At 47.5% G+C, this 144,179-nt stretch overlaps 2 protein-coding genes, 1 non-coding gene and 1 pseudogene across 7 annotated transcripts; 2 read left to right on the forward strand and 2 right to left on the reverse strand.

The window, feature by feature from the left end:
* The first annotated feature begins 19,578 nt into the window (after window positions 1–19,578).
* Window positions 19,579–64,622, forward strand: LOC144110081 (uncharacterized). Of its 5 annotated transcripts, none has more exons than XM_077642894.1 (20): window positions 19,579–19,712; window positions 20,415–20,504; window positions 23,885–24,207; window positions 25,972–26,107; window positions 28,119–28,283; window positions 30,977–31,408; window positions 32,715–32,798; window positions 34,675–34,719; window positions 35,072–35,181; window positions 41,659–41,712; window positions 41,801–41,855; window positions 46,961–47,078; window positions 48,766–48,850; window positions 49,921–50,135; window positions 52,650–52,729; window positions 57,328–57,370; window positions 58,986–59,037; window positions 61,249–61,326; window positions 62,480–62,590; window positions 64,090–64,622. In XM_077642894.1, the coding sequence occupies exons 1-20, from the start codon at window positions 19,685–19,687 to the stop codon at window positions 64,174–64,176; spliced, it is 2,391 nt and encodes a 796-aa protein (XP_077499020.1). In that variant the 5' UTR covers window positions 19,579–19,684; the 3' UTR covers window positions 64,177–64,622. The 5 variants fall into 5 exon arrangements, 3 of the variants coding, with proteins under 3 accessions (XP_077499020.1, XP_077499021.1, XP_077499022.1); XM_077642895.1 differs by lacking the exon at window positions 19,579–19,712 and adding an exon at window positions 19,754–19,898; XM_077642896.1 differs by lacking the exon at window positions 19,579–19,712 and adding an exon at window positions 19,763–19,825.
* On the reverse strand, window positions 44,299–44,854 carry LOC144111222 (uncharacterized; annotated as a pseudogene).
* An 8,247-nt stretch (window positions 64,623–72,869) lies between the features above and the next one.
* Window positions 72,870–103,134, forward strand: LOC144110082 (lysosomal alpha-glucosidase-like). Its single transcript, XM_077642897.1, has 24 exons — window positions 72,870–73,107; window positions 78,400–78,639; window positions 79,914–80,140; window positions 81,756–81,928; window positions 82,800–82,983; window positions 83,232–83,328; window positions 83,874–83,986; window positions 84,330–84,455; window positions 84,856–84,978; window positions 85,559–85,687; window positions 85,780–85,899; window positions 86,925–87,033; window positions 91,798–91,942; window positions 93,959–94,095; window positions 94,158–94,192; window positions 95,022–95,132; window positions 95,751–95,884; window positions 96,578–96,662; window positions 96,755–96,811; window positions 97,631–97,758; window positions 98,185–98,270; window positions 99,778–99,827; window positions 99,916–100,077; window positions 101,622–103,134. The coding sequence occupies exons 1-24, from the start codon at window positions 73,002–73,004 to the stop codon at window positions 101,697–101,699; spliced, it is 2,955 nt and encodes a 984-aa protein (XP_077499023.1). The 5' UTR covers window positions 72,870–73,001; the 3' UTR covers window positions 101,700–103,134.
* Window positions 103,135–103,779: 645 nt separating this feature from the next.
* On the reverse strand, window positions 103,780–103,861 carry TRNAL-AAG (transfer RNA leucine (anticodon AAG)). The gene has a single exon. It is a non-coding gene; the product is annotated as a tRNA-Leu (tRNA).
* Window positions 103,862–144,179: the final 40,318 nt, after the last annotated feature.

The following is a 144,179-nucleotide window of genomic DNA, read 5'->3' on the forward strand; positions in this document are numbered from 1 at the left end:
GAGTACCGGTAAGATTATGCTGTTGTACACTTTCCTCTTGAGGGAAATTGGTAAACTGCCATTCATGATCTGCGAGAGTTTGCCATATGTGCTCCACCCCATTCTTATCCTTCTAGTTATCTCCCTCTCATGATCCGGATCAGCTGTCACTACCTGCCCTAAGTAGACGTATTCCGTCACAATTTCTAGGCTCTCGCTGCCAATTGTGAACTGTTGTTCCCTTGCTAGGCTGTTGAACATTACCTTGGTTTTCTGCATGTTAATTTTTAGACCCATCGATCTGCTCTGCCTGTCTAACTCATTGATCATGATTTGCAGTTCACCTCCTGAGTGACTCAGCAAGTCAATGTCATCAGCAAATCGCGGATTATTTAGGTATTCTCCATTTATTCTTATTCCCAACTGTTCCCAATTCAGGCCTCGAAACACCTCCTGCGGTGAACTCTTCTCGTTAAGCCTCCGCGTTTCTGCCTCGTAGGTGAGTACCGGTAAGATACAGCTGTTGTACACTTTCCTCTTGAGGGATATTGGTAAACTGCCATTCATGACCTGAGAGAACCTGCCTCCACCCCATTCTTATCCTCCTAGTTATTTCGCTGTCACAATCCGGATCAGCGGTCACTACCTGTCCTAAGTAGACGTATTCCCTTACCACTTCCAGCAGCTTGCTACCAACTGTGAACTGCTGTTCCCTTGCGAGACTGTTGAATATTACTTTGGCATTCTGCATGTATATTCTAAGACATACCGTTCTGCACTGCCTGTCTAATATATTGATCATGCTTTTCAACTCATCTCCTGTATGACTTAGCAAGGCATAGTCATCAGCGAATCGCAGATTACTAAGGTGTTCTCCATTAACTCTTATCCAACTGTTCCCAATCCAGGCCTCAAAATACTTCTTGTAAACAGGCGGTGAATAACATTGGCGAGATCGTGTCTCCTTGCCTGGAACTTTCTTTTATTGTAATTTTATTGCTGACTTTATGGAGGCCTATGGCAGCTATACATCCGCTATACGTATCTTCCTGTATTTTTGCAAGGTTCATTTACACCCTGATTCCGCAATGCCAGCATGACTGCTGAAGTTTCGACTGAGTCATATGCTTACTGTAATCAATAAACACTATATATATAGGGGTTGGTTATAGTCTGCGCATTTCTCTATTACCTGATTTATAGTGTGAATATGGTCTATTGTCGGGTACCGAGTACCCTTTACGAAAGCCTGGCTGATAGTTTGGTTGATTGAAGTCTAAGGTTGCCCTGATTCTATTTGCGATTGCCTTAGTAAATACCTTGTAGGCAACGGACAGTGAGCTGATCGGCCTGTAATTTTTCAAGTCCTTGGTGTCTCCTTTCGTATGAATTAAGATAATGTTAGCGTTATTCCAAGCTTCTGGTACGGTCGAAGTCATAAGGCATTGCGTATACATGGTGGCTAGTTTTTCTAGCACTATCTCCCGTTTGTCCTTCAACAGATCTGCTGTTACCTGATCTTCACCAGCTGCTTTCCTCCTTTTCATTGTTCCTAAAAGTTTCTTTACTTCCTCTTCTGTTAATAGCAGGATGTCTCAGGGCTGTACTCTACTGCTTCTCTTATTAATATCCTGATTACATTGGCAACTATATTTGCGTAGAACTCTTCGGCTACTTTAACAACCTTTTCCATATTGCTAATACCGTTGCCGTCTTTGTCTCTTAACGAATATATCTGATTTCTGTGCATAGTTTCCTCTCGACCGCTTTTAGGCTACCTCCATTCTTTAGAACATGCTCGATGCTCTCCATATTAAACTTCCATATGTCGGCTACTCAACGCCGTCCGGTGTCGTTCAGAAATATCCTGATTGCCTGGCGGGCATTGACGCCATCAGTGGCATCACCAGAGCGGAAAAATCTGTTGGCTGGAGTCGCGTGACGTCACCGCATCGGCAGTAACGTCACCAAATTGGAGAGTGTCAATTGGCTGGAGGGAAATGACGTCAGCAGCCCAGGTTTATCTGTGCGAAGTCTCCACTTGTCAACCGTGGTAGGCGGCAGGTGTTGTAAGAGAAGAGTTCGGGAAGAGCATCCATGATATTGTTGGTTATGTTTAAGCAAGAAGGCGATGGCAGATTCCATGGTAGCCTTGTCAGAGAGCCTTTTACGAATATCTCTCTGTCACTTCTCTGGCGCCAGCGACTCTCTGCGCCTGTTATCGCCTGTGCTGATAAGGTAGGGATCTGATGGCAACTCGACGTGGTTAAACTGTGCCGCTAACTACTGGTCACGAGGACACTTTTATAGGTCAAGAAGTTTTCCATCGCGCTGCGCCACTGTTTGCTTGGGCAGAAATATTACTCTTTTTTTTCCCGAGTTCGTAAACCTACAATGATATGTTAGTCATGCAACACCTTCTACAGCAACTTACAACGAGAATAGCCGTTTGAATAAAATCACTATGGAACTTTGTGCTTTCTTTCAAAGCATGAGCGCTCAGTTCTCCGTGAGATACTCCCCTATTAACGCTTACGCCACTTTTAAAACTTCTCGTTTGTAAGGGCAGTAGTCTTTTCTAACTTAACGATTAGAAGAACTGTCGTACTCTTATTTTGTATAGTTGTGTTTCTTCATGCGAACGAACCCAAGTTTTTGTTCGCTTCATAAGAAACAAGTGGTATCGATATTCCAGTGATTAAAATAACATGTGTAACTATTCTTTCCAACCAAGCCTCGGGCAAGCTACGTAGAAGCCTGAACGCTGATAAGACAGCGGGCAGATTGATGACATCGTTGAAAGTAGAACAGAAATAGGGGTATATTTTTTTTTACCGCATCTCTAGACATTAGTGCCAAAGATGGAATACGCTCTGAGCCAGAAATGACTAAAAGGGGCGCAAGCCCTGGGGTTAACTGCTTCGTCGCAATAATTAATGCTTTACAAAACCAGCAATTACTCCCTCAGAGACTTCTTCAAAAGGGATCACCATCTGCAGTTAGTCTCGCATGGACTAACCTCTCGGACTAAGTGCGGCTTTTACTCCTATTTTACTCGGTTCTGGTTTAGGGCATACAAGATTGCCCTGAAAGTAACAGCTCAGAAGAACGTGTCGCGGCTCACGCACTTGTCTGGGTGGCGAACACGCGGCCTTCGGTTCCAGCAGCGGCGTTGCTGTTCCAGAGGCGTAAGTAGGGTGCAAATTGGTGACGGACCTTTCGCCTTCACTGCACACAACTGTAAAGTTGTTTGTAGCACGTGCTCTCGTACCCTTTTACTCTCATGTGGCGCACTTGACGCGTTGCCAGGGTTTTTTGGTCCCTGGTTTTCAACCGGACGGGAGGAAGAAAGAGAGATGAAAAACGAGGCGAGCGGAGGATCCGCTAGGGAGCCGAACATCGGAAACACAGCCCGGCTCAAATAAATCACACCGGCAGTCTGCAAGGGCTACTGCCCCTGCCACTGCCCCTGCCGCGTCTCGGAGAGCTTCTTAAAGCGCCGCCCGCGCTCGGTCGTTTCAAGATCATCCTCTCTGGAGTCCTCTTTCGTCGTCTTCGGCGCCTGGTTCCAAGGCGGTTGACGAGCGGTGGAAAACAAAGTGAAGGAAAAACGGTAGAAAAAAAACTAGCGCTGTCTGGTCTGTTCGCGGCAGACGGGCACTTTGGACCGTCGTCGTCGCGACCACTGTGTTCTTTTCTCGCTTTTTTTTCTTCCAAGGAAGCCGTTTGCAACACTAGCTTTGGGGACGCCGCTTTCTTTTTGGGCGACCTTGAAACGCGGCGAACTTGGAAGCGGTGGCTCTCTTAAAAACGTTCTCACTTGCTTGCGTCTGATTGTACACCGCTTCGCCGGTTAGTTTCACAGGTTATATCCGTTTAGTGTAACATGCATCAAGGAAATCACCACAGTCTGCGCCCGTCTGTAAAGTTGCTCTTTACGATGGGGCTCAGTTTTTGGGAAACCTGGAAACTGTTGGTTCTTTAGCAAGGTGAAAAGTTGGGCTGGTTCGTGCATGATCTTGTGGCAGGAACAGTGCAGCACGAGACAAAGAAGGGACAGTCGGGACACGTCTTTGTCTCGTGCTGCGCTCTTCCTGCCACAAGACTGCTGGTTCTATTTTTGAATTTTAGGGGAACTCGGAGCTCTGACTAAAGCGTTACGTAACGTTGTTTTCCGCAAGTATCGCTCTCGCAAACAACCTATGGCTCGAACGCTTGTTTAAAGGTTCGTTATATCCGATAAAAGTTGTGCTGAAGCAACAAGTGGGAGCTTTTGATGAGCGAGTAATTACTCATTAACGGCCACTCCAGCACAGCCACGCGACTACAGAGAAAAGCTACACAGCTTTCACAGACACTTCACAGCTGAAGAAAAATTTGTCCCGGTACGGGGATCGAAACCGGCACCAGCGCCTGTCCGGAGCAGTCGCTCTACCAACTAATCTAACCAAATGGTAGGGCGAGACCGAAATGAACAACAACTCGGAGTAAGCACTGTGTTAGTGCTGTGTAGTCGTATGGCAGCGCTTGGACGGATGCTAGTGAGGGATTACTCCAGTATTAAAATTTTTACTCCACCTTGGGGCATTTCTTTAAATAACTAGATTAACTGGTAGTTTTGGGACCAATCGTAATTCAAGAAATGAGGGGTTCTGTCGGCATGTGCAGGATGGAAAAACTTTGTTTCTTAAATCACTGATGATGCCCGAAGTATAATTACATATGACGGCCCATCTAGGTATGAGGACGCAACTCCTGTGAAATACACCGATGGCTTTGTGTAAGTAGATTACGATGGGGATTGAACTTTGGGAACTCGACGCATGCTGTTCATTGATCAGTGTTGTGCTCACAACGTACTAATAACATAGTAACAACGCCTGCAGACAATACAGTCACTAAATTACAAGCATGCACAATATCTACAAAAAGTATTTAACAGTTTCTTTCGGCCACTTTGTCTCAGTCTCCGCAAAATTTGAAACGCGTGATTATGAAATTCCTTAAAATGTTGTGAAGGGCAGAAACAGTCCAGGGTACTCCACTACTGAAGTCGGGGAACAATTTGCAGCAGTTCCTTATATGCTTCTATTGACCGCCTCCGATGATCGCAGCATGAAAGTCACTCGACTATCTCCTGTGAAGCAGAACCATAAAGTCCTCACTAGGTATCTATTTATGCGGCAGGAATTACTTTATCGGCTCGTTATCGGTGTCATATTTTGCTAGCGGTTGTATTAGCATGACCACCTGCGCTGCGGCCGAATGCAAGGAAAACATTTGCAGATGCAAGTACCAAACGCTAAGTGCGACTGTTGCAGATATACCTGCTAAGTGCGACTGTTGCAGATATACCTGCCCACCGATTCTCCGTAGAAGCCCCTGAGTTTATGATGATGATGATGATGATGATGATGAACTCAGGCATATTAATGACACATACCTTGAGTTATAAGAAGGTTAGCTTCTTCTTCGTCTGCTACTTCTTTCTGTGCACTTCCAAGCTCATGTGTACTACACAAATAACCTACTTGCACTTTGAAATGGTTCTTGAGGACACATGAACCCACATTTGGTTGGTGGAGGTGTCCGAATTAGTATAGATCGATCGTGTGGCCTCTTCTGGCTATGTACGGAACAGAAACTGTAGAGAAACTTTGGACCGAGTTTTTCTTTTTATTATTGAGACAGCATAGAAGTCCGAGGCCTGGATTCCACTATTAATTTCCAGAGGATATTTCGTTGCAGTTTTTAGATTTGCGTCTCTCATAGCCTGAGTCGCTTTGGGATGTTAATCCCCCATAAACCAGTTTTTAGATTTGGATTTTGAGATATGTAGGGGTTGGGTGTGTGCCTCCTACTGCGTTTGTGTTCGCTTGTTCCACCGTCTGCGCATTATGAACCAACTAGCCCAGCAATTCACGCTCTTGCAAAGATACAGCTCCTGCCATTTAAGCTTTCCCATTAAAAGCTGTTAAAAGGGAGATTGCTTCGCTTTGCCTTCAGTTGGTGCTGAGGAAGTCATGACCTCACACGGTGCAACATAGCTTTAAAAACCAATTGGCTAGATTGTCTTCAGCAGGGCTTCCTAGTCCGCTTGTTGCACCGGTCGCTGAAGGTCTCCTGCAGAAAACAAAGAAAGGCATGTGTGAGCTGGTGCGGTATATTCCCTCGACAAGAGATGAAACCTATGGTTGTGCCGGATGTATAAACTGAATGACCCACCAGTTGAAAAACTTTGCGAGCCGGTACAGTGTTCCGCTAGTTTTTTCGGCAAAAAAGGTCGTAGGCCTTTGCTGTCACGCTAAAAAAAGAAGAAAAAACTCTAGGCTGTGGAGAGAAGCACAGTAGACCTTATTTTAAATGTACTGACGCAGGTGTCTAAAAAATTCCCCTCGCATAGGTTATCACATAGGTTATAGGTTGAAATTCCCCTCACATAGGTTACAGGCTATCCACACTAGTCAGGTAAGCTTGGAAGAATAGAGATGTGATTAAGGGAAACAATAAGTAGACGAGGACACACTGACAAAATACATCGGCTTCTACGGGCAGATGAATTTCTGCACCTTTTGCACCCAGAGCTTCGCGTGAGTATCTCCAAGCTTTCCTTCTTTGCCAGTTTTCTTGAGCTCGCCATTCATGCGTCTTATGGGACGCTTATCACTGCTTCTCCCAAAACACGGTAGGCTTCAAGAACTTCTAATTACGAGCGCACGCGGTGGACGATGTGTGACCCTGCACGTTGGCGGCAGCGTAAAGCTTTACGTGACCGGACTCCAAGGCTGAGCATCACTCAAGGCGAGCACAGCTGGCTCAGCGCAGCTTTATCGCGTGTACCTCAGTGGCCGCTTACTGCTTCGTGGGTGCTGTCTTGGATTCGTGGCAGTCGCTTTGACTGGCCTTGATCTTAAAGCTCCTCGCATGTCGAACTCTCTGCTTCGGATGATTGCTTTTGTATGCGCAAAAGCGTCTGAGTCTTCCTTGTCACGACCACCATGTCGTTGCTGTAGTTTTTTAAATTCTTTTTTGTGACTTTTTTTTTCCTTTGCTGCTTGAGTCTTCTCACCTGTCGGTGCCTGCCACGCACGTCGCTGTTCTGTTTCGCTATTGCGAACCCTGCACCGTACACGGGTGACTATGCCGGATTTATATCAAGTTTACGTTTCTTAATACTTTGTTGAAGCGAAAAGCTTCACTATACTCTAGGTAAAGCAGTCGTCGCGTAGGCCGGAGACAGACCTTGAGCGACCACGTTAGCCATGCATGACCATATGTGGTACAGTTAGGGTGTCAAACCCTTGACCCCTGACCTCGACCCACGACATTTAGTTGACCTTTGCCATTGGGTGACCTTTGGGTTGACCTTTGTCCTTAAGAACATCCGATGGGGTGATGTGAAGCCCCGTGATGACATCCGATGGCGGTGTCGTAAGATTATGTGATACCGCGTCATAGCCACGTGGTCGTGTGGGTATATACAGAACGGCTGTGGCGAGCGTGTAGCGGAGCTGCCATGGACGACCCTCAGATATAGCAAGCGTCCTTGCTTTTCGCTTATTCCAGGGTTAGCCAAGTTAAGCCACTGCCATTTTTTTTTTACCCCAACTGTGCTACGCTGGTCTCATCTGCATGAAAAGATTCGCAGGCAGGCAATCACGTCGCTACGGCTCAAGTACGCGATAAGGAACCTCAAGGCGGCGGGGGTTCACGCACGTGGAGAGAGTATTCCACGTGGTTGCAAAGTTCTCCTTTTCTTGCCTCGTTATTTACAGTCACCTGCGGGACGCCGTGGTCAGAGAGCGCGTTATTTTTTTTTTGTAGTCAACGGAACCTAAATGGGCCGGGCAGTGTGAACAGGAAAGAAAGGGGGCGGGGCGGGGGGGGGGGGATGCAGATACACATGCGCAACGCCGGGTACAAATGCTGAAGAAATCCCTTCTGCAGCAGTTGCGAAAAATTTCTGCTTTAATGAATTCGTGACTTGATCAAAATATATTACATTATTTGCTTATCTTTCACGAAATTTACTGCAGTACATTTTGTGGCTGTTCTTTCGACGAGGCCTCGTTGATCCCCGAGCTCCGAGCCGGATAAGGCCACCTCTTATTGTTCCCAGGTTGGCTGTTCTATTAATTCTATAGAACTTTTGCCTGGAAGCCTCGTATACCGTATAATATAGGTCTGCGTATTCGCCAGAGAATTGGATTCGGGCAGGGGCAGCTCTGACATCATCTGTCCTTCATCGGTGGCGTGCAAAAGATCTGCCAGCACCTGACAGGTGCCCTCACTGTAGCGCTGCACCGGACATTTGTGATGTGCGGCACTTGTTGCAGATGTTCCCAGCGGTGGCTGCTGTTAGAAAACGGCTCCTCAGGGAGGTGGGCCTGCGGTGGAACCGCGAACGTGACTATGTGAAGTGGACTATGAACAATCATTTCATCGGCAACCTCTGCGACTACCTCAGCGTAACGGATCTTCACTCCTTTTTCTTTTTACTTTCTATGTCCTGCGTTCCTTCCCTTTTTTTTTTTCAACTTATGCCTCATGGTACACTTTTCGAATTAAAAAAAATGCAATAGGTTCTCAATTTATCCTATGAAGTTTAGGTTTTTTATTTTATTATTTTGGCCGCATATTAGTGGTGGTGGTGGCGGCGTAAATATGTGGGCGGAATTAGCCTTACAGAGGCCTGTCGGCGATTGCTCCGCCTCACATATGGTATTGGCATTTAAGATCTGCAGAGTCTCGGTGCGGGCACTCTTAGAACTTCATGAGCACTTCTCTTTGGCGATTTCGTTCTCAAGTAGCGCATCGACAGGCTCGTTAACAGAGGGTTATAGCATAACGCGATCCACGATCCGCTACCGTGATCCGCTTCTGCGGCGCGCCATCTACATACGCGCTGATTGGTTCCGACGCGGCAGGCGCACATGCAGCTGACGGGCACGTGGCGCCATCTGGTGCCCTCATGACGTCCTGCGCATGCGCAGTGGCGCCCCGCTGAAGAGGATCGAGCTATGCTACAACTCTCTAATAACAGAGAAGCCCGCTGCACCATTCATGTGCCTCCCGTCTAAACAAAACATGTGAGGTTCGGACCATGCAAAAGAAACACACTAACGCGATAACGAAGTCCAGTTTAGTGAAAAACTCGGCATCATTATGACTGAAAAATCCTGACTAGGGAAGAAGGTAGTGGCGTGTAAAAGCAGCTTCGCTGAAAAGAATTTTAAAAAATGGCTCACTGTTTAGCGTTGCTAAGCACGAAAAATTGTGGGAAAGCACGGCGGGTCACCCAAATTTGGGGGGGGGGGGAAACCAACCTATTCTGGAGATATCCGAGTTTTGTTCGGAATGTCATCATCATCATCAGCCTTACTACACCGACTGCAGGGCAAAGGCCTCTCCCATGTCTCTCCAAATAACCCTATCCTTTGCCAGCTGCATCCACCCTTTGCCTGCAAACTTCTTAATCTCATCCGCCCACCTAACCTTCTGACGCCCCCTGCTACGCTTATGCAGCGATGGCGTAGAGGTAGAACATCCGCCTCGCGTGCAAGAGGACCGGGGTTCAAATCCTGTGCCGCGCAATTCTCCACCGGGTTTCAAAAAAAAAAAAAATCCGCGTGTCGATGGAATTGCATAACCAGGCCTGGAGTGCGGCCTGATCTCGGTGACCAGAACTGACAACGCACTCTTTCACCAGAGCAGGATTTGGCCACCCTGGTGTAGTACTTGGCCGCAACCTTCTATTATCAAACCAATTAAGAGAAAGTTCCGAATGTAGGTCAACTCAATTTTCAAATTTTCGGGGGTGGGCCATCCAAACTTCGCGAGTAGGCCAAGCCCATTCTGAAGGCGTTCCAGGTCGGTTCCGATGATGGGTCAACTCAATTTTCAAATTTTCAGGGGTGGGCCACCAAAATTTTGGGGCGGCCCCACTTTCGCAGTTGGGCCAACTTCATTTTGAGACTAGGTCAAGCCTGTCTTCAATCCGAACCCGCCCGGATTCACCGGAAGTCAAATTCGGCCAAGGTCATTCCGAGGGCAAATTTCGGGTGTCCTAACCATATTTGGAACATTCCTCACGTGGCGTACCATGTGTTGCCACCTTTACCCTGCAGGGCCATGCACAAAATTGAGCTTTGCTTGGTCCATTGACATGCACACCCATTCCCTTAATGAGCCTAGCTGAGGCTTCATTTTCTTCGCGTGAGACATCGTCGAAAACGCTGGGGGTAGGCTCGAAGTGCTTTCGCACCAAAGAGGTGATCAAGCGGAGTCGAACCGCTGACCTTTCAGTCGGGAGCCGGGCACGACCACTGAGGGAGTTCATTCAGTGGGATAAATTGAGGCCTTGTACGAGCACTTCATTAATTAGGGTCACTAATTATCTTCACCAATTAGTAAGGACGAAGATGTGTAATATTGCAGCAAGCGATGACAACCTGCGTGTCGATGTCTGCTAAAGGGTGCGCCAGGGGATCCCTATTTGACTGTATACGTGTCCTTTAACGCCAACGCGCTATATTCTTTGCGTGAACTTAAGCGTCCCCCAGCTTTTTCTCATCGACCAAGCGGTTTTATCTTTCAGTCTTCATTCGGCTCATCTTCGAATTGGAAACGACAGCAAACTAGTGTCGGCTCTCTCTTTCATGGAGTAAACCAGAAGAAGGAAAAAGTGAACTGTAGTATAGAGAAACAGACTCAGCACTTGATTTTGTACTTATCGCTTTGCACAGGCGTGGAATAAAATGGTCGCTACTCCCGCTTTCTGCCATTGAGTTTCTTCAAGATGTCCTGTAGAGATATATACGGTCGCACATGGAGGCTAAGTCATTCGAACTCAGTGAACTCTGCCGTCCCGCGTGAGAGCTGCAGTGATACCACGGGCCGCGTGCGGCCCACACAGAATTTCAAACAGGCCGACTGCATTTGTATTCAGTGCAGAACGGGAAAGCTTTTAGATAGCCGCGTGATCTATGCGAAAACCGGACTGTATTAAAACTGTCGACGCACGAAAGACGCCGTTTCCTCGAAGATGACTCTTTTTAACTAGATTTTTTTTTCTGCTTTGCGATTGTTTATTTCTAGGCTGCGCCGCTGCGGCGTCTCGTCTATTGGTCGCTGTTTTTTTTTCTTGCAATTTTAATTTCCGGCAGTCTTGGTTTATGGAGCTGCGTGCTCGCTGCTCTGTTAATATGATGTCGTTAAAGATTAGTCGCAGTTCCAAGAATCGCGGTTTCTTTCGGTCTGGCGTCTCTACTAAAACGTGAGTAAATAGCTCTCCTGGGTGGTTTTATATCAAGCCTGAATCAGTTATGTCAAGCAGTTCCGTTGCAAGGACTGTACAGACTCCAATTGAGGGGTCGGGGTGGGTCGTATAAGCACGGAGCAAAATGAGCTTACCTTGCTAATAAGAGCGAGCGACCAATACTCAATCGGTGCGATGCATGCGACAAATGGCGTCGACATCGTCGAACGCTGGCTCTAACGGTACCCTCAGGACGACTCCATCCAAGTTTTGCTCCCATTAAAAGTCGACTCTATTGTGTTTTAGACCTCAAAAGACGTACCCTAGTAGCTTTGGATGACTCATTCCATTGTCGCGTATAGTGTGTATTCAAGTGACGTCACGTGCTCCGTTTTGTAATCTAGTGCATTGCTTGAAAAGTACAGGTCGGAACAGGAGGCGATTTAATCTCTTCAGGCACTTCGCGGCGGCCTTTTGCAATGCTCCACTGATAACTAAATAGCGGCCGCAAGCTTGACCAGGCAGCACTTCGGAAGAGAACGTTCAGCGCCCTCTTTGGCGAGAATGTCAGAGTGAGAACGATTGGCTGGGTCTCTTCCTCGCACAAAAATAAAGGTCTGTTTCGCGATTTCAACGCTCTCGCTTGATGTAACGGTCGTTGTGAGGGTTCAAGAGCTGCACTGGGTTCACTGCTTTCTCTAAAGTGAAAGCGATGCTTTGCAACGTTAATGAGAGAAAAACAGAATCCGCAATGCATAACAAGCAGTTTATTGCTAAAGCAAATACGCCGTGTTAATTGAAGCGCATAATACAAGCATAATAGCACAGTAATGTGATCGCGGGGCGTAATGAAGCTTATAAAGCTAAAGAAACTGCGGCGAAACGAAGACAACACCAGGAAGAAAAAGACAAAACATGCTCACAACTACCAAGTCACGAAGGCAACAGCAACAACTACAATCTGTGTTGGGAGAAAAGGGGCACATTTATAACCCTCACTCAGCATGCGACACCGCTATATCGCTCAAAACTTAGTAACAAGTAATCTGCACATCTCTGATGGCTATAATTTCGCCTCTCAATCGCCGAGAGGGGAGCGCGCCGGCAAACTTGCTTGGGTTCCCTATACCTGATGGTTGTCTTCGTTCATAAATATGTGGCACATACGAGCATCGTGTTACTGTGCGAGCGGGTTTGGTAACGGATAGGCCTCCTTGAAGGAGCTACGTTTTCTTTATCGAATAAATTTATATTGTCGTCCTTCTTGGAGCCACCGCTTGCTGCGGACTTGGCACAATGCTCACTGTGCCGGTTGTATTTTGCGCTGGTGAGAGAGAAAGAACTTTATTGTCCACCAGTATAGGAGGCTTTGGGCGCCCGCAGGGGCAGCAAATTCTTGAAATGCGCCTCATACTGGACGGAATGACGGTCTTGCAGCCTTTCAAGAGGACCACTTTTACTTCATCCGACAGCTCACTGGCAGAACACTTCAGCGGCCCTTCTATTTGCTCCCCGCTCTCCAGGTGGTCTGGAACAGCAGCGAGTTATGTGTCGTTCCGAGTCGACGAAGCCAGTTTTTTCTCCCACGTGGTTGCGCTGTTGAGGGAATCGACCACACTCACTGCGTGGTCTGCTGTGCCCGTGATTGAAGCCCCTTGGCAGCACGTCCGCCAGCAGAAGTTTTCCTGGAACATTGCTTATGGAAATGGCATAACGCAACAGGTGAAAAAAAAAATCTGGGCGGCATATCGCCTTTTGCGAGATGGCGATCAACGGACGATGGTCTGTTTCAACGATAACGTTCCGCCCATACACGAAATGGCTGAACCTTTCGCAGCCGAAAACAATGGCCATTTCAGTTTTTCTCTGTCAGCACTCTGGAGGCGTACGCAACCGGCTTCCATGCATCGTTGTGATAGTGCAAAGGGTCGCACCGATTTCGTTTTTAGATGTATAGAAAGATACCGTGGTTTCTTTTACGATAACAAGGGCTGCTTGTCAAGGCTGTCGCACAGCTCTCCATACTTTCTTGTGATTTGCCGACCATTCGATTTTTAGCAAGCTCCTGAGAAGCGTTCTTTCCGCCAGTGCTGCTAAAAAGTTCCTAAATAGTTGACACTTAACACGGATTAAACGGCTAGTTTATCGCTATGTGGGGGCATCTGCAGCATGCACTCGACAATGGACGAGCTTGGACGGATTGCATCTTCGCTTATCGCGTCACCGAAGAATCAAATTTTTTCAACGCCAAATGTACACTTTGCTGGATTTAATGTTAATCCCGCGTTTTCTGCTGCTAGTAGACCGGATCTGAGACGGTGGTCGTGCTCTTACCGGGATTTGACCCCCCACAATTATGTCATCGACATACACCCTAACGCCGCGGAGCGCGTCAAAAATTTCACTATAGAGTTTGCTGAAATACTTCGCAGGCTAGGATATTCCGAAAGGCAGTCGTAAAAACAGACAGTGGGCGAAGGGCGCTGCGAAAGTGCATATCCTATACGTGTGCGCATCTAAAGGAACTCTGAAACCCTGCATTTGCGTCTAGACGAGTGAATACCTTTGCGCCGGCCAGCTCGGCCTCCCGCCTCGACATTGCGTAGTGCTCGCACTTGAGGCACTCGTTTATTTTCCTGGGGTTCATGCACACTCGTAACTTTACGCCCTTTTTTTTCTTCGTACGATAACAAAGAGACTCACCGAGGCTTGCTCCATGCGTGCCAGCTCGTCCCGAAGTGGGTCCTCTAAGGTCAGCGGTACTCTGTACCACTGGCATGGCGGCCTTGCGAAGCGCCATGTGGTAGACGCGTTCTATACGCAGCCGGTGTCGGTGAAGAAGTGACGAAAGTTGGCGACCACTTCTTCACAACTGCTCTGCGCAGTTCCAGGTGTTCACTCGCCTCAAGACCTAGGGCGGCTTGAAGCCCCTTTCGTGCCACGAAAAGGCTCGGCGTGGTAAAGAGACTGATTAGAGAGACTTCGGCACGCCTGATGCCAATGTGCTTTATTACATCTCCGCCGTAGGAGTGTAAAAACGCACTGCCGGGGTACAGGAGTGGCTGTGGGTTCATTTTGCTGTATATTTCATAAGGCAGCAAATTTGCTTGCTATCCATAGCAAACTTTAAACTGACACGTTCTTCATTTGTACTTGCACCACCGAGTCATGTTTGCTTGACACGCTTCTTGCGGACACGTCGAGTATCTCGAAATCGACTTCGCCGCTTTGCAACTCTCAGACAACTGCCGTCGCTTTACAACACCCGGTGAAGTGTTTTTTCGCTCTGACGTCTCAGGCACGTTCGGCCAAATGCATGCAGGGCAGCTTCTTGTGGCATGTGTTTCCCCGTACTTTCGGCACGCGTAACGCGCGAGTTCTCGGGATTCACTGCGCGCACTAGCCCTGTCGACGGGATGCACTTGGTTCCACATTTCCTAGCGAGCTGCTGATGCTTCAGCTGCTTTGCAAGCTTACTCTGCTTTCTGCAGAGTCAAGTTTTGTCCCTGAGGAGCTCTTCACGGACCCCGTCATCATTTATAGCGAAGACAATTTGGTCCCCCACCATCGACTCCGTAAGAGGGCCAAAGTTCCTCCTAATTTTTCACGTCCACCTCCACCTCCACCATGCTCCACCTGTGCGCCAGTCGCTTGGATTCTCCTCCTGAATTTTTAGCGCTCGTGAACCTCATCAGTCAGTGGAGTGCAATACTCATCGAATTTTTTCACCACAGTGACATATAGTCGTCGTTTTTTTCTCGCTTTCTGCAAAGCTGTTAAAGACTTCAATGACTCTTTTCCGGTTACGCTTAAAAGCAACGTTATTTTCTTAGACTCAGGTCGAGGCTTTTCAGCAGCTTGTGATGCCGTAAAAAAAATTTCAAACCTTTGTTTGAAGAGCTGACACTTCTTGCGCATATCGCCTGTTGTACGAAGCGGCTGCGGTGGCTTGAGGAAATCCATTTTGCTCTACAGGATCCTTGGTCTTCATTCGCCGTGCAGAAAGTGTATTGCCGCGCAAACCACTTCTGACACCATGCATCGTGCGCGCCAGTCGACGACACATCATATATGCTCTACTTGCTGGCTAAAGTGAACCGCCCAGCGCTTGTTCTTCACTGGTTTTGTGCACGATATGCAGAGGAGGGTAACGCCCTTTCCACATGAGGGCATATCTCGCCACGAACATAGCGCGCACTACATGCTGCCCCCGATCGATTGCGATACAGATTATGATACACGGCCGGTGGCTGCGATACCTGCATGACATTTTCTTTTACCTTTTTAGCTAATAAGAGCTTCATTATTCAGTGCAGATAGCCTCGTCATTGTCATTAGAACGTGGTCATTTGTCGATGCAGGCCAGCTTCAATTTGTTGCCGAACGCCTAAGCTGATGTCAGGACAGCGCGAAAAGAACAAGGAGAAAAGAGGCACAAGAACACAACAGGACGCCTGTCCTGCCTGTCCTGTTGTGTTCTTGTGCCTCTTTTGTTTTTGTTCTTTTCGCGTCGTCCTGACATCATCTAGAAGCTATGCACCAACTAGCCCAAACCAAAGTACTTATTGACCCGAAGCTGTCCCTGCCGCGTCGGAACCAATTAGCGCGTATGTAGATGGTGCGCCGCGGAAGCGGATCACGGTAGCGAATCGTGGATCGCGTTATGCTATAGCCCTCTATTAACGAGCCAGCCGATGCGCTACTAGAGAACGAAATCGCCAAAGAGAAGTGCTCATGAAGTTCTAAGAGTGCCCGCACCGAGACTCTGCAGATCTTAAATGCCAATACCATATGTGAGGCGGAGCAATTGCCGACAGGCCTCTGTAAGGCTAATCCCGCCCACATATTTACGCCGCCACCACCACCACTAATACGCGGTCAAAATAATAAAATAAGAAACCTGAACATTTTCGTAGAACGGCTAAACTTCATAAGGTAAATTGAGAACCTTTTACATTTTTTTTTTATATTCGAAAAGTGTGCCTGTGGGCATAAGGTGAAAAAAGGGGAAGGAACGCGGGATATAGAAAGTAAAAAGGAGTGAAGACCCGTTACGCTGAGGTAGTCGCAGAGGTTGCCGATGAAATGATTGTTCATAGTCTACTTCACATAGTCACGTTCGTGATTCCACCGCAGGCCTACCTCCCTGAGGAACCGTTTTCTAACAGCAGCCATCGCTGGGAACGTCTGCAACAAGTGCCGCACATCACAAATGTCCGGTGCAGCGCTACAGTGAGGGCACCTGACAGGTGCTGGCAGATCTTTGGCACGCCACCGATGACGGACAGATGGTGTCAGAGCCTCCCCTGCCCGTATCCGGCGCACGGATACCTCCTCCTGCCGAGTAAGACTACGGGCGACTTCTGACAGCGTGTTACAGAACGTGCGATGTGTTACGAGGCGGCTGTGCTCGGGAGAACAATGGCCACGACGCGTAGCGACAACGAGGTGCCTCTAATCGGAAGAAGAAATGCGGTGGAGAACGCACAAAACTTGGAAAACCGAGGCGAAAACGGGCCACGCCCCATTGGTTGAAGTGAGCTCATAGTGCGTGTGACGCAGCAGTCAGAGACCAAGTTATGAGGGACTGTTGTGTTTTCGGGTGTTGTGCCTACATTATTAAGAGTGAACCGGCTATTTGGCTTTGCTCGTGACAGCGCGCGCCGAAAAAAATGCCAATCGCAGGTCAAACCAGACTGCCTGCCCAACAGTTAACCACAAAGTATGAGAAATAAGGCATGCGGAACGCTTGTTTTCCAGAACAATTTCGGCTGGAGACGGAGGTATAATGCACAACTTATCTTTTCATATTCATAATTATTTAAATTAGCAGCCATAAAACGCACCTTTTCGCATTGATTTCATGGCTTGAAATAAGCAACCCTGAGTGTTGAAAAAGTAATTGAAATGTTACTTTTCCGACAATCAGGTTGGTTGGGTGGTTCTGATTTAATATCTGCTACGGGTCCCATTTGGACCCAAGATATTAAATTTATTTTAGGAAATATGGCGGAGTGCTTGAAGCACTCCGGGATCGGAGTGAAATGCCTCCGGGATCGGCCCGGGACATATTAGCGCGCGTGCGCCTTTCCTTATCTTTCCTCTCCTATCTTTCGACTCTCCTACTTTCGGCACGTGGCAGCGGTTGTGGCTCAGCCTGAGCCAGTGGGCAGGCCCGTGCACTTTCCTTTTCAATCTTCCTGACAGCAATAGCAGCAGCAACGTAATTAAAAGGTTGAGTATCCGGGTCAAGAGACTGCAGTGGAATATGCTTCGCAAGTTGTAATAATGCTATTATGAAAACACAGCTCAAAATGAGCGCTACAGAAGAGAAGCGACACGCATGAGTGCACCGACTGACTGTTCATTAGGCGCCGACTTTCTCCGCAGATTAGCTGCGAATGATAGTATGCTTTAGAGTAACTACCTCTGATTCACTGTTCAAACAATCTCCGGTACCACTCTGTCTCGGTAGAACACCACGTTTCCTGAATTCCACGCGGCAGCTACAGTTTCCTCTTCGCAACGGCGCGCCGCCGCATTGTTCTCACTGCAGCTGAACGGTAGAGTGGGACCCAACATGTCCCCGCCGAGACCGATGTCTTCACCCTGAAAGCGGCGCTGATTCTTCGAGGCCCCCTATTTTTGGCTAAAATTGGTGGCTTTTGCTTCGTCAGACGACTAACGTACGGGTTTGCATCGTGCGCGTACGGTCATCTAGCCACCATAGTGCGCGGCTGAACCGGGTAAGTACTTTTGACAAAGTTATTACTACGAGATTGCACTTAGAAACAGCGCGATGAAACGCAGACAACACGAAGAAACGACACACACGAGCGCTTAATTCTTAGTGTTGTCCGCGTTTCATCGCGCTGTTTCTAAGTGCAATGCATTAGCAACTAGCCCGGAACCTTGCTCTTCTTACTACGAGACAAAAGTTACCGCAATACCAAAGTTCTGCGCGCAGTTTCAGCGTAATTATCCAGCGGTTGAGGCGAGAAAAAGTGTATAAGCCTTCACAATAAGAATGCGCATTAATGCTGTATAAAGCAAACCCGAGGCTCATTCGGACAATGTTCGCCTGAATTGACTGAATATGGTATAGCTAAAAGCATTTCGTCTTTAACCACAAGAGAGAGAAACAACTTCATTTGTAGGTACTGTTTCTTCCGGCCTTTCCATGCGTAGGTTGACTTAAGTAATAAATAAATGGATTGGTTTTTGAGGAAAGCAAACGACGCAGTATCTGTCTCACTTCTCAGTGGACACCTGAACCGGGCCTTAAGTGAAAGATATAAAGGAGGGAGTGAGAGATAGAGGTACCGTAGTGGAGGGCTCTGGAATAATTTCGACCACCTGCGGATAGTTAACGTGCACCGACATCGCACAGCACACGGACGCTCTTTTCGTTTCTGCTCCATCGAAACGCAGCCGCCGCGGCCGGGTTCGAACATATTGTTTTCTGGGAGGATGGTTTGGCGCGCTTGCGTTGTCGTGGGCCGATTAATTGCCCTAAAGTCTTGGCATATGGGATGGCTATGTAGTTCGTTAGCTACACCATCACCGCAAAACAGAGCGAGCGGCTCGAACTTAAAGAGCAGCGGGCTAGGCTCAGCACTTCACATTATTCCAACTGGACGATGTCTGTATGATATTGGAACGGCAACCTTAGTCTTGGAGTACTGCCAGTGCAAAACTGGATCCCATTTACGCTCTCACCTCTCCCTGGTTTGATACATCGACTTTGCTAAAATAGAAAGGAACAGAGATGAAGTTTAGGAGAGCGATTCAGCCCAGAGTCAGTTCATATTATACGTAATTTAAATATGAACTCTATGTTTGCATTCAGTTGTCGTTAGCGTGTTCCCAGTTAAATGCGTGTCGTAGATTGCTTCTCTCAGCTGAACTAGTGAATTGTTCGAGCTAAAATTTCGCACAAAAATGGCATTTGGTCGGCAGAATTGTTTTATCTTTTATGCTTCATGTTTTTTTTAAACATCACTAACTGCACTGTCAAATTTCAACCCGTCAAACTGGCTTGACGAGCAAGCTTGCAGTCGGCCGGATGACTTTGGCACAGTCGAATCCCGCTTTATTCTTTCTGTGAGCGCTTTCCGGTGTTCTCTAAGCGAAATTATTCGTATGATCCGCGACAAAAGTGCACAGCACACGAGCCGCGCAGATCACTGCAGGAAAAACTTGTTCCACAGGATAATATTCTAGCCACCATAGTAAAACGGACATCGTTCCAGAACCGAAACTCAAACGGACTTCTAGTGGCCGTTTCTTCTGGCCACGTCAGGAATCCATCCGAATCCAAGAGACGACCTCCGGTTTTTTTTTTGCGCATGCGCACGTCTGTTCTTGATCGTTTCCGTCTTTTTAGGTTGATGTCTATTGCATTAATAATTTAATTATCGCATTTTCGGAAAGCCATTGCGAGAAAGAATGGCTTCCGAAGACGCCGAAAATAAAGGTAAGTCTAGGTGTATGGTTAATCAGACAGTGACGTCGCAATGCGTGAGTTTTTGACTGATTCGCACGTCAGCCTTCTGCGGGTGCCTTCAGCGGATGCGTTCAGGGGTCCTAGTAGGGACTTTTGTTATCGTTGACTAGCTGAGAAAAGCGATTACCCTCGAGCTTTCGAAAGATTTGACTTCAGGTGTCTTGCTTAAAAGTTGTTCGCTCTTAATGCTGTTGTTTGAGGCGTTATTGTTGATACGAGCATTGACCGTGCGGCCATGGTAGATCGATCGTTTTGCTTGTTACGCGATGAGCGTGCTATTATCGCTTGTGAAGGACTTCATTTATGGCTTTCTTTAAGGTTAACAGTGTCAGCTGAACGCTTTTCGCTGCTCTTTCGGTCTGTATGCCTGTCGCAAGCGAGTAAATGTATGAGTAGTGTTAATCGATTGCTTAGCTTGTTAAGGGTTTCCTGCACTCTAGGAGGGTAGCGTTGTCGCTTGTTTAAAACAGCCGACCATAGGTTTTGACAGTTTCGACTGTCATTTCGGTCGCGCGGACACGGCGTCGCGCACGGCTGTTCGTTTTGTCAGAGCGTGTTTCCAGAAACTAGTTGCGGGAGGCCAATCACCGGTGCGACGCCATTGACACAAATCGTCGCTTGTGTATAACCTGGCCTCTGATGATGTCTTATATGCTTCCGCGCTCCTCGCAGATATGGAGGTAAACGTCTTGGACGAGCTTCTGGAGAACGCCGATGACGACGACCTGGCGGCGGAGTTGAACAACGAAGAAAAGAAAGTTGGTGCGTACAGCTGGCTCGGTGGTCGACTCGCTGCTCTCATCTGAGCAGTGTTTATTCAGGAATTTATTGACTGCTTTGCCTTGTGCTCGGTTGTGTCTTTTTTTGAGGCGACAGAAAGCAAAGACTTCACCAACGCATGGCCCATCCTACGCCGTGAAAGAGTTGGTAATCTTGGGGCATTGAGTAGCAGTTGTGATTTTTGCTTGAAATTATAGTTGATGACTGCATAGTATTTGCACTAGACCTGCTGCAGCTTGCATCTAAGTTTTTTTTACAAACTGTAAACCTTCCTTGCAGTCATTGAATTTATGTGCCATAAAATTTGAGAAATAAAAGCATAACACCCCCCCACCATAGTTCTAAACAGCTGTTAAAAGCCAAGGAAAAAAAATTTGTTTCTCACAATTTCACATTCCCATAATTTGTTCGGAAATTTTCTGTAGGCAGGCAAAACTGGAAACTGAAAATGTGGGTTATTTGGTTATTCAACTGATAAAAAGTATAAGAACAGTATTGCAAAAATAACATTTCAGCTCTTCTGGTCAGTTGAATTCATGTTTTTTTTTTACTTCACTACAAGCCCCATTATTATTGTTTTGTTGCATGTTTGCATGCTCTTGCAGTGTTTTTTTGTCATTATGGCCTGTGAAAACTTTGTTTCACATGACTCATACATTTCAGTGCTGACCATTACGAAGTTGTGCTTCCTTTTTTCTTTGAGTGCTCACTTCATATCCATAACTGCTTTATTTCTTTTACGGAACAGCGCAAAAAAATGGACACAACGTGGATGCTGACTCTGACTTCCAACAAGGTTTATAGGAAAGCATGTCACTTACGTGTACATTCGCATCCGTGTCCTTTTTGTGCAGGAATTCTTAAAGATGAATTATCAACAAGCCTGGTCTTCCGTCTTGCTTTATTGCCACCTGCTGTGTTAGAAATGGCAGCTGGCATTTTTTTTTAATTTTAGTGGTAGCAATAAGAATTCATCATAGCTTTCAATAAGCTTGGACACGACATTTTGTTTCATTGGCTGAATGGCTGGTTAATGTATGGCATACTGAGGTAGCAGCAATGCAAGGTTAATGAAAACTAATCGAGAACATGTGCAATAGCATTAGTGTGTAATCTTTCTAACCTGCACAGTAAAAGAAACATTTTAAAAGCTTGTGCCTTTTCCTTTTTCCTTACTTCTAAAGGAGGTCGGAGATTTGTATGCTTGTAGTTTTCTTTATTAGGAACTGCATTGACGTGGTGGTTTATTTGTCATTTTTTATTTTTGCTGTACACTTGGTCTAATGTGTAGGAAACAATTGGCAGGTCGGAACTTTTTGGGAAAGCGTACTTTTTATTGGGCAAATTGAGGACCTCTTCACTATATTTCATATGTGGGAAGAGCTTTTATTGGATGTGCATTAGAAGCAGCAGGCATGGAGTGACTTTTTGAGATGTGTGTCATTGGCTCATGACCGTGGGTTTCCGCAAACCTGTGGATGCCATCCTTAAACTTGCACTTGCAGTCACTGCTGCATAGTCAGGGAATGTTTTTCCTGAACGCATGACAAGGTTTCAGATAACAGCGTGATAACAGTAGAGTAGGTTAGGGAACAAATGTGAGTTAGTGGTATCCTAGTCGAAATTAAGAGTAGACTTAAACATGTGTAGGGCATGCAACACAGAGGTTAAATAACTGCCGGTCCCTCAGGGTTGAGAGTAGGAAACCTGTGGCGTTGGGGTGAGTGCAGCAACAGATTACTGGGAGAGGCTTTTATCCTGCAGTGGATGCAGCTAGGCCAATGGTGGTGATGCTGATGATTATGCTGATCTCTTCGTTGATCAACCTCTGATGGTGACATTTTGCTGGAAGAAGTGTGGCTGAATGGGCTGAAGTCCTTCACTTCAGACATGGTGGTACACCCAGTACATAAATGGAAAATGGTCCCCCTTCTCCTCTTTATCCCCCTCCAGCATTGATGTCTTTGTCCATTTTTTTCCCACTCAGCAAGCAATTTCTAGCTATTCTGTTGGCCTTGTCTGCTCTACTGACATGCAGTTAGAAAGTTAAGGAAGTTCATCTTCGGGAAAAGCAGGTGTCATTACAACCTGTCATCTTTCTTTTCCCACTGGTATATTGACTTGGCCACTGGGCGCTCTCAGAATGGGGGTTTCACGGACGTGTAATTTCTCTCGCAATGGCACAGTGCTATAAATTGTGGATGTGTACTTGTGATATGCAATCAGGACAGACATCTCGCCTCTGATCTCATGGCTTTCTAAATGGCGGTGTAGGCACATAGACCTCTTACAATCTGGCCCCACAGGGCACATCAAGCAGGGGAGGTTGTAAACAGTTTTGAATGACTGAAATGTGGTGCATAAAATAGCAAAGGAGAAAGTTAGTTGCAGCAAGGGGATTTGAAATGCCATCTTCTGCATCCAAAACACCGTGCTAATCAACTGCACCACAGCAAAGATGTGTGGGACTTCTAATGATATCATTTATCCTTTTCATGAAGTGGCTCTTCTTTGCCGCCAGGTTGTTGCCATCAGGTGACTGTAGTAGATTAAGAGGGAGGGGGTGGGGGTCAATCCAAAGAGAGGACTGCCATCCCGGAACTGCCCTATCCTTGAGTCGCCCATAGATCCATCCTTGTCATGTAGCGCTGCTTAGCCTGAAGTTGTGGTACTTGGCCTTTAAGAGAACAGAATCATGCTTCGCTCAATGGCATGCCATGTCCATAATAGGATGTCATGTCCATAGTAGGGCAAACAAAAGTCTCTTCCACTGATCTCCAGTTAGCCGTCTTGTGCCAGCTGTGGCCTTTGCACACCCACAAATTTCTTACTCTCATAACCCCAGCCGAGTCTCCCAGAACTGACCAAACTTCCCACTTGGTGGCCTAGTAATGTAATGCTGATTAAACAGGGGGAAAGCTATGTCAATTCGTCATCGAGCTAAAGCAGTCAGTGGAATAAGGCTTTGTTAAGGGCATAATTGAATGCATCTTCTGGGCACCTTGTTGCCACAGGTGAGAAGCTATGCTTGACAAGTTTGCCCACGGAGCTTTGCTTGCTACACAATCACGAGTCGGTGCAACATAATAAAAATTCAGAGGTTAGGATTTTCTAGATTTATTCTTTCATTTTTTTTCTCTGCGTTCCTCTCTTTTTTCCCCCCTTGGTTAATGATGTGCTAATCACATCAACCTGCTGCAGGCAGTTTGGCCATAATTGTCAGCACAGCTGCTTTCAAACTGCTGTTTGTTTGCTGAGCTTACTTTCTATAGCTTGGGCTTGTTTAGCATTCCTGTGGCAGCAAAAACTAGGCAAGTGTCTTCATGGAATTTTCGGTTCTTGAACCTTTCTGATCCTGATAGGCAAGAGGGCTTCCTCTACGCCAAGCACACCGCCGTCCGCCAAGGCCTCCACCACGGCTGGTGCCAAAAAGAAGACTGTGGCCAAGCCAATCAAGAAGCTGGCCTCAGCTGAAGCTGCTGCACCACAGAAGAAGGGTGTGGTCACTCCCAAGGCTCCGGCCACAAAGGCAGCTGCGCCTGCGCCCAGGAAGAAGCCTGCCACCAGTACGCCGGTCGGCTCAACTCCGTCTGCGCCAGCAGCAGCCGTGTCAGCTGCAGCCGCAACCACCACGTCAGCTCATGCCAAGACAAGCGCTCAACCAAAGCTGGTCAAAAAGATTCCTGTGAGTGGTCTTGGCCCACATTTCAGGCATAGGATCTCTCAAAACATGCAGCCCAAGGGGTTTGCTTCGATAGTATGCAGTGAGGCTCTCTAGAATCCCTGGAAGCCCTAATCTTCGGAAGGGTAAGGATGTAAGCTCCTCTCTCCTTGTAGAGGTCTAGAACACTGGCAGTGTGAAAGGGGCCAAACTGCATTGCCGATTAGCAAGCCCCATGGGCTGTATGCTTTTTACGAAGGCTGTACAATGCTCAGAGCATAATAGTTCGTTCGGTAGAAGTGCTTTCATTACGAAGGACATGCTTTTAAGCAACAGACAATGGGGTAATTTGGTTGCACTGCATCAAACGCCTTTGTTTGTGCTATAGGATCCTACCAAATGCTGGAGAGGATAGTCTTTAGAGGCTAAGATGCATCAGCTTTGTTGCAGTGTGTTTTGGGACTCTGTTATGAGTTTAAACACTGCAGCATCCCTAATACTGATCTGTAGTGAAATGGCTGACTTCCTCTTGTGTCACCATTTTATTATTTACCGTAATACAGAGCTGCCATGATTAAAATCCTCCTCTCTTGGGCTGGTTGAAGGGCTTGCACCTAAAAAAAATGAACAGATTTTAGTGGGCATACAGAGAACTGAAGCTACGAGTGTTTGAAGGGAAGCCTTTTGTTATGTAATGCCACTAGATATGGTAGCCCATCTTTATATGGCTAATCGGCAGTGAAACCCAGCGCCATTGACCAGTAACAGTGGTCCGAAATTCAGCATAGAAATCCCTAAAAATATCTGACAGCTCTGGGTTCTTTTTTGGTTCATTGCTAGGCTCCAGACATTTCACAGAGGGGGAGTTCAACATAAATGGTAAACAGAGAGAAGCTCATGTGGCAGATGTGGAAGGTCCCCATCTGAGTGCTTGTCTTTCAATGCTGCCTGAAGAAATTAGCTGTGAAGAGTTAGGAAGTAGTTTGTAGATTGCATGGCATAGTCTATGGCAAGTACCTCACAAGAAGCTGCCGCTGCATTTTCATTGTCTTATTACAGCTGGGAACAACACGCAGATCTTGCGAGGCATTTGCTTTGGGAAAAAATGTAGAGAGAATGTTTACAGCATTTGAATCGGTGTGAAAGCGCGGATTTGTGCTATGTAGAAGATGATGGTGAGCGGCAGTGCCGCGGGATGGAGCGCTCATGCTAGGCCAGCGTCTCGGACATACACTAGACGATTTCGATGGGCTCTGAATCTCCGAATTAGTGCTTTCGCACTAATATCAAGTCAAAGTTTTACGCAAAATAATTTCTGAAACTCATTTTTTTTTTCTAGTTCTCCTAAACAATGCCAAAATTAAGTCGTTTAGAGCATTACGCGCCTGTTTTTCTAGCATGCAGGAAGTGCTTTCAGGTCCAGGTTAAATTCTGGTGAGACATTCTCTGAACCTATGCATATACAGTGGTGCTTGTCCTAGGGTGTACACGCAAGTGTATGGCTGTGTTCTTCGAACACTCGTGCATTCAACACAGCTGTACATCTAAGCAAAGTGGCACAGGTGCATAAAACCTGAAGGTGGCGCTTCACATCGTCTGCCACTTCACTTGGATGTGAGGCCGGGATGGATGGACTGGTGCGTTGAAGAGTAAGGATATGCACACGCATGTTCATCCTGTGGATCACCCTGTAGCTGAGAATGTGCACAGAACATATACACAGTATAAGAATATGCATGTGGCTAACTGCAATGGACCAACAAGCCACCTGATCGGTCACCGTTACAGGCCAAGATTTCCACCAAGACTCCTGTGACTACCGAGAAAACTGCGGTGATGAAGGCCAAGCCAGTGGTCTCTGCGACAGGTGAACCGAAACTGTCTGCTGAAGACCTGCTGACAGCGGAACAAGGATCTCAGAAAGGTACTACTGGTTGCAGTTAAAAGCCAGCAAGGATTGTTCTGTGTGCACTTGTGTATGTGTGTGTGTTCTGATGATGCAGGCTGCTTTGATTCAGATGTGTATTTGCATGTTTCTATCATGCAGTTAATTATGAGAAAGCATTATATGTCCCATTAGCATAAAGGCCGGCATCCGTTGCTCTCCATGGCACGAAATTCCTCAGTGACGTCACCATGCTCTCCCATGACGTCAACAGTAGACCATAATTTGCAGGTTGGCTTAGCCAGAGACAAATGAGGACAAGAGAGGGACACAGTAGACCGTAAGGTAGTGATGTCTACAGCAAAGAAAAAAAAAATATTCTTTGGAGGTCCGGGGAATTGAACCAAGGACTTTTAGGTTGCGAGGCAAGCATGTGACTCATAGGCTACCGAACCGCGTTGTTTTTTGGCGAATAAAGGTGAACCTAGTGTATGCATTTCCTTATGAGCGTATGCTAATGAGTAGATGTGTAATTAGAAAGGAAGGAATATTTAACGCATGTTGCAACACAGCTCACGATGAGACAATGCATTTGCGTTCAAAGCACGTAAGCAGTCTTGAGTACGTTCTGTGCATCTTTTCCAGCAGTTTGCATCAGTTTTAAGAATTGGTTACAGAAAGCTTTGGGGAAATGACTGCTGTAAAAGGATAGTTAGCGGTATTCGACAGTATGCCGGAAAACATCATAAGAAATAGAATTCTGAATTGTTTTCCGATAGGGCAGTTACCCATGAGGCTGTAGCACCTTGCATTTAGAATATACCTGTCCAGTCAATGTTTAAATTATCGAACTCCAATATAAAACAAAAGTTCAATAGACATGCCGCATGCCACGTTCACTGAAGTTAGGTTTTTCTTTCAGAAACCTTTCATAACATGAAATCTGCTTTGTGAGAAATGAGAAAAAAAAAATTTTGTTCTCTTGAATCTAACAAGTTAACATGATTGCGAAAATGTTGATTTATAAACTGGGATACATTAAGTACTAAAACAACAGTGACTGTAGATTTCTAAAATATGCACTGTTAAAATTTTATTTTTTCCCTCAAAGCTTATGCCTCCTTTGGATGGTCATTGACCCTTGCATTATCAATTTGTGTTTTGGAGAAATCAGGAGATCAAGAAGGAGAATGATTGCAGACTGTGTAGGTAACTATGTCTGCCGCATACATGCAGTCTTTAGTTATGCTAAGCAATAAATGAATCAGCAGCAGCAAAGAATTTATCACTACCATTTTGTGTGGAACATGCAAACTACATTTCTGCTGTCGTTTGTTCGGGTTCAGGTTCCTTCAAGTGCACGCACCTGTGATAAAAGCTGTGCTGTAGCATTTGTAAAGCAGCCTCTGTTCCGCTCTGACTGTCCAATTTCATGGCCTGCTGCGCTTTTGCTGTCATCGCTTGCATGTGTTGATGCCCCGTACACAATGGGGGCATGCCTTTTACAGCTGCTGCAGCGCCGTGCTTGCTGGCAGTGTGCCGTAGAAGGCAGCGAAAGCAGGCCAGTGTGGGAGCAGTTCTAGAGATGCAAGCAATTGGTACTAGTCATTAGCAGCCACATTGTGCTGCATTGAGTGATTGATTGATTGATTGATTTATCGATTGATTGGGAACATTTTATTGCATGAAATGGGTTTGATTACTTTGCCCTGGGTTATAATTTTATGCAGACAGGAAGGTCTAGGGTCGCAGCTGACTGGGTCTGTTGAGATGGATACAGGAGGACTGGCCGGAATTTAGGAAGCGGGCTTTTTTTGCTTTTGAGCCTGTCTTATGAAAGCCTGTGCAAAATCTTTCGATGCAGACATTTCCAAATGACATGTGCATTTTACTTTTTCCATCATGCTACTGAGCATCAAGCTACTTAATGCAGAGGCCTGTTTGCCTGATAGCGCTTTTTCCTTACTTATGGCAGAATGTTTTATTTTTTATTTTATGTTAGCTCTGCTGTTCCTGAGTAAAACTGATGACTGTGTCTGTTCTTATATAGGGATGGTGATCAAGAAGACAGTTGCAAAAAAGATACCAACCACACTTCAGTCACCAAACAAGCCGGTGAAAAAGTCGGTGGCAGCACCGAAGCCGGCTGCCACTCAGAAGGCCTCTGAGACCACATCCCCGACGAAGTTGAAGACTGAGAAAGTGGCCGTGACTCGTAAGTGCGACTGGTGACCCATTTTTGTCCAGTTCGAAGCAGCTGAAAAACTGTCCAGATATATTGTGAAGCTTATCTTTGCAGTTCTTGTTTTTTAACATTTTGTTAACGAGCTGAGCAATCTTAATGTGGTAGTGTGGTGAAAAAAAGTGCTTACATTAGAGAGAGAAGAGTGGGGACACGACACTGGTCTAGGGGACAGCGTCGTGTCCTCACTCTCCTCTGTCTCGTGTAAGCGCTGTTTTTCACCATAAGATTAAACACCAACCAGCCCCACTTTTCACTTTGTTAACATCACTGAAGTTACAGCATTGGCAAAATAGTTTTTCAAGAATGGCAATAAACTGCAGTTTACTTGTGCATACATTGTTTTGTAGCGATAGCTACATTACGCTAGCATTTCGAGCTTTCAGCGTGGCGGCGCCATGCCTGGTCACGTGGGTGGTCACGTGGTTGGTCACGTGGTGCGGAGCAGCTTCCGGCGAAACCGAGTGGGGGGGAGTGGAGAGGGGGAGAGAGTGAATCCACGTCCAGGGAAGAAGATGAAGAAAGAACACCCAGCGAAATGGAACAGCAAGACTGACCGCGGCGGCTGCGTTTTTATGGAGGAAAAACGCTAAGGCGCCCGTGTGTGTGCTGTGCGATGTCAGCAGTGCTGTTAAAGATCCCCAGGTGGTCGAAATTATTCCGGAGCCCTCCACTACGGCATTCTATCTTCCTTTCTTCTTTCACTCCCTCCTTTATCCCTTCCCTTATGGTGCCGTTCAGGTGTCCAACTGTCCAAGGATATATGAGACAGATACTGCACCATTTCCTTTCCCCAAAAACCTATTATTATTATTATTATTAAAAGACTGACTTTGCAATTCGACTGAGCGAGTTCCACTCGGCCAGCTGTAGCTATCTCTACTTGGCCAGCTGTAGCTATCTCGTCACTCCAGGTTAAACCAGAGCTAAGCAACAGCCATTTTTTTTTTTTTCATCTTTGAATTTACGGAAGAGGTGTTGGGTAGTAACAAGTGCTGCTTAGGCTAGGCTCGTCATTATTATTGCACTGAAGCCCTAGAATGAAACAGTTTATTTTTATTTGAATCTGGTTAATATGTGTATGTAGTTGCACTTCGATGCAAGCTGTAGAATGAAACAGGTTATTTTTATTAGAATCAAGTTGATTGGGTTATGTAGTTGCACCTCGATTCCTTTTTTCCATTTCCTATAACTTATGCCTTGAGACAGCAAGAGCTGTGTTGGAAACTTCCTCTGGACATTTGATCTTCAGAACGCCAGGTGATTTTAGAAGAGCCACCAAGCAAAACAAGCGATAAGAGTAGTTCAAGCTTCGTTACCTTGAAATAGCATATCTCTAAATACCGGTTCAGTGGAAGTATTCTGCGAAGCCGAGGTGCTCCCCACGGCGCCGTGCATTTATACTACCCTTAACCTTGAAGTATTTTCGCTACGAATTGTCCTGATAGCTGGAGATAAATGCTGCCACTGAAAAAATATTACGAGCTTCGCACATTGCTGCAACGACTGATATGGTGGACGCCTTCACTGAATACAAAACCACTGTGGAAGTCTATTAATGGAGTCAAGCTATCTTGTGGCCCAGCTTGTGGGCTGATGGGAAGGGGACATGCAAGCAGGAGGTCTTCGCAAAATAGTGCAGCTGGTTTGGTTTGCCTTGTACACTGTGCCTTACGTGATATACCAACTATCGGCTGTGTTCACACTTCAGGGGACCAGACGTAATGGTGCGGTTTGGTTTAAGGGGTTTAACGTCCTAAAGTGACATCGGCTGTGAGGGACACAGTAGTGGAGAGCTCCGGAAATTTTGACTACCTGGGTTTCTTAAACGTGCACTGACCTCGCACAATACATCGTCGCCTTGTGTTTTGCTTCCATCAAAACATGGCCGCCGCGTCCTCAGGATCAGCAGCCGAGCACACTAACCACTGAGCCACTGCGGAGGGGCAAGATGGTCACCAGTTACACCAAGCATTTTTCACAAACGAGGAACCTTTGTCGTACAAGCTTTGACCAAGGGAACCCATTTCATGATGCGGTCATGTAGTCAGTTATTTTTGCCTGACGTTTGCTCAATAGCGTTGGTGTTATGTGGCGCTCATAGGTTGCTACTGCTACCGATGCTTGTTCATAGTAGCAGTAGCAACCTTCAACTTTTTGCAAGTAAACATTTTTTAACTTTACAAAGTGGTGGAATTTGCCTAAATTTGCTTTTTGTGCTTGCAAAAGCTTTGTTGTATCAAAACTGCGGTGTGAAACTACTTCGTTAAATTGGGGGAAAAAGTCCATGCATTCACTGGAAGCAAGAAACTCAGTCGAAAAAATTTGTCGCATTATGAACTTTGCTGTATCGAGGTTTGTTATATTGAGGTTCAGCTGTATTAGTTTCACGAGATATTATGAGATTGGAAAACAGGAGTATTATTTTACTGCAGTTACTGTTTTAGCAATTCCTATTACCAAAAATATGGTAGTGAAGAAAAAAGACATAGTCGATTCTTGTTAATTCAAATTGTTGGTTTATTTGTACTGCCTTATAAGCTCTGTCAACATTGAGGTTCCTGTGGATGTAAACTTCGGATGCTATGGGCAGGTTTTTGGTGTGGTTTGAGTTTGAATTAATGTGGTTCATGAAATGTACAAGACCACACTTTATCCTCTGACAGCCCCCAAGCCAGCCGTGGTGTCTCCCGTTGTAGTCGTGAAGGCTGAAGTGCCGGACGAAGACCAGGACCGGCTTCACGTGACGCCCACCGCAGAAGAGCTGCAAGTAGCAGAGGAACCTCTTCCACCACCTGCCACAACAGCTGGTGGCAGCTCTTCATCAAGCCTGCTCGGCTCGCGCCCCTCCGACCCGGTCGTTAGCTTTGTCATGGGCAGCGGTGGCGGGGGTCACGCGAGTGCAGTCTCCGAGGGCCGCGGTGGCGGAAACACGACAGGCAACCCGGACTACGATACTCGAAGTGAAGCCTCTTCTTCGGGTCACGAGAGCTGCTCATGCAGCCTAGGCTCAAGCACTTCGAGGTCAAGGTCCAGGTCCAGGTCACGTTCAAGGTCACAGTCTTACACCGGGTCGTCATCGGTGGTGTCGGAGCCAAGTGAGTGTGCTGTCTAAGTTGGTTTGAAAGGAGCCCCAGAAGAGTCTTTCTGAGCTTTTTGTGCATCTCTCTTGACAACTAGCCACTCTCTTTGGCTTCAGTTCAGTTTATTACCGTAAATGTTCCCTGCAAAAAGGACATTTTTTAAGTGGTGGATTGTTTTTTATATATGAGCAAAAAAAAAATGTGACAAGGAACCATTTACCAAATTGTTCAATTAGATGGGCTGTTGTGTAGGGATTGCTTTTGCAGTTACATCCCACGGTGGCTCGGTGGCTGTGGCATTCTATTGCTGAGCACAAGGTTATTGATTCGAATCCAGATGCAGTAGCTGCATTGACATGCGGCCGAAATGGAAAAAACATCATGCACGGAGGCTTCGGGGAAAATTAAAAAAAGAAAGCTTTAGGGGCTGAAATTAATTTGAAGCCCTCCACTTGACATACCGTATTTACTTGCATAATTTGTGCGCATTTTTAAATTAAGACTTAAAAAAAAAGGGGGGGATGGTCAAATTTCGCAATGATTTTGTTAACACATTCTAAAAAACTCTACAAAGGTCGTAACGTGCAATATGTACTGTATATTGCAGCCTATACTTTGACTCCGCAACTCTCGCACCTCGTTGCCATCCCCCGCCCTCCCGCTCCACCCCATGTTATGTAGTTCGCCATGGTTTGGAATGAAGGTGTGTGCGCAATTCCATGCAGTAAACGCGCAACGATAAAATCTCAATGGCAGCAGTGAGAGGCAGATGGAGATAAAAGGTGATAGAAACTGCTATCTCATGTGTGGCCAGCTGACTAGCGGCAAACTGAACAACAAATGGTTCAGTAGTTTCATATGCTGACACATGCGCAACTGTTCATTTGGGAAAGCCACTGCCGGCACGAGTGAGCCGGGTAAATGATGCGCAATTCGTCCTTTCACCACTTGCACTTTTTGCAACCGCACATGGTGACACGGCTGTGCCGATCTTCCCAAACCAGCCTTGCGCGCACCCATGTGCATGCTTGTATTCTGGCGTAGCAAGAAGTGTCCTATATATACGAATAAAAGTTTTTTTTTTTACAACCCAGGTAATAAATTAAAGGTGCGCAAATTATGCGAGTAAATACAGTACCCCAGGCTACAGTGCTGCCTTGGCATGTAAAAACCCAAACCTAATCTAACACCTCCTGTCCAGCGGAATGCCACTGAATTAATGCTGTGCAAGTTGAAGTGCAGTTCAATAAGGTCAGTTGTTCAACCCGGCAAAGGTGTCGCCTTTGTAGCATATGGAGTTTTTGCACCACCTCGTCTCCAGGTGGCCACTCGCCAAGGCACCACGTTTCCCGCAAGAGGCGTCATTCTCCAATCATCTACGACAGAAAGAACAGGAGTGCAGAAAGTAAGTGTCATCTCTGCCACTCAGTTGGTTCCACTGCTGTAAGCATATTCATTGAAAGCTGTTGATGTGTTTTTAAATTTCATTACTTCAAATTAGTTCATTTGTATTGAGATGTAAACGACCGAGTTCTTTCATCAATATGGAGGTCTTCATTCATTCCTTTGAATATCAAAGGCTGGGATTCATTTATTTAATCACAATACATTTAGGTCTATGGGGCTGCTTCTGGTTGAGAACTAGTAGAGTAAGGTGAATGCAAAAAGGTTAGGGAGAAATGGTCAACATTTAAGGCAGGTCTGGTTAATTATGTCTCTTGCCTAAAATCTTTGTTCAATATGGTTCTGGTGCTAAATCTATTGGTCTTTTTGTTTTTCCAGTGAATTATTTACTATAGAGCGCTGGAATAAATGGAATAACTAAGGAGGAGCAGGCCTGAATGATCAGTTGCTGGTAATTATGATCTCTTAAAAGAAAGGGTTGAGGTAGGCTCATGTATATGTTGCGATTAATGAGTGTTTTGAGAATGCAACAGCAACAGAGCAAAAAAATTTAAATAGAGGTGCAGTAAAGCCTTGGTAATTCTGAAGTGGCTGGGAGAAACGTCCAAATTAACTAGAGGTCAGATATTTGGATGGCCCTCAGAAGACTACCAAAATCTGTCTGCACCCAAAGCCTATTTGGTCAAAACCTGGTCCTTGGGCCTTTAGGATAAAAATTGTTTTGAAAGGATGATTTTCATAGTTCCGTCATTTGCTTTACTGCTCAGACACTGTCAGGAACGTCAAAGCGCAACTGTTCCAAAATGATAAAGGCCTCCGCGGCCTCCTCCATGGCACGATGTGGGAGCAAGCAAAACCTCCTTGTTAACAGCATCATCATTGCTTGTGAGAGGCTCCCCTGCACTATCCATGAATGGCACGTGACGAGTTCGCACTTTCGGCGCACTGGAAGAATAGGTGGTTCACGTGTACAGAACCTGTTAAGAAAAAGACCAGCGACACACCAATCAGTGTCCGAAGCAGTGTGCAGTTATACCCGACAGGCTGGCCGATGGTCGCTTGGACAATCGCTTGTTGTGCTGGTCATACCTCGACATGGGCCCTGATTGGGAGTCGTTCATATTGGCTGATGTGAGCCCAGCTGCGACCAGATTAACAAGCCTGCAATGCCATTAGACATGAGTGTTGCCTGGGGCTTCAGCGGCAATGTGAATAATTCGGATTTCCAGATTACCGGGGATCAAATTAATGAGGTTTTACCGTAAAAGACACAGTGATTAACAGCGTTAGTTGCATAGAAATATATTTGCACTGCAAAAGTCGTAAAAATATGTGTTTAGTATCAAGAGAAATGCAGAAGTGCGTGGAACATTTAATTGGTGTTATTATGTGGTGTTGCATAAGTATGCAGTGCTGCGTAAATTTTCGATGGTTTTGTAGAGCTTTTAGAAAGCTTTGTTTGGGATGGGGAAAAGTTCTGCCTGACACTGCAGTGCTAGTAATAGTACCTGGGTGCGACTAGTTTTTCCTCTCGTGTGTCGGCACATCGGATCTCACCAACCCTCTCATAGTGAGGCTCTGCAAAATGAGTTGATAATAGTGCTTCAGAAAGAAAGATGGCTTCAACAGTGTGCTTTGAAATGAAGCTTCACTAGACATTGGAACTGTTGACAGGCATCAAAAGTGTGCTCACGGCAAGGCAGGTCTTTAATGTTCCTGTTTGGATCAGTGAGTTCTTATTTTTGTACTAAGCTCTCTAGGGAAGCAGTTGGTGATTTTGCTTTTGCTTTTAGATCTGACTCTGCCATTTATAGTAAAAGAATAAAGAGAGAGAGTAGAAAGTGCAAATGTTCTGTTCTCTTTTTTTTTTTCTTCAGGAGCACCAAAGCGGCCACGTGTCTCTTCATCTGTTGGAAGGCGTGGTGAGCCTACATTTTTCTTTCGGTGCTGTATGATCTGTGCACATAGCTGGTCTCCAGCTTGATCAAACGTCTGTACTTCATGTCTAGAGTGCTGTAGAGGTGTGGCATGACTTGACCATCATATGACTGCCGGTAAATTTGATATTCTGTTGTTTGGGCACCTTGTGTTGTGTGCGCACAAGTTCGACATGTTTATCGCACTCCGTTATCAAATAAGAATTGCCGCAGTGATTAAAAACAGCTGAGACGGTTGCTTTGAGCTTGCACAAAGCATCTGAGCTTGGCTCTGTCTAGTTGTTCACTTTGGCCTCCTTGGGTGAAACTTGTTTTCCTATGATATTTTTGTTTGCAGAGCATTCTGAACACACTGATCAGCACCTCATGAAGTACTTTTTCCGGAATGCCAGGTTCTTCCTCGTCAAAAGCAACAACCATGAAAATGTTGCACTTTCCAAAGCAAAAGTGGGTGACTTATTTGTGGTATCCATCTGGGGTTGCACGGTTTCGTGACTGCTCTGAGCTTTTGCATGTACATTGTGTCTCTGAGACCTGGTCAGGATGTTGTACTAAGTTGAATTTCTAATGGAATAGACACATCAAACTTATTGGTCCCACTGCATTTCTTTTTTGTTGCTGTCAGCTTGTGTATGGCGTTAGTAACCCTGGAGCATGATGCATTATTCACTGACACACCTTGGATAATATTTTATTGCACAACTTCTAAGCAAGAGTGTCTTTAGACTTTTTTTTAGTTGAGGTTTAAGCATAATTATAGGTTGAAACATAACTATGCCACCTTTCACCACACATGCTCTGCATGTTGTGCTGTGCCTGCTGTCTGCAGCTGAATGGGGCCAAATGGTCTGCCACGCCAGTCGCATGTGCCTAGGCTGGAAATAGTACATGTCTGGTCCCCCATTTCATGCATTATACTGATCTCATTTGCAATGGGTCCACGCAGTCTATCAAGCTCATGTTGGCGTACTGTAAAGTCAGAATAAAACATGTCTTCAGTATTATTTGCTTTGGTGCTGTTTTGTGCACCACCTTGTACATGCAGAAAAGCTTCAGCAAGCTTATAGTAGAACCTCGATGATACATTCACGGTTGATACTGCCACACTGCGAGCGCTGCCATGCGGCCGAGCGGCATGACTGGGCTCGTGTGGGAGCGAAGAAGAGGACGTTCCCGTTCGAACGCGCGCTGCTGGGTTTTCTGGCCTTCGGTTTAACAAAAGCCCTTTTTTTCGTGCCGCCCTACGTTTGTCGGCGACATTTTGGTGGAGCCGCTGGGTATCGTTCCATGAACGCTCACCCCGAGGGCAACTCTGACGCTGATCAGCGACGCTTGGACACAACACCCGTCCATAAAGCGAGCCGCCGCCTGCGAGGCCTACAACCCGAGTTCGGCCAACTGACAGCGCCGGTAAGGGCCATGACATCCACCGCGGCTAGCCAGACAAGTCAGCACTCCGGGAGTGCCCCGCCATTTGTCCTTCACGCACCTCGATCGCCGCCACCGTTCCACGGGGACAGGTTCGAGGACGTCGAAGACTGGTTGGCCAGCTTTGACCGAGTGGCGAGTTTCAATGAGTGGGACGGCGAGCGCAAGCTGCGCAACGTCTACTTTGCGCTGCAGGACTCGGCCAAAACGTGGTTTGAGAACCACGAAGCTTCCTTTACCACCTGGGAGGCTTTTCGTCGAGAGCTGCTAGCGACATTTACCAGCAGCGAAAGAAAAGAGAAAGCGGAAATCGCCCTGCGCTCGAGATCACAGCAGCCGAACGAGGGCGTCGCGATGTTCATCGAGGACATGACGCAACTGTTCAACCGGGCCGACCCTGCTATGCCCGAAGCCCAGAAGGTACGACACTTAATGCGTGGCGTAAAAGAGCAGCTGTTTGCCGGACTGGTCCGTGACCCGCCACGAACAGTGTCCGACTTCACCAAGGAGGCAATGGGTATCGAGCGCTCTTTACAGGAACGGGGCGCCCACTTCGGACGTCAGGCTACTGTAGCAGCCTCTTCCCAGTCCCAGTACACGCCTACGTCGCTGCCCGCCGAGGACCTTCGGGAACTTGTAAGAAGCCTGGTGCGCGAGGAACTGGCGAAACTTCGCTTTGAAGCTCCACAGGTCAGCGTCGCTGCCATTACGGACGTGGTCCGCGAAGAAATCCGACGAGTTGTGCAGCCACCCCCAGCTCCACACCCGGCGCCCTCCGTTATGACGTACAGCGAGGCGCTACGAAGTCCCGGGCCAGCGATGCGAGCCTTTTCCCCCATCGCTCCTGTGCAATACCTGCAGGAGCCAATCGCAACAGCACCCTCCGTGCGGCAGGAGTTCAGGCCCCCCGTGAGCAAAGCGCACGTTTGGCGTACGCCAAACAATCGGCCGCTCTGTTACCACTGCGGAGAGCCTGGCCATATCCTTCGCCACTGCCCCTACTGCAGGATGGGTTTAAGGGGGTTTTCACCTGACTCACCTCGACCACGCTACGGTGAAAGACCACGGAATATCGAACAGTACTTGGCTGAAAACGTGCAATCTTCGACCTCGCAGCGACGCCAGTCCCGATCGCCATCCCCAAGGCGGTTCTCTTCGCCCGGCCGCCCGTCATCCTCTGGCCAGTTCAGAGGTACGTCCCCACGCCGGGAAAACTGAAGACGGCGTCCTCTGGTGGTAGGACCGCCGCTGCCGCAGACAGTGAACAGCCTCCATCCGACGATTTTATGCGACGACCCCACCCGCCGACCTTAAAGACGATCCCACCGCCGACCTCACCGACAACCTCAGCGACGACCCCATCGACGACGGCACCAAAAACCTCGCCGACAAATTGTCAAACAATTGTTTCCGCCGCCGAAATTCTTGTTGCCGCCGATGGCTATGGCGTATCTGCACTCGTCGATACCGGAGCCGACTTTTCTGTCATGAGTAGTAACCTAGCCGCAACCCTCAGAAAGGTTCTAACACCTTGGCATGGGCCGCAGATACGCACAGCTGGTTGCCATGTGGTAACGCCGGTTGGCGTCTGCACCAGCCGTATAAAGATCCGCGGTGCAACTTTCACAGGCTCCTTCGCCGTGCTACGAGAGTGCTCTAAAGAACTGATTCTCGGCATGGACTTCCTTAAAGAGTATGGGGCGGTCATCAACCTGCATGAGCAATTGGTATCGTTTTCGACACAGCGAGCCGTTGATACCGACCCCGAGCCGCACAGAGCACCATTACGCATCTCTGATGACCACACAACGATACCGCCGAGAGCAAGCAAGTTTGTCACAGTCCAGTGTGATACCAGCTCCGGTACTCAGGGCATTGCCGAAGCGAATATGTCGCTGCTACTGTCTCGGCAAGTTTGCGTTGCTCGCGCCCTTGTCGACCTTGTTCACGCGCGTACCACGCTCTTAGTGACAAACTTTAGTTGTGAACCCCAACATTTGACGAAAAACACGGTGATTGCCCATTTTGAAGAACTTGGCGAACATGCCGGCCAATGTGCCTTATCAACAACGGCTCCCGAAATAGCCGAACAGGACACTGCAACAGCCATTAGGACCGACGTGAACCCTGACCTTCTGACCAATCAGAAACGCCGCGTGGAAAGCCTTATTGACTCTTTCCGCGACTGTTTTGCATCAACATCCAAGGTGCGCCAGACGCCAATAACTAAGCACCGTATTATCGTCGACAGTGACCAGAGACCGCTATGTCAGCGTCCTTATCATGTTTCGTCGAAGGAGCGCGATGCTATCCGCCGCCAAGTTGCCGAAATGCTCCACGTCGACGTCATACAACCATCGACGAGCCCCTGGGCGTCACCTGTTGTCCTCGTCGCAAAGAAGGACGGCAGCCTACGGTTCTGTGTAGATTATAGACGCCTCAATAACGTTACCAAAAAAGATGTCTATCCACTGCCGCGCATTGATGACTCATTAGACCGCCTCCGCCATGCTACCTACTTTTCGTCACTCGACCTTCGTAGCGGTTATTGGCAAATCGAGGTCGACGAACGTGACCGAGAAAAGACCGCCTTCGTTACTCCTGACGGACTGTACGAATTTAAGGTGCTTCCTTTCGGCTTGTGTTCAGCCCCTGCGACGTTCCAACGTATGATGGACACCGTATTAACTGACCTGAAGTGGCAGTCCTGCCTTGTCTATCTCGACGACGTCGTGATTTTCTCCGACACGTTCGAGGAGCACCTGAAACGTTTGCGTGCCGTCTTCGAAGCAATTCGTTCTGCGGGTCTGTCTCTCAAGCCTGAAAAGTGCCACTTCGCATTTCGGGAGCTCAAGTTTCTTGGCCACATTGTGAGCGCTCAGGGCGTTAGCCCCGACCCAGAAAAGACCGCCGCCGTTGCTGCATTTCCTCAGCCAACAGATAAACGAAGCGGCGTTTCCTGGGGCTTTGCGCCTATTATCGGAGGTTCGTTCAAAACTTCTCCAAGCTCGCAGAGCCGCTGACTCGCCTGACAAAAGACTCTGAACCCTTTTTCTGGGGCCAAGATCAGGAAAAAGCTTTCATAGAGCTTAAGGCCCGCCTCCAATCTACGCCTATCCTTGCCCACTTCGACGAGCAGGCCGACACGGAACTGCACACAGATGCCAGCAATGTGGGCCTCGGTGCGGTGATTGTGCAGTGGCAAGACGGTGTGGAACGCGTGATCGCATACGCAAGTCGCACTTTGTCCCGTTCCGAAGTGAATTATTCCACAACGGAAAAGGAGTGTCTCGCTGTTGTGTGGGCAATCACAAAATTTCGCCCATACCTGTACGGCCGCCCGTTTCGAGTCGTCAGCGATCATCACTCCTTGTGCTGGCTTGCGAACCTCAAAGATCCATCGGGGCGACTTGCACGGTGGAGCCTTCGGTTGCAAGAGTTCGACGTCACCATCGTGTATAAGTCGGGTCGGCAACATAGCGATGCAGACTGTCTCTCCCGAGCTCCTCTTCCGTGCCCACCAGATGAGTCCGACGACGATTCTGCTTTCCTCGGCGCTGTCACCACATCCGACCTTGCCCACCACCAGAGGCCGACTGCGAACTGCTGCCTCTAATCGAGTACCTCGAAGGAACCGCTCCGTCTCCGCCCAGACTCTTCTCTCGCGGACTTTCGTCGTATTGCTTAATAGATGGAGTCCTCTACAAGAAAAACTACGGCCCGACCGAAACTGCGTATCTCCTCGTTGTCCCAACCGCACTTCGTCAGGAAGTTCTCGCTGCATGCCACGACGACATTTCTTCTGGCCACCTCGGTTTTTCCAGAACATTGGGACGCCTCCGCCACAAGTACTACTGGCCACGGCTTGCTGCGGTCGTCCAACGCTACGTTCGAACCTGCCGTGAGTGTCAACGACGGAAGGTACCACCGACAAAACCGGCCGGCCTTCTGAAGCCAATTGATCCACCGCAAATCCCATTCCAACAAGTCGGCATGGACTTACTGGGCCCATTCCCGGTGTCCTCCATGGGAAACCGGTATATTGTTGTTGCCACGGACTACCTAAGCCGCTATTGTGAAACCAAGGCTCTTCCCCGTGGCACTGCGGCTGAAATTGCACAGTTCTTTGTTCACCACATCGTGCTTCGCCACGGCGCCCCCGTGGTTGTATTAACTGACCGGGGAACCGCGTTTACGTCGGCTCTTACACACGAGGTCCTCCGTCTTAGTGGCACCAGTCATAGAAAAACTACTGCTTACCATCCTCAAACGAATGGACTTACTGAGAGGCTGAACAAGACCATCACAGATATGATGTCTATGTATGTCGACGCTGACCATCGCAACTGGGACGAAATACTTCCCTACATCACGTTTGCGTACAACACCGCCCTCCAAGAAACGACGCGCTTCACCCCCTTCCGTTTGGTGTATGGCCGAGATGCCCTGACCATGCTTGACGCCATGCTGCTCCCGGATTGTACCCCCTCGTCTGCCCCAGGCGCTGACCAATTCGTTCGCGATGCAGAAGCCGCTCGCCACCTTGCTCGACAACTCATTTGCCACCAGCAGACAACTGACGCCCGGCGTTACAACCTCCGCCACAGGGAGGTGATTTACCAACCCGGCGAGCACGTCTGGGTATGGAGCCCTATACGTGTGCGCGGTCGCTCTGAAAAGCTTGGCGCTACTTCGGCCCCTACGAGGTGCTACATCAACTCAGCGATGTGAACTATGAAGTGTACCCGCAAGGAGTTGTCCAGTCTTCTCGCCTGCCCAAGTCTGAAGTCGTCCACGTGTCCCGCATGAAACCGTATTACGCCCGTTAGCCCCTCTTGGAGTTCACATTCAGTGCTGCCATCACACGCCATCGCACTTTCGGTGTCTCCACACTCTTTATCCCCCTTGCCGGAGGCATCGAGGCGATGCCTCTTGAAAGGAGGGGGGCAATGCCACACTGCGAGTGCCGCCATGCGGCCGAGCGGCATGACTGGGCTCGTGTGGGAGCGAAGAAGAGGACGTTCCCGTTCGAACGCGCGCTGCTGGGTTTTCTGGCCTTCGGTTTAACAAAAGCCCTTTTTTTTGTGCCGCCCTACGTTTGTCGGTGACAATACGAATTTTGTTATGATGCAAAATCTTAAAATTCCCTGGCTGTTGTGCATTGTGTACAGTGTGCAGAATTTCTGTTGTTCCGAATGCTCCCTCACGCCACTACGAATGATATGAACACATGAGCCATGTCCGAACCCTCGAGCACTAACCGCTGCCTGCACGTCGCCGTTGTGCAATTCCCAGCTGCCCGGTCCGAAACTGCGAGCAGTGAACCATAAACAGATTTGCGTGAATACATTTCCCGTGCTTCTGCATACAGATTTTGTTTCTTCTGGATGATGTGAATATTCTTTGCGGAACTGTCAGATTCATGTAATCGAGATTCTACTGTAGTAGCCTGTAAACATGGTATACCTACTACTTTTTTCTGTCTTTGTCTTTTAGGGAGTGTGGTCGACACCGCCTCAGAATGAAGCAAAGCTGAATCAAGCTTTCAGGGTGAGTGGCACGCATTGTCAAGCCATTGTTGGCCTCATTACTTGTTTGGCCACAAGAGTATAAATGCATTCTCTCTCTTGCTTTGCAGGAGTGCAAGAACGTTATTCTCATCTACTCTGTCAAGGAGAGCGGCAAGTTTCAAGGTGATCACTTTTCCCATCGTCTTCCCTCATTTTATAGTTGTTGTCGTGATGTTGGATTTATTTGCTATTTTTCGATGAAGTTCATCTCGTGCCTGACATGCATGCTCAGCGTGCCGTCGCAAGTTTGATGCCTGCAGCCTAGTGCTGACATGTCAGGCCTACATTTCAGCGTGTCGATGGGCTAGGATGTATGTATGAGTATCCAGTTTAGTGCAGGGGAAGTTTTTTGGGTGTGAATTCCAATAAAATACATTATAATCGCGGTGAGGCGAATCTCATGGGGTCACAAAAAAATTCTTATAAGCTGAAATTTTGTATCATCCATACGAACAAAATTCGTATGCAGATCTATGAAAAATGCATTGACACAGATCTGTTTACGACTGACAGGATTTATTCACTGCTGTGCGACCACAGCTCGCTACTCGCGATGTGTGCCGCGCACTCAGCGATCGCAGCTTTGGCGATGTGCAGGCCATGCACCGCCGCTCACTACGCGCAGTGCGTACCGCTCGATTAGAGATTGCGATTCTGGCGATGCACGCACCGCACATCACCGCTCACTGTGCGCGGTGCGTACCACGCGATTAATGATAGTGGTTTCGGTGATGTGCGTGCTGCACACCGCCGCTCGCTGCGCGCGGTGTGTACCGCGAGATTAGTGATCGCGACGTCGGCGATGTGCGGTCGCAGCTCGCGCGTTCGTATCACTTAAAGAGGCGAGGTAGAGTTCGGAATACCCGAAATTCCGCGCATCGTACACAATGCAGTCTGGCCGAGGAATTTCGTGAATTCGTATCGACCAGGTTCGGATCACTTAGATTCCACTGTAAAGATTTTTAGCAGGAGTTTGTGAAATATGTGCTTGGCATGCTTGTGATTTTGCAGTGGGGGCAAATTTTAGTTGTTCATCTGCCATAGAGATTAGGCCAAGAGTTCAGCATTGTTTTTTTTTTTCCATGAAAAGTGAAAGTTTAGTTGTGTCTTTTGCTTGGTAGGCTTAATAGTGCTTGGGCGCGATTGGATCTCTAGAAGAGAAAAAAAATTTGGCAGAGGCACTTAAAACTACTTACATGTGGGAATGCGAAATTATTACTGTCCCTAGGTGCATTGACACCCACTTACACATGCATGCGTATGACACCACCTCTGAACACTGTAGGACGAATGGTTGCATCACAATTTTGATATGAAAATTGGTTTTTGAAGAAAGGAAATGGTGGAGTAACTGTGTCACATCTCTGTGAACACCTCAACCGCACCTTAAGGGAAGAGGTAAAGAGCCTGGAAAGGCATACAATTGAAATTGCCTATGTCATCAGTTCGAATCTCTGTCGCAAGCTAGTCTCCGACTTGACTAGCATGTGTAAGCTACTATATGCAGTAAGAAATTGCATGACACCACCTCAAACGCTGTACGACAAATGGTATGACAAAAGTTTTGGTACGAAAGTCGTCGAGAAAACTGGCGCCACATTGATGTCGGCCTGTGGGGAGTATATTTAGATGAGTGACATGTATATGATTCTCAGAAATGGCGGTGCTCAGCTTGCTCTGTGTACCCTACGGCCACTTGATGACACCCTATTTTTCTTGTCATCGCTGGGATTTTATGTACACGCTAACACATGCCGCCAGTTTTTCTCTTAATGGGACTAATAATGCTTTCGGATTAAAAGAGTGAATGTAGCAGCCAGTGTTAAAAGAGGTTGACAAAAGCCCTTCATGGCCCAGACCCTGCATGTGGATAACATTCCCATTGGCTAGCATGTGAGTGAGATAATTTTCAGTTGGGACATATTCTAAGAGCACATCATCATCAGCTGGATTGTGTCCACAAAGGCCTGTCCTAATACGGTAAAATTTCTCTTGCCCCATTTGCGGCCATCTAATCACAGCACGCTTTCTAATCTCCTCATTCCTCAGTGTTGTCTCCTCGTTCCTCAGCTTCCCCCTTTACCCTAATGGCATATTCTTTGACAAAATTTCATTACAGTTGCCACGAAACCAGTGTGGTACGCAGGGGCCTGTGGTAGTAGAGTCCTATTGCTGTGGTGCAATTTACTGAAAATAAAATTTCGTACTAGAGCACACCAGCATGCACAGGTGACGTTTATTGAAGATGCTATGAGGGATCATTGGCTATATAAAAATAAACTTAATAATACTATAACTTAACTATAAATAAAGTTAATAAAAATAAACTTGAAACTTGATATCTGTGTACAATGCAGACCGTCTATAATGTAAGTTGCGGGAGTCGCGAAAATCTGCGCTATAAGTGGTACCGCGTTATAACCAAAACATTGGTTTTTAGGCTCTTACTCATTCCAAATGGGCAACCTACCTTTCAAGAATACACAATGTATTGCACATATTGCACACACACACACATACAAACTAATCGCAATTGAACACGAACAGTGTTTGCATCAAAAGTGCATCAGCGGAAGAATGCGGTGATTTCTGTCTGGCGGTGTTTTTTCACGGCACTTCGAATGATTTCGTCCTCAACAAGGCTTAAACATTGAAGCGCTTTGTCGCTCAAACTGTTTTTCGAGCAGTACATTTCCACTTTGCTCAGGTATTCGAGCGCATCTTTGCATGGCACATCTGGCATCAGGTCTACATAGTCCTTGCTGTCCGACTCATCTTTGGTCGCAAGCTCCACACCACTGCGCATCGCTGCGACAATCGCATCGTCCGTGCTTGCTTCCTCGCAGACAGCCAACTCATTTCATCAGCATCGACATATTCTTTAAAAGTGTCTGCTGCAGAAACAAATCTCAAAAAGGCCAGACCACACGTTGTCGGCGTTGACTGCCCCATCGACGGCAATGTCGCTCTGCTCATCAGCTTCAAGAGCCTCATCACGTACAAATCTAGCCTTTCGAAAGCACTTACATACTTATTGCTTCGGCTTTCAACTGCCACCACGAAGCAACAACCATGTCGATGGCACCCCTTAAACGCACCTTAAGGGGCCGCTGCTGCTGCATGTTAAGCAAAACTCTTTCACAGATGCACTTCTTGTAGAGCGCCTTTACAGTGGCGCCCTGGGCAAGGGGCTGACTTTTAGCGGTAGTGTTTGCTGGCAAAAATCTCAAGTTGACTGCAGCCAACTTTGGCTGGACGTTATGAGCAGTGCAATTGTCAAGGATAAGCACAACTCGCCGCTTCTCTGCCACCATATCCTCGTCAAACTTGCAAAGCCAGCTCGTAAACATTTCTTGCGTCATCCACGCTTTTTTGTTTGCTTTGTACATCACTGGCAGGTACTCTCGCGTTTTGAAGCAATGCGGCCTCGCCGATTTTCCAATGACAAACAGGCGATGCTTGTCGCTGCCGTCCATATTTGCGCTAAACAGCACAGTTATGCACTCCTTTGAAGACTTCCGGCCAGAGCAGGGTTCGCCTCTCAGCGCGGGAGTGTAGTTCGGCAGTAGGTTATAAAATATGCCAGCTTTGTCGGAATTGTATATCTCCCTGTCAGCATATGTCGACAGCTTGGATTCTAAATTTTCTAAATTTCTAAAGCGCAGCCAGACTGTGATGGACTCGTCGTTCACTTCTCCACTTTCGCCGCACTCAACTTTGCAGCTGATGCCATGATGGTCATTGAACCGTTTTATCGATCCATTAAGTGGAATAAAGTCATCGTGGCCTAAAAGAACACCAAAGCGCCTAGCTTTTTGTTGGAGCATGGGGCCACTTACTGGTGTGCTCTGAGCCCGCACTTCTCGAAACCACCTGAAAAGTGCCGTGCCCACGTCCTCATACTGAGACGCACAAAATCTCTTTCGTGATTGCGAAGACGAATCTTTCTGCAGTTGCTGCCGCACCTTCTCTTGATTCTTGAAGATAGTCGGCACGGTTGTGTCGGATATCCCGTATTTCGCTGCAACCGTTGCCTTCTTCATTCTGCTCTCGATGTCCTTGATCACACGTTCCTTCGTTTCAAGCGATAAAGCATGCCGCTTTTTGGTGCTGCTTGAAGATGCCGCAGGCATTGCGGAAGAAGCCTGAATGCACGGCATGCGCGCACAGAAGACAACAAAGAGACTGCAGTAAAAAAAAAAAAGACGACGACGACGACTGCGCTCTGCTGCGTTGCTGGTTCTGCCCTGCACTCTGTGCAGCGCACACCCGGATTGGGCGCTGCTACCATGACGTATGTGCTTGCCTTCCCTCGGGCATCGCATCGAGGCCGCCTGCTCCTTCTCCCTCTCTCGTTTTGTGGCGCGCGTCCGCCGGTCTGTCATGCTCTCTTTTCGCTGCTGCCCGTGCCTCCGCGCATATATACTCCGCTGGTAAAACAGGGAGCGAAGCTGCGCTCTGTGCCCGAATTTCATGGTCGCGCTGCGACCTTCAATTTTCGAAAAACCGCGCTATAGCCGGTATTTTGGTTCGCGCGTCTGCGTATTAAGCAGTCGGCCTATACGTTGAGTTCTATGGCGGGAACACCGGTGGTCAAAGAAACCTGTGTTATATCTGGTTCCGAGCTAAAAGCGGTTGCGTTATAAGTGGTCTCCACTGTACCTCATTACGTGTCTCGCCGAGGTCCATCTTTTTCTCTTCATCCCAGCTGGGGTGTCAAGGGTATTTGGAGTGTGTCTGTCCCAGTGGGATTAGGTTGCTTCGCACTTTTAGTGGCCTTTAGTGGAAAGAGTGATGACAACACACCAGGAAGCATTACTTCAGTCATAGTAGCTGACAGGCTGGACATTCTTAGTCGAGTGCCACTGCATGCATGTCACACGGCAAACTTTATATTTAGATCGGCACAGGGAGGACCATTTAAAACTGCAGTGACATCGTGGAGAGCGGCAGAAACTCTAAGTAGGGTTGGCTGCTCTAGCTCTGCAAACCATTGTGCTGTTAAGGAGTTCAAGCACCTGGTCTGAATGGTGAATTTTGTTGCGTTGAGACCTGACAAATGCCCTAGTGCTGCTGTTACTAAGCATTTCATGGTAATGGCACTGGTTGCATGAGGCATTGCACCTCAAAGAGGTGTCTTCAGAACATTCGAAGGCTTCACGAGGTAACATTTGTTGTGAAGGGTTTCATGTAGAGCGCGTTTCTTCTTTTCTCTTCTGTCTGCCCAGGCTTTGCACGCTTGGCATCCGAGTCGAACCACAACTGCCCTCCAATCCAGTGGGTGCTGCCACCCGGGCTGAGTGCCAGAGCTCTGGGCGGGGTGTTCCAGGTGGACTGGATCTGCAGGTGAGACATGCGGAGTAGTGGGATGATGCGCTTGGGTGCTCATATGACAGGGATTGCGTTGGAACCGGAGAGCTTGTTTGATCCCACTTCACCCTAAGCTCTTTCTTGCATTTGACTCATTAAACCTTCGATCATCAAATTGATTTGAAAAAACTTTCCCAGATGGTCATATTACTTTTTTGCAGATTTTGAATGCACAAAGGGATTACAGATGGGAAGAAAAGGGGGCAAAAGAATTACGGACAGTATTTTGGATACAGGATCACTTAGAAGTGCATAAAGTCAGAAGAGCCATCGCTGTCAATGTCAAGAGACAAGACACCACTTTAATGCGACATTATGTGGCATCTGAACAACTCAGAACTTGGTGAACCTGGAAATAAAAGTATCCGCATGAGCGTCAGCAAACTCTGTAAATCTAGAGAGCAATAATACCCCCCCCCCCCCCCCCCCCCCCCCCCATTTTCTTGTTCTCGCCGCCTCCGCAAAGCCATATGCCTAATATATACGCTTCAGTGCTACCTCTTCCCGCATTCGGGATGAAGGACTTGGCATAGATAACTTCTGCGAACTATTTTGACTACTGTTCAAGTTTGAGCAACAAATGACACCCAAGAACAGTATGAATTCGAAACCATGCAGGTGCAGTGTGCCAACCCGCAGCAGCCCCGCCATATATGAGGCTCTCTTCTCTTTTAGCTTGAATTGCATTTTGTTTGAACAAGTTTTCGGTCTCCCTTGTAGTTTGAATTAACAAAGTTCCAGTGTACACATTATACTATAGCGGCATGGGTATTGGCAGCAAGTGCAAACGAGGTTATGATGTATCTAAAATTTCAGGTGCTCTTATATATTGCCTCTGTGGGCCATGTCATGGTGCTACAATGAAGTCCTAATAATCAAGCATGTCCAAAAAATTGGGGGTCCGAATTTTTGGTTGGCAACTGTATTTCTTATTCGTTGTTATACAGGTTTAATATTTTGTTCTGTGAAGGTGGCTAAATTTCATTCACCTTAATTAGCCATTATCGTTTCAGTGCCCTTTGGTTATGCTTTTTAACTTAAAGAAACCCTGAAATGATTTTCGTCATATTCTTCTGAAACAGTCCTGCAAAGGTGGCCATTATGAGCATTTGAGTCAGATTTAAAAGCTATGCGTCGACGCTTTAATTTATAAATAATTTCTAAAAATTGGTGCTCGCGGTAGCTTACAACCGATTAGGGCGACACCTCACTGTGTATCTACTACCGCGATGATGTCAGTGTGCAGTCTGGGCGAGCCTTCTCATTGGACGCGCCCAGGGGGTCTGGGCGGGATGGGGCTAGATGGGATGCGGAGGGGTGGACTCCCAACCTGTTTCCTTTTTTTTTATATTGCGTCAATGTATATGAGTTGAGGGGGTGCGAGGGGGACATCGTTTTTAATCGCGGGCATCTTCGGTGTTAATGAAGCAGTGCGGTGAAGAGTGATGGAACACAGGTCGCTCATGTGCTTGTCCTGACCTCAGTATGTACGATTTCAAGGTCCCTTTAACAAACATGCCGCAGGGTGAATGAAGCAAACTAAAGGGGCCACTGTTCATGGAACTTGTTGTCTATTTTTTTCTGCCTGTTTGACTGTCTGTATGCATGCACATGTGCAAGAGACAGGGCAGTTCTGAAATTCCTTATGCTTTTCTCACTTCAGGCGTGAGCTTCCCTTCACTAAGACTGCTCATTTGTACAACCCATGGAATGATGGAAAACAAGTCAAGATAGGCCGTGACGGACAGGTAATTTATTAGAGGCTTTCTCTGTGGTTGCAGTGCTTTTTATAAAACCGCTGCTTTTAGGTGCTCTACCCGGCTGTCGTGATTGTCTGTCAAGTTTTTTTTTTTTTGCCTTTGTTGACTGCATGTTCGATTTCAGGCATGGACCTGGCTCAGAAGCCTTCTCCTATTATGTCTCTTTTGGCTTCCTTTCCCTCATTAACTCTCCTTATCTCAGAAGAAATGGCATTTTTTCTCCAAGAACTATTGGTTTAAAATTTCAGGCACTACATCAAAATGAAGCTAATTAAACAGATTTTAATAATATCAGTTTTTGTTTTACAACAAAATTTTATTTGCGAATTCAAGGTTTTCAGATTAAAACTTCGATATAACAAACAATTATATTGCGAGGTATTGGCTATATCGAACTTTTCTTAAATATTTTTGATGAACACGCAATTTTTAGTTTATGTATTGAATGCGGTTGACCCTAAAATGGATGCTATACTATCGAACTTATTAGCGCCAAGCAGTGCCCACTGGCACTCCTCTCTCAGGCAGTTATGATTACAGTAGAACCCCTTTGATACGGTTTTCAAGGAAGTTTGGGGAAAAAGGATATGCTAGCCGAGAAACGTAGTAGCCGGGAATCGCGCGTGAATAAAAGGTAGATTGGTGCCTGCTGTGGTTATTTGCATCATTAAGCTGCAGGCGACGCGAAAAACACAGATGACGGGAACATGCCTTGGAGCCAACCCGCGCAACTGCATCTTCTGCAGCGCAGCCCATGCACCGTTTGACGTGAAATAGTTGTGTTTTTAACTTTTCACGCCTTCAGTCGTCCGCTCTCACAGTGCAGCGGTGATGGAACTGGACCAAAAGCTGCAGGAAGAGCAACAATGCAGCACCTGGGAATGTAACAGCGGGGTTCTATTGTATCTGTTTGTACACTTGATACTAGTAGTCTTTGTAAGCTCAGAAAAGCTTAGAACAGGGATGCTATAGCATTGGCTGCAGCAGAAATTTACGTGCTGCTGTTGCACTGTGCTCCCACCCTCATTTCTGTTTATTCTCCTTTGCACTTGCAACAGGAAATTGAGCCCCGAGTTGCCGAAGAGCTGTGCCGGCTGTTCCCCGCGGATGAGCTCATCGATCTCCGTGGCATCCTGCACCGCAGCGGGCGCTCCTCGCGCCGCAGCCGCACACACCACCGCCGCTCTCCGTCGCGCCGCTCCATCTCTTCCTCCCGTCATCGGCGCCACCATCGCTCCAGCGGAGGGGACGAAGCTCGCCTGCGCCTGGCGAGGTTAGGCCCAACGGCGGGACGCTTGTTGCCGTGGCTGTGGTGCCAGACTGTGTTCAACCTGTGCCGTGGGACTCTGGAGGGTGGCTGAGCATTTATCGCAAGGCTGCCGCCAGTTTGGATTGGGCAGTGCATGTGCAAAGCACTTGTGCATGGGCAGTTGCGGCGGTGACTTCCGCTGTGTTGAACGGCTGCCGAAGGAAAGGCGTTAAAAGAATGCTACCAAGGCACAGGCGACAAGAGGCCAGTCGGTGGCAAGATGCCGGCCTCATAACAATCTGTCTAGCCTGCCTGAACTTTAACTTGAGCAGTGTACTTGCAGATAGAATATGAGGGGTGTAATGAGGGTAAATCTGGGAAAGCTGGTTTCAGTATCGGCAGAACCGCAGTTCTTTATGATCTATGTCTGCAGAGGAACCGTCTCTTTAATCTTAGGCCGAGATTTAGCATGACTAATTCTCTTAGTTGGGAGCAGTGCAGCTTAGGTCATTCTTATTGTACCAGACTCTGTTCTCTACAAAGATTGTGGATGATGAGGCGAGATTTTAGAAGGCCTGTATAACTAGCATCTACAGCCGCCACAAATAATAATCAATTTAGGCTTCTACAGTCAACAAGGGGCTGAGTTTACCACGTAGTTAGTTGTTCCTCTGCCTAAAACTGATTGGTGCTCTTTATCCACATTGTACTAGGATGAGCGCAGGACATGAGATGTCAACCGCTCATGCGATGCTCACCATTTGCCGTTTTTTTCCTTTTCGGCCCGTTACGCCTGGAGAGTTGGCGTGCCTCCAGTCCTGGACTGTGTTGTGATGTGAGGGAGTGCTCCCGTGACGCCGATTGTCACACAAGCCGCCTACTGCCCCCAGCTGCCGGGACTTATTACCACGGCTCGTGCTATGCCCCCGTTTGGAGATGAAGTTATCGTTGTCGAGAGAAGCAGCACTACCAGTTGCGAGGGAGGGGAGGAGGAAACAGCATATGCGAGGGCAGGGGGGGAGGGCTGTTGCATGGACTTCTTGAGGACTCGAGTGTGTTCGCCCCCCGGAGAGAGGTGGAAGCAGCTCGATCTCTGGACTCCGGCACACCAGGTGGTGTGCCCGCGATGGCAGTGCAAGGATTGTGAATGCGCGCGCCTCTTTTAAGTGAGGACGTCAGGAGCAAAACTGTTGGGTGCGGTGGAAATTTTTTTTTGTTTTTGAGATTTTTTTTGGGAGGGTTGGGAGGATCAGTAGTGATTGCCAGTAGCAAGCGTGAAGAATTTGTGTTGTGTGATGTGTACGTGGAAGGAAAGGAGAAAGAGGTGCACTCGTTTGGACTTTTTCGGAGGGTGGCGTTCTCGCCCAGCCGACAGCCAACCTCTGTCAGCCCGCCAGAAGGCTGGAGAGAAGGAAAAGGTGCCTCCTCCTCCCTTTCTCTCGTTGCCCTCCTGCTGCTGGAACTGTTTATGCCCGTGCTGCCCCCTATGGGACACTCAGTCGGTGATGTGTGCGCGAAGTGAGACGTCAAAACGTGCGGGACGTTACGCAGGTCGCTTGGCGGTAGGTGCGTGATTTCTGTACCTTGCTTCATTATTGGCACTTCTATCACACACTTCTTTTTTTATTTGCTCTTCTGAGGTTTTAAAGGTATGTAACTGGGGCTCCCTTTGATTTGTACAAACAAGTGGGGCATCGTATAGGCTTGAGTCGCTATTAGCGTAGTGGTCCGAAGCCACAAACGGACGTGCTAAAGAGGCTCTAGCATTTTCTGAATAACGATTTGGTCACTAGTGTCTCGTTATAATTCGAAGTTACATTAAAATTGAATTGCAGTGTTGAACAAATTTGCAGTTGTTTGACAGGTCTGTGCTTGCGAGTTTAATGAAGCACTTAATATTGCGTCAATGACAAGGCTAGCTTTAATTTATATCAGCTTTGAAAAACTGTGACATGGTGTGTAGTGCATATAATGTTGAAGCTTCCCTTATGGTAGTTAGCCGTGAGTTTTGAACAGTACGTTTTTTCTGTTTGGTTTGGGCCATGTGGTATTAATTGGTGTTGCAAGATTTCATTTTTGGGAAGCAAAATTGTTGACCCATAGCGTTCAGAGCATTAGTGTTCTTAATCTGCCATGATGCTAGTTTTATCTCAAAGGATGTCTTGATTGAGTGCCAAGCATTATTGTCGCATTTTAGGTTAGGGCACACCCCTGCGTAGAAAACAGCTTACATTTTTACACTGATGTAGCAAGCACCTATCGCAGATGTCTTCTCTCAGTCCTTTTTTGTTCTTCCATTTGCTCTTGTCACCTCTGCTGTTTTTGCAGGTGCAACGTGAATCGCAAGTGACCACCATTTCTAGTGGCACAACGCTTGTAAGAGTCGGTTGTGTGTGACCACAGTTGGTGATCACAGTTTCAACTGTGCTGTCACACACTTGGCTTCAGTGTGACTGTCTGGGCAGGTGGCGGTGGTTTTGTATGTGTGCACGCGTACGCTTAATTGGCCTTCACTTTGCGCCCCTTACCATTTTCCAGGCTGCATAGTCGGCGGACCCGCAATAGCCATGGTTCGCACTCCCCTCGTCCAAGGCACCGCAGGGAGAGTTCCGATGATGGTAAAGTCTGAACGGCGGTTATGTCTGAACACTGGCACAGCTGAGCTGAGCCTTGGCTGCCTGAATTCTGTCTCATTTTGGACAGAGCGAATATCTTTGTTGCGTGCAGCCTTACTGCTTGCACTCGCAAGTATAATTCCTAATGCACTTTTATTTTGTGTGTGTGTGGAGAGGCTCATAATCTTTAGGACATGGCTTAAATGTGGTTCAAACATTGCTAGGTGTTGTGTTGTGAGCTGCAATTACGGTACAAGAAATCTTCCGGTGATGACACTGTGCTGTATCCAGGTCAAGTGTTGCTAAGCCGTATCCTGTAGATGCACACGAGCAGACACCTAGAAGTGCTATCATATGATATGATACCACTTCGTCTATTGTGTTGGTCGTGGGAAGACGGTAGCAGTTGGCAAAAACTCGCCAGTGGTTACCACACCTCAGTTGCGCAACATTGAGTGACAGCTGGCTGCGGTGGTGAATGCGTTGTTTGCCACACAACACAGTGGTGCCCTCTCTGCTCAGAGGCGTGTATGGCGCTAGTGCTTGTTTTCGCCACAGCGCACAGAACACTGTAAAAATCTATAGCGCAGCGAACAGTAGCATTTCCCTTTGCACCTCGGTGCTCTTTTGTGTTATGCCTACGCCGCAGAACCAAGAAACGTGCCATAACAGCTGTCACTGTAAAATTGCTTTAGTTTTGTCGCACCACTGTAAACAAGTGAGTTCAATGATCTGTCTAAACATGCACTGAAGTTGCTTCTGGAAAAAGTTCAACAGTATTGCTTGGCACAAATTCAGAAAATTTTGATTAGAACAAATAAGAGCACAATTAAAAGTGCTCGTTGCCAGTGGCTCTGTGATGCAGTGCATTAGCACTGTGTCTTTGAATGCTCAAGGCAACAGTTGGAATCTCCATCCTTGGAGCAAACTCTTCTCGTATTAAAGAAAAAAGAGCAAGAATAAATGCAAAAACCATTTATCATTTGCTGTGGGGATCTATTCCTATTTAGGGTGCATTCTGGGATGAGATGCTTTGGAGCCAGCATCAGTGTTTAAACATTTCTTTCGAAATAAACATTTCTGCATTTTTAATTTTTTTTACCAAAAATTACCAGCAAGCAAGTCGTTCACCATTTGTATTCGGTGTGTGTTACCTTTTAGGTCGCATTCTGAGATGCTTTTCAGCCAAAATTTGTATTCGGTGTGTGTTACCTTTTAGGTCGCATTCTGAGATGCTTTTCAGCCAAAATCATGCTACATGATAGCAGTTCTGGGCATATCCTGCTCCTGTGCAATTGTTGCATACGGCTTGGTAATACACAGGTGTGTTTGGGGCTCATGCGATTTCTCGTTCCTGTCACTAATTGTTGGAGAATCGTGAACAATGTCAGGTCGGAAAGGAATCACTTAATGATAGTGCAAGAGGTTTTGCCCTGTTGCTTAAACGAGATCAAAGTGGCTTAGAACAACAGCTATAAAAAGTATGCGCATGATCATTCCGTGTACACTCGAATCCCGCTTCAACAAAATTCACAGGCCAGAATGTTGCCAGATTGAACTGGATAGTTCATGAACAAGGTTTATTTTCCAAAAATCTGCCAGTTTCAGTCACTTGCAATTTTTAAATCGGCTCCTTGGTGCGATTTACTTCGTATGTCTCTGGAAATCTCGGACAATGGACGTGGTTGTGTAATAAATGCACCTGCTATATTAGCTCTGAAAATTAATATTTTTCCGCACACGTCTTAAAACCGTTCCTACTTTCGACCGGCGAGAACATGTACTGAGACAGCGCTGCCTGAAGGCATTCCGGCGTGGACTAGGCACGAGTGCACGCGCATAACTGCACGTTGAATAGCAGTCACATGCGCCGTGAAATTGATGCTTTAGACGATGTGTTCGAAATGCCAAAGACTTTGTGCGATGCGCTATATAGAAAACCTGCGGACTGTCGTTCTGTTGAGTCTCCGCCTAGAACCACTGTCACACGCAGCGCAGTGCCTGGTCTGTGCATGCTGGATCGTTGTGCGCCGCTTGCTCGGTGCCGCTAGGTCTAACGTGCTCCGCAATGATGCTTCTTAAAAAGCACTTTGTAACTAACCACCACTTTTCATAAGATGTTTCACATGTTCACCGGTTTCCATTGACACGATAGCTTCACTCTGAAATGAAAGCTTCCGTTGTGCCTTTCACAGGGAAGCGAGCGAAAAAGCCGTAAGCCACCTTGCACCAACGACTGCGGTTCGCAACTGTGGAGTCCGAGCCATCAGAAAAACCGTTGCAAGCACTCGTGCACCGCATTGCATCTTTATGTGCACATGTCTGCTCATATTTATTCAGATTCCGCTGGGAATGTAGCGCAGCTACTGAAAGTGCAAACTCTCTTTGGCAGTCACTTTTGTTGAAACCTAACGATATATATGGGCATACGTGGATGTGTCGAAAAAAAAAAAAGAGATCAACTACCTACTCTGAAAAATTTTGTTGAAACGGAGCGTTGCTTCGTAAATGTTTGTTGTGGGGTGAAATAATTGCATTGCCTTGTCTGGCTTGCTGACCAGGAATCGAAATTTCGCTGTCGTGCCATTCGTTGTGGTGGGGTTTGACTGTACTATGTGTGGCAAATCTGAAAAGACAATTCGCCTTATTTATGCAGCCACTTTGCACATGCACGTCTCTCCTCACTCCATGGGTTGAAAACAAGCCACCTGCTGCTTCTGCACATGCACAGCACACACTATCGACAAGTGCCCACAGCAGATGGCAACTTCTTTGAGGGCCGCCCCTGCCACTTCGCAAGCACAGTTGGTGCCTGAACCTTATCACTTTTGCAGCGCCCACATGCATTTGTTTTACACCAGTTTCCTGGATAGCGAGCACGCAAATTTTCGTGCACTCCACACGTGGCGTTCACACCTTGTTTTTGAAAAAGGTTGATTGAAAATCAACCTTTTTTACAGTCAACATTAATGTTTGTATGCCAGCAAGATCATCTCTGAAGCACTAGACCTCAGGGATAACAAAGTTGATATTAGTGTACTGTTGGCAGGGGTCAGTGTAGAAACTGCAGGGAGAGTGGTGGCTTAAAACCCATGGAGTGCCTTATGGGTAGGTTTTTAGGAGTTAATAAATTCATTATAGCCCAAAAAAGGTTGGAATTTTTATATTAGAATGTGCAAATTTTATTGTAATACTTGTCAAAAATTGCACTTGTTGTTAGGCTTGTACAAGTGCATCTAGCTCTTCTGAGCAATAATTTAGCAGGTATGGTGACCTGGGTGCCTGCTATGCTCAAATCTCATGATAGTTTAGGTCCGAAATCAAATTCTTAGCTTGTTTCTCACTTCTGTTGCTTGGCCGGCACTACAATGGCTTCTAATAACGGTACTACTGTCCTTACATTACTGAAGCTGGCATTCGTGGGAGATATATTGAGACAGGTGTCCAGTCCTTGTCCAGTGGCACAGGCTGGGACGCTTTTAAAAAATTTTTTTTCTTAGTCCCAAAATAATTTTTGTCCAGTCCTTGTGTACTAGTATGAAAAATGCATTCACATTCAAATACAACAGTTCTTGACTCTTGGTATATAAATCTCAAAGGGGATTGAAAGTAATAGTGTGTAATTTTTTTCAAGTTTTTTTAATGCACCTGATGTTGATGGGACAAAAGCGTGAATTGAATTCGAATAAGCCGTAAATTTGAATTGAGGCTCTGTTTTACCAAGCTGAGTACTGTTTTTATTCTGTTGCCTGAGCCCATTTTTAAGCTTAGCAAAGGTGGCAGGAAAGAAAGGGAAAAGTGCAAAAACATTGCTGATGGTATTTTTCACTGTGAAAGACAAATATTAGTTTGTGTAACTCGGTGATTTAGGTTTTTATAGCTGCTAACACAAGCCTTGATCCTGGTTGTGCCATGGTTTTGCCACGAAAAACTGGTCGTGCCATGTGCCTGGAGCTTGAACTGGATTTTTTGTAGGTATTCGTGAAGAAGGGAAAGTCCTGACGCCCTTCACATTAACCATGTAGACATCACTTGTGCATCCGAATTATAGCACTGGCTATGGTACCATGTACTCTTAATTTGAAGCTATCTTGAGATGCTCTCGTCTGTGGTGAATTGCAAGTGTCATCACCAGGCCCGCCTTTCTGACACCATTATTGCAGCGTAAAAATTGTTTGCCACTTCAGTTTCCTGGCTGCCGCAAGCATTCCTAGGTGCTCACATTGGTTTATGCATATTTTACGCCCATGTGCCATGCAATGTCAGTGCACGTTAAACCACCCCAGATGGTCTGAATTAATCTGGAGCCCTCCACTATGGTGTCCCTCAAAGCCCATGTCTTGCTTCGGTGCGTTAAATCCCAGAGCTCAGATTTCTAGGTGCTTACTGAGTTTGCCAACAACAGTTTTTTTTCTTGATGCAAAGATAAAAGCTTGATAAGAAAACTTGACGAAACAAAAAGGAAAGACTAGATTTTGACTGCATGAACGCATGGTAGCAAGAAGCTGTTTTTTTTTTTGTGCGTTCTCATCTCTGTGGGCATTGGAATGTTAACCAACTTCACTTGCCACTGCTGTCTTGTATTCTTCTGCACTGCTTAGGTTATCGACTGGCTCGTCGTGGGAGATATGGACCCGATCATGAGTTAGTATTTGGCATGTTCGTGCCATTGTTCTTATTCCGCTATGTTCGATTTGAACATGCACATAACAAGATGGGTAGCAGGAAGAATGGCCGCACAAATCTGTTTGGGGCCCTCTGTATAGCATTTTATTTATTTTTGTTTATGTGCCCAGTGAGGTGACTGAGTGAGTGAAAACTGCTGTCTGTTGGGCAGAAAAGGGAGGGCAGACAAGTTACAAGTATAACATGAATACCAAAAATGACGAATTTGTTAACCATGTGTACATAACTGAAGCATCATCATTAGGCGCTGCCAACGTAATGCAGTTCTTAAGTTAAAACACAGTTCACAAAGCAAAAAGTGTTTCAACATAGTGTAATAATTAAGGTCAATGTTGATGCTCATTACATGTTTATATATATGCAGATTTGCATGCATAAATGATACGAAACTGCTTATGCTATGCTATTAAAGTTGCGGCTGTTTTGTGCCAAAGGTTCATACTGAATTTAATGCCTCTGACTTGCTTCCATGCCACGTTTCAGTAGAACCTGTGCAGCATTGTTAGGCTGAAAGATGATCAGAATTGTAATTGGAGTTCAAAAACAAGATTTATATTTGTACTGAAAAACTGGTTTAGCTTTGAAGCCAGAATAGGACAGACTGAAACTAGGACAGACTAGACAGAATAGGACAGACTAAATGCGCATTCATATGTGCAGGTAAAGTGCAGTGTCAAAGCCAGCAGTGGATTGAACTAGTTTTCGGGGTTGTACCAAACTGCTAGCGTACTGTGTCACATTGGGAGTTTTCGAAATAAGTAGAATGCAAGTAGAATTTTGCCTCCCTCCTTGAGTGAACCCCAAATTGCAGAGCATTTGGAATTATGCATCCCCTTTCTATTGAGGCAGAAGTACTGGTTTGGCATGTTGGTTCAAACTTTTTGTAGATTGCCAAAATCGAGACATCGAAGTAATTCTTACCTTCGGATCTTTATGGCTGACTGTGGTGACAGCTTTAGCAGACCAGATGAGTTTTTTAAATGCACGTAATGAGTATTAACACTTTGTTTATTAGAGTGTTAGCAGAGCATATTTGTGCATCTGCTTCTCTCAGTGGCGAAGAGGTGTGCTAATGCGCATGTGCTGAATGCTCAGCCCTGAGCACTGCTATAAAAATGCCATGCTATAACTGTCTACTACTGAAAATTGCATGACGGAGACCCCGGGTCTTTAATGGCACCAGCTATAAAAAGTTTCCTTATTCATTGCAACGAAGCAGTGTAAAAGGACTGATGCAAGAAACAGCCAAACAGTGAACACTGTGCTCTTAGCAAAGTGTGTGTATTAAATAATGCACAAAAAATGTTCTCAGGTGAACCACAAATGCTGCATGCTTTACCGGTAGAGAGATTCCTCATCGATTAGAAAAATGGCCGAAGGATTGCTTGCAAGTTTGCACATTTGACAGTGTGGAATGTCTTGACTGTCTCGCATGTATATTAGTGCCTAGAGAGAACAGAAGTGCTTGAAAAGGGTGTTTGCCCTCTTGTTATGGTCATTATGCCATTGATGCCTGAACAAACTACACTGGAGTCTCTATTATCGTGCTTAAATACTTGACCATTCTTCACAGGATGCCCATGGAAAGGTACCCCGTCAGGCGAGAGCCGCCGTCTCTGAATGGGGTAGGTACACATCAGTGCAATTTCATCTTCGCCTGTGTAGGTCCCAGATGTTAATTTTGGACTTGGGACCTGTACAAGGGTTTTATTATTTTTCAAGCCACCTGCAGCCGCTGTGGATTAATTATAGATTCTTCAGTAACTTGAGCCCTTCATAGTTTGTGCAGTGACATTACATTTTTGTTTTTGCTTTGAAACTAAATTAAATATTATATAAAAAAGAAACTGCAAATGGTGCATGTGTTGTGTCCTCTCCAAGCTGGTATTTCCACAATTCAGCAAGGAACTGAAATTAGTTGTTTGTGATGATTGACCATTACAGTGGTAGAATAGTAAGAACTGAGTGATAAATAGATTTGTCATTCATTGCGTTCTGTTTACTTGGCCTGTATGAGGATTCATTCTTGCATTGATGGCATAATTCAATAAGGACATTGTTACTACTGTTCATGCAAATTTTGATGTCTCTAAATAAACCCTGCTTTTCAATGAAATGAAGAAATTAATGCATTTATTGTGTGCTGTAGTGAAAGAAAGTTTTTTTTGTTTTCTAAAACACCTACATTTCTATCATTTTACCATGCTTGTCAAACAGCTCTCATAATTCCCATGCAGGACTTGGTTTTGGTTTTCTTGTAATGCAGAAGACTTTGTGTTAACTTCAGAAAAGTTGATAAATTGCTTGTGGATGTAATGGGTTTCGTATATTAGGAAAGTGTGTTGCAGTTATCTATGAAATATATGCAGTTTCTAGCTACCTTCATCAATTTGGAAGATTTCCACACATGTGAGCCTTTGTGCCCATGGTGGGGAATTGGCTTCTATCATGTGATGATCAGTAGTTTACCATTTCTGGTTGGTGCTACTGTAAAGCACAGTTAAGTGAAAAAGCATGGACTAAACCAGACCATTAGTTCCACATGGATTGTCATTTTATTGAGTTTCTTGCACTATTGTCATGCTTTGCACTGTTTCTTATTGTTTGGTTGGCTTTTCTTTGTGTATATAGAAATTGATCTGGGAGATGCACTTGCAAGTATGACTGGAACGCTTCTTTTATCAGATATCCATTTTGTGATAATGGCTACTTAGATTGCATGTGCCAAGGAGCTTGCAGTCCTCTGTAACCTCTTTGCAAAGGCTTCTTGACTAAGAATTTGTTTGTTATAGTTATGTCTTAACTTCCACATACTGTTAGCTCTATGCTATTCAATACACTTGAGTCAGTTTTGTTCAAGCAAAAATGCTGTGAAAGCTTGGGTAAACATTGTGGGTCAAGTTCATATGGCAGTTTGCAAGAACATAATGCAATAATATGGGTGTATGTAATGATTTGTGTGTATAAGTAAGTGAAATTTGCATAACTTATGCAGTATAGCCAGAAATGTGGCTGTTGTGTGTGATCATTTTCACTGACTGTGTAGCATCGTATGAAAGCAGTGTTTTCGAAATCTTAATGAAGGCCTTGGTGGCGTTTACTTCTTCCGATTTTAAGCAATGCTATTTTGATATTTTTATGGCATCTACAGTTTGGTAACATTTCTGTGTGTTTATCGTGTACATGGATCCTTAAGCCATCTGCATTGGTGTTGATGGACGAAGGCTACATGTGTGGGCAAAATTTGTGGAGCGAGTCCATCGGTATGAAGACATTTAGGGGAAGCAGCATGATCAATCTTTTGCCACTGGCAGTGTGGCTCAGTCTTATAAAATAAGCTGTTTTCACACACCTCGCTTCATATTAAACACAGAGGGCAGACAACCAGAGATGGGCCGTGGTATTTCTTAACAATGAATTTGAAAGTTGTGCTGTGTGAAGTGTCTTTCTGTGCTGCTGTCACAAAGGCTGTGCTACCGTGGCATCAGCTTACTTGCTCACCTGTACTACAGCTTAAAAGTGTACAAAATAGCACTTTTTTGCACTGTAATTGGTTCACACCCTTCAAGTACTCCAAACTGCATTTAAAATTGTGATTTTCATGTTTGCACTTATGTACGTGTCTGCCTCTTACTCGTGTAGTTAGTTTGTTATGCAGTACTGGCAAAGTAACAGCTTGCACAGTAAATTTGAAGGTGAGAAAATGATATCGAAGAGCTCGATGGTGTTGGTGGTTAATTGGACAGACCGGACTGCTGAACAGTTGCCACCAAGGTCTGTTTGTTTTTGATGAGTTCAGAATGCTTTGTCAGTTATGAAAATTATTTTACCCTCAGGCTTACCAAGACTACCTCAGGGAGTACCACCACCATCATCAGAGGCCACCTTTGCCGCCAATGCACTATGGTCCACCGGTGGGTCTTCCTTTTTAGCACTTGGCAGCTGCTGCGGAAATTTATAATTAATAATAAGCAAATTAACAGACTGTACACGTCATGACTGGAAAAACGTTAGACACGACGAGCCTTACCAATCACCAACTAATCCAACTTGATGCTTACCAACGTGCTGCTCAGTTTATACTGTACTTACTTGCATAATGAACCTAATTTTTTTTCACAGAAAAGTTGACATCAATTTGGGGGTATGGTTCATTATGCAGGAAAAAAATTGACAGATTTTTTTTTGCAAGAGTCAAAATTTCAATCATACATCCGCCCGCCCACCCGCTTGCTCACCATCTCATTCATCCATCATCAACAAAAGCACGCAGTCAGCCATGTTGTGTCATCAGTGTTTAGCATCACTCACTTCGAAAGGTGTTTGCTGTATCATGGCACGAGCTGACGATTTTGCGATAGTCGACGGCACAGCGAGGTGAAGCCAACATGCCGAACACCGGCCCTGAAGGTCAGATGCGTGTTTTATACTCGAGGTTAAAAACCTGCAGGATGGTTACAAGTGTGCAATGTGAATGTTTAAGCGTTAGCTGTGGTATGAGAGTCGTAAGGCATTTTCGCTTCCAATCTCGAGTTCGCCAAATCACTTGGGGTCTGAAGGTCCTGCTTCCTCCATAGTATTTTAGTGCAGAGGATGTTTTATAGCTTCAGGTTAAAACTGCTGTGCTAGCTCGCCGACTTTCTAAGCATACACTGCCGTAGCTGGGCACACAGCAGCATACCAAGCAAGCCACCACCGGCGGCACTGCTATTAAGGGCATACAGCATCTTTGCACTGTGCCAAGCTCCGCCAAGTGTGCCACTCTCACAGGTGCCCTCATCAAAAGATGAACACACCACGATGTTATTGGCACGTGGCATCTTGGCGTGTCGCCAAGATCTGCGCTGCAGACTGCTTGGAACTGAGGAACGTGCTTAGAAAAGCAAACTCCTAAAAAAAAAGAACTCAAAAATTCTCACCGGCAAGTGGCGAGTGTGAGTCAGTCCATTACGCAAGTAAATGCTGCAATCAGTTTGCATGCTATGAGTGTGATAGGACTTCAGCAGTCTCCTACTGACCATCCCATACTGTGAGAAACTGCTGGTTTGACTTATATTATTTCCATAGCCTCCTTTCCCGATGGATGCCATGGCCTATCATTATGACCGCACCATTCACCACATTGAGTACAACCATGGAGTCTCCTCACGACCTTCAAGACCACCAGAGAAGCGATCGGTATGCATAGCGAATTCCTTTTGTTACCTTGTACAGTTAAAGTTAACTCTCTGTGATCTGAAACCAAAGAGGACCAGTTGGTCGAAGTTTTCTGGAGCCCTCGCCACCGCATCCCCATAGCCTCAGTTGCTTTGTGACGTTAAGCCCCGTAAACCATAAACCATGTTCACACCTATTAGGCACATTACAAATTACTGTAGACTCCCTTTAAGGCAAACTAGAAAGGACCAGAAAATTTGTTTGTCTTATGTCTTGTCAGAAGTTCGTGTAAACAGAAGTGCCCCTAAAATGGTAGTGCCAATTTGATAGGTGTTTCCAATTATATGTAACATGAAAATGGTGACTATAATAGCCTTTCAAAGAGAGGATAATTGCAAGTAGAGCGTTTATCGCACGGTGTATTGCACTATGCACTAAGCGGGCTAAAAACAGAGCATGAAATAAGCTTATGCTATCGTAGTTGAAAGTGGCATTGGTGTAGTTTTTTTTCCCTCCAACTCTTTTTTTTTTTTTCACACTGTATCCCAAAGTGGCCGCTATTTGTGTGTTCCAATTTTTGCTTTCCATCCTGCTCAGAGTGCTTCGAAGGTGCCCAGCAGTGTGTGTCTTTCTTTCTCTTATCCCGCTCCTTCGGCAGCATAGCTGTTACCAACGCCACGAGCAGGCATAGCATGTGTTCTGTACGCTGCAGGCAATGTGCACGGTGCTGGTATCTTGCCACCTCTGCACTGCAGTAACGCGTGTTGCGTCGCCGCTTCTGTTAACTGCTGCCCTGGAGTCATTGAGCCCAAAATCAACGAGCGGGTTCACTTCGAGCATACTTGTTTTGTAGTCTATGGGTGCAACGCTCGGCACATGATGCGTGCACGATGTTGAGACCTGTGCCAGCATAGGGGCGATGGTGCCCTGCCTTTTCTGTATTGGCAAGAGAGCTTTCCCTCAAAAAAACGTGCTCTCGCTAGATGGCTTCATTGCAGCTTTACATGAAGGTGTGCGGAAACCATCTTGTGGGGTATGCTTTCCTGTGTAGAAATCTTTTATATAATTTTTTTATATAATTTTTTCTTTCTTTAGTGCCGCGTGGATGCCCCGTGAATGGTGTTACATGGGGTCAGCATGGTTTGTGGTTGTTGTAGGGGTTCCTCTTAACTGAAGGGCACATGAAATGGTTTGTCTTAAGTGGGTTTTTTTTTTTTTACCTTGAGACCTATGGGGAACCAACCAAAAGGTCTCGCCAGTTCATTTTATCCAAGGATTCGTCTTAACCGAGTTCGTCTTAACGGGAGTCTCTGTGCCATTGGCATGAAAGATGGGAAGAATTGGTAAAAAAAAAGACTAACACAGGAGAGAGAGATTACTATGGTAGTTTAGATTTTTAATGACTGGTCCTTTTTTAGTGGCTGGGTAATTGTTTTGAATGCCTCAGTTGCAGGTCATGAGTTCCTGTTTTTACATTTGACTTATCCACTCACCGTCCTCTCTTTTCAACTCCATGACAGTATGAAATGACGGTCGACGACTTCATCAGGAGAACAGCACGCCCCCCGCCAAGCCGTGTCGAGCGCCGGTATCGCGAGCGACGGTGAATGGGCCCCCAAGTTGATCTCGCCGAAGAAGACCATTTCACATTCATCTTCTCATAGTTGTCGGCTCATTTTTATTTGTGACCGGTGTGGTTCTTGAGCCTCAAGGTCATTGTTGTCACTGCACGGAGCTCAAAAAGCTCTGCCAGTGCTGTCTGACATGACCCCATCCCCCTCCATACTTTGTACATAAAGCCCAACGTAGATGTGTCACTTGTGAAAATGAGAGACGTGCTACCCATGTGGTGTATGCATTCGCATGCTCTGAAAAAAAATGTACTGTATGTATTATCTTTTTTATGCGTTAAAGAGAACTAATGTTGGCATGTTGTGATTTGCTTTTATTTTTGTATGTTCTTCCCAAATGAACTTGTTCTCTACAACTGGTGTGTGTTTTTGAACTCTAAAGGATTGTCTCCCTTCTGTGACAATAAAAGTGTTGGAGTGCATGGTGGCTGTTCCTCACTGCATCTACTACTAATACCCCTGTCAAGTGAGCAAGTTAAGTGCACTTACGGAGGGTGTCACTCGCTATAAGTGCACTTTGTCAAATCTAAACGTCGCAAATAGAGTGTCACTCGCAGAAGAGTTCACTCCGGCTGGAGTGCGTTCACGGAACGCACTTTGTTGGCTAAATGCGTAACCTCGACAGCAGTGACATTGAAGGCACAATATGTATGGCGCTTAAGAAGTACTCGTTTATTTTACTTGCTATAACATTGTTCTTGGAAAAAATATTTTTGTTATAGCTACAAGTGAAGCAACCCAACAAAGGAACGAGACCAGATTCAACTCCGCAGCGCGTTGCTATCTTGTTGTCAAAATTCTGGATAGTCTTGGCTAATCTTGGCTTTTCTTCTGTTTAGATTTTTTTCACTGTTAGAAACTGTTAGAAAAGTTTTATTTGCGCTATCACGTCGGAGTCAATTTTTAAGTTTTTTCTTTTTCGTCGACCTCTTCAAAAATTCTGCTTATTTCGTGCCGCCATTTTTTTTTTTAGTATGAGTGCACTTTGCCTTCCCGTTTATCACTGCGTAGCCTAAAGTGTCACTTGGGAGGCTGAAGTGCACTCCCCGTTAGTGCACTTGTGCGGTTGACAGGGGTATCACTTGCCTTTGCCAGTCCAAGCAGTGGTGGTGGCCCCCCAGAATGCTTTGAGACACAGAATCTAGTCTGCAACAGGCTTTACGAGAAAAGTAACTTGAAATCATCAGAATACATTGAGATGCCTTCCCTTGGGACGGCTCTGGAGGAGTCTGAAGTGTATGCAATAGACCAGTTTCACACAACCCACTTTACATGCATGTGGAAGTATGGCAAATCGAAATAATGAAAAGAGTTTATTCACTGCTGATGTCTTGTGACTGGTTCTAGAGTGCTTTAGTCTGCTCTAATATGTCCCCGCAGGGGCATCTGTAGCGTGCAGATGTTGGTGAGTTGCGACACCACGGATACCTGAGCATCCGCAGGGACATCCCTGCAGGGGGATGATTGTGAGCAGTGCGCCACCACGGACCCGGGCACCCGCGCTTAGCCTTGCTGGCTCAGCCGTGTTCAGTGGAAAGGGGAACCCGGTGATTGAGCCGATGCCGAGTGTTTGGACCTTTAAAGGGCCACAGAAAGGGGTGTTAGAGCTTGGCTTTAAAATGCTTTCACTATGTAGAGTACAGGCCACCGAGCGCCCATGCCGCGTACGAGACGTCAAAAGCGAGCGGGAAATTTACAATACATTTTTGAAAATTCCCGCTTTTGCGCCTCGTGGCGACGCGTGGTGCCAGGCTCTCGCGCGAAACTCTGCATACGACGTCACGTCGTGGAAGTGACGTCAGCAGCCGTGGGTTATTGGTTCACAGCATCAAATTCTGTCAGACGTCGCGTGCTACCACGGCCACTTCGTGCGCGCCGCATCTGGCGGAAGTAGGGAAGGGGCCGAATGTGTGGGACCGTCGGAGGAGCGCTGCCGTTTTGGCGTTCGAGAGATGGCAAGACGCGGAAGTTCACATTTTTTTGTGCATATAACCAAGCTTCCACAAAACGTATTAAAAAAATTCTGTCTGGAGGGTACATATGAAGTGGCGTCCTTTAACATTCCAGACATATCGCAACTTTATTGAGAGCCCCTTTCTGGAGCCCTTTAAAGGGGCCCCGAAACATTTTCAGTGCATTGTTTTGCCTGTTGGTTGCATAGAATGAATTATAGTGTTGCTATTAGCATCGGTCGTACCGCGTATACTGCGGTTTTTAATATTTTAATTAGCTCGCAGAATCAAATTCGTGGCGCTGATGGTTTCGCCATACAGTGGCGGTTTTTAGCAGCGGATATGACATTCTTAGTGCGAGCTTGATGATTGGACAAGGAGTAAATATACTGAAAATTGCGTTAATATCTAAAGATACGTTCTGTCAAGTTTTTGTGTGTTATATTACATTAACAAAAACAACTTGTTTGCCCTAGATAAAAGCACTGTAAATCAAGTAAAACAAAAACACGCCACCAGAGGCACTGGCTACTTTTTGCATCGAAGGATTTTGCGCCTCTGTAAACATCCTACGACCTAGCACTAAACACTTATGGCTACTCTGTATCTGAGAGCGGCTTTGCGGAATCGATCCGATCGAGCCATTGCACTCTATAAGCGTTCGTTTCGGTCCCAAGGAAGGATGCGTTCGTTTCACATTAAGCAGGCAGTGCGCATCGTCAGCTTGTGGAGAATCTCCAGGTGGTGGCGCCAGATGGCGCCACATTCCCAACAGCGCGCGCTCCTTGCTCGCCGTGGCCAACCAGCGCGCTAGGAGCGACGGGCGATGGTTGGCGGTAAGCAGTAGCGGTACGCGCTATGCTAAATGTGTCTGATATCTTGCGCAGGCTGTCACACCGTCGCAGTATCTCGCGCTCGAGTTCGGATCCATTAGTAAGGGAACGTCACTGATCAGTGTTCCCTTCGGCGCCGTCGACGTGACGGTGAAGCATCGCTGGGTCAGCTGGGCGTGCACATGGTTGTCGTAACCATGCAAACGGCGCTGACTGCCTTGGCATGAACGAGCTACAAAGAACAGGCAACCATGGAGTGCAAACTTCCGCCACGTGCTCAGATAGGCTGTTTTGTTTGGTCGCACTAAGTGTCGTCATTGGGAGAGTGAAATGGGAAGCTGCGCGAAAATCGAGTTGAGGGCAGCATTTTGTTTGCTTGTATTCTGAAATTTCTTCATTGAATAACTCCCGTTCCTATGCATCGATTCTCGTAATTCTTTTTGAGTCAGCATCTGTGTGACATAAAGAATTCATCTGAAGCGTAACCGGCATCCGTTCAAGCGGTGTTTCGCAGCCCCTTTAAGACCCCTCGGCAGAGGCAACACACCACTTTAGCCTCAGCTTCCTGTAGACGGCACATCCAGCCTGTCCCGAACGGGGGAAATCGGCAGTTGCCTTTTCCTGTCTTCCCCGCTGTCTTTCACTTTCCTATCACTTTCTCACAACTCTCCTTTCTCCTACTCACTTCTTGGTTCTTCCCTTTTTCCTGGTGGTAAGGGTTAACCTTGTGTGGCCAACTACCCCTAGTTGCATCATATTGGGCTATAGTCGAGGTGTAAAGCTGGCGTAGACAGGACTTGCGTGCAAGTTCCTGCCCCGTTCCCTCATTGGGCTTCTTGGTGGGTGGCTGGCACCACAGCTGAAAAGTACATCCATTTCATGGCTTTTCTCACACAAAACGATCGCCCTCAAATGAGTGCGGACCGATGTAACAGCAGAATACCTGCAAAAAAGTTTTGCCTAGGTACCACGTGATACATAGTGAAGATGCAGACCAACCAGCTAGAAAATTATCTCCTTTCGTTGTTTCTAAATCTCTGACCTCGGGCCTTGGCTACAAGGTGACGAAGTTCGCCAGTGGCGACCTACTTCTCCAAATCTGCGACAAGGTGCAGTATTTAGAACTCCCCACCCTAGTGTCTTTTAAAAACATACCCGTATCCACCAGTACTCGTCGGTCATTACACACAGTGAAATGCGTAATATCCAAACATGATTTTCTCAACCTCTCCTAGCAAGAAACGGTCGAGGTCTAAAAGACCAGAACGTCACCGATGTTCATCGTATCGAAATCCGAAAAGACAAGGAAACGCCGACAGAGCACATCGTCCTAACCTTTGCCTCCAGCCAACTCCTCGCATCCATAGTAGGGTATCTTAAATGTAGGACCACATGTCCCAAATCCAGTGTCAAAGATTTGGCCATGGCTCACAGAGCTGTCGCTGCCGCCAAACTTGTGCCAAATGTGCAGCAAAAGATCATGAATCTGTGGACTGCAATGCTGCACTGCTATGCACGAATTTTGAAGGGGACCACCCCGCGTACTCGAGGTCGTGTCTGACCTATTAAGAGAGAAAGAAATAATTACGACAAAGACAAAGGAAAACATTGCATATCAAGAAGCACGAAAACGATTCCCCTCTACTTTCCAGTTCACAGCAAAACATTTCGCCGGTGTGGTGCGCAGGGGCTGCACACCACACCGGGCTCCAGCCACTGTCCAGGCAAAGCCTGAGGCTGGGCCACCCTCGCCCCTGGCAGACGCAATGAAGGCTGCCCTGCCACATCTGAAAAAGGGCCCACCAGCCCTTCAGTCGGCCGCCGCAAGACTTCCCCCAGAATGGGAGAGTCCACTAACACTGGTTCGCTGCGGGCCTCCAAAGCCTCTAGTGAGGCGATCGACGCAACACAGAACTCGCCCCCGTTACAGAGATGGCACAGCGCCGATGAACAAAAAGAAAAGACCCCAATAACGGCAGCCCAAAAACCGGCATCAAGTTTTAAACTACATTCCCAAAAATCACCCAGCATGGCGTTCCTTATACAGTGGAACTGCCGAGGACTAATAAATAACTACAGTGATACGAAATACCTCTTAAACACACTGTCCCCAGTGGCTTTATGTCTACAGGAGACCAACTGAGATCCTAAACAAAAAACATTTCGAAGTATAATGTCTTTCAGTGTGACTAAGAGCAAGCGAGTAAGCTGAGATCTGAAGGTGTTGCTATTGTCATCCATACTGGTGTTACAACCCACAAAATCAAACTTAAAACCAAATATGAAGCTGTTGCCGTCACTGTCCTTCATTTTAAAACAATTGCAATATTTTCTATATATCTTGAGCACGACCGGATATATTACCGGTCGTGGTATTAAGCCACACCTAACAGTCACACTTAATGATTTAGAATCCCTTTTAGAACAGCTGCCAGAGCCGTACCTGCTAGTCGGGGATTTTATTGACCACTATGGTTTCTGGGGAAGTGCACACAAGGATGCACGAGGTGTTTTAGCTGGTATTAATGTCTGCCTCCTAAGTGCCGGCAAAAAAACTCTGCTCTCCGAGCACGGGGAAAATGAGCTCCATAGATTTTTCATTTAGTTCACCATTTTTAGCGATCTTAAATGGGATGTAATTGACAGCCAATGCAAGATAATTTCATAAACTTCAAAAACTCCAGAGCAAGAACCTGATATATCCGCCGTAATGCCGAATAAACTTAATGGCAGGGTTATGTGTCGTCTATTAACAGCTCAACCACATCGAAACATATGTTGGAAATGGTAGAAGATAGATTTCACAGTTCTTTTTCTTCCAGCCCCTGGTATACAGACAAATTTAGAAGAATAGGCAAACATTTTGGGTTACTATTTTTCTGCAGTCTTCAGTTCATCTCGCGGCGCAGAATCATTCCTAAAATACAAAAACGCAGCTGAAAAACAGACTGCCAACAAGTGGTGGTACAAATGAATATTATAATAATTTACTTAATTACTTAAAAAACACCTTCCCTGCTTCTGTAGGTATACGTCAGTCGGAGAGATATTCAATCGCAGGGCCATGATTTGGGACGGGGAAATGGCTGCTTGGCGCCCAAGGATAGCGCAAAATATGTGTCAAGCTTTTGACAGGCTGTGTTCCATTGACCAAGTGGCACATCAGCTGCCAATCACGGAGAGCAAGGTGCATAGTGTACTGCTCAACCTCTCGAGTAATGCGAGAGAGCGCGCCTATACGACTGGCTCTGTGCGACCAGATCGACGGTACGCAAGCCCAGACTGCCCGTTCGCTTTAGACGAACTAGAGGCAGCTTTGCATGACTCCAACCACAATAGCACCCCGGGACCGGATGGCGTTCGGTACTTAACATTTCCCAGCCTTCCTAAGTCACACAAGCTGGCCCATTGAAAGAGATTGAAGAATACTGGGCTAACGTTGATCTTCCCTCTGCCTGGAAGGAATCTGGTCATACCTATTCCAAAACCTGGCAAGCCGAGTCCGTCGTTACAAGGCCTAAGGCCTATAACCCTATAATACCCAGCGTTTGTAAGATGATGGAACGTGTGGCTCCGAGGAGACTTGAACGGTTCTTATACAAGTACAACGTCCTGTACCCTACGAAAATAGGTTTTCGCCGAAGGCTCTGCACACTGCAGGATATTCTCCGAAGTCGTCATAATGGTGTTCTCGCATATATCCTAGCAGCGCACAGCTCCGAGTGGTCGTTGAGGTAGACGGGAAAAAGAGCATTTGGTTCCATGCCCTACTCTACCATACTTCACTGGTTTCAGGAGGAGGGATAGCCGGGAACCTCTCTCGCTTCGTGAAAGCATTTCTTGAGGACGCAACACTCTAAAATGGTTGGGAGTACTCAGGGTGAATTTGGCAGCGTAATGAAATCGACGTCCCCCAAGGTGCTGTCATATCTTCCGCTCTTTTTAGCATTGCCATTTCAGGCCTATTCTAGAAAGGCGGACAGTGACAGCCTTTCGTAATTGTGCCTTGTATGCGGGCGATATAATGCTGTGGGCTAACTCAGGGTCCCCTGGGGAGCAAAAATTAGCCCTACAGGCAGCCCTCAATGCTGTCCACGGCTACATCCAAGAGAACGGCACTCAAACTTCTCCTCCAAAATAAAACAAAAAGAAACGAGTACATAAACAGTCCACGCCTACGAGCCGATGCATGATCGCAACTTATCTTCCTTCGATTAGGGGCTCAGTCACTTGCCGGAGACGAACAATCCGTGTACTGAGCATGCTAATTCATGAGGATCGAGGAGCCAAAAGCTGGCTTCGGAGCGCAGTGGTTAGTTGCCACCACGCCCTACACATCATGCGCCGTGCCTTTCCACGTGCGTGAGTGGAAAGGCAGTCGTAGCTCTCGTGTAACATCAAAAATTCTATAGCATATCCGCACATGGGGCCTTACGTGACCCAGAACCTTAAGCTTGAGCGCATCAGTCGCAATTTCGCCTGGCTATCGCAGTACTGCTCAGTAGCGGACCTATACGCATGCAGCAAAATCAATGCTCTACAATATGTGGTGGAGCAGCAATCGCAAGCCCAGCACGTCCGTCTCTCCACAACGGCGGCTGGCCGTCAGATCCTGCAGGCATTAGGCTACCACGTTGATGAAGCAGAGCCGCTCTAGTCTCCTGCTTTTCACTTGACATCCACTTGGGACGAGTTGGCTTACAGCTGAGACCAGCAGATTTTTTTTATTTATTACTCCTCAAAGGTTCCTTGCGGAACATTACACGACGGGTGGGTATAACACGGCAAAGATAACTATACATTATTAAGATGGAGGACAGATGTTACATTGATGAATGAACTTCCTCGATGGCGGACTTGAATAGTTGATGATTGGTGATGGCGGCCACTTCAGTCGAGAGACCATTCCAGTCGCGGGAAACCGCTGTTGTAACCAGCTGATCCAGGCTGATCTAGCTAAGGCTAGCTGAATTCAGACTCGGGACTCTCACATGGGGTACTTCTGCCACAGTATCATAGCAATTTGTCATGTACTTGGCATTTAACTGACGCTGTCAGTGAACGCCTGCGGAAGGAAACATATTCATATGTGCATTAGCGTAGTACTGATGTACTAAAAAAAAGCAGTCAAAACGCCTCGGTGATTCCGGGTAGTCGCAACGACACTGCATGGTTAGTAAAAGCGGAAATCGTCACCTTGCTTCGCGTACTGACACCGAATGCGCTTTGCAGCTTATCAAAGGCCCCGAACCAGAGGCACGTCTCTCTCCGAACGCGCCACGAAACTCTATATTTAACTACGTTTGGGTGTTAAGGTTCAGTGACTACGCCTGCTGACGTATTAGTCGCTACGTATCGCAACGACTGGCGTGCAGCCATCAGAACTGCAGGGCTACGTACGCAACATTCGCAGCGACAAAGGTACACAGCGATCCTTGCCATTAGCGCGAGAAGTCAGCGCGCGCGGAGATTATGCTTTACGTATGTACACAGTACGTGCATTTTCGCTGCCCGTATACACAGCGCTGAAACGCCGCAGTCGCATAGCTGGTGTACAGGAAGAACTGTCGGTTACAAACGGCACTGCGTCGCCGCGGGGGTGACATGATCGTTCAATGTTAATTAATGTGCATCTCGTTGGCGTCGACGGTGCGTCGATCCCCCAGTACGCGACGGTTCTGATGCGGACGAGCCGGATTAGGCAATGTAACGGGTCCCCCCCTCCAGCCCCACCGGACGTTGTCGTTCCGGACGACATTGAGCCGCACTGTGACAGGCGCGCGGAGCCATTGTTCGCCAGTATGAGCGCGCGGTTAGCGCCGCATAGGGAACTGGCGCACAGCATTCGGCGGGGCGGCACACTTCGATTGGGGCGATACGCCGACGCCGAGCATCGTGCGGTTTTGGTAGTGCGCGCTGCACGAGTCGGAGCGTAACCGAGCCGAGGACGTGGTCCTCTTGGCAGTGCGCCGTGCCTGAGCGCGGCCGTCTCTAGGAGTGGCTGCTCGTTGCCTTCATGGCTCGGGACACCGACGGCAGTGGATTCGGACGCTCGCACACATTCAGGCTGGACCGACCGCCGTCTGGAAGCAGCACTAGCTGCTGGGAACGCTGCAACATGCGTGAGTGTATGGCTTGTCGACACGTGGCCTACCTAGTTCGAGTGGCTCTTGGAATAATTGTGCCGCGCAATAGAACCGTATTCGTGATTTGCGTTAGCTTGCTATACTGAGCTTGTTAAGGCGTGATGAACCTTTCTAAGCCGACATACCGATCAGATGCACGCCACCACGAGCGCGCCATATTGCCCGTCAAGCCTATAGCGATGTTAGGCCTAAGATTCAGCCTGCTATCATTGAAGCCTTGGGGATATGAATCACTTATGGAATCACAGCTGAGTGACATCGAATATGTATTCTTCTAAGCCATCGTGTGGCATTTCTTCGATATCGACGATTCTTTCTTTTTTTTTTTACCATGGCGAAAAACGTTTTGCTTTCAAGCTTCTGTGCTTGGGCTGACCTGGTAGAGCGAATATCGCCGCTGTTCAAGCATTTTCTGTTCGAGCGTGAGTCCTGAAGCACCGCCTCATCCACAGCTTTGTGGGATCACTATATTGTTTTGCGCACGCGCAGATGCGAGAACTCAACCTTCGCTCATATGTAATGATCCACGAAATGAAAGCTTTACTGCGGCAGCCATGCATGGGCTGCATACGGACGTTGAAAATCCCCAGTGCAGTAAAGTAATTGTCGGACTATACATTCTCACTAAAACCACCGCGTAAGGAATAACCACAGTTTCGAGCCTTGCGGCATACCTAACTCTGGATGCATCAGGACTTGTATTCCTGGTGTCTTGGCTTGGACATGTTTGTGCATGTGTGCATACCACTTAATCTGAACTATGCTGTTACGGCTACCCTTCCAACAGGCCAGCAGTGAGTGCTTCACTTCTTTAGGGTTCGTGGTGTTTCCTTCGTCGATGCTGCCGGCCACGCCCATTAATGCACGGCTGGGCGTGACCGCCTGCTGCAGCTGTGGAGGTGTCTGGACCATGCATTTATTTTCGAAACTCAACAAGCGCGAGATCGCATATGTTAAAACCTGTCCGCTCGTCAAGATTACCGCCATTGTACAAAAATTTTGTACAAAAATGTTTGTACATTGTACGAAAATGCCAACACAGTGACACCAGGAGAAGACGTGCTTCAAATTAAATCATGCTTAGCAAACAACGGTGAAAAATAGCACGCTTGCCCGCAGCAGCCACTTATACCACTTAAGTCGAGCAGAGATTGGTGCGCTTAATTCAACTTCGATTTCAGTTCGTTTACGTCGACGGCGCTATTCCTTACTGCTGTTAGTGAGGAGATCGGTCATGCAGCCAGGTCCTTCTACTGTGCTAACGTTTATTGTATAGATATGGCGGAGTTGCCCCACACAAAAATGTGGCATGCATGACATGAAGGTAAAGGCGCATGTATGTACAATGTATGTAACTTGTGCACCGCCGTCTATTGGTACGGAGGCTTTGCTCCTCAAATCAACGGCGTTCCAGGCTGCGGTCCAGCCGCAAGAGCCGCTGATTATGACACGCCCGGTAAAGCATGTAATGCGAAGGCAAGATAACCGATGGTATTTAAGGGTAAGGAGTGGATTTCAAGAGAAAGCAAGCGTAGCATGGGGCGGCAGAGTTAGGTGGGCAGATTATATCAAGAATTTGGCAGGGACAGGGTGGCCGTAGCTGACACAGGACAGGGTTAATAGGAGAGATGTGGTAGAGGCCTTTGTCCTGCAGTGGGCGTTGTCAGGTTGCCGCTACTGCTGATGGTGATGATGGAACTGCCTAGTCTTGTGCCGCATTCTTTCAGTGCACTCTGTAAAAGAACGCTTCTCCTAGCAGCCGCCATTGAGATGGTATGACATCTTCTTACATAGTTCTTTATGGCTCAATTTCGTTGCCTTTATGCAACGCAGCGTTTATGCTCTTCCGCTAGGGCGAGATGCAAGTTGAAAGTCCGGCACATTTGTGAATGCAAAACTGCGCCTTACGCATGCACGATGTTCGTGCTGGCTGCGTTTTTGAACATTTTTGGTCGCAAAGAATCCACATTTGTGGATTCGTTGGTACTGCGTATATCCGCAGACGCTTTAGAGGGACTCGCCGTGGTAGTCGCGTGCAGCTTCTTGTAATCACGTTTCGCTTACAGAGCAATAATGATGTACAGTCTTGGTCAAAAGTCTTAAGGCCAGAGTTCAGCTGTAGCGAAATGAATGTTCCTAGAATGCTCCGTGTAGCGGATCAATCAAAACACAAGTCAAGCAGGAAGCTTCTCTACCGCAAGAACAAACATTCTGCTAGCATTTCAAGGTCATTAAATTTTTAATAGTTGCCGTAATGGCTCTGTTATGCGGCTGAAGCGAAAAGCCTTTGGCCTCAAGACTTTTGACCAAGACTGTACACCTGCCGCTATAGAAAAGCGGCAACATATATTTTTCAGCGTTGCTTCCTGCGTTTCAGTATTGCTAAGTAACTTCATTAGAAGCATACAGTTACCAATTTTCACATAATTATCCTTCATTTCTTTCAATATATATGTCACAGTTGAGGGGACACCTTTTAACACTGCCTGTAACCATGCGTGCCATTTTTACATTATCTGAAAAGAAAAAGCAATCTCGAAGCTTTAGAGAGCAGAAAATAAATATCATACAAGGGCGAGCGATTTGCTGGCAAATCTAATTAATGAATCGACCGCTTAAATGAGAAACCACAGGTACGCTTTAAGCCGTACACGCATTTGCCATCCTTTCATTGCTTGTTGAACTGGAGGTTTCTACAAACACAAGCGCCATATTTTTAACCAGTAATCTTTGTATGAATTTGACTTCGGTAGACAACAGCCGTAGCTTCCCGGCACCCTTGTTTGTAGCAGAGTTCAAGGGCACCATGAAGCCACGCCTGCGCGGCTGTGCTGCGTTTGGAAGCATCCTCACCCGCAGGGAAAGGCAAGGCCAGTGAATGAACCGCACTACGGGAGGTCCGACGTCGTACACAGGCACGAGCGGAAATCAGCGTGTGCTAACCGAAAAGCACGTGACTGTCACTCTCAGGATATAAATAGGAGCTTGCTATTTCCCCTGAGGTGGTAAACACCTTGCCTGTACGCACCAACGTGGCTGAAACCCGGGGCATAACGAAAAGGCTTAGAAATAACTTGAGGACAGTGCAGTGAGGTACTGCAAAGTACTCGAGTAACGCTTAGGGAGTAACCTGAGGGAGTAACGCTGAGAGAGAGAGAAAGCAAGCAGCAGAAGAAATTCATGTTAATAATACAAGTATAATTTAATATCTAAATTTCTGTCTGAACCAACAGTAACATTTCGTTTTTGACACCATAGGACAAGATATGCCAGAATATGCCGACAGTACACTGTCCCTTTAATGATAAGGCACAGGTGTTCTCTTTTAGGAGGTACTACAGAAAGCCTATTTAGAAACTTTTCAGGCTGTGCGCGGCATCATTTAGGCTAGTAGCTTCCGGGGTTCCTGGGTGCAGAGGCAAGCTACAATTGCAGGTTGCAAGGCAAGGGAGCGTACTTAATACGATTTGCGAATATAAGGAGTCACGGTCGAAACCTTAATTTGCCACTTCCTCCCTAGCCTTGACACCACCCCAAGGCGTCCTGCATAGCTTGTGTGGTTTTGCTAAGAGTGTACTCTGGGGAGGTGGTGGTCCCGCCTTCCAGATTGCCGCTACCACTTATCTAAGTACAAGTCGATGCAGTATAAAAGAGAACATTTTACAGCGAGAGCTGTAGGGTGCGGGCGTATATGCTTGGAGCCCTCGCAGTGCCGGCGCGCTCGACCGCTCGGCTCTCGTTCAGACCTGGTGAGTGTGGAAGCAGTCATGTTCCATTCGAAGAAGTTTCACGGAGTTTCAAGGAACTTTAAGAACAGAAATGGCTCACTTTCTACAGATCGACGGAGTTTTCGAGCTGCTACGTGAAAAAAAAGGAAAAAGGGTTTGAAATAGGGAATTGTTGGTCTGATTGAAGAAATTTTCGCTCATGGCACGGAACATCACTGTGTGTAAGCTGGAAGGGGAACACGCAGCGCCGGTGCTCTCTCCTCTCCCAGGAGGGAGCCGGTGAGGGAAATCACGATGGAAGCTGGGATGAGAGGATGAGGTTGTGCGCCCTTGATTGTAGCAGATTTGGCATTCGCAGATGGGACACGAGGCCGCCATACCTACACTTTAAACATAATATAGAAAAAGGGGAGTAAGCTGTCCTATAGCGTACTACCTTTTATAAAATAGTGTGTATTAGAGGACAGCTACTCCTTTCTTTACTCCCATATAGGCGCGTATTCGGGTTAATAGTGTGCACAGGACACACACGCTGCTCATATCTCGCTGAGTTTGGAGTATACGTGGCATAGCGTAAACATGTCAACTTTTCGTTAGCGTGCGGTTGAACTATTGCTTACCAAACATGTGCGAGAAGCGGAACTTCTATTTTCCACGTAGTTTTCACGAAGAGGCTCGATTCCTTTAATGCCGTTTCAAGTAACATCCTTGAGTAAAAATAAATTTGGTTCTTGCCTTGATTAAGCGTTCCCTTTAATACTGCTCGTACCTGTACCTAGGCGTAACAGCGGACAGGTACTGCGAAGCGCTGGCCGGCGACAAAGTTAGCACAATGACCGCCGTTTGCAGGTTTCTTATATTGTTTCGCGATTCAGCGGCTCCTACAGTACTTTGCCCCGACGGCCATGCATGTACTGGTATACAACAGGCCTGCGGGCTGGGCGTTCCTTGTGGAGACACCGGCTAAATGTTGGCTGTTAGTTCCAGAGGAAGCGATTATCAGGCTTAGTTAACACAAAACTGCCGCTGAAAAATTACACGGTGACCGTTAAAGACGCTGCGACTTTCGGCGCCGGCCATGTTCTCTGGCACGAGCGACTGAGTGGCAGCACGCTCACGGGCTGCCGTGCGATAGGCTGACAATCCACGTCACAACTCAGGGGTATTACAGCGAGTGTTGCCGTAGCGTTGGGTCGGTTGAACTAAGCGGGAGACACAAAAGTCAACCTAACCTCGCTTTGCATGTGTTGTGCTCATCCTCTGAATCTGTGCGTACGGCGAACCGTCGCTAAACCGGCCATTGTCTCTTGAATAGCGTATAACGCACGAATGAGGGGAAATGGTTCAGTGTAGGGACACAATTGTCCGTTGATCCCAGCCCACATACGGAAGTTTCTACTTATCTTCCCATGTGAATACAGCCTTACAAGCCACGAAAGTAAGGCTGACATGGATATTAGTCATAAGAGCGCTGATGGCAACCAAGCTGATTCTCGGCAACATCACCCCCCCCCCCCTTCCTCGACTTGTCTTCTCGCAGCGAGCATATCCAAGACGCACCTGATCATCGGCATCGTGGTGTTCTTGATGGCGTGCATGATCATCATCCTGGTGGCCCTGGCAGTGACCATAGCGACGCACCGCTACTTCTACTACAACGTGGCTCCCGCGGGCTCGTCGGGAGGTGGGGCCGGTGGGGGTGGCTCGGACGGCGGGGTGCCCGGACAGCCCGAGCCGGAATTGATCACGGACATACCCTGTCCTGTGCAGAGAGTCGAAGGTCAGTCCTCTGCCATCGTAGCCCCGGGGCCAAGCTTGTATCGCTGCTTACGGTAAATAATACTAGCGGGATACGATATATCTCAGCTCCGTGAACAATGGACTTAAGTGAGTGGTGTAATGTCATAAATATAACTTCATGTAGCCCTCATCCTTGGTTATCCAAACAATGTCCTGGTGGAATCAGCGGCTAGAGCTGCACGCAGGGACACTTACCAGGAGAGCTATTTAAAAAAATTTTTTGTTAAGGTATGATTCAATGATTGCATGATTCAATAAAGCCTCCATCACCTTTGCACTTCCAAATCAAATCAAATCAAATCCTTCCTGTCATGTTTCTATTTTTTTTATTTCTGTCAACTTGCCACACTGATAATTTTGTTTTTGTGTGTAAATGTGACTGAGGGGTGTTCAAGTGCAATTCAGACTCCGGGAGGAAGCTGGGTAGTAACTTAAGGTGGGGTTCCGAGATCCAAATAAAAAACCACGGATCTCAGATTCAGTGGGGGTGTCGTTAAAACCGCAGGTAAACCGGTTTATCAAACCGCAAGTGCGCTTTAGTTCCTAGCATTCCTAGTAGGTAGTTCGTGCGTTGCGCCATGGTTGCGTACAGTTTCTATGGCAACGGAAAGGAAGCGCACTGAACCAAAAAGCAGCAATCGTTGGCATTGACGTCATCAAACAGGAAAGCGGCTTGCGACGTGAGCTTCGTGTGATTGAGACAGAACCGGCAGTGGTGTGCGCTTCGGAATAATGTGTAACCTGCTGCGCTCGCTTCGCGATTGCGGGAAATGTACGCGAGGTTATTAAGTAACTTTTGTTACTTTTATTAAGCGATGGAATTAAGACACGTTAGAGTTAAATGAAAGCTTGCAGTATGTTATTGGCCAGGAGCACTAAGAAAAGACGGTATTTGCAAAGTGTCAGGTTAGGTGATTGCACATGGTCGGTGTGTATGATGGGGTGTATGACTAAGCATGATCTCTAATGGTTACAAGCGTGTGGTGTGGTGTGATGTCACACACCATGTGATTCCACCAAACCGGAAGTTACTGCAAACACCTCGACTGGCTCCTTGTGCTACCGTGACCAAGGCTGTGTACTGTCTAGGCATCCGCTAATTTCATTTTTTTAGAGGTAACCGAGGGAACAAATGCGGATTACAAAGCACATGGAGCTTTAACGATGTCGGCGCAGGTATACGGTAGTAGTCAGTGGATCGTCAGCACATCTGTCGCCTCTTTGTTTCTTCTGTTCTCGGTGAAACTGGCACAGACTGCGAGAAGCATGGTTGCAAGGTCGTAACGGACATGGAGCGGGCGCGCTGCTTCCTGAGGGACGACGCGTTCGGCTACCGCTACCGGCACACCACGTACGGCGACCGGGAGGTCAACTACAGCCTCACCTACGACATGACCTCGCAGGGGCCCTTCGCCGACGACGTCATCAACAACGTCCGCGTGCAAGCGGTCTTCCTCACCGAGGACACTCTCAGGCTTAGGGTTCGTATACGTCGTCGAAGGTGCACCCATTTTATTTTTTTTTCTGAGCCCGAATAAGGCCACTGTCGGACAATGAACCTTCCTAATTATCTGCAGTTAGCCTTGTCGTCCGCTTTAGCCACTACCTTGTCCCAGTGGATTTCCCAATCTTACTATATGCCACCCTTCCCTTCTCCTATCCTATTCCACTATGCCCCAGGCCGTATGCCCTGCGTTTTCTCTTTGTCGGTGTAAAGTATTTTTATCAGACAAGAGTAGAGAAGCTGACCAGTAATAGATTTCTCTCTCCTTCTAGAAACTCTCTCTGCAGCCTCAAAAGCAATCAATTTTCATACAACGAAGTGTAAAGAAGGAAAAGATAAAAGCGTTTCTGCGACGGTCTAATGAGTCTTAGACATCGTTCAGACGGTGGCAGGGACAGCACTGAAACCTTTAGAAGTAACGGCAGTGTTTCACTCTAAGTAAAGCAATCGTGGTGTCGAAATGGGCCCACTGCGCCGGTTTCAACGTCGGAAGTGTTTTGTCAGGTGGCGCCCTAACGCAGAGTGGCACGAGTCGGAACTTAAAGGGAGGGGGGGGGGGGTCTGTTACTTCTGCCCCTGATGGTACGTTTGTACGAATCAACAGGAAGGGAGCAGAGGGTATTACAAACGTAACAAATTATTAGTCAAAATCAGAAGCCTTAGAATTATCAAGAATAGATTATTAGGTCTGCCTTACGACATTACTCTCAAACGAAATTAATTATAAATCAAACCAGGATAATTAAATCTTATCATAAAGAGTACCGTTTAGACGGTACAGACAAGGAAAATTATTTACGAGTCAAAATTAGGAGCACCACAACTTATCAAGGCTGAACATATCATCTCGAAAAATACTCCGCAGGCATTAGGAAGAAAAGCTGAAGTGCACGGCCAGTCTTCGCAAAGAAGAACATATTTCTCTTTAAAGTTGGGTAAAAAAAAATTGCAAAAATCTGCTGCTTTCATTCGCAACTGAATGAAATTTCGCCCACGTCCGGTTCTCGAACCCGAGAACAGCGTCTGTCCGGGGCAGTCGCTCTAGCAAATAAGTTAACCGTAGCTAGTATATAGTAAATGCCCTGCGCTCTAACCCGCCGCTGTAGCTCTGTGGTTAAGGCGCTCGTCTGCTGAGCCGGAGTACCTGGGTTCGAACTCGACCGCGGCGGCTGCGTTTCGATGGAGGCGAAACGCTAAGGCGCCCGTGTGCTGTGCGATGTCAGTGCACGTTAAAGGCCCCCAGGTGGTCGAAACTATTCCGGAGCCCTACACTACGGGACCTCTTTCTTCCTTACTTCTCTTAGTCCCTCCTTTATCCCTTCCCTTACGGCGCGGTTCAGGTGTCCGCCGAGATGTGAGATAGATAGTGCGCCATTTCCTTTCCTCAAAAACAATTTTTTCCCTGCGCTCTAAATGCGAATAAGCTTGTATTGGAGTAAACAGGGAGTAAGCTGTTCTCTAGCGCAATCCCTTTTTTAAAAGGGAGTGAACTAGAGGACTGCTTATTCACTTTTTACTCCTTTCTGTTTAGAGTGTGCTTAGGCGCCCTTAGCCCGTGCATTAAGGTGTCGTGTCCATCGTGGCTGGCGCAGATCCACGACGAAGACCGGCAGCGCTACGAGGTTCCCGTGCTGGAGAACTCGGCGCTGCTGCGCCGTCCACCGTCCGTGGACAAGACCCAGCTGCGCTACCTGATCGAGGCCAACGAGACGAGGAGAGGGCGCGCCAAACTGCGGGTGCTGCGCGCCGACAACTACGTCGTCATGTGGGTCGCGCCGCGCTCTGTTTCGCTTACTCGCTCCCTCTGAATGCCCTTCCCCTGCATACGCCTACCGCGGTCCCTCACTGGCGTTTCTCCGATGCGTTTCGGAAAATCCCGCAGAGAGGAGCATATTAGAGCGAAAGCGCTACTTCACTTGCGAAGCTGAAAAACAGCGAGGTATGTGTGAAGCCTCAACCTTTGACGGAGCGCCAGCGGCATATTATATATGACAGCAGATGACAGGCAGCAACATGCCGATGAAAAATTGGCAGTGGCTTAATTTGGCTAATCCTGGAATTCAGCGAAAAGCAAACACGCTTGCTAAGCGCCTGAGGCTCGTCCATGGCAGCTCCGCTACACGCTCGCGTCAGCCGTTCTATATATACCCACATGACCACGTGGCTATGACGTGGTATCACATGGTCTTACAACACCCCCATCGGATGTCATCATGTGGCTTCACAGCACCCAATCGGATGTTCTTAAGGTGAACTCAAAGGTTACCCAATGTCAAAGGTCAGTTCAACTGAAGGTCATCGGTCAAGATCAGAGGTCAATGGTTTGACACCATTACTGTACCACATCTTTCTATTGACAAATAGCTGTGCTATAGACTGTCTAAATAATTTTTATAATGGTAAACTTCAATACCAAATGAAAAACTTACAACCGAAAGGGTTTGCTTCTGGGGCATGCTGTGTGGTTAGTTATGCATCTCCAACATTCAAAATCTCTTGGCAGTGAAAGCAACTCTTTTCTTCAAAGCTGTCTCCGAAGGTTAGCACTTAAATGGATGCTTACATGGCCCCTGTACTTTTGACAAAGGCTGCACGTCTGACTCACTCTGCGCGTCCTTGTCGACTCTCCTTTGCAGGATGGACTCGTGGCACCTGGTGATGACCGAGCAGTTCCTGCAGGTGGTGCTGCCGTACAGCGGCGACCAGCTGTACGGCTTCGGCGAGAACGGCCACGGGAACATCAGCCTCGCGCCGGGCAGCGGCACCATGTTCTCCAGGCGCCTCGCCAACAACAGCGCGATGGCGGCCTCTTCGAACACGGTACGCTTCCCGGTCTGTTCAGCAAGTATAGTGAGTGGGACGCACGCGATTTCTCACGTGACGAAATGTACGCGTGCAAGATTTTCTTTTTCATAGCCATAGGTACAAAAACTGGTACCATGTGTTAAGACTGCGGTCATGGGTACAATCAGTCATCGTACTATAAACATAGTGGTCATTTTAGTTATAGTGATACGTACTATAATTAAAATAAACACTTACGAGATTCTCCGACTATTTGCTTTCAGATATGGGAGAATTTTGCTGGCGTTCACCCTTTCTTCATGAACCCTAAAGGTGACGGGACCGCTTGGGGTGTACTCATTCTTAACAGCAATGCGATGGGTGAGTAAAACACCTTATGGACCTTGTTTTAAGTCTTTATTCCGACGATAGTTGTACTAGATACTTTTCTGCGATAAGCGGTGGTGTCACCGTCAAGGTTGGCATCGTAGTAGGTCGTAACCAGAAACTCTTGAGTTCATTTGCTTTTCATGAACAATGTTGTCTCGGTGGGCGTGACCACTAAAAGAGATGTGTACTGGGGAGTGGGCGCCCTCTTAGGTCCAGGCCTGGTTCAATGTGGGGACGCCGACAAGACGTTGTCAAGACGTGCTCCACAATGTGCTGACGTTGTTCATTCCAGTCCAGGCGCGCTCCACAATTGTCATTAAGAGCGTTTAGGGGGGGGGGGGAGTTGGTGGCACAAATATGGTCGTCAGTTCTTTTCGTACGTGGAAGGCGAAACACCTAGCAGCTTGTGAATCTTCAACTTTATGTTAACGATAAGCTTAAACAAGGCTTGTATATCTTAATTAGTTTATTGTTTATGCCTTTTATGTCGTCAAAGTTTTATGCCTGAAGTAGTTCTCATGCCATGCCTCTAACAGACTACACGGTGACTTCGGGTGGAAACATCGCCATTGCTACCACGGGAGGTATCCTCGACCTTTATTTCTTCGTTGGCTCGACACCCACCCATGTAGTTCAACTCTATCAAAAGGTAAAAAAAAATACCGACAACTTACACAGTTACTGACTTCTTTCGAATGTACTGCTGTATGAAGGTTGGACGTGAAGACAGCGTTCATGGGTTATATGTAAAGACAAATCTAAATGAATTTATTAGCAATATATTTATTGCAGTTATGAAATCAAATTACAGGGGCAGTGGCATATGAGAATTTCTCCGTGCAAACGATGTTGTAGCATGTTAAAAAAATCATTGCGTTTTGGGTTAATATATCGCGCGGGGATATACAGGCTCCTGCTTCTAAATAATTCCCAAATACGCTTCCCTTTTCTTATATGCGAACTCATACGTGTTCAAAAACGTTGCCTTCCAGCTTGTCGGGCTTCCCTTCATGCCTCCAGTATGGGCGCTGGGCTATCAAACGTGGATGGGCAACTATACGTCGATCACAGATGTCAAAAACGCAGTCACGTCTCTCGACCAGGCAGGTGTGCCCAAGGTACGTCTCACTGCATGTTCACATACACAGTCGGAGTCACTGCGTAAGTTTAAAGGTACTCGAAAGTAATTTTTACATTTTAATAATTGCTACATGTCTTATAGCACGCTCTATACGTTACGTTTGGTATTTCAACCGAGATCCACAATTTTATTTACAGTGTCAGCTATTACACTTAAATAATTGATTTCGTGCGAAAAAATAAATTAATTTGTGCATTATAAATGCTTGTTAGTAAACTCAGGACCCAGAGCGATCTGTACTATGAAGCATAGAACTAAAAGCGTAGGCGAGGCTCCTATCTAAATGTGTGCACATGAAACAAACGACGTATTATTTGAACCTTGTTGTTGGTTACTGCTGAGAAGAGTCATAGTAAAAATTGTTTTTTTTTTTCAAGGATGTAATCTGGCTGGACGTTTTCCAAGACTCAAGAGCCTTCACACTGAATTCCGCTTTCGGCGGTCTTCAATCGTACGTCCGACAACTGGCAACCTTGGGAGTCGAAGTTGGACTGGTCACAGTATGTGACGTGATTTCTTTAGCATGTTATTAGGCTATGATTAGCTCTAGCATAAAAGGTGCTTGATAGAACAGTTTTCGTGAACGTATCGCCGAATGTAAATAACGTTTTTTGTCAGAATCATTCATCTTTATCATCATAAATATATATGATGTTCTCTATGCTTGTGCAAAATTTTTGAGGCAAAAATCATTTGGAATTATCGCACATGAGAGAAACAGATTACTGGAAATGAAATAAAGAGCGAACTCTTCAATACTTACGCAAGAAAAAAAAATCATTTATTTCAGCATAAGTTAAATTCCTCCGAAAATGATGTCGTAGTTCAGAACATTTTATAGATGCACGAACTAGTTAACCAAGTGTGCAGCAGAAGGCATGCGATTGCACTCATGTCACTGAGCAGAAGACTTAAAAAAAACGATTTTCTTAATTCTGATGTTTGAGACTTTTTGTTGGCTTTCAGGTTCGGCGCACAGAGTTTGTTTAGGATCGTTTCCAGAGGAAAATAACGTGTACTAAACTTTATCCAAAAATTAAGGATAACCATTTCTTTTGCAACCCTTTCTTCCGCATTCAGAATCCAGCCATCGTTGCCGACAACATTACCAAGGAGTCTCCATATTTATTCGGGCTCGAAGAAGACGTGTTCGTAAAGAAAGGCGCAGGCTCTAATGTGGCGGACCCTAACGCCGTGCTGCTTGCTAAGGTGAGTGCCTGCAGAACTTAACGATCGTGGTCGCTTTCTTTATCCTACCTAACAAACGCATGCTTATGTAACGACTGGTATTCCTCTCGCAGGGGCTGCCGTCGGGAGCTTCAGCTTTCCCCGACTTTCTTAAGAACTCCACCAGGCAATGGTGGAAGACCCTCATTATGGACTACGAGGACACCACCGTTGATTTCAACGCGATGTTCCTGGTACGTTTTGTTCACCGCTATTCAGCGTTGCTGGTGCCTACGGACTGAGTCTTTGGCACCGTGAAACCGTTAAGACGACCGCGACTGCAGTTTGGGCATGCGGAGTTAAGCTTAATGATCTCACCCTGCGCTGTAACCGACTCATTGAGTGGTTGTTAGAGATTCAACGAGTCCTCACAAGTCTGCAGGAAGCTTCTCAACCGCCGATTTGCCGTGAAGACTGGCGCTTATGCAAGGACGACCCCCCGGACAATGTCGTACCGGAAAACTTTGCGTACACCAATGGCTTAGCGATTATTGCGATGCTGAGTTTAGAACTTGGGGGATCATTTTCATGTCCTGCTCCTGACGTCGTAGCATATACCACGGCTGCCATCTGCTCCGAGGAGTAGCAGAAGCAGTGCAGTTGATTTATAACTTCTTTTCAATTCACTTAGTGCTCAAAAGCTCACTTAGCTACTCACTATTACCAGATAGCTCTGGCATGATTCTAAGCGTAACAGCGTAAATGCCGATAGGCTTAATCCGGTACTGGGATCTGAATGTGCTCCCATAGAGCTATTCGAGTGAGCGTTCGCAACACACTTGCTGGTAACTTAGCTTCCGTGAGCTGAATTGTGTGGAAGTTTGGTGAACAGCATAAACTGCACGCTGATAAATTTTTACGCCTAATATAATGACACTGGCAGCATATAGTGTCGACCTGATTGCTGCCACTCTTACGGTTAACAAATTTAGGCGCCGCGGTTGCTCAGTGATTGTGGTGCTCGACTGCTGACCCGAAAGACGCGGGTCCGATCCCGGCCGCGGCGGTTGCATTTCGATGGAGGCGAAATACTAGCGGTCTGTGTACTGTGCGATGTCAGTGCACGTTAAAGAACCCCAGGTGGTCGAAATTTCCGGAGCCCTTCACTACGGCATCCCTCATATCCTTAGTGACGCTTTGGGACGTTAGACCACGTAAACCAAACCACTATTCACGAATTTCTATTTGTCTCTTGCCTGCCTCGTACGCCTCTTCGAAGAGGATGAACGAACCGGCCGAGTTCAGCAGCTCTGCGCCCTGTGGGCAGAACGACCCCTCGTGCCAGGTGTGTCCGCCGGGACGATGGGCAGACCCTCCGTATGTGCCAGGTGAGAAGGGATGTGTACTACATTCTTCGCACAGGGGAGTACGCAGAACTGACAAAAAAATTGCGAATACGCACGCAAAGTGCTGGATGCGACTGCTGTGGATCATCATCATCATCATCATCATCATCATCATCAGCCTTACTACACCCACTGCAGGGCAAAGGCCTCTCCCATGTCTCTCCAATTAACCCTATCCTTTGCCAGCTGCATCCACCCTTTGCCTGCAAACTTCTTAATCTCATCCGCCCACCTAACCTTCTGCCGCCCCCTGCTACGCTTACTTTCTCTTGGAACCCACTCCGTTACCCTTAAGGACCAGCGGTTATCTTGCCTTCGCATTACATGCCCTGCCCAAGCCCATTTCTTTCTCTTGATTTCGACTAGGATGTCATTGACCCGTGTTTGTTCCCTCACCCACTCTGGCCGCTTCCGATCTCTTAACGTTACACCTATCATTTTTCTTTCCATGGCTCGCTGCGTTGTCCTTAACCTAAGCTGAACTCTTTTCGTTAGCCTCCACGTTTCTGCCCCGTAGGTGAGTACCGGTAAGATTATGCTGTTGTACACTTTCCTCTTGAGGGAAATTGGTAAACTGCCACTCATGATCTGCGAGAATTTGCCATATGCGCTCCAGCCCATTCTTATTCTTCTAGTTATCTCCCTCTCATGATCTGGATCAGCTGTCACTACCTGCCCTAAGTAGACGTATTCCGGCACAATTTCTAGGCTCTCGCTGCCAATTGTGAACTGTTGTTCCCTTGCTAGGCTGTTGAACATTACCTTGGTTTTCTGCATGTTAATTTTTAGACCCATCGATCTGCTCTGCCTGTCTAAATCGTTGATCATGATTTGCAGTTCACCTCCTGAGTGACTCAGCAAGGCAATGTCATCAGCAAATCGCAGATTATTTAGGTATTCTCCATTTATTCTTATTCCCAACTGTTCCCAATTCAGGCTTCGAAATACCTCCTGTAAACATGCGGTGAACAGCATTGGCGAGATGCGTCCTCAGCTGTCACTCACAAAAAAAACCGTGTGTCCTGTCTTGGCCAATGCGGGGGATTGGCCAAGACACATGCGGCGGCTGACAGGCGCAAAAGAGCGTTGTGCATAAAGAAGTGTCAGTGGTCATTGGCGCGTTAAAATTAAGTACGAATTGGTTTAGTGAGATGGGCGACGGAATATCGGATGAAGACTTCATGGCCATATGGTTTCATTACAAATGAAGTTTGTGCATGAGCAGAAAGAAGTAATTCAGAAAGATTTCAGGACGAAAGCTGTTTCGTTTTTAAAAGGAAGTTTCTGAATGGCAGAGTGCGCGTTCCACCAAGGGAAAGAACTACCCCAGAAGACAAACCCCGGCCAGGCTGTCGAAATGGGTTTTAAAGTAGGCGGTTCCGTACAGAGGAGAAGTGGCGGCGGGGCAATAAGTGATCGATCGTTTCGGGTTTTCGTCTACTATTTCTTGCCCCTTCTTTCAAGGTCATCTTCATAACGCGAATAACCTGTTCTACAGCCACATATGCAGTCATGTATGCAGCGCATGCTTACAAAGACATGGCTGTTGAGTAGTTACACTTGGCCCTGGACTTATATACAGGTGGGCAGCTGCAAATTGCGGGGGCTAAAGCGGTTCCTAAAAAAAAAACTGGAGTACAAACCTTAGAATGCACTTCATTGTAAAACGTTGTGGTAAGGAAAGATGTACTAGGTGCTGTGGTGCATCATGACACTAAAGCTCCAGTACTATGCAGCTATATGTGTTCTTCTGCGAACTGTGTCGCGTCGTGCGGAGACAGAGGCGACTACGCAGTGGCCGCAACAAGAAGAACGAGCAACGTTTATTTGCCCGCCTTTTTATACAGGATGGGGGCGGGGGTATATCAGCGCCAAGCGCACAACTTGAGCAAGCACTGAGATAGCGTGATAAGACAATTCATGATGTGCGATTGTGAATTAAACAGCGCATGCCCGATACATCCCCGGAGGGGTAAATAAATGAAAAAAAGTTCCTGTTAGTTGATTAAAAGCAGCATCGTAATGAAGTCGCCGCGGTGGCTTGATTGTACGCGCCGACCTTCTTGGGACAGGCGTCGGCCTAGGAGCAGTAGGTAACGTATGGCCCACTGTACTTGCGGCTACCGCGTTGTTGATGGAAGACTGGCGAGCAGGTAGATCGTTGATCTGATGGAGCAACAGAGCTGCTTGAAGGAGATGAGCTAGGATCAAATGGCTCACGCTTGGGCGAAGCACAGTCGTCGCCTCGGTCACTGATGCCCACTGCATATTTTTCGTCTGTTGCGTCTAAACACCGGAAGATCTTGTTTGTACCTCGTAGGAGCTGGGAGCCGCAGTAGCGACGACGCCACCGGCCGCCACCAGCCGTTATGACACTGCAAAAGTGCTGAACCCTGCACCATCTATTGATGCATCGCATCTTTGATTGCTTGCGGGGATCAAATATTGCTAGCACAGGTGTTGAGCTTAGAATATGTGAGATACTTTTCCACTCTCGCATGTAATTTTCAGTCCACTCGAATTCTGAGCGTGATTTGATAAGCGCTCTAAGTAATGCAGTTCTCTCAGACAAGCGCGGCACGTATCTGCCAAAATAGTTGCAGCACAACGAGCATGCGCTGAACCTCAAGTTTGCGTTCTTGCGTTGAAAGTGACACCTGCTTTTTCAGCAGGCTTTCATCACTGCCACTAGCCTTTCATCACGCTCCTTCCTGGTTGCGCCCCACACCAAAATATTGTCAATGTACACGTGTACACCTGGAAGGCCCTCGACGACTTCACTCATTTGCTTTTGAAAAACTTCGGGCGCTGATGCGATGCCGAATGGCATCAGGAGATAATGATACCTTCCGAACGGGGGTAGAAAAAGTACATATTTTGGACGTCTTCTCGTCTATGGGGTATCTGGTGAAAACCAGAGTTCTCATCCAAACAGCTGAAGTAGGCAGCGCCGGCCAGTTCGCCTTCCATGTCTTCGTGCTTTGGGAGCTGGTAGTGCTGTCTTTACGTGCTCGTTTATTTTCCTTGGGTCCAAGAAAGCCTTAAGTTTGCCGTCTTTCTTCTTAACAAAGACCAAGGGGCTTACCCAGTCTGTGGAACCGTGTTCCTACACGATGATGCTCCATTCTTCGCAGCTGCTCTCGCAGGGACAGGGGAACACGCCGTGCAGGCTGGACGACGGGCGTCGAATCTGGTTGCATGACCATGCTGTAGGGTCGCCTCAAACAGCCAATCCCTGGAAGACATGCTGTAAATTATTAATTGCTTCATACTGCAAAGCGTTTACAGCGGCTACCGCGCTCACCCGGTCCTAGTATGGCTTGGCGGTCATTTTTTACAACAAAGAGCTTGAAGTGGTAGAAGCGTTACCAACGGTCACCTCCTGTGTAGTCGTTCCTAAATGAGTTATTACACCTCTGTTATACGCTCGCAGTGCCTCACTAGTAGCTCCAACCTCCAGAACGTCAAAGTCATCGCCACTGCTCTCTTTGCCGACTTGACATACTTTATACATTCCTTGACGGCAAACCGCGAAGCGGTGTAGCGTACGGCATTTACTGCACTTTTTCCCGAATACTGCATGGACACTGCCTTGGACCGTGCCGTCGATTGCACTTCTTGCAACGGTGCTGCTCGCTGCTCTCCTCGCCACTTTTGCTCCTAGCTTGAGGCCCGTGCCTTGACACAGCGTCGACGCCGTCGTCCGCTGCCTTCCAGACCTCCTTGCACAATTCTTCAGCTTTCGACAATGTCAAAGACTTTTCTCGCAGCATTTTCTCGCGCAGCTTTGAGTCATTTGTGACAAACACGATCTGATCTCTAATCAATGAATCACGTTCTCCGAGACTGCACTGCGCGGCCTGTTCTTTTAGGTCCCGGACAAACTTTTCGAATGGCTCTCCCTCTGCCTGCTTCCTACAGCGAAACACGCAGCGCTCATGAACTTCATTGCTCACCTCGACACAGTAGGACTCGAACTTCCTAGCAAGCGTTGCGTAGTCCTCCTTACTTTCTGCAGCCTCGAACTTGAACGTGTTGAACACATCCAGCACTTCATCGGCGGCTACGCTCAGCAGGTGCGCAGTTTTTGCAGCTTCACTGAGAGGTTGTGGTCGCCCACAGGAACAGGTAGAACTTTTGCTTGAAGCGTTTCCAATTTTACCGAGATGTTCCCAGTCATCTGCAATGCTGGCGGCGCTTTCAGAAGTTCCATCGCTGTAGTTGCGTCGCTCAAACCACTTCTTGGCTATGAAGTGGCCCCACTTCTGACCCTAAGTATCGCGTCGCGCGGAGTCAGAGGCGACTACACAGTGGCCGGAACAAGAAGAACGATGAGCGTTATTTTACGCCTTTTTATACCGGATGGGGGCGGGGCTATATCAGCGCCAAGCGCACAACTTGAGCTAGCACTGCGACAGCACGATAAGACAATTCATGCGCTGAGATTGTGAACTGTACAGCGCTATAAGCAAAGCACAAAGTTGGGCGAGTTGGATAAAGTTCATGATGAAAAAATAGCGCAAAAGGAACACGAGGGACGAAAAGGGAACGACGCAGACAAGCGTTTGTCTGCTTCATTCCCTTTCCGTCCCTCGTAATCGTTTTGCGCTATTTTTTTCATCATACAGCCCATGCACGATACATGAAACTCTAAGAACAGAAACTGCTCCTTTACATGAAGTCTGAGGGCGGGAGTTGCTGACAAATAGAGCGTATTTTGAGCGTATATTTTTCTTTCCAATCTAGTCACGTACAGGAACGAGGAAGGCAACGCAACGCAGCTGCACAATGGTACCCTCTGCATGAACGCCGCCTTCGGGGAGCGACAGCGCTACAAGCACTACGATGTTCACAGCATCTACGGTTGGAGTCACAGCATGGCAACCCAATGGTAATACGCTGCCGTTTATAATAATTTGCTTTGAACAGCTGCGACCTAATGTAAAGGATTCAGTCTAAACTGTTGCTATCACGTGTGAACAAATTCCACTACGGCCGGGTGCATTTCAAGGCGCGACTGGCGCGACGTGTGAACAAATTCCACTACGGCCCGGTGCATTTCAAGGTGCGACTCGGGAACTGGTGCGTTAAGCTGGAGATAACTGTATCTCGTGACTTGTGGCCACATTTCGCTGATTTCGCTTTCTCTTGGAAGTAACATTTTGGTGTGTGATAAAAAAAAAGAAATCCTGGATATAATTATCCACCAAACTAGGCCTACTGCAGGACAAACGCGCCTGCCATATCTCTTCAATTAACCCAGTCCTATGCCAGATGCGGCCATCTGATCCCCGCAAAGTTTCTAATCTGATCAACCAACCTAACTTTCTGTCGCCCCCTGCTACGCTTGCGTTCTCTTGGAATACATTACGTTGCCCTTGACGACCATCGGTTTTCTTGCGTTCGCGTTACATACCCTGCCCATGCCCATGTCCATTTCTTCATTTCGCTTTCGACTAGGATGCCATTAACTAGCGTTCGTTCCCTGACCCACTGTGCTCTCTTCCTGTAGCATAACGTTACACCTATCAATTTCTTTTCCATAGCTCGCTGTGTTGTCACTTTAAGTTAAACACTTTTCGTTAGCCCAGAATAATGTTGGGTTGCTTTGCAGATTCGGCGTACTACATGTTTCTAAAATACTATGTATGTTTGCACTATATAAGCACTATTTATGTTTGAAAAATTGGTTGTAGGGGAAAGGAAATGGCGCAGTATCTGTCTCGCATCTCGGCGGGCACCCGAACTGCGCCGTAAGGGAAGAGATAGAGGGAGTGAAAGAAGAAAGGAAGAAAGAGGTGGCGTAGTGGACGGCTCCGGAATAATTTCGACCAGCTGGGGATCTTTAACGTGCACTGACATCGCACTGCCCACGGGCGCCTTAGCTTTTCGCCTCCGTCGAAACGCGGCCGCCGCGGCCGGGTTCGAACCAGGGTGCTCCGGATCGGTAGCCGAGCAATCTAACCACTGAGCCACCGCGGCGGGTATATATGTTTGAAAAAAACGCAGGATAAATAGTATATGGTCTGCATGCTTAATTTTGCCTTTAATGAACGCACGACGCAGTCAAACTGATTTAACGTTTGCGCGAAGCAATAATGCGCCTTTGCTGAGAGGTGGCGCTCACTCTGCACAAGTGAAGGGAGCGTCATCTAATGCGGCCGTGTTCTTCAGCCAACCGAGCTAATGTCGCTTAATTTGCCCACTAATTCGTGCTTCCATTGCTCTGTGTCACGCATTTCGCAGACGTGAATATCCTTGCAGAAAGCACGTGCGTCAAGAAACGAACAGGCTCCAATTCAACGTCGGCCGAAGACGCCATAACTAATAAAGGGGAAATAGCCGAGCACATCAACAATACCAGAGAAAGCCACATGTAGGCGTCACAGCTTATTTCCGGTCTGGTACGCAAGCAGTCTGCAAAAGAAAAAAAATTTGACTTGGTCACTGTCGTTGCCATTTAGGACCCTTGGACATTAACCAATTTCGAAATTCGCCAGCGTCTCGAATTTTGAGGTCTCCAGAAAACTAATTGCACTCTGTTGACATGCACTTTTTGGTTTCCATATACAGTTAGTTTAGAAATATTTATTATTTATGTCGCCTCTTTTGAGTATTATGATTACCGAGTGCCTGTATTTATTGGTACTGTCATATCTTATTGGTGTGTTGTGCTTTTTGTAATACGGCACTAATTGCAGCTCTGCTTGTAGCATATGTTATAATACAACCACTAAATTTGAACTAGAGGATCCCCTAAATAGTTTCCTAACTTTGGGATCAACGAAAATTTTAGATTGTATGGATTGAATTTGCATGTGCTAACAATATTATTAAACTTAAAACATGAAAGGTGCTAGCATTAGTTTAAACTCAAGCCGTTTTACTTCGCCTTCCACGCTTGCAGGGCTCTGGACGACATCATAGGCGAACGAAGCCTCGTAGTTTCCGACTCTACGTACCCCTCTACCGGTCATTATGCCGGGCATCTCATTGAACTGCCGGGCATCGGCGAGTGGTCGGGATTGCGCAAAGCCATTGTGGGTGGGTAACCGCTCTCATTCGTACCAATCCTTTGCTCATCGATTTCTACTTTTTCTTTGCAGCTGTTCTCGAATTCAACATGTTTGGGATTCCCTACGTAAGTTCATATCTCGTTCTTCTATAGGGCTTGTGGTATAGGTTATCCTCAGAGATACGTTTACGCGTCTGCTGACGCCTTTAATTCGACTGACCTGATTCCGAGTAATTACCTTTTCGGTTACCTTAATTGCTTCCAGCGGGTCTAGTTAACAGCAATGTGCCGGTCTGCTCTTCGTGTTATTGTTCTGCACAATTCTACCGCCCTTCCCAGCACCAGCATGTTTGAGCTGCCAACATTTTGCACTGCTACTAGCGTACCGTGCACGGAACCGCCAATATCTTATGCTTGAACAGATTTGGCCCCGAAACACAGGTGATGAACGAAGCTACCAGGTAACGTAAAGAAGTGCGGGAAATAGAAACCTAGCCATTGTATTTTTCGCGGAGATCCAAACGCGTGCGCTGACGCTATCGGCGTTAATACCTCGACAAACAAGCAAGCGAACAAGTCGGCGGCTACTCAAAGCCACCGACGTTTTTTATCACGGAATGACGCGCTAACAATAAAGCTGACAGTGAAGTGATTTTTGTCTCTAAAAAGGATTGATTGACGAACTTCAGCGTTTTTGTTTATTTTTTATTTTCATGCTGCCTCGCTAACAAAGACAGTGCTAATAGAATCTTAACACTTAGTGGCATAAAAGTGACCTGCCAAGCACGAGCTGGTTGCTTTATAAAAGGCAAGCTCACTTGTTGGGACAGCGGGTTCTGAGGCCCTCTTGCATGGTTCGGTCTGTCTCCCTCATTGCTTTTGGCAGGTCACAGCAGGCTGTTGTTTCAAGAGCATGGCGAGATGTTTCATTACTTTTTCCCGATTCTTCCCGCAGGTGGGAGCCCCTCTCTGTTCGGGATCCATCTCCTCACTGTTGTGTCAGCGATGGATCGAACTGGGCGCCTTTTTTCCCTTGGCTCTTGACTTCAGGATGAGGCGAGGAAGTGTGAGTTGATTGGACTATTCTCATGAAAATTTAACTGAAGAAAAATTGCATTACTGATTATTAATCAAAACAGCATCAGTGTACATGTATTATGAGACGATTATGATCATGACCATAATAAGAATGCTACGAATATGTCTCATGACTCTTGTACCACATTAGAGTATTACAAGCATGTAAAAATAATTCCGTACAGCACGCAGTGAAAAAAAAAAAAACATTCTCGTATTGAGTGACATTCGCTGTGCTGACTAAGTGGCTATGTGGAATTGACTGCACACAATGAATTCGGGGTTTAGATCCTTGTTGTGAAATTCTACGCAGTGCGTACGTAACATTGCTAACATAAAAGCATTGCCCATGACGTGTGTACTCCGGCTGTTTTTTTTCTTTTTTTTTTTGCTTTGTCCGCACTCAGTGTGCTTCAATACACTTCAAATGAGCAAAAAATGCCCTCCACCCGACCCTCTCTATTTTTCTACAATGAAACTGAGCGCTGTGTCGGCGTATCTACGTTAGATATTCCAAACATATTCTTAGTTCTCTACAGTATCTTGTGGCGGATATCGTTAGGGTATTCCAGCGTCGCGTGTGTTTTGGTATCTGCGAATGGCGCAGGGAGATACGCTTCCTATGGCGTCCACCGCCCTCACTGCGATCCTGACGAGATACCAGCTTCTGCCCGTCCTCTACACGCTCTTCTTCAGGGTCAGCATGAGCGGCGGGACGGTCGTGAGGCCACTGTTCTTCGAGTGAGTTCTGGACACATTCGAAATATCCATATTAGTTTTCAGATTTGCGAAAATACGATTCTCGTAGGTGCTGTACAGCAAGGAACTGTGGTCATCCATACACGCTTAACTGAAACCGCGGGGCTTAGGAGCGCACGCAGCCACATATAAAAGGGCACATTACCAGGCGGAGCCCTTGTCACGTGCTCTTTTTCGCAGCGACTGTAATAGTTAAAATGTTTGCTATTAACCAGATGACATTATTTTAAGCCAAGAAATATATATTTAAATGACATTATCAGCCCGATGAAACGGCCTGTATGCCGCGCCCGTGTCATATGGATGCATCACTTTCCATGCGCAGTGTCTCGTAGCAACGCAGTGTATGCAGTGTTTCTGCTCAGGCTCTGTTCCCTAACAGAGTAGTTCATAATCCGCATTTTTTCATAATCCGCTGGACCAAATAATGGTTACAAGACGTGCATCAAACTGTGACGGAATTCATCCGCTTATCGGTGTCGTCCAATCAATCGCAGCTCAAATATCTTCGATTGCACCGAGCTTAAAAAAAGACGACGCGAACTGTGCGTCGAATTTTGTGAGACAGGTGGCTTAAAGGTTCGCAGACGATCACAGTGTTGTCGTTCGTAGCGTAGGTGGGATTAGAACACTGCACATTCACAAGGGTCGTTAATTGTTCTTAATTCTTCCAAGGTTTCCACTGGACAAAACTACCTACAACCTTGACAAGCAGTTCATGTGGGGCTCATCGATCCTGTTTTCTCCAATACTGGAAGAGGTTAGACCTTCTTCTTCAAACTGAATCCAGGGATCATCCTTCAATGTTTTTGGCAATGCAAAAAACGGGTTCTGGTTTTTGTACTCTTACAGGAAGGAACCAGTCACGAGTACTACCTACCACCTGATGTCTGGTTTGATTTTATGTCGGTAAGTACTGGAAACATCGAAGCGGTTCCTTCACTCCTACAGACACACGTTCTGGTTTAAATCACCCCTGCACCATTAAACTGGCAATACCACTGCTCAGGCACGTTGCCATTTCTTTCGGTGGGTGCCCCATGTAAATTTCTATATATCAAGTTGGGAGGGGGGGGGGGTTGTTCTGCTGGGCGGCAACACCGGGAATTACTACTGCTTCTCAAGAGACTGCTACCTGAAGTTAGGCTTCCCATGATAGGAGATTCATGGACTCTGAAACAATAGCAAGTTTTACTGCCTCTTAATGCGTATCACTGGTAAAAACATTTGTCGGCATTACTCGGGGCAGTGCCTCACCGAAGTAGTCTTGAGTGGAGAGAAATAGAATGAGTGGAGCACTGGGTGTCCAATGGTCTGGCTAGCACGTGAAGAAAAAAGTATCAGAAGCATTTCCGAGAAGCCCTGTGTTGCCGCTGATGACGACGAAGATTTTTACGCATGCATCTGCCCCTCAATGGGCAACTATGGTCACATCTTCTTACGCTGATATATAAGCAAACAGCTGGTCTTCGTAGCCCGCGGTCTCGTTGTGGTAATGTATGGATGGGGAGTAAAAAAAAATCCTTAAATATACAACACTGCACCAGTGTTCCGACGCTCGCTCGCGGGAGCGAAACAGGCACCTCTGGACAGTGAATAGAACTGCAGCCACAGCAAAGTGCGCGTCAGCATCCAACAACCTCGCAGCATTCGTTTTTCTAGTGGTCGTATTGTTTGAAGTTTAGCTCACTCAATGCCTACTGCTTCGACATACTTTATCTCGTTTAGGGAGCACGAAAAGATGGATCCACGGAGAAGATGAGCCGCGGTGTAACAGAGAACTCAACCTTGCTTATACACGTCAGAGGAGGACAAGTCATTCCTGTGCAGCCTACATTGAAGAGCCTCATGAACAGGCAAGTTTGTACTCTCGAAGTGCTATTTCGACATGTTTTTTTTTTTCTGTTAACCATTTTGTGGAGTACAGGTTCAACTCGTTGACGTTGTTTGCGTGAAACTGCCTGCTACATTGCGCTGTCGCTCTCAACTTTAGTGCGCGATTTTTCGGCAAGGCGAAATTCCACAAGGGTGCCATTCTGTGTTCTGTGACGCTGTTATAACCATGCTCAATAACCGCTGACGTTTACATTGTGATTACTCACCGGGTGTTTCTGTTGTCACAACAGCTGGAGCTGTTGTAACACAGTCATTTAGGATCAAGCTTACTGATCTAAAAAAAAAAGTCTTCCCGATGTACTATGTTGATTTGTACGCAAAAAAAAAACTACACTGCGTTCACCTCTGACGGTACCACACGTTTATTTTTTTTATTTTTCTCTTAGGACTAACGTGCCGTACGACCTTTATGTTTACCCGAAAGATGGGTTTGCAACCGGCGAACTGTTCGTAGATGACGGTGTGTCACAAGGTAAGACATCTACTGGTTCATTGTAAACTAGATGACAGTTAATAGAAATTTTTTTTCAAGCGATGTTTATTGCCTCAGGGCATAAATGTTATGAAATTAGAGATGAGGAAGATGCTTAAATAAATGAAAAAAAGGTGGGCTGATCTAATGAAATCAAGTAGTTAACGGTGATATGAATCCTGTGTCCAGGCAATATAGGAATACGGATTGTCCGGTGAGAGACCCACCGCCGCCAGGTGCCGAATTCTCGTCGGCTTCAGCGCCGGGCAAACGCAGAACAGGTGGTGGATATCCGCCTCACAGTTTCTGATCTTGCAGACTGGACACCCAGGGCGGGGATATATATCTTTGAAATGCGGCCACTTGCGTGTCACAGCTGCAGTTAGGGCAACCCCGACCCGTATCCTCCGAAGCGCCACCTTCTCTTATAAGCTATTAAATAATAGAAGTACAACACATAGCCGCATTTTCTCGCATATTGGTCGATGATACGTCGTACAAGTCGACCCCCTATCTTCGGGAACCGGGTTAAAATTAAAAGAAGCTAGAACGTCGTATTTATCGACCAGTGGAATCTCCTAGCCGCGAACGTGAAATTGAGACGACCGGCACACCGCATCACATACTGGAACTGCGCCGGCACCATGAAAAACCCAGCACCGGATTGCTGCTCCCACTGCATTCCCCGGTATCTGACGTACGTATCGGCGACACCGACATCGCGTACTGTCGCTGAATTTTTTGGCGCCTCCGTGCGCAAGATGACGGCGCACTTGAATGCTGCCGAGAATGGTTGCCCACATCTGGACAGTATAACCTTTAGTGCAGCTGGGCGACTGAAAGAAGCTTTGTTTTTACGACGACGTCTCCAACGCTCGCGGTCGACGCGGAGCTCGGTGCTTATCTTCGATTTGGCCCTATTTGAAAACCTTTCGCGCGACTCTCTCCTAAAATCCTTCCAGTATGGTACTGTCGTAGTTTGTGAATAGAATTCGGCCTGACTGCAGGACTTCCCGCTATAGCTACCTTCTTACTTAATTTTCTGAGTCTGTAGCCGAGTTTGGGCCTCAAATTGAACGTGATTCACGTATTTCTCGAACCCCGAGTGTGGAAAGCGCGATTTTGAAAAAAAAACAAAAACAAAACAGGTTGACCCATTATGCGGGTAGATACGGCAATACCCAAGGTGACGTCTTGATCGGGCGTTCCAGTGGCTCTCACTTAACACTCTCAATGCTGAGTCATGCGATGAAGACGTGGGACAGCTCAAAATTTTAAAAGAGTCTTTGAAAAGCACTCATGCCATGCCGCTATTGTCATCCCTTGGCGGTTCAGAGAAGCTGGGTTCGCCAGTGGCTCATTGGTAGGTTACGCCTCGCTCGATAAAATTTTAGGGTGGCCCGCTTTGTCCAGTATTTTTCAGCAGACGGTCATTCGGCCCTCAGTTTAGGTCACATTGTGAACATGTATTTACTTTTCTGCGTTTTCCATTTCTTTCACCACGCAGGGACCATCGAGTCAAATCAGTATGACCTCTTCACATTCATTCTCGCCCAGGTAATGATTTGCTGCATTTTTTGTGAGATTGTTAGCGGCTTCTAGAAGCTGTTTGCTTGCAAGCGAGTTTTGTTATTCCTTTTTTCAGAACCTCCTACGTGTGTCTATTAGCCATTTCGGCAACGGCACTCGGCAGAACGCGACGGTCAGAAATATCGTGTTCTTTGACCTTGACGTTCCACCGTCCAGGGTGACGATGAACAAGAACAACCTCGCTCAAAACGTTGTGGTGTATAACGCTACGAGAAAGGTAAGCAAACCTTGCATTAAAAACTGACGCCTTTCACATAATTAGTGCTCACAGAGGAGTGCAGTACAGCAGTGCACTGAAGCACTGAAGAGAATTCGCGTCAAATATAGGAAATGTATACGCTGATTCTAGTCCTTTGGCTTAAATTTTCATGTAGGAGGTAATCATAAATTGAACAAGGGGGGGAAGACCTCCAGGTACTTGCCAACGTTTCGACAAAAGGACTTGTCTTCGTCTGAAGAAGAGAAGAGTTTCCATCCCTTGTTCACACGAAGACAAGCTTTCTGGTCGAAACGTTGGCAAGTAGCGTGAGGCGTCCCTTCCCTTGTTCACTCGAAGACAAGTCTTCTGGTCGAAAGGTTGGCAAGTAGCGTGAGGCTTCCCTTCCCTGGTTCACTCGAAGACAAGTCCTCTTGTCGAAACGTTGGCAAGCGCCCTGAGAATGTCCCTCCCTTGTTCACTCGAAGACAAGTCTTCTGGTCGAAAGTTTGGCAAACACCCCAAGGTACCCCTCCCTAGCTCTCTTTGTGATTATCTTTTTATTTTGTTTTATTTATTAGGTCCTCAAAGGTCCCACTTAAGAGGTATTACATGCGGGTGGGTGGAGAGTACGCCAGTTGTGACAAAAAATGGTTTTCGATGGCAGTATTGAATGGTTGATGATCAAGAACCATCTGTCCACCCTCTCTCTACCATGGACGTGTAGGAGGTGGACTTTCCAAGAGTAGCTCTGCACGGGCGCAAGCGACTTTGGTCACTGGCCTCAGATTTCATGGGAACCCTGTATATATAGCCATCCACAGTTTTTTGTTATTGAGCAATCACTATATGCCCCATAAAGCCGGCGTTCGATCGCCGTCCGCCGTTCATGGCGCTAAATTCAGATGATGCGGTATGGCGGTGTACGATGCCACAGCACATTTGAGTGCTTATGTATGGTCATGGATGATGAAACGTAGTGTACTTGGACCTATGAAGGTCATTACTTGCAGTCATAGTCATGACTCATGACTCAGTTATTCTGCAACGTATTATGACTCAGCGCTTTACAAATTAACGTAATGTAAGGTGTATAGAGTTTGTAAAAACGTCATGCATGGTGATGGCTCGCAGTAATAGCCATCTGCGACTATGACTCAGTAGTATGACTCAGCACTTTAATGCTTTCGCATTCTCAACGTAAGCTGTCTTTAGTGTCTCTGCCGTACTTTTTTGTCTGTGGTCTAAGCAACGCTATCTGCAGCAGTTTCTTCACTGGGATTAAAACATCAAATCTCCCAAAGATTCAGTTTAGTTTCCAGAGTCTAGACGGTAGGCTCGTACTGCGCATGCTCTACACGAGCGTTACCCTTCTTTCGACACTTGTCCGCAAGCAACGAATCGCGTGGTCGTTTAGTCGAATGAGGCAGCGTTAGAGTGTGGGAGTATTTTAGAACGGTTTCTTGTGCGCTGACAAGCAGCTGCTGTTGTTTAGTTTAACAGTTACCTGAAAAGGGTGTGCATAAGTCTTGCGACTGGGACATCTTTTTTTTATTATTTTACAGAGCCTCACAGTCACAGTGAACCTGCAGCTGCGTTCGCTAAGCAGCATGGCCACGGAGGCCGTCCTGCAAATCTACTAACGACAACGGCGCTCGTTTGTGTTGCGTCAGTGATATGCAGTGCTCCTCGGATCGAGGTGGTCGTTCCTCCTGTGGTGCCTTGTGTCTGTGCACTGCACAAGGGAAAGGAAAAAGAATGTGCTCTCTTGCCGTGAGTTTAGTGATACGCAAGCGGAGCAAAAGAGAACAAAGTGTACTTGCGTGCGTACGTGCCTGTATGTAAGTGCCTGTGAGGAAATGTGAAACGTGTACTGTGTGGGTAATCGCGTTCTGACTGCGTTTGCTTGCTGCCCCAGTGCTGCACAGTGCGCTCGACCTACACCTCTCGATATGTCAGCGCGTGAGTGTTGCATTTACATGACAAGCTTGACATGTTCGAATGAATGTAAGGCTATTTGAAATGTGCAAACGTGATTGGTGTTGGTCATGGTGCCGCGCATGATTATGTGCAAAGCTTTGTCAGTTGTGAGGTGTGTCGGGGGTATGACAGCGTCATAAACAGCGAAAGTGCGTAGATGCATTCGCTTTTTTTTTCTTTGAAGCTTTACGCGCTGCTATTTAAAATAATTACTAACGCTTTCCTTTCTGTAACCTAGGTCACGGCGTGATACTTCGAGATGCGCGTCATTAAAAATGTAGATAGACCGGAGCATCTAGAAAATAGGAATGTTTACAAGGAACCATTCTGATCACTTTGTACTGTCTACCAATAATGTTAACTTCACTTCATACTATGCGGGTGCGTGCAGCTATAGTGAATGGTTCGTAATGAGAAAATGTGCGTATGCATGAACACATTATAATGCATGCATGCTGAACATTGAGGCCATTTTCATTTATTTTCAGTTTCTGCATGGACGAAAGCGGCAGTACTGCGCCCAGCTTATCTGATACTGTTTGTTCGCATTCCTAGAACTACTTCATTTTTAAAGTAATCTTTCAGCGTACGCGTCCTGAAACTAAGATTTCTGTTCGCCCACAACAATTGAGCAGACTCTTTCCGTGAGTGTTCTGTCGTAATATTCAACCATTTATTAATTTATTGCGCGAATGTCTGTTGAGAAAGGAAGCTTACGTCCTGTTAAGCAATGTATGCAGAGCTTTCTAGAGTGAGCTTTCTTACAGACCGCTTCTGAGCATTCTTTGTAATTGGCATAGTTATATATATGTAGTATACTAGCAGCCAAAACATTTCGGGTTACAGCACACAAGACTTAGTGCCATTGCTTCTGTTCCCTATGTGTGTTGCTCTTTATCCAAATTTAAATTATTTATGACTTCATTAACAAATACTTTGCCCCCTACATGACAAAGTGAAACTTGTATTCTTGACCTTTCTTTATGCAACTGAACTTGGAAGTTTATGTTTCCTTAACAGGATATTGTCACTTTTTTTTTGGAAAATTAATATATTACAAAAAGAAAAAATAAAGGAATCCTTGTGAATCACTTCTGCACCTGTGCTGTTTTGGTTTGTTTCATGCCAACCATTAGGTGTGCACTTCTCCCTTCCTTTCTTTATTTTTGCGTATATTGCTTGAAAAAGTGTGACGGTCATACCTCGTGTCAAGACATCCTTGGCCACGCCACTGGCAGCTTTGCCCTGCTCATCAGTGCCATTGGTATGCCAACGACTGACAAGCTGACTACGGTAAGGACGTGACAGTTAAAATGAACGAATAATTTCACAACATACTTCCTACATCTTTTGTTATTTCACTGGCCGCCTTTGACTTCGTCTGTCTTCCATTTGATGCTGGTAAATTCACGCCATTCCAAGTTGCTTGCGTGTAATTGGAGGCCTGCACTTGTCAAGAAACCACCATTTATGAGCACCAGAGCTCCAGCGAAGACGTCGACGTTTTATTGGCACCTTCTACCGTGCTCCATCACGGCGCACGATGGACTTTGTCCTAAGTTATCCATCTGTTTTTTTTCTTTTGAAAAACTAAATAAAATACGGAAAAGCAGGTAAAGTTTAAGCCTAATTAAGTTGCTACGACGACAATAGGGGCTTTTTCAGTCGACGCATGAAGGGGGAAAGAAAAACATACACCAAGACATCGATGAGCTAAGCAGACAAAAGAAAAGCCAAAATGTATGGCAGCGGTGGGATTCGAACCCACGCCCCCGAAGAGACTGGTGCCTTAAACCAGCGCCTTAGACCGCTCGGCCACGCTACCGATGGGAAGGCGCAGACTGCCGTTCTACGTGACCGGTGTGCTGCTGCTGTTGGCCTCGATCCAACTGCTCGACGTTTAAGCTAGGCATTATCGGGCAGTGGCCTAGACTCGTGTCTGTGCTTTCTGTCGCTAGCGTTTCGCACTGTACTGCACCCGAACAGTCTCTGCTTCGATATCGTATCAATTTTTTTTATCACTGGATCCGTGCGGCGCAGTATTTCTCAAACGTTAGAATTAGTCATCAAGAGCTACCGTGTTTACCCGGATGCAGTCCACGTAGTTTATATTTTTCAAAAGCTAAAATCTGGCTCCTCTAGCGCTATCTACAGGCGCGGCATATGCAGCATTTTTTGTCTTTCATGCCTTCCATTACAACATGCGAAGCTCAGCGAAACTATAAAAAGAAAACGGCGCTTATTTTTTTCGGACATTATTGAGCTGTGCTTCCATTGCCGAGAGCTAACAGGTTGTGCTTACCGACGCCTGCTTCTTGATTTCGAAGAATATCGTTCACTCTACTTGCCTCTAAAGTGAATACAAAGCATTCCTTCCATAGCGCATCGGCTTCCGGGAGTTCTGCCCAGCAGGCAAAAACTTGTTGAATTTAGCGCAGCCTAAGCACGGCTGGCCGCCGCAGTGGCTGAGTGGTTATGGCACTCGGCTGTTGATTCGAAAGACGCAGGTTCGGTCCCGGCCGCGGCAGTCGAATTTCAATGGAGGCGAAATTCTAGAGGCCCGCATGCTATGCGATGTCAGTACACGTTAAAGATCCCCATGTCGTTTAAATTATCCGGAGCCCTCCACTACGGCGTCCCCCATAGCCTCGGTCGCTTTTGGACGTTGAACTCTATGAGACAAAACTACTCATGCTCGTGCTGCATGCGAAAAGGCTTGAGCACTCTGTGGCCTTCTTGGAATCCATGCTGTTAATACTTTACAAAATGCGGCCGCTGAGGTCTATATACATGGTTTAGTCGTTTACAAACAATAACGGGTGCGGTTGATGATGCCAGTCATATTGAAAAAAATAAAGGTGCGAAAGACGACGGACGATAAGAGGCGATACAAACACTGCGCTGACTAACACTGATTTTTTTTATTAAAAGACACTGTATTTATAAGCTAGATAAAACCGTGCATACGCAGCTAATCTCGGAAGTTAGAAATAAAAAATAAAAAGTTTAACGGATACAGCCTCGTCAAACACACGTGCCCACGTCCCTCGCACTGCAGCCAAAAAAGCACGTCCATGTACATCACCACACCGTATGCAAAAGCAATCAGCAATGCCTTGCGAGCGTAGCCTGCAGAACCACGACCTCATTTTTATGCAGGCTCACTCAGGGTTTCGCTACACAAATTTCCCCTTCATTTCGAATAAATAAAAAAAGGCTAGCTTCCACAACTTCACGCGACACTTGGTTTTGATTAGGGTACAGCATACGCGTGCCCTTCAAATCTGCCTGGCAGCCGATGCAATCTCGACAGTGCAGAGCTAGATTCGAGCTAGGCGGTTTTCCCAGGGATTCCGAGGGATTGTGTTTGTCTCGCCTGTTCTCGGCCGTCGTCTCTCGCTCTGTTTTTCAATTAGGCAAATCATAACCAACTCGGCCAGCTTCCCGTACTCTAGAACTGTAGTGATACCTTGTGATATCAGTTCCGCTATCAATGACGCGGTGCTTGAAAAGGTTTGCGCCGGTGCAGAGGACGCGTGTCGCACTGCTTTTGATAACTTGAGAAGATGAATCGCACAAAAACACAGCACACAGCTAAAGCAAGACACAAGACAGGCACTTGTCTCCTGTCTCGTGTCTTTCTTTACCTGTGTGCTGTGTTTTTGTGCCCTTCGTCAATTCAAGCTATGAACCAACCTGCCCAAGAACGTGTTCTACTGGCTTTGATAAGGCAGAGTGGCATGCGAAGCGTTCCGAGCAGTGTTTGATAAGACACCGGTGCTGGTTACGCACCAGTTTACGATACTTCTATTTTTTCCATGGGGTAATTGCTTGCTGGAAGAAGGCGCCCTCTTTTGTGTTCTGGGGCTAAATTGCAGTGTCGCGAGAACAAAAACGCAATTGGTGTATTACGAGTTACCTGAATGATAAGTACGCTATTTCAGTCGACTTACCGAAGCATCGCAACTCAGCCGGCTCAAAGCATGCCGAGTGAGATGATCGTCGGCGTATCTCAGAAGACGCATGGAAGCACGCAATACAGGTGCAAAAAGGTGCGAAAAATCGTCTTAAACGCTTGTGCACTTTCGATGGAGGCGACGAGTTTTGAAAATGAAGGAGACAAGGAAAATGATGACAGATACAAAGTTTTATTTATTAGGGAATACAGAGCCTTTAGGCAGCCTCACGGCCGCTAGAAGCCTCTGGATTTTGTGGCCGTGGTAATACACTCACTCGAAGAGAGAGCGAAATAGAAACAGGAAAAGGAAAGGCAAGGAGGCTAAACAGAATAGGATTCCAATTGTCTGCACTAATTGGAGGGAGAAAAAGGAAATACCGGCACTGCACAAGGACAAGGGCCTTAGTGTTCATACTCACTTAAAGCGTAGCCTGTGTAAAAAAAGCAGCGATTGTGGAATGCGAAAAACAAATTTAGGACGATAAATTAGATTTATGTGATAGCAGTTTTGTTTCACTCTCCAGTCCACGAGGGGTGTTCAATATGTTTCGCCTCCTGGTCTCTAGTATATTTAATAACTGATTAAAATGAAAATGCTGCAATGAAAAAAAACTTAGCTGTTTCCGCTTTGGATGGATGTTTTCATTTTTCAGCTGGCAACACTGATACTGAATCAGTCGCCAAGAAAATGTCGGCCTACGTGGGCGTGCTGCGGTTAAAAAAATGTGCCGTAACCGAGTTTTTGACAGCGGAAGGTGTTGGACCTGTTGTTGTTCACCGCCGATTGAGTGCCGTTTATGGGGAGGTGCGTGTGTGTGTTTGTTGCTGTTAGCACGGTGAGCAGGTAGGTGCACAGAAGACTAGTGTGCATGACAAGTGGACGCCTGCTGTATGCCTCCACTGCAGAGCTCGTGGCGCGTGCGTGTGAGTTGATTCATAAGGATTGCCGCATTAAGCAGAGAGTTATTGCTGGCATTCTAGGTGTTTCGCTTAGAACTGTGAACCACATCGTGAACGACGACCTTGAGTTCAAGAAAGTGTGTTCAGGGTGGGTCCCTCGTCAATTCACAGTCGGCATGAAACCCAGCTCGACTTGACTTGTGCAAGCAAACTTCAGCGCATTACGAAGCAGAGGAAGATGCTTCGTCAATGAATTCGTCACTGATGATGGGTGATGGGCTCATCACTGCGAACCGGAGGCCAAACGCTACAGTATGCAGTGCAGGAATCCAAGCTTCCGCAAAAAAAGACGGACTGCGCAACAAGAACACGGACGAAAGGGAGGCAAGTGTGTGTCTGCCTCCCTTTCGTCCGTGTTCTTGTTGCGCAGTTCGTCTTTTTTGCATTATGATCAACCAACTAGCCCGACAAGTCCTGCCCAAGCTTCCGGATCCCAAGAAGTTAAGAGCACAGCCATCACCTGGTCAACTCAAGGTCACCATCTTGTGGAACAGTGATTTGTGGTTTTGATTGAATTTCTGGAACCTGGTGCAATTTTCAACTCAGCACACCATGTGCAGACGCCGGGGAAGTTAAGTGCACGCCTGGGCAGAGTTCTTCCTGAAAAAAAAAGGTGATCATTCAACGTGACAGCGCTCGGCCACACACAAGTCACGAGACAGTCGCAGCTTTGGAGAAGCTGCAATTCAGGAAGTTCACCAATGCAGTGCGTAGTTGGTGTCGTCAGCAGCCGGCATCATTCTTCTTTGATGTCATGCAAGCGCTAGTGCATCGACGCTGTAAGTGCGTCTACGTCGGTGAGTACTATGTCGAAAAATTCACCGTTCCTCCCAAATGATTCATTTCAAGCTATCTTTTGATTGAAAGATCTTTCGTTTTCACAAATCGCCAAATAAGTTACAGATCATGAGGCAAAATATATTGGACACCCCTCGTATTCCAAATTATGATCTACTTCAAATCTGATCGTGTTATTATTCTCTTGCTGTTCGTAATTGGTCCTGCTATCGATCGTTTTTGCTGGGTCATTCTTAGTCGTTTTCATTTTTGATGAGCCATGCTTAATACAGCCTCTTCCTCCCCTAACCTACAAGTAGATAAGAAAATTTTCTTCCCTACACCGGCCACCTGGCAGGTGGAGAGAGTGAAATCTTCCTAAACACCGCCTGTCGCCTGCCGCAGTTGGCAGGTGGAGGCTCCGCACGGGCGCCGACGTCTGATAGAATTTCTAAAACGTGGTGACCCTCGGCGCTGTGGTCCAACAAATTTTGGCTACATCGCTCCAAAATACGTGCGCTTTGAGAAGCTTGGAGGCAAATCAACCTGTCCGGTACACGTAACTCGTAGAAACTGCCAAAATTTGTTGGGCCACAGCGCCGAGGGTAACCGCGTTTTCGATACCCTAAAAACTGATATGAATATTACTTATGGTGGGCTACATGCTTCTAAATAATTAAGGACCCGGACAGTAATAGTTAAAAAGTTAACTGTTCAATATTGTTCTTAGCTGTGTTCAGGTGTATTACAGCGCTGACAATGCTATATGAAACAGCGCGTGGCGTGATCAATATAAATACGCGAGTAAACGTAAAATGAACTTCACGCTCTCTCTTTGGCCACAATTCCTGGTTTCCATTTAAGCCAAATGACTTCTAATGTCCTGTAGCGAGGGAAAGAAAAAATGGGAAATTTCCAATTATCAGCTCGGTGCTCTAGCAATGCTTCTACCAACCCTCTTCCCGCGCACCATGGGCATGGTGGATCGGGAGCGCCAGAGGTAGAGTGGAATTGTTGGGGGTGGTGTAAGGAGTGGTAATTGGTGGTCTTGTGTGGTGGCACTACCAAAGAGTCCACATAGAGTGCGTTTTGATGGGTAGTCCCCGCAATGGTGACGGGAACGGCGTCCAGCCTGCCAGTACAGTGTGACATGTACTGGGGTGCCAGTGTTTTAGTTATGGTGGCGTAATGTAGCGCCTTCCTCACAGGTGAAGCTTGAAGAGGATGCGAAGGAGTAGTAGTGCGTTTGCCAAGCTCCAAGAGGTATGCTCTCTCTCCAGTCTTCGTGCAGTTGCTTGCGATGTTCACGTGTATTGTGGCATTGAGGTCAGCGCGGGAAACCTCCTGTTAGCTTGATCATGGGAGAACGCGTTCCCTCCCATACCCTGATGGCTGGGTATCCACTGAATTGCCATGCGCATATTAACGTAAGCAATTATATATTGCTAGAACATTGGGTGTACGTGCGGAGAGAGTTGTCACGAAGTTGGAGACAGACGTCTTAGCTGTCGGTGCGAATGAGAAATTGATAGCGGTAGAGTCCGCGCTCTGTCCTGTTAGTTTCTTCTTCCTCCCTTGTCTTTTTTGCGTGGTTTCATGATGCATTCTGCATAAAGCGGCGGCTTACGTCAGAGTGCGAGCTGCTGCCGTCGCTAGCGAATGGCGCCGCTTTGCACAGAAAAAGAGAACAGAAATTTCTTCAACTTTTTCCCGTGGTATGTGCCTGTCAAATTGGTGTGGCCTTCAGAATAACGGCCAGAGGGGCGAGTTGGTGCATGATGAAATGCATCCGGCGTCACTGGCGTGTAAGCAGATGCGCCCGAGTACACCACGACTGCGCATGTCCCGCGAGCTTTTCGCGGTCGGTGTGCGCGTGATCTAGATAGCGGCCAGATAACAGCCAATCGAGGCAGCAGCGCACGGGGAAGACGGCGCGGGAGCGCTGCTCGCGTGCTTCGTGGTTCTGGCGGCGGCTACTAGACGCCGGCGAGACGTTCATGGTTCGTGTTCTGCGGGCGCGGCGTCCTCCCCGGTTCCATAACGGCGGGCTACCGGCAACGTAACAGCGCTACCTGGGGTGAGTGGCTGCGACACCGGCAGCCATGCCATTTTCGTAGCGTTCAGGCTCGACTGTAGTCGCTCAGTTTGTTGGAGCCGATAGCGTCCTGTTTAATCTGAGCGTAGCCTAGCGCTGTTAGAACGGTCCCTCCGTGGTAGCCTTGAGGAGCTCGGTTGCTACAGTGGTGTTAGGATAAATGTGATCGCTGTACTTTGCTTGGACAGCGGTGCGGGTGCATTTGCCTTCTCGTACATTTTAGTGTCCTTCCGTTAGCCTGTAATAAACGGCGCTGTCTGCTGCGTGTGGTGTGTCACTCGTCGGACGACACATTGCTTGCCGGTAATCGCGGCGGAAAAGAAAGAAGGAAAAAGAAAGAAAGGAAAGAGACAACGAAAGAAAGAAAAGGAAAGAGAGAAAGAAAGCGAAAGAAAGCCAGCTAAGTTCGGCGCGAACGAGGAAGATTAGAGAGGAATGAAGGAAAGAATGCAGAAAGGAAGCACGTCACGCATTTCATTCGAGGGCATTCGACCAGATTTTAGGAAAAGCGGCATTAGGGATGAAACGAAGATGCGTAACGCGTAGATATAAAAGAGAGAGAGAAAGAACGATTCGGACAGAGGGATGAAAATAGAACAGGGAGAGGAAGCGCAGCCAGTTCGCGTATGGGAGGGTGACCACTAACGGAGGGTTGCGAAGTGCGCAAGGACACTGAAAAAAAAAAAAAAAACGCCGGAGCAGCTCGGCGCAAAAATTTCGCAAAACGCGTCAGAACTGCCCGCAGGGGCTCGCGTCAAGCGTTGCAATCGCTCCGCGCGCTCAGCGCGTTAGGGTGAGCGGCGGGAACAAACCGGGTGAAAAAAAGGAAGGCAGGGTATATGAGAGGGGGGAGAAGGAGGCAGTGGGGCTGAACTCAAAACGGCTCGACGTCTCAAGGGGGCGTTGAAGAGAGGGGCACACAACGATGGGGAGGGGTGGGGGTGAATGAGGGAGGCGAAGTTGTGCCCGGCCGACTGTTACTGCAGTGAACGTGCCTCCCGACCGGAGACCTGGGCTCCGTTAGAGAAGAGGGTTGAGAAATAAAGTGGCGGCAAAGTGTATAGAGCAGGTATATGGCAGTCGCAGAACCGGGTGGTGGGTGCGGAGGTGGGGACTGCGAATCGGGGAGACGAGAGGTGTTTGGGAGGTGGAGGGGATTAAGGGGGAGCCGGGAAAAGGAAGGGGGGGGGGGGCGGCATCACCAAAACTACCGGGAAACATTTTTGCCGCGCTTACACTCCGTAATGAGCGTTTATGATATACAGTGGAACGGCGCGGGCTACCTCCCTTCTCGCCCCCCTCCCCGTCCAAAGCGCGCGGAAAGGAAGTTTTGCCAAAGTACAACGCAGTCAGAAAGAGGGGCGGTTTGGGCGCAGTCAGGAAAACGTGGAGAGTAGTGAGCGCGCAGAGAAGACTGGCTGCTGCGCGGCACGTTGAAGGCTGGGGAATGCGAAAAAGTTAGTCCGTTTGGTCTTTACGGTTTTGCGCCGGCTTTCGTTCCTTACAGACTGGCTAATTTAGCGGCGGCGGGAGAGGCGCGCTGCGTCTGCGCTGCAGGCGTGCGGCTGCGGGTAGCGGGGCGAAATTCGAGCGCGCTCTTAATTGTCGAGCCGAAATTAGGCACTGCGCAGGCAGCGACTGCGGCGGGCACGTACGCAAACGCATGCACACACATACACACCGGGCCGTGCAGAACAACACAGTTGCGTTCGCTTCGCTGCGCGCGCTTCTAAGGGAACACAGTATAGAGGAAAAGAACCGGCCGCGTGAAGAGAGGAAACGTTTTTATAGGCATAATCGACGCCTCGACGGCGCCGAGCTCGCTGGCTCTCAAAATTGCTGCCGGGCTGTTTCGCCGCTGAGCCACTTAAAGGGGATAGCGAGAAAATTAGAGACGTCGGGAGGTTCGGAAATGAAGCGGCCGTGGTGCGGTGGGCGGCTAATTGGAGCCCTCTTTCTTCCGTGCGACCATTTAACGGGCGTTCGGTGCCGCCCGTAAAGTGCTCAGTCACTGAGGCGAAGCGTGCGCGGCGATAGGCACGCTCGTATGCGTGCGCCTGGCCAAGGAACTTCGATATTCGCAGCGGAAAACATCGATAGAAAAACAACTTTCTCGATCCCAACCGACAGAGCTGGTGGTGGTGGTAGTGGTTTTATTAAAATAATAGTAAAAAGGAAGGAAAAGATTTTTGCTAGCCCCGGCATCTGCCATCGATACTGAAGCACCTGAGCTGGGGCAGCGGAAATAAAGGACAGCATGCAGAATGGAGAAATGAAATGAAAGAGGTGAGGGGACAGGTAGAGAGGATATGGGGAAAAGTAATATGTACAAACTATTTACACAATAAGAAATGTGTCCAGGTTGTGCGCGTGATTAGTTCATTTAGAGGAATTAAATCACACACGCGCACAGCACTGTGTTGGTTACAACTGGAGTGGGGCGTCCAGTTATTAATCGTTCAAGGTAGAACTCGCGGAGCGTTCGGTCACTGCGTGTAACTACCTGACGGAGAACAGACGGGACGTCAAGCCCGTGTGTTCGAGGAATGCACAGAGGCTCACCAAAGTTCGCTCACGAGTGCGCGCACTGCCCTGCGGCCACAATAGCGTCTTGATGGAGTCTGGTAGTATGCCCTGCGCCCTATAGGCCGCGAGCATGTCGCGACGAGCATCGGCGAACGCGGAACAGCGAAGGAGCAGCTGCAGCATCAAAAATTGCGTTTACATGAATGCCATAGGAGTCGTATTCAGTCCAATTTTTGAGGGAAGGAGCAGGTTTTGAGAAAGAAAGGCGTGACTCGTCCTATGCTCTCTTTCTCGACGTTTTTGCACTTTCTCCCCAAAAAAGTTTAATGGAGTCAACTTTTGTCGAATTCATGTAAACGCGGCTAAAGCAGGGTTAATACAACTGGCTCACTTAAAACACATAGTAGAAAAAGTGCAGATAAGAGTGGAAAACATCAGAAAGGTCAAAACAAACAACGCTACTTGAATTAATTTCGTTCTTAACTAGAGCAGGTATTGTAGTTAATCAAAGAAAACAAGATGAAGATACTGTAAAAGGGCTGTAAAAAAACCACGAGTTCTGACATAGAGCTAAACCTTCCGATAGGGGAAATAAACACAAGCAGCTGCTTGCATTCGCTTTAAATCAGAGCAGTCAGCACAGATACTGTGAACAAAGGTCTTCGAAGGATTGTCATGAGTAGTGAACAGCAATCTTCTGTTCGTTGTCGAGGCTCCGTTTCGCGAGATGAATAGTGACGATAAGCTGTCTTCTTTACGACTTTTCCCTTTGTGCGGCAAAGCCAACTACACAAAGAAAATCCGAGCACAAGAATAAATGAAGCCTGTATTGTAATGGATGGATGGCTCTCGGCGATTGTGCGGGAATGAGCAGGGATGGGGTAGCAGATGCAGACGCAACTTCCAGTTGGTCGTTTTCATAGACTTGAGAACTCCGCGTCGTACGTCAGCCCATACCGCTACACTACTTGAAGCAGGCCGCTCTCATTACCGTAAGTCGCGATGGCATGTTGCGTTGAAGTGTTGATTGTATCTGGTGCGCTAGGGTGATCATGTCGTGATGTGGTGCATGTTGAATTTAGTCTGCGGCGGCTATTGAATTTTTTGTCTCCCTCGCGAAAAAGATAGGGAAGTCCACAAAAGCTAGCGTTTGGGGACTTCCCCACGACACACGACAGAATTTTCTGCCCTAGTTCTGTCGCGCGACACAACACTCTGCTGTGCGACAAGCGTTCTTGTCGTGGGTTGTGTCGTGCGACAGAGCCTCATGTCGTGTGTTCAGTCGCACGACAAAGGTGTCTGTAGTGGGAGATTTTGCACATTTTATTTACAGTGTTTGTTCCTCGTGTTTCGTGTCTGGCAAGAAACCACTTGTGAAGTGTGTACGCTGCGTTCGCTATGACTTGTTTAAGAAGATCTCTTGTGGTGGAGTGAGAGTCAAGCGCCGGCGCTGGTGTACCTTCCGATAACCGACGCCCTCTGTCTGCTTTTATTTCGGCGCGAATGTAGTGCATCACTGCTCTGCCGGGGGAGTTTTTAGTATAGAGTTTCTGAATGCGATTTTGATTTACCGGATTCGGCAGGGAGTTGAGGCATGAGGCGTCATACGTCGCATCAAGCCAATCCGGCTGCGTTTCTCCCGTCCGAGCCACTGTTCTCCGGTCTCCATATAATTATATAATTTCGATGTTTTTTTCGACGTTGTGCATCTGTTTCAACCTCTTCCTGATGTCGCTGGCAATCGCGTCCTCAGTCGTTGGCACATGAAAAATCCTGTAACACAATATTTTGCCCATGACCGCTCTGTGAAGGCAAGAAAAGTAAGAAAAAATTTCAGGACTTTTGAGTCTGTAAGAATTTATGCAGATACAAAATTTCTTTGCTTATTCTTCGCAAGCCAACATCGCAAAAGCTGCTGGATGAATAGTGTTTCGCAAGGCTCAGTAAAGGCGCGTACGAACGCAGTGAGGGAGGGTTGCAATTTTGGCTACTAACGACACATCGCTTTCAACCAGACAACTACTAAAACTCAGCGCGGACGCATGGTGGACACGAGTGTAGAAATTAGCAAGATGTTTTTCTAAGACATTTCGTTCACATGCGATGCTCTTAGAAACCCTTAAGCACAACAGGGAAGACCATGACGAAACGAGCAAGAGGTTCTTCCTGCATTAACCATGGTACAAGCCGTCCTGATGCAAGGTATAGCAATATGCTCAAACACCGGCAGTAAAAGTGCTGAATTTTTAAGCGGACATTTGACGTTATAACAAACCATGTACAATATTTCATCTAACGACCCCCCCCCCACCCCCACCCCCCCCCCCCCCAAAAAAAAATACACAGATTTTCACAAAGGAAAGCATTCCGTCTTTCTATTTAGTTTTTTTCGGCGACGAGCGCCCCACTTGAACCAAAGTGCCCGCCCATGTTGTATATTAGGTCCATGGTTTTGACTCCATCAGTTGCGCTATACGTTTCTGAGAAATTTTCCTCCGCGCTGCAAAATATGAGCTGCAAAATGGTTCCTTCCCTTACACCGTCTAATCATGACATCCATAACAAACGAGTGGGGTTTACCAACCACTAAGAATTACCGTAGGCATTTTGGACGTTCAATGTCATATGGCCATACGGCATAATGACATACGGCAAATGTGGCAGGGCGAAGAGTAGGTCCGTTAGTCCAGATTGTTAGAGCTTGTGAATGTCACAGACTTCAGTACCTGCCTGGGGATCCATTATGGACTTTTATTTTTTTGTGCTGCCCATAACACACCCGTGACTAGTGTCACGTCCCAAGGTCACAAAGGATTAGACATTCTTTCCTTTCCTCTTCCCTTTATCTTACTTCCAATCGGGTATTATGCCTAGTTAACACTCCTGCCTATCGTGTTTTCCCCCTCTGTCTCGTGAAAAAAAAAGAAAGTGGCGTTCGAGTGAGGAATTAAGCAGCTGATCTTTAGATATGGAGCTAAACGCGTTAATTTTTTTTTGGGGGGGGGGGAGGAAATGGCGCAGTATCTGTTTCATATATCGTTGGACACCTGAACCGCGCCGTAAGGGAAGGGATAAAGAAGGGAATGAAAGAAGAAAGAGGTGGCGTAGTGGAGGGCTCCGGAATAATTTCGGCCACCTGGGATCTTTAACATGCACTGACATCGCACAGCACACGGGCGTCTTAGCGTTTTGCCTCCATAAAAACGCAGCCGCCGCGGTCCGGTTCGAACCCGGGAACTCCGGATCAGTAGCCGGGCGCCCTAACCACTGAGCCATCGCGGCAGGTCGTGTTACCTTTTCTATTTTCTAGAGGAAAGGAGCTAAATGAGCGCACTGTTTCTGCAAAGTTTCGAAATTTCACACCGCTCTCCCTCGCGCAGTGAATAATAGGCAGCATGGTAGATCAGATGTAATGTACTTCTCTCGTGTCCCTTAATGTTCCTCCTATAGGCCTGTCGATCGGGCGATGGGGATGTCGAAAAACCTCCTTTGTGGACTGTTGCAAACCGGTTCTCCTGGCGCTTGCAAAGTGCTGGCGCCAGCCGCACACATCAGTCCAACAAGCAATATGGCGACGCCCAGGGGGCGTTCATAGGAAACTTGTATAGTTTCCCTTCAGGGTGCAGGAACGCATAAATTCTAATCGTTCCAAATATCTTTCAGACACTGAAGCGACTGCCTGGCTCTTAAAGGTGCCCTAAGGAGGAAATGAAGTTGGCTTAGTTTTATGGCTTACCATTTTCTAACTTCAAAGGGGTATATGCACGGCAAATTGAGCTCCTGTAAGCTATAAAAAAGCGAGAAATGAACGACAGATGTCACCACCATGGGCCTTTTCCCGTGAACACTGCAGTGATGTCAGGCGAAGTTTTTCTCTTAATAGAAGAGGAAGCTCAGGTCACTTATTTTACACTCTGAGTACAAGCCTAAAGGTCACAGAAAAGGCGAGCACTACGAATGACAACGACACGCAGAGCACAAAATAATGTAAGTTCACACTCTGTGTGTTGCTGTTGCCCATCGTCTTCGCTTTTTTCCGTAGGCTGTAGAGCGCGTGTGAGTAATGATATCATTGTAATTAAAAGCTCAGTCCTCCCTTTCTTTTACGAAACGAAAGACAACGCGCCAGTATACTTAGTTACGTTTGGTAACGTTACCACTGGATAACTTTTATTGCACAAGCGAGGCAAACATTTAAATTAAACTCGGAAATATGAACGAAGTAAACGCACGACTCTGGACGTGAACGCCAGTCATGAGTTTGAATCGGAGAGGCGGCAAAAGGTATTCCAACTCTAACACGAAAAATTTTCACCAATGGCGGCGCCTTTTTTTTTCTGTCGGGAAAACGTCAGCGGAGTCACGAAAGACCAGTTTATCAGATTTTCTTATGAACCAAAACTTGGCGCAGTAGTGCTCGGCGTACTTTTATGGTTCGTATATGTGACGCTGACATGGAAGAGTTTAAGCTACGTAACGCGAGCAGGACGGCGAAAGTAAAAAGAGATGCAGAGGGTGGAGATGAAAATCGCATGCCGCACAGTTTGGCTACTAGGAACAGTACCGTAAAGTGCCCGCTGCGGTTAGTGCCTGTTTGCGGCAAAAGGTGCCGCTACGCGGCCAGACTTTAAAAGGACTGCGCTGAAAGGAATGGGAAAAAACCGCTCTTCCGCGCGCTAACAGAATTATAACTGCTTTAGTTTTCGGCCGCTCCTCCCAACGTTGATAGGACTTTGCAGAGCATTTAAAACGTACACCAACTACACGAACTGCAGGCCAGTGCATCTTGTCTTTACCGGTTATGCTTCGATAAAAGAGCAGTCACGAGGGAATTCCAAAGGTTTGTGCACAAGCGAACTTCACATTCTTTGAAGTTGGGCTGCATGGCTGTCCGATAAACGCGCATTAGGCGATTTCGCCAAATAGCGACGGCGTCATGTGCGAGGTGCTAAGCGTGGTGACTCTACTGTAGAAAATTTCTCGACGTCATCTCTACACTACTGAATATTTGCATTTATCGCTCCCGTTTCCTTAACCTTGGTATTCGCTGCTCGCAGCAAGTCGTACCTTAGAGCGATTGCACCCGTGTAGAAAACATGACACATATTGTATGACCGTTAACTGACTTCCACGAAAATTTGAAGCAGAAAACACCACGACGTCAGGATACTAGCTGCTAGTTAAAAGGTAGGACTGCGCGAATGGAACAGGACAGGTGAAAGAGGAACGAAAACGACAAACACAGGCGCAGCTACAATAGACGTGGATACCGTATTTACTCGATTTTAACACGCCCTAGAATGTAGCGCGCACCCGTTTTTCAAGGTCAGAAAAAGAGGGGAACTGATTTTTCCTTTAAAAAAAAAGGTGCGCGTTAGAATAGAGTAAATAAATTGTCAATGCGGTCAGTAGCTGCATATTAACTATGGTCAGCTGAATAAGATGTTTTAGAATATTACGACTCAACAAAGTGCTGGCCTTGATGGGTGTGGCCTTCCGTCATCCCGAGTGTTCGACGTCCACAGTTTAACGAGGGGATCTGCACCATGAAAAAAGAAAGAGCAGAAAAACACTCAAGCTTGTGAGGACGGGTATACTGGCGTCTATAACAGCATTACACACCGCTGTGTTGAGGTGTAGCTGTGTTGCACAAAAAATAGTGGGACTAAACGAAACAAAAACATCGGTACTTTTCGCCCTGTCCCAGAGCGCAAAAGCAGCAGCGATACCTTAGCTAAATACCCACACTCACCTTCATGAGTGCGACTTATATACTGCACAGAACTTAACTACCTCACCAGAAGTGACACTTCCTCAACAGCACCTTCACATTCCGGTGTATACACGTTCCTTACGGCTCAGCTGCAGTTAGAGAACACTTGCTTTAAAGAGACAACGAAGAAGCCACCATCCAATTTTTATTCTTCGTAAAAATCGACTGATTGGCTCTTCGTGACTATGTCGTTGTTTGTTCAGCAGAAAACGAACTTGTCGCTGAAAAAATTGTATTTAAAATTTAAGTTTTATTTATCCACCACTCAGTTCAAACTCGTAAATTCAATGATAAAACGGACTCCGTGATCAACGCTTGGAAGTGAATGGCGAGGTGGTTTGACCTCCGAAATTCCCAGACATTCCGGCTTGTCGAGGACAAACGTCGCGTTCGTGAGACGAACGATGCACAGTTCGTGCAGACAAGATATGCAAATCCGACTCGCCAGCAAGTACCCGTCGAAACAGCGCGGACACTCAAATCGGGAGAACGCATTCCATTCGCGCGAATAACTGCGCCAAACCACCGCAGCCGCTCTTCGCTGGGCGAGCGGACAAAGTTACGGAGGCAGAACTCCAACAGTCGGCCACACCAAACAGCCTCGCCCTGACAGAAAGGAACTGCGCTGAGCAAATAATCGTTTGCGACAGTCCCAAACAGCCGAACGAGTTTTTACGGGCCTCAGCAGTAGAGCAGTATATACAGGCGACAGCGAGAGAGCCAGGGTGAGTAGCGGCGGCGAAGAAAATGCTTCGGGAATGCGAGTTTGAGAGAGAGACAGAGAAAGAAAGATAGCAGAAGAAAATAGGCAGCCGTATTACGTGGAGAGAGGAATGAAAGCGTTTGGACAAGCAGGCGCAAAGAGCGAGGCCGTACACGATGCGTCGCAGAGGTATCCGGCCTTTTTGACGGCCGAACGAACGCCATGCGCAATTATACCACGAAGGAAACTGCGGTGCCCGGACGTACCAACTGCAGGCACTTTCTCGCATCGTGGAGGCACGTATGTGCGGTGCCTCCCAGCGGCAACCATCGACAAGGGTACATTTTTCTCAAACTCGCCGGCCGACGCCTAAACGACCGGAGCGATTTTTGCGCACAGACACGTAGGAGTGCGAGAGGCTACCGGTAAAGAAAAAGAAAAAAACGAGCTAAAAGTTTGTCCGGACACGCAACTGGGGGACAGTAGTAGGGTAACAGACAAGCGTTCATCTCTCGTCGGACGATGAACGGGGCGGAGGATTCGGAGTCCAGCGGTACTCGCCAAGCGGCCAGCGATTTTTTTTCTGTCACTATTTCTGGCGCGGCCTTCGGAACGCCGCTCGCGCTAAATCATCCGGCAGGCGGGCTCCAGAAGCGAGGGACAGTAACATTCCGAACGAGACTTCGGTGCTTGCGCGCTGGCCAAACGCGCGACTTTGCTCTAACAAAAATGCCACGAGTATACCCGCGAACACTGGGCGTGCTTACTACGAGCCCCCATCCCTTCGTGCTTATTTTCACTTAATTGTTGTAGTTAGGCTACATGCGCCGATTTTTTCGCTAGGAGATAATACATCTTTTACAGATACAGGGTACAAGTACAGACATTTAACGGTGTGTCCGAAGTAGCGCTGTTGTAAGCGCACTGTTGTGAGTACTTTTTTCCGCCATATCCTGGACATCAAAAGTGATGCTGTAGTTGCCCTTTTCTACTCGTTGTATACTCACTCCCCCCCTCTCCCCCCTCACACACACACACCGCACAAACTCTGTCCGGATGACTAACTACGTGGTAGGCACATTCTGCCTGAAGCGAAAGAAAACAACTTGAGAACCAGCGCCGTAATGAGGGAACACAAACTTCGCCGAGTTGGTGAAAACAACCTTTTTGTTTTCTCCTCGCCTTCGTTCTCACCCTCTCTCTCTTTCTCCACTGTCTCTCCTCCGTTTCGCACACTCCTTTCTTTTTTTCGAGCTCGGTGACTTCCAGCGAGATGGGGCAAGACTGCGCGGCGCATCGCACATACCGGCCGCTTGCGCGCAGAGGCGTGAAGGAGGAAAGTTCTCGCTATGCACTCACCCCCTTTCTCTTTGCCCTTTCTCCCTAACGCCCAAAGCGGGCCCAGCACGGTGTTCCGGAAAGAGTAGCAGCACCATTTCCAGCTTTAGGGGCGCGCGCTTATAACCCAACTAAACCAAGTTCGCCCCCGCCGCTAGCCGGATGCCGTAGGCGAGCTAGCAGTTACTCCCGTGGGAGCGAGGGCCGCAGCACCGCGAGAACGAAGGGGCGAGAAAGAGGAAAATAAGAGCTTTCCGGAGCGAACGCAGAAGCGGACAGGGAGCGGCTTACGCTGGGTATTTCAATTTGCATAATTCGAATAATTAATGAGCTAAACGAACGGAACGTACCGGTAAAGAAAATGTTAATTGGAACCGGCGGCGAAAACCCGGGCTCCCTTTCCGCATCCTCCTCGCCATCTGTTTCCCTGCTTCTGTAGCCAACGGTTCTCCCCCAGCGATCCGCATTGCATATACATATAACACCCTCACCACTCCTCACCAGCAGGCAGGCGATGCCTCAGCAGTCTTCAGGCTGTTATCGACGACGAGTTCAGCAGGTTATTGTAAGCCGTCCTCTGCTGTTTTCGTTAGCTTAAATTAAAAAAAATAAAAAACGCGGTGAGAGCTTGTACTGGAACGGCGCGAACACAGGGACAGAGCTGGGCGTTCCGAACTGCAGGAGGGAATCAGAGCAGACCGCTTTATTGAAAGCGAGCCTGCATAGGAACAATGCGAACAATACAGAACAACCAAAGAGGCGGACAGGGTACGTTCGCAAAGCTGATCTAGGTCTCGTATGCAAGCGGTTCTTGCGTTCAAGAGAAGGTGTTGCCTGTTCTGAGTTTCGGCGTGCTCGCACGCATTGATTAGCTCGGCTCCATCAAGAAATATGGGGAGTAGCTGAAGGACATTCTTATTTAAAGTTCGGTTAAACTTACTGAAGACGAATTACTGGTTTTTCTCAGTTGATCAAGCCCAAACGCTTCATACGTCGTAAATGTTGGGCAGTCCTGTGCGTGAAACACCTGTCGACCGGCTGAGCTCTGAAAGAACTAACGTAGTGAGGAAAAGAGACTTCTACGCTCCTTAAAGTGAACGAAAGAAAGAGTAGGTTGCAACATAAGCATGGAGTCAACAAATGGACAAAAACAAATATTATGCTATTTCAGTGAAAACAGAAGAGAAAGAATGAATGAATGAACACATTTTTAGTGAAGCGGGCATTCTCGAGAAACTCTAAATTTTTCACCCTCTGGTCTCTGAGTTTTAATAAACCTTAGCCGCTTTCTAACTCCTCATAAGAAGGCTCACGTCTTTATTCGGTTCGTAGGGAGCCTCGAGATCCTTGCCCAGCCAATGATAGCTGCTGAGTTTACCCAACCCTCTTTTAAACCATTTGCTAGTAGCCATCTCTAAAAAAAATTTCAATGTATTCACTAGGTGCTACTAACTACTGATGCCCTCTACACCACGGATGACTTCATATTTCTATAAAATTCAGCAAAAAACTTTTCCTATACCTCTTGCTTGGCGTATGATGGCCTTAGTTGTCTATGTGCCATACAGCACAACACAACTTTTCACTGTTTGCACCCCTCTTGATTTGCCCTGCAATACCTTAATCACATCATCGCCTTCTACTGAATACACAAGGAGCTCTGAAACTCAACAGTTAAAAGAACATAAAAATATTTGGAACTTACGAAGAATGGATGGACGCAAAACACCCACATTCATTAAATATACAAAGCAAGAAGGCGAAAAACAACGGAAAACTGGCGTTTGTACGGAAGTGCTTCGGCATTGTTTTTAAAGGACTGACCGATGTCACTACTCTGAGAGCAGCAGTAAAGATGCCAACGCAGCATTAAAGATGCCAACGCAGCAGTAAAGATACCAAGGCGCACACAAAATAAAGAGGAAATAAGCATGGATCCCTGAGCAGGAAAAATTATTTAACAAGGTGATGAAGATAACGAATGAAAAACTACCAGCAGGTAGCGGCGAAATAAAGTCGTTTGCATAACGAATTCCAGATGGCAGTCCCGTGAATTTGTGCTACAGAGCCCAGCCGAACATGAAAGAAAGGGATAAAACAAAAAAAAGCATAAAGTGACGCTATTTTCCATTGACGCCAGCAGCGTGCACGCTGGCACGCTGCTTACTGCGCGCACGCGCGCGCGCTTTCCTGGTCGGGTTTTGCCAGAAAATATTAATGTTTTAATACACGCATTAATAGCCTTGGCTAGAACGATAGAGGGCGGAAGGGGCAGGGAAGAGAAAATAGAAGAACGGTGGTGGAGGAGAAGGGTTTTAGGAGTGAGTTCGAAACCTCTCTACCCCCTCCTACTCCTTACTACGTGTTCTACCCGAGGATTCCCGCGTAGCAAGGCTCAGGATGGACGGAGAAAATGATGAAAGAAGGAATAGAGGAGGAAGGAGAGAAAGTTGTGGCGCGAAAAGAAGTTTTTCGCGCGCTTTTCCAGCGGCTCGCACGCGCAGCGAGGGCCAGCAGTGCAACACACTGCTGCCGCCGCTGCGGTCGCTGCCACATTATTGCGACGCGCGCGCGATGGAGAAAATGCGCGCGAATGGCGAACGCAGCGCGCAAAGAATAAAAGGGAAAATATATGAAGACGAACAGGACTGGAGCGGCGTCGCCGCGGTCGTTGCAGTTGATGAAGGTAATTTGATTTGCATAATTTGCATGTCTAATGAGCCGGCAGCGCTCATGCGGGGGAGTGGGTGGGAGATGGGGTAAGAGATGCAGAGGGATGAGAAGATAGGAAGGGGGGGGGGGGGGAGTGGAATATGCAAAAGCACTTTTCGGACGACGGCGCTACATCGCCTTCGCTCCGCCGGACTTCTTTTTCTCGCAGCGTCGGATGGAGGAACACGCATGCTTGCGCGCCTGCTATGACGCCCGTCGGTGTGTGTGTTGGTGCATAGGCCCGCTCGCAGCGCCGAGGGAAGCGCATTATATTATGCGCGGGAAAAGAATTTTGGCGCGCTTGCGTGGCAGGCACTGTTTCCGCGCCAAACACGCGCGCTCTCGGGGTTGCGTCGTTAGTTTCGATGTGAAAGAGACGGGAAGAAAGAAACTGGGGACGCGCGATGCCGAGCAGAAGCGAAGGGCGTCGGAGGGTCTGGGGGACGGGAGTTTGCAAGCGGATTTAAGAAGAACGATGCCTGCTGGGTGCTCTTTTTTTTCGTAGCTCCGATGTGAGCTATCCGCTGTAGCGAACGTTGGTACGAGTCTATGAAGCAAAGAATCACTCACGCATGAAGCCGACAGCGGACTATGAAAGAATGTCTGGACAGTAGGAGGACCCTTGTGATTCAATATTTTAGGAGGGTTTGTTAAACATGTGCGCGTAAAAGCTGGGAACTGAGCACTTGCGCCAAGTTCCACTTGGGTTCAGGACCATTTGCGTTGCGCTTCGCTTGCGTTCTGTTCCCCTTGTGTTCAGTTCCTTTCGTGTTCCGCTGCGCTTCCTTTGGTTTGTAATTGAACGCGTTACGTTAGGAGCAGAGCGCATGGTTAGACGCAATGCACGAAATACCCTGTGGCAAGGTGATGGGAAAATTACACTCGGATTCCATTCTGCTTTCGAAACTATTGCAGCATGGTACCAAATTTAATGCGATAGTATTAAAAGCATCAAGCATGATACCAAATTTAATGCGATAGTATTAAAAGCATCATTGCGGGAATAAAATGTGTCGCTGGTCAAAAAAATCGCCCATTGGCTGCATGGAAGTGACGTCACCAGACCGGATAATCCGAATTAGCTGGAGGGAAGCGAGGTCGAAAAACTAGAAATTACGTCACTTTCCGGTGAAGTCGTCAACAGCTTCTAATGTTGTCGCATTGGCAGCACATAATATAATTAGGTGTCCCTGTGAATTTTTGTTGTTTTCGACTCTGGGCATTACATTAAGTGACATCACGCCAAGATTATCGACCGACCTGCCAGTCGGAGCCACGGCAGGCAACACGAATGCAATGGAATCGAAGGTAAATAACTAACAGCAATAGTGGGATATAAAAACAACGAAAAAGAAATAATTGTTGTTGCAATATATCGCAGAATTTCTCAAGGTTGAATGCAGCACTCCCGCCTACAGTTGATAATCCATTCCGTGCGCTTCCTGTCAAGTTCTCACCGGCGTTGGTAGCGTTTTTTGTACAGCGGCTGCGCCGTGGATTCAGCGGTCTTGATTTCGAGCCCCGGACGATGACGAATTCTTGAACTACGAAAATCTGAAAAAGCTGTATAGCTCCCCTACTAAACATACGGCTAAGTTGAGGTGGGTGATAATGGATATTATTCCTTGCTTTAAAGCACCAACATATTATGCCACTCGCTGCTTTTCTTTTTTTTTCGCGCAGCTAAGTTGTTGCTTCTAATCATTTTTGGCCGGCAGAGGGCAGCTAGGGAGCATAATTGTTCGCTATCTTATGAGAGACTACCGACAATCTTCTGTACATTCAGTTGACCACCGCACGGGTTATTTCTGTACGGTGCCCAGGTACTATTACGATAAATTCAAGCCAGAGCGCGCTAACAGAGAAACGAAATGTCGAATGCATGCGTTAAGCGTTCGCAAGCCATTACAGGATGAGAACTTCTTGTTGGGGTAGCTGGTAATTGACCGCTGTAATTTAAAGACGCCAAACACACACACACACACACACACACACACACACACACACACACACACACACACACACACACACACACACACACACACACACACACACACACACACACACACACACACACACACACACACACACACACACACACACACACACACACACACACACACACACACACACACACACACACACACACACACACACACACACACACACACACACACACACACACACACACACACACACACACACACACACACACACACACACACACACACACACACACACACACACACACACACACACACACACACACACACACACACACACACACACACACACACACACACACACACACACACACACACACACACACACACACACACACACACACACACACACACACACACACACACACACACACACACACACACACACACACACACACACACACACACACACACACACACACACACACACACACACACACACACACACACACACACACACACACACACACACACACACACACACACACACACACACACACACACACACACACACACACACACACACACACACACACACACACACACACACACACACACACACACACACACACACACACACACACACACACACACACACACACACACACACACACACACACACACACACACACACGCGCGCACGCGCACACGCACACGCACGCACGCACGCGAGAGAGAGACAGAAGAGAACGGGACAGCGTTATAGCACAACTGCATAGCTTTTAGAAATCGGCGAGCTGAAAGGAGGCGAATGTGTGAAACTTGGTGGTCGAAATTTATCTGGAGCCGTCCACTACAGCGTCCGTCATAGCCCATGCCGGTTTTGGGCGTTAAACTCATAACCAGACCATACAATGCCATACTGTACCATACCACGCGATACCATACCATGTCATGTCATTCTATGCATGCCACACAATGCCATACCACACCATACGATACCATACCAAACCATACCATGCCATGTTGTACCATACCACGCCATACCACACAATCTTACCATGCCATTCTATGCGACACCACAGCATATCATGCCATAACGTACCATACCATGCCGTAGAATACCACGCCGTAGAATACCACGCCTTACCACCCCATGCCATTATATGCCATGCCATACCATGCCATGCCAAGTTGTATAGCCGCCGCGGTGGCTGAGTGATTATGGCGCTCAGCTGCTGGCCCGAAAGACGCGGGTTCGTTTCCGGCCGCGGCGGTCGAATTTCAATGGAGGCGAAATTCTTGAGGCCCGTGTACTGTGCGTTGTCAGTACACATTAAAGAACCCCAGGTGGTCTAAATTTCCGGAGCCCTTCACTACGGCGTCTCTGATAGCCTGAGTTGCTTTGGGACGTTGAGCCCTGGGCCCATAAACCAAACCAAGTCGTACCATACCACGCCATACTACACCATAGCATGCCGTGCCGTACCATAGCGTACCGCACCGTACGGTACCATACTATACCATATCATTCCGTTCCATACCGCTTCAACCGTGGTCAACCAACTCGTCCCTGTGTTAGCTTCTTTAGTTGCAGCTCTTGCTAGTTCTTGCTTCTAGGCTTTGAAGAGGCTATAATAAGAATTCCGCTCAGTCCGGAAAACTAGGCAACTTTATTGCATTCTTTGCATTCTTATTCCTCTAAATTTTCTCTCCCTATCCTCATGACCCGCTCCATGCATTTTCGACCCTCGGTGCAGAGGACATCAGCACCAACGTCACTAGCTGCCAAACAGAGCCCACTGCACAGCCTAGATGTAAACACGGTGGCCTGCACATTTTTGACGGAAGGTGTACCGTTCCCCAACCAACAAGGCAAGGATCAAAAACGCATAGTCGACGTCACGCCGCGTGGATAACGAGCTACGATAAAGAAACTTCCCACTCGGTGTGCTCTACGCCGCAATTTTTCACCGGCGTATTCGGTGACAGGGACGCCATCCTAACTAGGGACGCCACACAAAAAAGAAAAACTACACCAAGCACGAGTTTTACGCCGCACTCTTTGTTTCAGTTGCCATAAATAAAGCAAAGCAGGACGACCTGCACGCATTGTTAAGCGACAGACAGCGCATAACCAAGAGGGGAAAGAAAAGGAAAGTCAAAGCGCGAACACTCGCGACAGTTTCTGCCAATAAGAAAGAGGAAAATAGACAAAGAAATACAGAACACGACGGAGAGGCAACAAGGAAGGAGGCAGCTGGGAAGAATATGCAAGACTTCATTTTCAGGAACGCGAATCCCTACCACCGTGCCCGCACAAAATAGGCAAATTTGCTCTAACCACCGTTGGGGACGGAGGAGGGGGGGGGGGTAGAGTGTGGATATGAGGGGAAGAGGAAGGAGTAGGGAGAGACGATTTTGCAGCCAACCCTCCGCTTACCCGTTCTATTAACGCGCACACGCAGACGCCTTCATCATCTTACAGCCGTCCTCAAACCGCGCCTCCCAGCATCCCCACCGACCCTTCCTTCCCTCAAACACTGCAAAACGGCATCAACCGAGCGGGAAAGCCGCAAGCCATACGCACGCCGGGTCTAGAACGTGCGAGAAGGAACAAGAGAGCTGGCGAGCTCGCATATCGTTAGTTATATTTAACGATGAACTCGCACGCTCTACGCTAGCTCCGTCCGAGGCGCGCCTGCAACTGCGAGCGCTAGCCACGGCGTTCGCATTCTGCCCTTGTTTTGGGATAGGCGGCGGTTGTTTTTGTGTTTAAGCGGAAAAGCGCATTATAAGGCGAGCCTCGCGGCTTCTTCTAAGTCGCCCCCTCTCCTCTCTTCCCCCTTTTTTGCCCGGTCGGCGTAAGCGTATGCGACGTGGAAGAGTCAGGTCTACTCCGGAGGGCCTCCAACGCTAATAGCCGTGCTGCCGTCTCCGGCGAAGGTGATTAAATTCAGATGTTTACCGTTCGCTGCAGGCTACCGCTGCCTCCTCGGGCACCCCGCTCAGAAATAACGAAAACCGACCATCCCCCTCCCCACTTCCCCCTCTTCTCCTCGTCCCTCGTCCCTCCTCCTTCCCTCTTTCAAACATGCGGAGGAGGCAGAGAGGACAGGACGAAGGTGGGATGGGGCGAGTGAGGTAGGCACAAATGTGTTTCGTGTTTCGCTGGCCCAACACAAAATCCCGGAGCGCCGCTAGATGGCGCCACTGCTTGCTTTGTTTTCTTTGTCTTTATTTTGGCTACTTTATCATCGCGCCTCCGGCCTTGCCCCTCTCCCGATCTCCTCCAAGCGGCGCGACTAAGGAGCGAAACTGAGCACCGGTCGGGCGGCTCCGAGTTGCCGAGGTTTAAGGCCTTTCTGAAAGTTTTCTCCGCAAACTGCGCGCACACGCGCGCAAGCCCGTCGTTAAGGAGGAGGTGTAATAGTATATACGTGGAGCGGGGGCTGGCGCTCGCAGCCACGGGTCCGTGGAAAGCCGCGTTCTTGCTATAGTTTCGTTATAGTTTTCTGTCTTGCTGCCGCGGGAACGCATGAAGCACGTGCGCTTCAGACAACAGCTCTCCGCGCTTGGCCCGCCTGCGAGAACGGGTGGAGATTTCGCAACGACCACGGAGCACGCGCTCGCCTAATTTGTCATTTGCGTTGCGTCATCATCGCTACTGACTGGTTCTCACTGCCCACTATTTCTTTCTTTATTTTCGGCACAACGAAGGTTCCATGGAACGAATTTTTCTTTATTCCTGCGATAGCTATGCAGGGCATAGCTCCTTAGAGGATCGCTGAATAGGGAAGTGAGAAGGCGTCGATGTTTCGTAGTAGGTTGCAATCGATAACCTTTGATTGCAGCTGCTGGATGATGAGAACGTGATCCACGTTGGTCGAGGACTGGCTGCTGCAGTCACATGATCAATGCTGGCTGAACCAGTGGGGTCGTGTGACACGTATCATGTTCATGTGACTAAGCCTGTCTCCAGTGATCAAGGTTGGCTGGGCCTATGCTTGTGGGGCTAGACACAGATGTATTCAAGACAAGTTAAGTACCTACCGGATACAAGACCTTGCAGTTAGTTGTAAAGAGAAGGTACGACTGGGGCACGGCAGTTCGAGATATGCGGCATGAATAGCTCGTTCCATACAAGGACGACAACGAAATACACAACACTGCACTCGTGCTTTGTTTTTAACATCTAGAAGCACAGCCCCCGTAAGAAGTATACAGGCCAAGGGGTTTGCTTTTGAGGCCTTCAGCGTACCTCGTTATGAATCCTCAGCGACCGTAATCTCTCGAAAGAGGAATGGCTTTGTGTCCTTAATCCTCCCAAGCGTTGGACTACTAGACGTGCTAGGGAGCCATTCTAGACAGCTTAGAAGCAAACTCCTTTCGTGTATGCTTTTGAAGGGGGCTGCACGTTCTAAAGTTTACATGCCAGACGTTCACCTACTTTTGCGCCAACACATGTCGGCTACGCCTTTGCGACCGCACTGTAAGGGCTCACCAGCCCGTTGTACCTAGCCACACGGGCTGGGGCATTTTATTTTTCAACCTTTTTTCCTGCCCCACCATAATTTTTGTAAGGACTCACATATGTAACAAAATGGATCCCGGCCCACCGAGACATTAAAGGCAGCCCATGTTGCTAAGAGCATCTGCGGGTTTGTTTTTGAACGTTTTGAATTGAGGACCGCATCGCAATCCTCTGAGTATCCCCCCCCCCCCCCTTCCTCCAGCCACACCAAACCGTTCTTCAGAATACCGAGCAGAGAGATTTTAAAACAGCAGGCAACAGAAGAACCGAAACCGATGTTGCGCTCAATGCACCGATGACGTCGAAAAGATTAGTAAAGAATGCGAGCGCGCGCATTCATTCGCTGAAATACCACCAGTAAACGATGGCTTACAGCCGAGCATAAAACGGCTCAAACGACCAAATTCAAGCGCAACAATTTCCTTCAGAAAGCGCGGAGAGTGTCAGTTCGCATGTAGTGTTCGTGACGTCGCAAACGCAGTGTTGCCCACAGAAGCCGTCTGTATTAACTCCGCGCAAACGGCAAACTTCAAAATTGACGTGTGCACGAATGAAGTGCCGCACGCCAGCCAAACATCGTGAAAATGATCAGGATGGAGTGGTAAACTTACTCTTAAAGATCTATTAGACTACGCGGCCTAAAAAAAAAAAAAGAAAACACCCGGAGTTGCCCTTTCCAGTCGAATAATAAACGAATTGTGCCCGAAATACGACATAATGCTTTGTCGTTTTGTCGCAAAGAAAAAAAATTCTGCGGTATAGCATTATTTTCTGCAGTTCTGTGGTTACGACAAGTGACAGCCCAATACTTCAGAAAATTTTGTTGTTACAACAGAAAATTGCTGCTGTTACTACAAGTTGATCACAAGAAATACCACGAAAATCTGTTTTGACAAGCGAAATTTTTTTTGTGCTGTTTTTCGACTGGGTTTCAAGAGCGTACACTGTATGCATGGCGATATACAAGGTATACTCTGCATACTGTGTCATGGAGGCAGGAAAAGAGATCAATGTTATTTAGGTGAACTTTCAATTAGACGCAGAGGAAGAGGTTACAGCCTTGATAGAATAGAGAACCTTTTGTGGGCAGTTGGTGGAAATTAATTTCTGCTGCAGTTGGGTCTCGCGTGTGCAGCTCCAATTTATTATTATTTTGATTGTCTAGGACAATGTGTAATACATGGTACAGCTGCAAGCATTACTACCCCTTGAGTAGCCGTTGAAGTGCTTCCACCAGAACATTAGGATTGTAACTGAATTGTCACCGGAAATCGTGGGCCGCCGTTTAGTCGTTCCACGTTGCGTCTGGCTAAAATGCGCGGCCATTTGTTCTTGAAATAGCTCACACATCGCCTCAAGCGTTCATACCTGCGTTTCAAAATTTTTAATAGGAAACTCGTGGATACATTCGTGTGACAAAGGTTTCCGTTTTCACAAACATGCTGATCGCAACAAACCCACGTTCAATTTATGTTTACAGCCAGACTCCAGAAGAAGCGATGGGTCGAGGGTAGGAAGGGGGGCTGAAAAGGAAGGCTCATTCTGAGTATCTCTCCAGACGTCGAGACCACGTTCCAGCAAAGAAAAATGCTGACTCCGATGATTCCGCCAAAAATGCGGCGCGCCTTTTCGCCTTCAAAACCCGGCTCCACCCCGACCAACCGCGCGCACACACACAAACAACGCGTACGTCTCGTCGCGTGCATCCGCACGCGCGCGCACGGCGAGCGCGCAGAAACGTGCCCGCTCCTTAATTAGCCAGTTTGCAGCAAAACAGCCAGCGCTGCACCACCTCTCACCGGCACCACCGCCGGCGCTTCCTCGCAAACAAATTTTCTCCGGGAGTAAACAAAAGCCGAATTTGAAGGATTACACACTGGCGGCAACAAACTCCCCCGTCTACCTCCCTTCCTCCCTTCCCCGACGCGAAGAAGCCTCTCCCCCCTCGCACTCCTTCATCGAAAACGCTGCGCTCCGCACAATCTTTCCGCAACAAAACCTAGTTGGGGTAAAAGCGCAGGGTACAGAGGGCATGCAAAGATGGAGCCAGTGGGGAGGGCGTAATGAAGTTCACGCAAATTCCTCAACACCTTCGGGGCTGAAGCCGCAGGCAGCTACTACAGCCCTCGCCCCCTCGTCCCCACAACCCAGCCACCAAGGCTTAAATCGCACGCACCGAAAACGTTGTGGAGGCCGCAGCGAAGAAAAAGCGTGCGAGCAGCCCGTGCAGCAGCAGCCGCCACGTGCGTTTCAGCGTTTTGGCAATGTCAGCGCGATTCGAGCGACTCCTAGCTGCGCTGAACTGAACGCGGCGCTTTGCAAGGGGCTATAGGGCGGGCTCGCTAGCTGCGTCGCCGTTTTTCAGCCTCCCGCAGTTTTACGTAGCGTGGCTCTTCTTCTGATCGGCGATGCAGCACGCGAGGTTTTCATTGTTCCGGGCATTCTGCGAGTGGACGAATGTCGAGTGGAGCTAGCGACGAGCCTCACTCTGCACCACTGTATAGAGCAAGTTAAGGACAGTTATGCTTTAGGACATTACGACACAGTGCCAAGATAATTCTGAAAGGAAAACAAAAGAAACGTGTAACAGAGAAGAGGAAATACACCCTAAACACGAATACGCCATAGGGGAGTAAAAAGGGAGTAAGTTGTCTTCTAATACACTCCCTTTTATAAAAGGGAATGGGCTAGAGAACAGCTTGCCCCCTTTTTTTTTACTCACTTCTGTTTAGAGCGTATGAAACTCTACATGGAATCGTAGAGAGTGTTATAAATGAAATAAGAGTAGGAAAAGGGAATAGGGGTGTACTTGAGAAGAATCGACTGCTGGGCAAATTGGTACGCGACTCGATGATACAAGGCGCAAAAGTGGACAGGACGAAAGGAGATCGAACACGGAACGAACACAGTAAGCGGCTTGTCCGGGTTCATTCTTCGGTCGTCCTGTCCACTCTTGCGCCTTGTATCATCGAGTCGTGTACTTGGTCAGATTTAGGGGCAACTCTTGATGGGGCAGTTTGGGAAGGGGGGCACGATGAGAGGGGGGGGGGGGGGGGGGGGGGGGCAGGCAGTCGTATTTAGACAGTGCGTTTCTAGAACTGTTTTCATCGCAATATTGGAGGGCAAAGCCATTTTGCCGCAGAAAATTTTAAGGGCTGAGTCGAACGCGGGAGGCGGGGGAGGAAGGGATACTTTCCGCGCCTTGAAATCAGCTTTTGTTCCTGTATGCTAGTGAAACAGTTGCAAGAGTAGGCGCAGCATGTCTGAGCTAGCGCTGCGATGAAAGCTCTCGCAATACCGGGCAGCAAAGCTCTCTCTCTCTGACGTTTATCCGAATCGGCTTGTAGACGGCGCACTGCTCTCAACGATAAGGAAAGCGGGGAAAAGCACAAACAAATCGCCTTCGCTGGCGATGATGGGCTCCAGCGCAGGGAGAAGTGGGAAGGGGTGAGACCATGTCTGGCGAAAGGCAGTGCCAAAAGCTATAAAGAGGGCCACCCTCAACGGAAAAATATAAAAATATAAAAAAACAAATAAAAGCTCCCTCTCTCGCTGGAAACGTCATCAGGTTTCCCGCAATTCGATAATTGCGCTCCGGCAAAAGCGAGCGCGAAGGGGACGGCTGTAAGAAGAAAGAAGAGAAGAGAGAAATGCGCGAAGAAAGAAAGCCGAAGGGGGAAGCTCGAATGATTTGTGCCTCGGCGAATTAAGTTAAAGTGGAGAGCCGGCGGCAGGCAGTTTTGAAACAGCGGGGCTGAAAAGAGTTTAGCAGTATGAATTAAAGGGCACAGAAAAAGCTCGGCTGGCTATGTCCTCTTAAAAGGTAGGCAAAAGTTAGGTTTTTTCACCGGTAATCAAAACGTATTTCTCAAGAATTGGCGTTTCCGAGAACAAACACAGAAACAAAATTTGGCAGCTGCATGTCAAACATTTTCGGACAAAAATTTTGAATGATGGAAAATTGTAAGGTACTGTTATGGAAATATTGAACGCAATGGTGCACACTTCCGATGGGTAGCAAAGTCTTCCTTTTAAAGTTTTTCCATCGCTCGCATAAAGAAGTTCAGACTACCATTGAAGACTAATGACGAACGCTTTGGACGACCGCAAAAAAGTCGTAGCGAAAAAAAAAACGCAAGCCTGTGGACGAAAGATTTCCGGATATATTGACTTATAGTGAAATCTTACAATATATGAAACAGTTGCGTTCATAAAATGTTTCCCGTTCAAAAATGCTTTTGTACAGAATTACTGGGTATGCATGTCTTTTTGCCTTAAGAAATATGCAAGAAAGGCCTTGTGACTGATGTTTAAGTGCATACGCTGCAACATACATATGTTAACAATTACAAATATCGCAATTTTCAGTATACAGTCCGCCGGCTATTAATGAGTAAAAGTTGAAATTTTACGCCTTGTGGAATATCTATATAGATGTAGAATACATTCATGGTGGGAGAACAGCGTAACAAAGGCGGGACAAAGTCAAGACAAGCGCTTTTTTTTTATCTTTGTCCCGCATTTGTGGCGCTGTTCACCCACCATGAGTGCTTACCAACTCACCCAAATCTCAGCTTTACTCAAGGTGTGGATTATACAGTAATTTTTCCTTTAGTATCGCCCAGAGCAGCGTCACCAAGTTTTTTCATGCTGCACCGGTGCTTCTGACGCCATCGTTTCGCTGACTGGTTGTACGCGTGCTTACTGTCACTTATTTACGAAGGTTTTATAACGCGAATGAACAACATGACACAGGGACATCCATTTCTGCACGCGGATTGCACACCCGACTCCTGCAGTCTGTGAACAGGGGTGCGGTCAATCTATTAATTTCTGTTTTTCATCCACAACTGAGCACTGTGCACAGTGCACTTTACACGATAAATTACGGTAAGCTCATGACAGAGCGCGAAAAAATTTGATTTTATTTGACCGCTGGACGCAAAAAACTTATTTAAACGAATACAGAAATTGGCTGGTGTTCAACGTGGACCCGCCGCGGTGGCTCAGTGGTTAGGGTGCTCGACTACTGATCCGGAGTTCCCGGGTTCGAACCCGACCGCGGCGGCTGCGTTTTTATGGAGGAAAAACGCTAAGGCGCCCGTGTGCTGTGCGATGTCAGTGCACGTTAAAGATCCCCAGGTGGTCGAAATTATTCCGGAGCCCTCCACTACGGCACCTAATTCTTCCTTTCCTCTTTCACTCCCTCTCTTATCCCTTCCCTTACGGCGCGGTTCAGGTGTCCAACGATATATGAGACAGATACTGCGCCATTTCCTTTCCCCAAAAAACCAATTATTATTATTCAACGTGGCTTGAACCTAGTTATACGAGCGGAACCTCTGTTAAGCGTGGTCTCCACTGTCTCAAATCAAATGTCAAGGTCAAAGGCCAAGGTCAGGTCCCCAGTGGTCATAGTGATATGATCACGCGGTCATAGTACCATAGCTTGGGCCATACCACCACGCAGTTAAGTTCGCTTTGACCTTGTGAGGCATCGGAGATCATTGTCTCATCCACATTGAATGCGGAAGTTGTACCCCGAGTAGTAGAGCTCTCTTTCTAAAAAAAAAAAAGAAAACTTGAAATGCTGATGACAGCGCTTCTATTGCTACACAGTTCTGTAAATGCAGCCGTGTGAGACCAGTGAGTATCTCTCAGTCCTAATGACACTTGGAACTGACGCCTTCTTTAAGAGCGCTGTAAAAGACAGATGTTCACTGAAATGTGCGGCGAGTCTGAGGAGTATATGCAGTATGCTAGGCTGGAAATGTATGTGCTTGCTGATAGTCACGAAAAATCAGGGCTGCCCACCGATATCCGTGAAAAAATACGCCTGCAGTCACGCTGCCCAGCGTATAAGCGAAGTAGTTGATTTTGACGTCGCGCTGTACAACACAGTGCACTTAGGGCTTAGCGGCAGTGACACGAACATCGAATTCTCCGACCAGTGATGTTCCTGGCTATGCGGTGACCCGGCAAAGAATGTCGGCCGCCAGAAAGTGGTGGACACTCGCTGCGAGGTGGTGAGGATTTCCGCGCAACGCCCGCTAGCGCTCTCCATTGAAGCCCGCACCTCTTATTTTCCTCTGAATGCAGATACGCACGCATCTGCAATGTGGATACTCCCTTGGTGCAATGAGAGACAAATCCCTGAGCTTTGAAATGTCAGGGCATGTTAAGGAACCCCAGGTGGTCGAAATTAATCGGCAGCCCTTCACTGCGGCTTCTCTGGTAGCCAGCGTGCAGTTATGGGACATTACAGGAACACTGAGGATAACAGCAAAGATTTTTCTTCTTAGTAAAAATCTATCCTATGGCTCTTTCTGCTTGCGATTTTCCAGCATCAAAAGACGCATTATCGTCGAGAAAATTTGGTTTAAAAAGCTTGCCGCCAGTCGATTAAATCTGGTGACTTGCATTCCGAAAAGCACGGGTCGCCACCGTTTTTAGAGCAAAAGCTGCTCTCCTCCCGTACAAAGCTGAAGGTCACGTGGCTACGAAATCTGACCTTCAAACCAGGAGGAGCTCGCTTGGCACTGATGTCATGCCACGTGACTCGCCACAGCTACGAGCGTTGAGGCATCGGCGCTCGCTCGCCTCGCAACTATGGAATCACGTGACTCGCTGCGCCTCGTCACATCTGCGTATGCGGAGCCGACGGCACTTTTGAAACTGCGGAAAATCGCGTGACGCGCCGTTCGCTATATAAAAGCGTGTGTGCTTACCTTTATACAAAGCGAAGGATGAGCAACATGCCGAACCTAGTGCTTCTGAGACGTATCGTCACCGTCCAAGCCAAATCACTGATATGCAATAAACTTTAATAAAAGCCAAACCATGTCTAACCATGCTGAACAGTGTTTTCGCTCATCTTACTGGGTTGTTTGAACCGCACCTACTGTTAAGTGAATGGGGTTGTAGCGTAGCCTCTCGAATACGCGTAAAGATGAGTGTCTACGCATGCGTTTTGCTTGCGAACTCGGCCGGTGACAGCGACACCTGGGTTTAGTTTTTTTTAATAATGTCTAGCTTATAAAAACTCCGTTTTCGGGGAAAGTGGTCTCTTTGTGATTAGAACGCGGCACTATATGGATACAGGCCAGGATATATTTGTTGTCAGTGTCCCATTAAACAGCGCGCACCATGTATACCCTCGTACCTTTGAAAGTGGCAGCTGTTTCAACATGTCACAGCTACGACGAAGAGAAACGACGACAGGAATTATGTTCAACATCTTCTGACGCCACAAACATGAGGTACAGTCTTTGTCAAAAATATGCAGTCCAAGAGGTTTGCTTCCAAGCCGTGTACGGGGCTCTTAAGCACATTTGACAGTCCTAAGCTTCGGAGGGTTGCGGACGTAAGTTCATTCCGTCTTCGGGACATTAGGGTCCCTGAGTATGCAATGCAGGGCTCAGAAGCAGACGCCCTGGGCTGCATACTTTTGACAAAGACTGTACATAAGGCACGCGGGCACATGAGGCAGAGGAGGCACATGAGGCAGAGGAGGCACGCGAGGCACAGGAGGCCAACTCTGTCCAAGACAGAGTTGGGTTCAAGCTCGCTGCTCTAGCTGACTGAAAACAATTAGAAGGAAACAGCGCGGCTGCACACCACAGCTGAACCGTGAATCAGTTTGTTCGTCAGGAGGTGCGACTGTTTCCACCAGTTCGCTACACAGCGACAAAAAGTTACGGTAAGCGGCCGACGATCGTTGCATTCAGTGCTGCAGAGACGCTGTTTGTCGTCGCTTAAACCAAGCGGAAAGGTTAGTTCGCCGGCACGGATACGCGGCGACGCGAAAACGCCGACGGAAAAACACGCATCTAGGAACACTGCACCATCGCTTCGTTGTCGTTCACGAGGAAATAACAGCGATAGAGAGAAAAAAAAGGAAAGTGAAGCGAACGCGGGAAGCAATGCAGGAGCCACAGCAGGAGTAGGAGTAGGAGCAGGAGCAGGAGCAGAGTCGAACTACCTTAACTCGTCACCGCAGTACAGAAACGAGGAAGAAAAGTCAGTACGGAAACGGCGCCAGTGGCAAGAGCCGGGACGAAGAACGCTAGGCGCACATTTCGGCCGCCATAATCGTGCATCATGTTGTACTTTTCCCTTTCTCGCACGCGCGCAACTTCAGATGCATCGCGCAAGGAAGCCAGTCCCCCAGAAAAAGGCGCTAAATTAGCACGCCCCGCCTGTTGTGTGTACACAAGAATCCGCACGCCACTAAAGAAGAGGATGAGGAGGAGGACGAGAGGTGAGATGAGCAAGAAAATGATAGGAGGATGGTAGAGAGAGAGGTGTGGGGGGTTGGGGGAGAGCTAGTTAGCAGAGCCGCAGAGCACTCGGACGGCCGGCGGTTTTCGTCAAACCAGCAACGGCTTGACGGAGTCCGGGAAAGTTTTTCGCTGCCACCCTGAGAGAACGCGAAAAGAGAAGACACGGTAGGCGACGACGTGGGAACAGCGTCGAAAACAAAAGGAAGCTCCCAGCGCGCTCCGGTGGCCTGTTCAGCCACCGCGAATGCCAGGGTGGCCCGTTGGTTGCAGCAAGAAAGGGGTGCCGGGGCGCGACGCGGCGCGGCGGAGGGTTCTTCAGGCGGAACAACTCGAAAACTAGCCGCGCGTGCCGCCTTCGAGCAGCCTGCGTAACCGCGGCGCCATTCTTTTTGTTCGGCTATGCGCGGAACTTTCGGGGAATCCGGTGTGGAAACAGGAACGACCTGGAGAGGGCGCTCTCCCTTCCGCTGCTGCCACGGCGAGCGCGAAACTGCGAGACAGAGAGGTGTTGGGTTCGACCCCCGCTAATTTGGTATCCTCCGCCCGGCGTCTAATGATTAGTATACCTGATGTGATTGACAAATTGTTAACAAATATTCTCGTTTCGAAAACTACGCTTCAGCTGGGGACTCACAAGTTTTTGTATTAGGGGATTCATCAAGAGGATTGAGTAATGGGACTTATAACCCATTGCATGCAATTGTACGAGGCGAATACTCCAACTAAAAATTTCGACAGTGAAGGAAGTCGAAGAGGCCTGCAGCGATTTATTTTACTCTTTTGTTCAGATTAGCTTTTAAACGGGTGCAGATAATTGGCAGTCGGCGATCTGTTCTCGCATTTTAACCACCGTTGGTTATTGATTTCTTAGGTCTTTAATAACCTAGGTAACCTGCGTCCTCAGTAACATCATGCGCATATTAACAGTAACACGTACACTATAATAACAGTTAAAAGTTTTATACAGAAACATATGCGGATATTCTGTCACAAACAGCAATGACTGAAGCATCAGTGAAAAAATCAGACAAATAATTCCATTGCGTATCGGCAATGCGACAGATATATCAGCGGCTGTTGATGCCCTTGCCAGAAGTGACGTCACTTCAGATCTGGTGACGTCACTTTCCTCAAGCTAATGCGAATGCTCCAATCTGGTAACGTCATTTCCCTTCAGCCAATCGACCTGTGAGAAGGGTCCGGTCTGGTGACGTCACCTCCTGACAGCCGAATCAACGACTGTAGCTTCCGATGACACATTTTCTTCCCAAAGAGGGTTCTAATGCTATCGCATCAAAAAAAAAGTTCGCCGGCATTCAGGACAAAATTGGCATGTCAGTCGCGTTGCAGTTTATGCTTACATAGGGCTTGGCGTCGCCTCTCTTAGCGAAAGCAGCTTCGTGAAAACAGCCGTACTTCCGTTGCTGTTGGGACACCTACTCCGGAACTGGAGCAGAAGGCCGGGACAACCTCCAGCAAGCACCTTTCGCGCCACCCCGCATACTCCCTTCTTTAGTCAGTTCGCTTATTATCGCCCCGCGCTCTCCTACGCACGCTCCCCACTTAGTTCGTTGTCGCCACGAAAAACACGACGATGTCCAAAACCAACTCTCTACTTTTTCCCTCCGACTCCGCTACTCCCAGGCCAACCAAGCGCTCGCAGCGCTTTCAACGGCACCCGCCGAAAACAAAACGTGAGCTCGCGCGGGAAACACCAAGAAAGCGTGTGCTCGCTCCGGTTCGCGCGCTTTTCGCGCGCGCGCCACTCGACACGCGCCGCAGAACGCGGCGCGAAATCTCGCTCGCTGACGAGCGTGCGCAAAACAAAAACAGCGGGAAGGCTCGAAGGAACACCGCGGTGCAGGCGAGCAGCTAGGCATGCGGAGAAGCGGCGAGCGACGCGAAGAAGAAGGTTGTGCACGCGCGCTTTTAATCGCGTTACCGCGCAAACCGAATTAATCCAAAATTTTGTTCTCACCGTCCCGAGCAGCTCTCCCCAGCCTCAGCCTTCTCCTACCTTCTCCTACTGTCTTTCTCTTTCCTCCGCTCATTCTTCTCTCCAGCACGAGAGCCGCCCAGATTTGCGCGGTAATGCTTGCAGCCGTGGCTGGGTTATTCTCTCTTGTGGCAGAGAGCGGTGCAGTGCGCTGCTTACTTAAAGTGCACCTACTCTAGAAGAACACGGTGAATAGGAAAACGGTGAGGAAATAGATGAACGACAGTGAAGAATCGCAGGAGGAGTGCTGTAGTGTGATTTTTGTCCTCTGTGGTTCGTCTGTGTAGCTGCACAGTTTCCATCAAGATGCACCCCTACCAACTAGCTCGAGCTGCCGAGTTAATTCAGCAACTAAATCTGGCGTTCTCGTGCATTTTAATTCGACAGCAGCAACAGTGGCACTTATCGAAAACATCGGCTTTATCTGTGTGAAGCCTTAGTAAGTGAAGCATTTACCTATCAGAACCAGCACCCACCAGCCACTTCCCCACCACACCCCCATAGCTAGTCGAATGCCCACTCACTGACAGACACCTTCCCTCACCTTCCGGAAGCGTAATCCACAATCCGTCCGCACCCCCCCCCCCCCCCCCCCACACACACACCCCTACCCTCTACCACCGCCAACCAGCACCAACTTAGCTACGTTCATCCACGACAAGGCCTCCGCCCTCTAGAAATCCGGACAGCGTTGCAGCGCAACGAAAAACAATAATTAATTTAACTGCCACCTACCACGGTGGTCAGCTCGCTCACAGTCCGATGGGCAGGTTGTGATGTCACAAGGTCACGTGACCTAGGGGGCCCATCTAAGTTGCCGGAGCGGCCGGTTGTCGTGGCTTCGGGACTTCAACGGTCGCCAACGCCGGACAATTTCACTGCGATAGCACTACTATAGGCACATTTTCCGACACGTACAGAGGTGTCTGAAGCCTGCTTTGGGGAAAGCGGTCACTTTCCCACAGGTTGTGAGCAACCTGCTTCTCGCATAAGGTTTTTTGATCGCCCTGAAAATTTTTTACAAGTGGTCTTTCTCTCACTTAGCGTATTTTTCTACTCTCTTGTCTTCTCGCGGTAATTATAATGAGCAGCAGGGTAATCTGGGCATTCTGCAGATAAGGGTAATCTGCAGAATGCGCAGCAGATTACCCTTATCCCTGGAAAGAAAAGTACATTACCGTTCTGCACTGAAGGCCAAGGAAAAAATGCTAGAGGTTAGGCTAAGAACGAAAAATCTAACGATTTAGGAAAATGACGCCTAACACTTCGGACATGAAACGCTTAGAGAAACGTAACACTTTAACGCTTACAGGCATGTTAAAGGCAGCGTGGACTCAAAAATGAACACGAATCGGGAAGTAGAAGCCCTGACTGTTGTGTGCAAAAGAACAACGATCTATCCCACGTCACTGCTGATTCCTCATCCTTCAAAGCCTGCGAGCTGCACTGAACAAATGGGTTGAACACGGAAAAATTGAGAAGAACTTTGAAGTCTTTATTTGGTTCGTTGGGAGCCTCGATATCCTTGCCGAACCAAGGATAGCTGCTGAGGTTACCGAACCTTCTTTAAAGCTTTTCCTAGTAGCCATTTCTAAAATTTTCCTCTCTGTTCACTAGGTAGTACTAACGTTTGTGGCCGTCCACACCACGGATGATTTTTCACATTTTTATAAAATTCAGCAAACAACTTTTCCTTTACCTTGTGCTTGACGCACGATCGCCTCAGTTGTCTGTGTGTCGTAGAACACGACACAACACGACACAACACACCACGACACAACACGACACGATACGATACGACACGACACGACGCGACACAACACAACACAACACAGCACAACACAATGCAACACAACACAAAAGCAAACAGAACTAGGTTGAGCAGCATGGCCATACAAGGAGGGATACGGGAAGCGTGAAGCAAGCAGGTCACGACATCCACGAAGCGATTTCTGAACCCCGACTTGCGTTCTTGTTCGTAACTCCTCTTCCACATGAATGGCCAAGCACGTTTCGCGGCAGCGGCGAATTAAGGCTCGCCTCCACCGAAGTGCACCCGTGCCGCACTTCACGGTTCAACAAATGCGCTGCAGAAAACAACGCATTGCGAAAGCACGAAAAAAAAGGAAGTTAAAACATAATCAGGCGCACTTAAAGAGGGTCGAAAGATAGTAGCATACAAGTGAACACACACGTGAAAATGCAGAAGTTCGGGTCTGTCTGTTGCGGGAGAGGAGGCAAGGAAGAGGGAGAAGCGTTATTTGCTGCGCACGCAAGTTGCGAGCGCCGCACATGCCCAGCGACCGCAGCGCACCGTGCGGAGACAGCGCGCGACATTTCCGCGTCGCTGCCATCTTCGTCGTCGTCACTCATCACGCTCCGGCGACGTTTTCCATCTTTGCAGCAGCGGCAGCAGCGCTGGCAGCATCGCTTTTTTTTTTTTTTGCCGCGCTTTCAATGGCTTCCAAATTCACTTTGTTTTACCGCGTACCGCAGCCTTTCGCTTTCTCGGCGAGCTTCGAGTTCTCTCTCTCTCTCCTTTTTCCTCTCTTGTGTCCGACTTCCACTCGCTGGGCCGTTTCCCCCAATTACCTCCCACACAGATCTTTTTTATTTCGCTGTCTTCAACAGCCAGCAAGTTTCAGTCAAGAAAACGAAGGACGTGAAACAAACTCACGAGGAAGGGGGGGGGGGGGGGATGCGAATGCGGATGGAGTAGAATGGTTGAGAATGAGACAGAGAAAGAGATAGATAGATAGAAGAGAAGGAAAGTTAGCGGGGCGGCGATGAAGGCCCGCTCTGGCTTCATTATCGTCAAAAACTCGGCGGCGCTGGAAAACAAATACGGGGAACGCGTCTGTCAGCCAGGCGCAGAAAACGAGGGATGCGGGGTCTGCGAGGCGAGGGACAACAGGGACGCGTCAACATCCTCGCTGAAGCTCCGTGCCAGCGCAATCACGTAATCGAATCAAACGGAATGGGATGAAAAAAAGCTGCACGCGCTTCATCTTCGAGTACTTATTACAAATGGAACAGCGGAGCCCAAAGCTACAAACGCGTGTGCCACTACGGATTAATTTATGCCATCGCGGGAACAACGCAAGTGGATCACGAAAAGAGTCGAAAAGAATAAAACCGAAATTTTGGCGCGCTTTCGCGGCTAACGCGAGTGCTCAACTGCAGACACAAAAGTATCGATTACCTTCAGCACCAAGTTATTGACTAATGAACTCTCAGTAGCTAAAATAGCACTACGCACAATCCCCTTTTTCGCGAACTGTGATGGGCTTTGCCCAGAAAACTGGTTGAAAACTGACGCTCATAGTCGACGCAGGCGCAATTCGGTTCTGCGAGGCTCCACAGCTGCCGCCATCTGTCGCTTGCGCCCGTAACTACCAGTAGCTGCGCACGCACAGCAGTTTCCATGTGTGTTTTCAACCAGGCGAACTCCGGGAAGAGAAGCGCGCATGCGCAGAGCGGCCGTGTGAATAAGGTGAATTGTGGCACGCAGTAGAGTAGGGCTCCAAATTAATTTCCATTTCCTGTGGGATGTCTTTTTATTTTAGCTTGTGCTAATTTAATATTCCATAAGTGCCAGCCGCTCCTAGTCGCGTTGCTTAAATAGGAAGGTTTGCTAACATATAAGAGCGTGTCTGAAATAGAAATGCGGTTTGAAAGGTAACTCGCTAAGTTTGCGCAAGCACACTGTATGCATATACAGTACTAAAACGCGCTTCGCAAGTTACTGCATTGCTTTTTTATGAGAAGAGAATTACTGTGACACCAAAAATTATGGCGAACAGAGGCCACAGACAATCAACACGAGCGAAGGCTTGTTCCTGCTTGTTCTCTTCGCTGTTCTCACAAAAAAATGAAAGAACTATAAACGGCTGCGCAGTGGGCTAAATCCCTGATAACGAGCCGAAATTTAAAATTGAATAAATTCGATCATAAAGCATGCAGCATGTTCCCGTGGCGTGGGTGGTGGCCACAAACACGAAACGTTTCTCAAAATGCAGGCATCTCCGCCTGTACAGCGAGCATCAAAATTATCAGCACACGAGGACGTTCGCATTTCTCCTCCATGGACGCGCACCCGCATTAACCTGGATCGAATCCGCAGGATCATGCGCAGCAGCCTAACTTCGGAGCCACACTGGGTCACAGTGGGGAATCTTTGATATTAGTAAAGCTGCGATAGTAGAGCCGGAGTAAAGTATAGTTCGAAGATTAACATCTCGTTATTGAAATTAGAAATCTTTCTTCGGTCAGTACTACAGATACGGCTCAGTAGAACAACAAGAGCGCCTACCGCTACGTCACGCTGATTGGTAGCCTTTAATTAAAGACAAAGTAATGCCACACAAAGGTTATTCCTCTCCCCTCAAACTGCAAGGTGCGCGTCACCATAGAGCTCCTTATTGAAGTGTACGTTGCAGCATTCGCATTACCAGGGCCGGTGCCAGTACCGTTTGGAAAGGAGCTTGACGGTCAATTGACTGTGTATAGTGGCCGCATGATCACCAGAAACCGCGGTCCACTACGC

Source organism: Amblyomma americanum, chromosome 11 (genome assembly GCF_052857255.1).
Source record: "Amblyomma americanum isolate KBUSLIRL-KWMA chromosome 11, ASM5285725v1, whole genome shotgun sequence".
Classification (NCBI taxonomy): domain Eukaryota; kingdom Metazoa; phylum Arthropoda; class Arachnida; order Ixodida; family Ixodidae; genus Amblyomma; species Amblyomma americanum.

Excerpts from the sequence above, each read along its gene's own strand:
- LOC144110081 (XM_077642894.1), top strand. The coding sequence starts at position 19,685 with ATGGCTTCCGAAGACGCCGAAAATAAAG. Across the intron at positions 19,713-20,414 it reads CGAAGACGCCGAAAATAAAG|ATATGGAGGTAAACGTCTTG; the intron begins GTAAGTCTAGGT and ends CGCTCCTCGCAG. Across the intron at positions 62,591-64,089 it reads GACCACCAGAGAAGCGATCG|TATGAAATGACGGTCGACGA; the intron begins GTATGCATAGCG and ends ACTCCATGACAG.
- LOC144110082 (XM_077642897.1), top strand. The coding sequence starts at position 73,002 with ATGGCTCGGGACACCGACGGCAGTGGATTCGGACGCTCGCACACATTC. Across the intron at positions 83,329-83,873 it reads TCTTAACAGCAATGCGATGG|ACTACACGGTGACTTCGGGT; the intron begins GTGAGTAAAACA and ends TGCCTCTAACAG. Across the intron at positions 87,034-91,797 it reads AGACCCTCCGTATGTGCCAG|TCACGTACAGGAACGAGGAA; the intron begins GTGAGAAGGGAT and ends TTTCCAATCTAG.